General features: G+C 28.6%; 11 protein-coding genes across 24 annotated transcripts in view; 5 read left to right on the top strand and 6 right to left on the bottom strand.

Moving 5' to 3' along the window:
• Positions 1-1970, top strand: part of LOC111627655 (glucose-induced degradation protein 4 homolog) — a 30241-nt gene extending 28271 nt beyond the window's left edge. Inside the window, exons 4-5 of the mRNA XM_023371252.1 lie at positions 967-1097; positions 1184-1970. Of these exons, the coding sequence (XP_023227020.1) occupies positions 967-1097; positions 1184-1247 (195 nt within the window). The 3' untranslated portion in view covers positions 1248-1970. The remainder of the gene's footprint in view (positions 1-966; positions 1098-1183) is intronic.
• A 135-nt stretch (positions 1971-2105) lies between these two features.
• Positions 2106-2960, bottom strand: LOC111627654. Its single transcript, XM_023371251.1, has 5 exons — positions 2817-2960; positions 2674-2753; positions 2544-2606; positions 2380-2468; positions 2106-2314 (listed from the first exon to the last, which is right to left on the bottom strand). The coding sequence occupies exons 1-5, from the start codon at positions 2871-2873 to the stop codon at positions 2235-2237; spliced, it is 369 nt and encodes a 122-aa protein (XP_023227019.1). The 5' UTR covers positions 2874-2960; the 3' UTR covers positions 2106-2234.
• Positions 2961-12609: 9649 nt separating this feature from the next.
• LOC111627649 (probable basic-leucine zipper transcription factor N) lies at positions 12610-39098 on the bottom strand. 7 transcript variants are annotated; one of them, XM_023371242.1, is made up of 14 exons: positions 38891-39098; positions 38688-38771; positions 30191-30297; positions 29935-30060; positions 27690-28975; positions 26616-26821; positions 20363-20466; positions 20163-20276; positions 19993-20094; positions 13317-13433; positions 13174-13253; positions 13044-13106; positions 12880-12968; positions 12610-12814 (listed from the first exon to the last, which is right to left on the bottom strand). In XM_023371242.1, the coding sequence occupies exons 3-14, from the start codon at positions 30281-30283 to the stop codon at positions 12735-12737; spliced, it is 2460 nt and encodes an 819-aa protein (XP_023227010.1). In that variant the 5' UTR covers positions 30284-30297; positions 38688-38771; positions 38891-39098; the 3' UTR covers positions 12610-12734. The 7 variants fall into 7 exon arrangements, with proteins under 7 accessions (XP_023227010.1, XP_023227011.1, XP_023227013.1 ...); XM_023371243.1 differs by having other exon boundaries at positions 38688-38946; XM_023371245.1 differs by lacking the exons at positions 38688-38771; positions 38891-39098 and adding an exon at positions 38109-38446.
• Positions 37896-64299, top strand: LOC111627648. 3 transcript variants are annotated; one of them, XM_023371239.1, is made up of 7 exons: positions 37896-37915; positions 46185-47743; positions 53020-53146; positions 55459-55570; positions 55657-55732; positions 62854-63180; positions 63257-64299. In XM_023371239.1, the coding sequence occupies exons 2-7, from the start codon at positions 46360-46362 to the stop codon at positions 63697-63699; spliced, it is 2469 nt and encodes an 822-aa protein (XP_023227007.1). In that variant the 5' UTR covers positions 37896-37915; positions 46185-46359; the 3' UTR covers positions 63700-64299. The 3 variants fall into 3 exon arrangements, with proteins under 3 accessions (XP_023227007.1, XP_023227005.1, XP_023227006.1); XM_023371237.1 differs by lacking the exon at positions 37896-37915 and adding an exon at positions 38677-38757; XM_023371238.1 differs by lacking the exon at positions 37896-37915 and adding an exon at positions 46085-46114.
• LOC111627651 lies at positions 53961-55220 on the top strand. The gene is made up of 2 exons (XM_023371247.1): positions 53961-54142; positions 54219-55220. The coding sequence occupies exons 1-2, from the start codon at positions 54016-54018 to the stop codon at positions 54659-54661; spliced, it is 570 nt and encodes a 189-aa protein (XP_023227015.1). The 5' UTR covers positions 53961-54015; the 3' UTR covers positions 54662-55220.
• Positions 64300-71419: 7120 nt separating the features above from the next.
• On the bottom strand, positions 71420-73310 carry LOC111627641 (protein maelstrom homolog). Its single transcript, XM_023371224.1, has one exon. It carries the CDS (start codon positions 73183-73185, stop codon positions 71815-71817), a length of 1371 nt encoding a protein of 456 aa, XP_023226992.1. The 5' UTR covers positions 73186-73310; the 3' UTR covers positions 71420-71814.
• Positions 73311-80412: 7102 nt separating this feature from the next.
• Positions 80413-82203, bottom strand: LOC111627647 (protein maelstrom homolog). The gene has a single exon (XM_023371236.1). The coding sequence runs from the start codon at positions 82078-82080 to the stop codon at positions 80710-80712; it is 1371 nt and encodes a 456-aa protein (XP_023227004.1). The 5' UTR covers positions 82081-82203; the 3' UTR covers positions 80413-80709.
• Positions 82204-84522: 2319 nt separating this feature from the next.
• On the top strand, positions 84523-98301 carry LOC111627646 (integral membrane protein GPR155-like). Its single transcript, XM_023371233.1, has 3 exons — positions 84523-84825; positions 87328-87485; positions 95669-98301. Exon 3 carries the CDS (start codon positions 95679-95681, stop codon positions 98184-98186), a length of 2508 nt encoding a protein of 835 aa, XP_023227001.1. The 5' UTR covers positions 84523-84825; positions 87328-87485; positions 95669-95678; the 3' UTR covers positions 98187-98301.
• Positions 98302-99311: 1010 nt separating this feature from the next.
• Positions 99312-119680, top strand: LOC111627645 (UBA-like domain-containing protein 2). 2 transcript variants are annotated; one of them, XM_023371231.1, is made up of 4 exons: positions 99312-99759; positions 100049-100120; positions 108254-108325; positions 118694-119680. In XM_023371231.1, the coding sequence occupies exons 1-4, from the start codon at positions 99652-99654 to the stop codon at positions 118907-118909; spliced, it is 468 nt and encodes a 155-aa protein (XP_023226999.1). In that variant the 5' UTR covers positions 99312-99651; the 3' UTR covers positions 118910-119680. The 2 variants fall into 2 exon arrangements, with proteins under 2 accessions (XP_023226999.1, XP_023227000.1); XM_023371232.1 differs by lacking the exon at positions 108254-108325 and having other exon boundaries at positions 99339-99759.
• Positions 119681-120374: 694 nt separating this feature from the next.
• LOC111627642 (tRNA-dihydrouridine(16/17) synthase [NAD(P)(+)]-like) lies at positions 120375-138380 on the bottom strand. 3 transcript variants are annotated; one of them, XM_023371226.1, is made up of 12 exons: positions 138349-138380; positions 134943-135272; positions 130560-130719; positions 130375-130487; positions 130229-130311; positions 130029-130132; positions 129805-129949; positions 129587-129689; positions 124169-124254; positions 123877-124069; positions 120704-120779; positions 120375-120598 (listed from the first exon to the last, which is right to left on the bottom strand). In XM_023371226.1, exons 2-12 carry the CDS (start codon positions 135174-135176, stop codon positions 120432-120434), a joined length of 1464 nt encoding a protein of 487 aa, XP_023226994.1. In that variant the 5' UTR covers positions 135177-135272; positions 138349-138380; the 3' UTR covers positions 120375-120431. The 3 variants fall into 3 exon arrangements, with proteins under 3 accessions (XP_023226994.1, XP_023226995.1, XP_023226993.1); XM_023371227.1 differs by lacking the exon at positions 138349-138380 and adding an exon at positions 135422-135460; XM_023371225.1 differs by lacking the exon at positions 138349-138380 and adding an exon at positions 135358-135424.
• A 2791-nt stretch (positions 138381-141171) lies between these two features.
• Positions 141172-144100, bottom strand: part of LOC111627643 (RRP15-like protein) — a 7946-nt gene continuing 5017 nt past the window's right edge. Inside the window, exons 1-4 of one of the 3 annotated variants that reach the window (XM_023371229.1) lie at positions 143228-143399; positions 142675-143051; positions 142510-142595; positions 141172-142220 (exon numbers count right to left, since the gene is read on the bottom strand). In XM_023371229.1, the coding sequence (XP_023226997.1) occupies positions 142022-142220; positions 142510-142595; positions 142675-143022 (633 nt within the window). In that variant the 5' untranslated portion in view covers positions 143023-143051; positions 143228-143399 and the 3' untranslated portion in view covers positions 141172-142021. Of the gene's footprint in view, positions 142221-142509; positions 142596-142674; positions 143053-143227; positions 143400-144100 lie in introns of those variants that run through there. The other 2 variants (XM_023371228.1, XM_023371230.1) reach the window with 2 other exon arrangements.

Raw genomic sequence — 144100 nt, 5'->3', positions numbered from 1 at the left:
AAGCAGTTATCCAACATAATATAAATATCAGAAACAATTTTTTGATTAGTTGTAAGAAAATATAATATATTTAGTTCATTGTAATAAATAAGAGTTTTTATCAAATATTTGTTTTTATTTTGCAAAAAACCTATACATGATGGGATGTTATGGAAGTTATTTTTAGAATCTCTGATCAGGATTTTTTTCATTTTTGGGTTCTTGGAGTGTCAAAATATCAAGAAATGCAATACAATTGGAGGAGTCAAAATTTGACAAAGTGCCATGTTTTCCATTTGTTACAACTATAACATCCAGGAAAATAAAATATCTAAGAAGATAAAGATGTTTTAACATGTTTATTTATTTATGCCAGTACTACCCAAACTGTGGTCAAAAAACAGTTTATTACTGGACCACAAGTTTTCACTTAATTTTATTAGCATAATATTTAAAAACATTTTTCTTTATCATTTAAACGCTTGGTTTCAAGGGTAGACTGGCAATCAAAATTATCCCACAAACCCATATTTTCAAAATGATAACAGCAAAATTTGGTTCTAGTTGTATTTTTCTTATTCAATATAAAACTTAAGTAAAAAATGCCTTTGAATTCTGCTATTTTTGTTTAATTTCACAAAAATACAGGTCTTTTTTTTTCATTCCAATCCTCACAAGAGATTGGAATGAAAAAAAAGACCAGTTTGGAAATTGAAAAGAATAGAATAAGAAAGAAAACTGTTCCTTGAACACTGAGTTTGAGAAGCACTGATCTATGTGGTATTTTTGAACATTGAGTTAAACAATTTCATCTGCCTTTGAAATTCAGAATCTTTTTGAAAATTTACATTGTTTATTTGCTAAGTATTAATATTTTTTACTATGAAAATAGATGATAAACAATTACTTTCCCTGATATTTCAAAACATGAAATAAATCTTTGTTGATTCTTTTTTATTAATTTAATAATTTATGAAATTATTTCAGGAACATTTTCTAGTCCCAGATCATACAATCAAAGATATTAATGGTGCCTCGTTTGCCGGTTTTTATTATATTTGTTTTCAAAAATCAACAGCCACAATAGAAGGTTATTATTATCATAGGAGTTCAGAATGGTGAGAATAAGAAGTCACATAAATATTTTTAAATGAAAACATTTTTCAAAATTGTTTTATTAAATAATAATTTTTCATATTTTCAGGTATCAGTCTCTCACTCTAACTCATGTACCTGAACACAGCATACAGATATACGAATTTCGATAATTTGCCTTCGAGCTGTGTGTATCCAGTTTTTCAAACGATTGTCTGGTCAATGCATTGAAAGTAGTACATTGTCTTGTTGAGTTGTAATTTTTAAGTGATTCTATCACAGTTATTAACTTAATTAGAACTATTCAAAATAGCACATTTGTTATGATTTATGTAAAATTTTTCTTTAATAGTTGGTTATTTAAATCCAATGTTTATTGTGCTATATTAAGACTAAGTCATTATAACAGCGGATGATATACAATTCACGATTATATTATTTATATAAAGAAAATGGTTTATTTATTTGTTCTGTTATGAAGAGACCATACCAACTGGATATCTTTTGGGTAACATTTGGTCTTGTCATTTTGTTTTTTTTTTTTTTTTAATTTCTTTTTAACCGTTTTTCGGTGCTCAAAAATTGCAATATTATGTTTTTTGTTTTTGTTTTCTGTTGTTTTTTATTCATTAACATGGTTTTTTAGAACAGAATCTCTTATGTTATATCTTTGCACTCACCTATTCTTGAATAGCCATAGATCCTTTTAGTAAAAATCTGTTCTAAAAACCACTAACAATATTTAATGTTTGTGATAACAATGTTATAGCCAAACTATTTATTCTTACACATTTAGAAATACTCTATGTCAAAAGTCTTTTTTGTGTACAAAATAATTTGTAAAGTAATATTTGTTGTGCTACTTCAATGAAATATACAAAAGAAAATAAAGATATCACTTTAGTTATTGATGTTTGAACGTGTCTTTTTTTTTCTTCTTCTTTTTGTGTTAAAAATTCAAACATTTGGTAAAAAAGATCTATGCAATTCAAATTTAATTTTATTTCAATCTGTTAAAAAATTTTAGTTAAAAACTTTTCAATGTATAAAACTTTCATTTATGAACTAGTAGAAAAAAAACATGAAAAATCATTCAAAATATTTAACAACATGACTTATTCTGCAGAATTGTACAAAAATGATTTTGTCAAAATAAAAATTTACTTCTTTGTGTTTGCGCTTTCCAAAAGCTTCTTACGGGCCGAGGAATGATTTCCGACCACCGTGCTCTTTCGAGAAACTGAATAATTTTTTTTCAAAAGAATTAAATTTTTATTGAAAATGCTTTGGCTATAAAATAATTACCTTTTTGAGGTTCCTGTTTGAGTGATGGCTGATGTGTATATTTATGGGCTGGAGGTGTAATGGATGGACGGTTGGAAACTGCATTTCCTCTTAAATTAAAAACAATTCAATTATATATGGTGTTTAAATTCAAAAAATTTCATAAGTATAAATTTAATACAAACCTTCTGATGGCTTTTGTGTAATATTTTGAAGACTTTCTTCCATCAAAATTATCATTACTATTTCTATTGGAAAATTAAATAAGATTTTACATCTTTGGAACAATAATATGCATATATTTTAAAACACTACCTTTTCTTCCTTTCTAACACTTTTAGTGTGGCACTGGACAACTGCTTTTTGCTTTCCGTATTTGATACATTACAGAAAGACTAAAAATGACATTTTTTAGTAAAAAAGTATTTTAAAAGAGTTTATTATTTGAAAACGTATACCTTTTCTTTTTCTGTCTTTTCTTTAGAAGAATTTCTGGACTGACTGATTATGGCCATCCTTTCTTTTGGTGTTAATTTAAAAAAGATATCGTGTAGCTCATAACAGGCAGCTGTTAACTGAAAATGAAAATCTGGATATTAATTTAACGTACTTAAACATTACTGAGTTTATGGGAGGATAAAATAGATCAGTAAATAAGACTTTGACATTTTATTAATCACAGTAAATGATGTAGATTTTTTTTATGCAATGCAGACATAAATGTATATTGTGTATATGCATTCAATATTTAAATGTAATTCTGGTACAAACATCAAAACAGTTTATAATCTTTAACTGTCCTATAACTGAATTCATTACCTCAGAAAACAAACTTAATAATTCATTTCTAAATTTATTATAATTTTAAGTGTGTTCTGCAGCTAATTAATATTAATTGACAGCAAAATTATGAGCAAGAATGGAATACTCAAACTGTAAAGCATTAATTCTCACTTTTGAAAAGTACTATGGAAAATGTGAAAACAAAAAGTATAGAAAACTGAATTTAAAAATATTTGAGAATCTGTATATAACAAATTAAGAATGTTGTGACATTAGATCAATATGACAGACAATGAAAATACATGAAAAGTAAACATGCCGATACATTAGAATGCTTTGAAATAACTTTTCTTTCACTTGAGAATGAGATATTCAAAATTATTCACAGTACCTGTGAATAATTTTGAATAACCTGACCAAATCATGTCTTGGAATTCTTATCATATCAAGACACCAATAGCAAACATCATTTGAATTTTCTTTTTTTTTGCAAAAAAAAAAAGGCTACATTTTTTTTTTAACTCATTGAATTTGTTTTTTACATTTCTGCAGTATTTTTCCACAAACAGAAACTAAACTTTATTGTTAGTTAACATAAAGAATCATGGATGGGCACCATTATATCTAAATATACTGTAATTTAATGAATACATTAGAATTCTGATTATCCAAGTTAATGCGCTTTTTGGATTAAAAGTTACAAATATGAAAGATTTAGGTATCACTTTTAAACCTTTTTTTATACCTTATGATTAAAGTCACTAAGAACAAAATTTTTACATTATTTATTTATACAGTTAATATGTATGGTACAATAAATTTAAGAATAAAAACATGTATTATTTCTGTTACATTTTAACATGAATGGCTTATCTCATTACAATTAAAATGACACGAGTAATTACTTATTGTGACAAGTTAGAATAATAATGACTTGGGTAGAGAAATCCACCAATCATGGAACAGTATTATCAATAACAGGAGTAATAGATTTATAAGGGGAGGAAGCTAAGTGGAAATGTTAACAGTGCATGCAACAGTAAATGATGGATAAGTGAGTAAAAAATCCTTTTAAACATTGTAATTTTTATAAATGCATATTTACCTTTATACAGGAATAAATATATTATGATGGGAATTCTTCTGTTTATTTATTTACATGTTGAAGTGCTTAACAAAAGGTAAATTATAAGTCATGCTAAAGTTTATATATTATTGTCAGGGTCAGGAATTTTTAATGTATTGTATTATTGTAATTTTTATAAATTTTGTTTTTAGCACCGTGTTATTGTAAATCTGCTGAAGAGAGTCCTGAAGGTCCGAAATACAAATAAAGTGTGTACAGGTGAAATATCAGATGAACAACAAAGATTGTTTTTTCTGAATAAGTTTTCCTCAATTGCAGAAACAGAACACCAGTACAATAACTCGTAATAATGCAATCTGTCGTAGTAGACATTGATATAATAAAGTGATTTTACACTTTCAAGTAAAATTGCTTTGCTGGTTAAGATTAAAAGCCAGCCATTGAATACAAACCATCATAGACTTGTTGATATAACTGTTATGGTGTACCAAAATCTTTTTCCATTGCAAGAAGTCGAAGAAGCATTAGATCAATGGTTTTCTATAGTTAGAAGGCAAAGCCAGAGGAGATCGCTAAAAAGCTGAGTCACAATGATTTTAAAGCAATTGATGGTTGGCTGTCTCGATAGAAAGCAAGACACAATATCAAATATAAAAAAGTGCACGGTGAAAAGGGCAGTGCAGTTAATGTAAATGCTGAACAATGGCAAAAAATTAAATTCCTACTTTTTTAGAGAATTTCTGTTCAGATGATATCTACAACACTGATGAAACCCTTCTATTATTGTGCTATGCCAGACAGCTTCCTGTGTTATATGCACGTTGCACTGTCAGAGTATAAAAGAGCAACGGACCGCATTACTGTGTTATGCTGTGCAAATATGCCAGGTATTGACAAACGAAAACTACTAATCATTGGAAAAAATGCTAAGCCTCGATGCTCTAAGGGGTTAACAAGTTCATCGACAACCAGAGAGATCAGTGGAAAAATTTTCATTTTGCAAGCAATACAGTTTGTAGCTGACAGTTGGTGAGCTATAAAAAGCAGCATAATATAAAACTGCTTTGTTGTTTGTAGTTTGAAACCTTTGGAAGTTCCTGAAATTTTGAGCAGTGAGAAAAATGAAAGCATACTGCAAGTTCCTATCATGAATTTTCAACAATTTAATAGATGACAATTTACCATGTTATAATAAAAATGAAAACTTTGAGAATGCAATTGTTGAAGTCATTAAACCCAAATGTCAAAAATTTGATGAAGAAAGCAATGATGAGGCAAAAAAATTTATAGTCAGGTTACAATGTTATTTACGCAGGATGGTAATGAAGGAAGCCCTACATTGCACTGAATATAGGTGCTGATTTTGTAGAACTGCAAATTTCAGAAGCAAAAGACAGACTTCATTTGATACATTTTTGCAGAATTAAAATTTGAAATTGTAAAATTTATCATGTGTATACTATTTTTTCTGCACAATTTATAGTACAAATATTTTCTGTATTTTGGTTTAATAAAGCCTTAAAATAAGTACCTAATTATTATTTTTTTACCTACTTATTCAATTTCCTACGTATTACATATTTACTTTTAGATTTTATTACTAGTTTGCTTAATTGGGGCAGCTGCTTAATTGGGCCAAAATGGATTAGTCCCAATGCATCCCAATTAAGCAGAATTGACTGTATTGTCTTTTGACAATAACAATGTGTAACTATTTTAACAATGATATATACATTGAAACTGAGTACTAAAGGAGTTCAATGTCTGCCACACTATTGAGAAGGAATCAGAGTCCTTAAAGTTCACTACCTTCCAATTCATGATTGTCTTGTATATTTCCAAACCCTTTAAATATTTCAGAGCTCTGGGATCCACTGTCCAATGTATCAATTAAATTCTATGTGTACCACATCATTCTCTGCCCAGGCCATAAGAAAGCTTTTTTCTGATGCTGTACTCGTGTTCTCTGATTCTAACTGTGACCCTTGCTGCTCCAACAAATATCAAGTTACAGAAATAGTGTATACTCTTGGTGAGAAAGATTCTTCCACCAGTTCCGTATCATTCCTAATGAAAAAAAACTGTGGGGCTTCTATAGGCCCCTCTGATGTTAGCAGCTCTGACAATTTCATCATAGATGCAGAACAATGTCCTGTTGTATGTAATAGCCACAAACCTCTCTTTATGTTGCATCTGCATTTGGTTTCCAGGATGCCAATATTGTTGTACAAGTTTGTTGATGAGGGCCACCAAGTAGTTGTGGTGTATGGCTACAGATGTATGAATTTTAATTCCTTTTTTTGTATCTTGTGCTGATGAGCAGTGCATGAAAGCCCTCCTAACCAGAGATCTAAAGGCAGCCGTCTTGTACTGGTGCAGATCATATGATTGGTTAGGAATGAAGAAAAGAGAATATGTTTATTCATGATTAACTGTCATGGTGAAGCATCTGGCCCAGAAGATGATCCGTATATCCAGGAAGTGCACCCGTTCGTAACTTTATCAACCTGGAGGGAAAGGCCAGAGGTGTTATGGTTGAAGCCTTCAAGATCTGATTTGCTTTGGCACACAATTAAAATGTCATCAACATATCTGTGCACAAAGTAATTAGGTCATAAAAGCAAGGTAGAATATCATTCTCGAGTTTCCTCACCACCACTTCATATAATTTCCCTGATGGAGCTACCCATAAGTATGTCCCAGCCTTGTAAGTACTGTACATAACACCCTCATAATTAAAGGAGGAAGAGTGGTCATACTGCTAAATGTAAATTTTGGATATTAATTAATTAATTAATTGATGAACTGTTGCCTGAGACAATTTTAATTGCTTCGTAATGTTCCTTTGACCGAGTAGGTTTTTCCCACATTACAAATAACTTTTTTTTATCAAAATGGCATGCCTTCAGGCAAAGGCTTAAAGACCAGACTAGCTGCTGAGTCAAGATGTTTGTGTCAATTGAGAACAGTATTCACTCATTTATCAGAAACTGCAAATCCCTTCTCTTTACACTCTTTAACAATTTTGTTATATGAGTATCTGAAGTTGGAAAGAGCTACAACCTTCCCAAAATGGCCATGTTTTTGGAGGCATTTCTATAAATAGCACAAAAAAATTAGTTTGAAATGTTTAATTGGACAGCTAATGTGTAAAACATGTAGCAGATGCAGGCAACATGTACTGTACAGTACAACTTCTCTAACTCTATTCTTCAAGGGGCAGGATGCTCCAATTCAAGTTAGAGAACAATACAGTGAAAAATGCCAATTCTGAATAGATTTGCATTTTTACCTCTCTTGCATCATATAAAGAACCTTTGATAGCCCAGGTAACACCTTTCAGCAAAATGTTCAATGTAAATAATGGAATTGAACAGTTTTGCAGGTATGGAACATCTTGTTAAAATAAAATAAGAGATCTTCTTGCTTTCGACTGGAGCATTGTCTGCAAATGAGATGAGTGCTGGGGACAATAGATACAACTATCTGAAAATTTTATGGAAATCTGATAATTATGATCACTTTGAATAAAGTAAATATTAAAATTTGAGTCAAAAAGTTGAAAGTAACATAAATCAATATCAGAGAACCGTAAAAACCTACAACTTGGATTTCCTTAACTCAAATTTTCTCCAAGTTGGAGACATTAAATCCATATACTATTCCAATGAGACTACCAAATGCTTCATTTTCTTTGAGTTAGAGAAGTTTTACTGTGTTTAAATTTACTGATTCGTTACCATCACAATGAATCCATCATCTGTGTAAAAAGAAATTATTGGAAACTTATCAGCTTTTAAAATAGAAGTTTAAGTAAGTATCTAATAGAAGTGACTAATAATATCAATTAAAAAGTAGACTGATATACAAAAAAACGAATGCCATAGAACTAAGAACAAGGCATGCCTATACGTGTCTTTGGTAGTTTTGAAAAAAAATCACAATGAGAAATGGATATCTGCACCCCACAAAGGATTTTTCACATTGTTTAAAGATGCTCTTGGTGACTCCAGACAAAAGAAAAGCCACTTGATGCATTTATAATTGCAAATTAAAGTTGTTGGTTAACTTACATTGCCATAACATACACCTGAATTTTTCTCTCCATAAAAAATAAATCCTAAAATTCAATTCGAAATTCATGTGCATCTTAGAATTGAGAAAATATTAATTTAATGTTAATCTGATTAACTTTACTTGTAGTTAATCAGATTAACAGTACTTGCTTTACCAAAATTTTTTTCCATTTGTTTCCTTAAAATAAATTGTTCATTGTTTCTTATATAATGACAAAGAGAAAAAAATAGACGTTTGAGACAAATTATATATTTAATATTAAATATATTAATGAATTCCTGTATACAGTATATAAAGTTATACTTTATTATCAACATATAACTAAAGTTTATTCAACTTTATTCCTATCCTCATTAAAAATGTGAAATAGATACAACTCTGTCAGTGTAGTAATATTAGATATGAATAAAGTTATTTGAACCAAAAAAAAAAAAAATATGAGAATTTGAAAATCATAAGAGCTGTGGAGTTCTGCAAATAAATAAATAAGTCATTTTTAGTATAAATGATCAACTTAAACAATGCTTGGTTATTACTGCTCTCTTGGAAATAATAAATGAGAGAGTACCAATCATCTTAACACAATGTTTGAACAGAATTTAGTGCTACATTTATAAAATATACGAGAATTTCTTAAGAATGATTGTAAGGTCTTTGATTATGCACATAATCACATAATCTCCAACAAAACATTAAATTTTAAGTTTTTTCTATGGGAAAAGCCTTTTCTAAAAATTCTTAAAAACAGAAGCAAATAGAAAAATTAAATATGAATCTAATGCTAAAAACCATTTGGTTCTATCAGCTGCTATTTTCAAGAATTTTCTCATACAAAAAACATTACATTTTTAATGTCATCTGCTAGAGATTGCATGTATAACCAAAGAGATTACAATCAGCCTTAATGAAAATTATTTTTTTATATTATTGAATTTTGTACATTAAAATCAATNGAAAATTACGGAATGTATCCCTACTTTTTCAAGGCAAGTAAAGTCTTTTTTTATGCGAATTTTTTATATGCGTTTTTCTGTAGAACTTATCCACCGCATAAAACGAGACCTTACAGTATATGAGTTTTGGTTGTCACTACAAGAAGTTCAAACTTCTATCTGGTAAAGTTTTTTAACATTTAAAATTATTCTTTTATTAGAAGTAGATGACAAAAAATATAATCTCCAAATGTATTGTTTATATGTCAGATAAAAAAGTAAACATAATAATTACATAGGTCTGCAAGTAAAAAACTGCATAGGATTTTTATACATTTTCTTATAGATTTCAACTTGGTAAAAAACAACTAATATAATTAAAAGAATAATAACATAGGTCTGCAAGTAAAAAACTGCATAGGACTTTTATACATTTTCTTATAGATTTCAACTTGGTAAAAAAAAAAAATGTTAATGGTTGAAGAGAGTAGTGGTAGGGGGAGGTGAGTTAAGTAGTTTTAGCGTTAGAAGGAAGGTCGCATGATCGTGTAGAGACAGGTTAAAAGTTGATAGTGAGTAATATTACTGATGAGGTTGAGCATGTTTCGACATATTATCTGGGACACTAGGAATAAATATAAACAACCTGCTGTTGGATTAGATCATGTTTCAACAAGCTAAATAAGTTCAGTATCTCGCTGGCCATCTAATGTCACACTCAATTTATATCCAGCATTCGAATGCTACCGTGCTTGTATTTTTATTTCTGGAATATGACTCGCAGAGGTTGTGTAATTTCTCCTGACTGCTTCTGTTATGTTTGTGGTGAATACACAGTGAAAAGTCAACATTCTCTTTATCTGATCCCTTCTTTTTGGAAACAATGGGAGAAAAGGAAAAAGAAGCATGGGATTCTTTCAAGAATGTAGTGCATAAATTTTTGGGGAATATTAAGAACCCTGAATACAAAACCATTGTATAACACATGCTGGCAGTGTATGAAACTCAAGGATGCAAGGTGAACTTAAAAGTTCATTTCTTACACTCCCATATTGACTATTTTCCCGAAAACTTGGGAGCCTACAGTGAAGAACAGGGTGAAAGATTTCACCAGGATGTCCATGATATCGAGAGACGTTACCAAGGAAAATGGGATGTCAATATGTTAGCTGACTGCTGTTGGATGCTCAATCGACAAACCAGAGAAGGAAATCAGAAAAGAGTTCGGAGAAGAAGAAAAGGTGTCATAAGAAAAAAAGAGTAGACCTAAAATTGCGTATAAATATCAGAAACAATTTTTTGATTAGTTGTAAGAAAATATAATATATTTAGTTCATTGTAATAAATAAGAGTTTTTATCAAATATTTGTTTTTATTTTGCAAAAAACCTATACATGATGGGATGTTATGGAAGTTATTTTTAGAATCTCTGATCAGGATTTTTTTCATTTTTGGGTTCTTGGAGTGTCAAAATATCAAGAAATGCAATACAATTGGAGGAGTCAAAATTTGACAAAGTGCCATGTTTTCCATTTGTTACAACTATAACATCCAGGAAAATAAAATATCTAAGAAGATAAAGATGTTTTAACATGTTTATTTATTTATGCCAGTACTACCCAAACTGTGGTCAAAAAACAGTTTATTACTGGACCACAAGTTTTCACTTAATTTTATTAGCATAATATTTAAAAACATTTTTCTTTATCATTTAAACGCTTGGTTTCAAGGGTAGACTGGCAATCAAAATTATCCCACAAACCCATATTTTCAAAATGATAACAGCAAAATTTGGTTCTAGTTGTATTTTTCTTATTCAATATAAAACTTAAGTAAAAAATGCCTTTGAATTCTGCTATTTTTGTTTAATTTCACAAAAATACAGGTCTTTTTTTTTCATTCCAATCCTCACAAGAGATTGGAATGAAAAAAAAGACCAGTTTGGAAATTGAAAAGAATAGAATAGAATAAGAAAGAAAACTGTTCCTTGAACACTGAGTTTGAGAAGCACTGATCTATGTGGTATTTTTGAACATTGAGTTAAACAATTTCATCTGCCTTTGAAATTCAGAATCTTTTTGAAAATTTACATTGTTTATTTGCTAAGTATTAATATTTTTTACTATGAAAATAGATGATAAACAATTACTTTCCCTGATATTTCAAAACATGAAATAAATCTTTGTTGATTCTTTTTTATTAATTTAATAATTTATGAAATTATTTCAGGAACATTTTCTAGTCCCAGATCATACAATCAAAGATATTAATGGTGCCTCGTTTGCCGGTTTTTATTATATTTGTTTTCAAAAATCAACAGCCACAATAGAAGGTTATTATTATCATAGGAGTTCAGAATGGTGAGAATAAGAAGTCACATAAATATTTTTAAATGAAAACATTTTTCAAAATTGTTTTATTAAATAATAATTTTTCATATTTTCAGGTATCAGTCTCTCACTCTAACTCATGTACCTGAACACAGCATACAGATATACGAATTTCGATAATTTGCCTTCGAGCTGTGTGTATCCAGTTTTTCAAACGATTGTCTGGTCAATGCATTGAAAGTAGTACATTGTCTTGTTGAGTTGTAATTTTTAAGTGATTCTATCACAGTTATTAACTTAATTAGAACTATTCAAAATAGCACATTTGTTATGATTTATGTAAAATTTTTCTTTAATAGTTGGTTATTTAAATCCAATGTTTATTGTGCTATATTAAGACTAAGTCATTATAACAGCGGATGATATACAATTCACGATTATATTATTTATATAAAGAAAATGGTTTATTTATTTGTTCTGTTATGAAGAGACCATACCAACTGGATATCTTTTGGGTAACATTTGGTCTTGTCATTTTGTTTTTTTTTTTTTTTTAATTTCTTTTTAACCGTTTTTCGGTGCTCAAAAATTGCAATATTATGTTTTTTGTTTTTGTTTTCTGTTGTTTTTTATTCATTAACATGGTTTTTTAGAACAGAATCTCTTATGTTATATCTTTGCACTCACCTATTCTTGAATAGCCATAGATCCTTTTAGTAAAAATCTGTTCTAAAAACCACTAACAATATTTAATGTTTGTGATAACAATGTTATAGCCAAACTATTTATTCTTACACATTTAGAAATACTCTATGTCAAAAGTCTTTTTTGTGTACAAAATAATTTGTAAAGTAATATTTGTTGTGCTACTTCAATGAAATATACAAAAGAAAATAAAGATATCACTTTAGTTATTGATGTTTGAACGTGTCTTTTTTTTTCTTCTTCTTTTTGTGTTAAAAATTCAAACATTTGGTAAAAAAGATCTATGCAATTCAAATTTAATTTTATTTCAATCTGTTAAAAAATTTTAGTTAAAAACTTTTCAATGTATAAAACTTTCATTTATGAACTAGTAGAAAAAAAACATGAAAAATCATTCAAAATATTTAACAACATGACTTATTCTGCAGAATTGTACAAAAATGATTTTGTCAAAATAAAAATTTACTTCTTTGTGTTTGCGCTTTCCAAAAGCTTCTTACGGGCCGAGGAATGATTTCCGACCACCGTGCTCTTTCGAGAAACTGAATAATTTTTTTTCAAAAGAATTAAATTTTTATTGAAAATGCTTTGGCTATAAAATAATTACCTTTTTGAGGTTCCTGTTTGAGTGATGGCTGATGTGTATATTTATGGGCTGGAGGTGTAATGGATGGACGGTTGGAAACTGCATTTCCTCTTAAATTAAAAACAATTCAATTATATATGGTGTTTAAATTCAAAAAATTTCATAAGTATAAATTTAATACAAACCTTCTGATGGCTTTTGTGTAATATTTTGAAGACTTTCTTCCATCAAAATTATCATTACTATTTCTATTGGAAAATTAAATAAGATTTTACATCTTTGGAACAATAATATGCATATATTTTAAAACACTACCTTTTCTTCCTTTCTAACACTTTTAGTGTGGCACTGGACAACTGCTTTTTGCTTTCCGTATTTGATACATTACAGAAAGACTAAAAATGACATTTTTTAGTAAAAAAGTATTTTAAAAGAGTTTATTATTTGAAAACGTATACCTTTTCTTTTTCTGTCTTTTCTTTAGAAGAATTTCTGGACTGACTGATTATGGCCATCCTTTCTTTTGGTGTTAATTTAAAAAAGATATCGTGTAGCTCATAACAGGCAGCTGTTAACTGAAAATGAAAATCTGGATATTAATTTAACGTACTTAAACATTACTGAGTTTATGGGAGGATAAAATAGATCAGTAAATAAGACTTTGACATTTTATTAATCACAGTAAATGATGTAGATTTTTTTTATGCAATGCAGACATAAATGTATATTGTGTATATGCATTCAATATTTAAATGTAATTCTGGTACAAACATCAAAACAGTTTATAATCTTTAACTGTCCTATAACTGAATTCATTACCTCAGAAAACAAACTTAATAATTCATTTCTAAATTTATTATAATTTTAAGTGTGTTCTGCAGCTAATTAATATTAATTGACAGCAAAATTATGAGCAAGAATGGAATACTCAAACTGTAAAGCATTAATTCTCACTTTTGAAAAGTACTATGGAAAATGTGAAAACAAAAAGTATAGAAAACTGAATTTAAAAATATTTGAGAATCTGTATATAACAAATTAAGAATGTTGTGACATTAGATCAATATGACAGACAATGAAAATACATGAAAAGTAAACATGCCGATACATTAGAATGCTTTGAAATAACTTTTCTTTCACTTGAGAATGAGATATTCAAAATTATTCACAGTACCTGTGAATAATTTTGAATAACCTGACCAAATCATGTCTTGGAATTCTTATCATATCAAGACACCAATAGCAAACATCATTTGAATTTTCTTTTTTTTTGCAAAAAAAAAAAGGCTACATTTTTTTTTTAACTCATTGAATTTGTTTTTTACATTTCTGCAGTATTTTTCCACAAACAGAAACTAAACTTTATTGTTAGTTAACATAAAGAATCATGGATGGGCACCATTATATCTAAATATACTGTAATTTAATGAATACATTAGAATTCTGATTATCCAAGTTAATGCGCTTTTTGGATTAAAAGTTACAAATATGAAAGATTTAGGTATCACTTTTAAACCTTTTTTTATACCTTATGATTAAAGTCACTAAGAACAAAATTTTTACATTATTTATTTATACAGTTAATATGTATGGTACAATAAATTTAAGAATAAAAACATGTATTATTTCTGTTACATTTTAACATGAATGGCTTATCTCATTACAATTAAAATGACACGAGTAATTACTTATTGTGACAAGTTAGAATAATAATGACTTGGGTAGAGAAATCCACCAATCATGGAACAGTATTATCAATAACAGGAGTAATAGATTTATAAGGGGAGGAAGCTAAGTGGAAATGTTAACAGTGCATGCAACAGTAAATGATGGATAAGTGAGTAAAAAATCCTTTTAAACATTGTAATTTTTATAAATGTATATTTACCTTTATATAGGAATAAATATATTATGATGGGAATTCTTCTGTTTATTTATTTACATGTTGAAGTGCTTAACAAAAGGTAAATTATAAGTCATGCTAAAATTTATATATTATTGTCAGGGTCAGGAATTTTTAATGTATTGTATTATTGTAATTTTTATAAATTTTGTTTTTAGCACCGTGTTATTGTAAATCTGCTGAAGAGAGTCCTGAAGGTCCGAAATACAAATAAAGTGTGTACAGGTGAAATATCAGATGAACAACAAAGATTGTTTTTTCTGAATAAGTTTTCCTCAATTGCAGAAACAGAACACCAGTACAATAACTCGTAATAATACAATCTGTCGTAGTAGACAAATATTGATATAATAAAGTGATTTTACACTTTCAAGTAAAATTGCTTTGCTGGTTAAGATTAAAAGCCAGCCATTGAATACAAACCATCATAGACTTGTTGATATAACTGTTATGGTGTACCAAAATCTTTTTCCATTGCAAGAAGTCGAAGAAGCATTAGATCAATGGTTTTCTATAGTTAGAAGGCAAAGCCAGAGGAGATCGCTAAAAAGCTGAGTCACAATGATTTTAAAGCAATTGATGGTTGGCTGTCTCGATAGAAAGCAAGACACAATATCAAATATAAAAAAGTGCACGGTGAAAAGGGCAGTGCAGTTAATGTAAATGCTGAACAATGGCAAAAAATTAAATTCCTACTTTTTTAGAGAATTTCTGTTCAGATGATATCTACAACACTGATGAAACCCTTCTATTATTGTGCTATGCCAGACAGCTTCCTGTGTTATATGCACGTTGCACTGTCAGAGTATAAAAGAGCAACGGACCGCATTACTGTGTTATGCTGTGCAAATATGCCAGGTATTGACAAACGAAAACTACTAATCATTGGAAAAAATGCTAAGCCTCGATGCTCTAAGGGGTTAACAAGTTCATCGACAACCAGAGAGATCAGTGGAAAAATTTTCATTTTGCAAGCAATACAGTTTGTAGCTGACAGTTGGTGAGCTATAAAAAGCAGCATAATATAAAACTGCTTTGTTGTTTGTAGTTTGAAACCTTTGGAAGTTCCTGAAATTTTGAGCAGTGAGAAAAATGAAAGCATACTGCAAGTTCCTATCATGAATTTTCAACAATTTAATAGATGACAATTTACCATGTTATAATAAAAATGAAAACTTTGAGAATGCAATTGTTGAAGTCATTAAACCCAAATGTCAAAAATTTGATGAAGAAAGCAATGATGAGGCAAAAAAATTTATAGTCAGGTTACAATGTTATTTACGCAGGATGGTAATGAAGGAAGCCCTACATTGCACTGAATATAGGTGCTGATTTTGTAGAACTGCAAATTTCAGAAGCAAAAGACAGACTTCATTTGATACATTTTTGCAGAATTAAAATTTGAAATTGTAAAATTTATCATGTGTATACTATTTTTTCTGCACAATTTATAGTACAAATATTTTCTGTATTTTGGTTTAATAAAGCATTAAAATAAGTACCTAATTATTATTTTTTACCTACTTATTCAATTTCCTACATATTACATATTTACTTTTAGATTTTATTATTAGTTTGCTTAATTGGGGCAGCTGCTTAATTGGGCCAAAATGGATTAGTCCCAATGCATCCCAATTAAGCAGAATTGACTGTATTGTCTTTTGACAATAACAATGTGTAACTATTTTAACAATGATATATACATTGAAACTGAGTACTAAAGGAGTTCAATGTCTGCCACACCATTGAGAAGGAATCAGAGTCCTTAAAGTTCACTACCTTCCAATTCATGATTGTCTTGTATATTTCCAAACCCTTTAAATATTTCAGAGCTCTGGGATCCACTGTCCAATGTATCAATTAAATTCTATGTGTACCACATCATTCTCTGCCCAGGCCATAAGAAAGCTTTTTTCTGATGCTGTACTCGTGTTCTCTGATTCTAACTGTGACCCTTGCTGCTCCAACAAATATCAAGTTACAGAAATAGTGTATACTCTTGGTGAGAAAGATTCTTCCACCAGTTCCGTATCATTCCTAATGAAAAAAAACTGTGGGGCTTCTATAGGCCCCTCTGATGTTAGCAGCTCTGACAATTTCATCATAGATGCAGAACAATGTCCTGTTGTATGTAATAGCCACAAACCTCTCTTTATGTTGCATCTGCATTTGGTTTCCAGGATGCCAATATTGTTGTACAAGTTTGTTGATGAGGGCCACCAAGTAGTTGTGGTGTATGGCTACAGATGTATGAATTTTAATTCCTTTTTTTGTATCTTGTGCTGATGAGCAGTGCATGAAAGCCCTCCTAACCAGAGATCTAAAGGCAGCCGTCTTGTACTGGTGCAGATCATATGATTGGTTAGGAATGAAGAAAAGAGAATATGTTTATTCATGATTAACTGTCATGGTGAAGCATCTGGCCCAGAAGATGATCCGTATATCCAGGAAGTGCACCCGTTCGTAACTTTATCAACCTGGAGGGAAAGGCCAGAGGTGTTATGGTTGAAGCCTTCAAGATCTGATTTGCTTTGGCACACAATTAAAATGTCATCAACATATCTATGCACAAAGTAATTAGGTCATAAAAGCAAGGTAGAATATCATTCTCGAGTTTCCTCACCACCACTTCATATAATTTCCCTGATGGAGCTACCCATAAGTATGTCCCAGCCTTGTAAGTACTGTACATAACACCCTCATAATTAAAGGAGGAAGAGTGGTCATACTGCTAAATGTAAATTTTGGATATTAATTAATTAATTAATTGATGAACTGTTGCCTGAGACAATTTTAATTGCTTCGTAATGTTCCTTTGACCGAGTAGGTTTTTCCCACATTACAAATAACTTTTTTTTATCAAAATGGCATGCCTTCAGGCAAAGGCTTAAAGACCAGACTAGCTGCTGAGTCAAGATGTTTGTGTCAACTGAGAACAGTATTCACTCATTTATCAGAAACTGCAAATCCCTTCTCTTTACACTCTTTAACAATCTTGTTATATGAGTATCTGAAGTTGGAAAGAGCTACAACCTTCCCAAAATGGCCATGTTTTTGGAGGCATTTCTATAAATAGCACAAAAAAATTAGTTTGAAATGTTTAATTGGACAGCTAATGTGTAAAACATGTAGCAGATGCAGGCAACATGTACTGTACAGTACAACTTCTCTAACTCTATTCTTCAAGGGGCAGGATGCTCCAATTCAAGTTAGAGAACAATACAGTGAAAAATGCCAATTCTGAATAGATTTGCATTTTTACCTCTCTTGCATCATATAAAGAACCTTTGATAGCCCAGGTAACACCTTTCAGCAAAATGTTCAATGTAAATAATGGAATTGAACAGTTTTGCAGGTATGGAACATCTTGTTAAAATAAAATAAGAGATCTTCTTGCTTTCGACTGGAGCATTGTCTGCAAATGAGATGAGTGCTGGGGACAATAGATACAACTATCTGAAAATTTTATGGAAATCTGATAATTATGATCACTTTGAATAAAGTAAATATTAAAATTTGAGTCAAAAAGTTGAAAGTAACATAAATCAATATCAGAGAACCGTAAAAACCTACAACTTGGATTTCCTTAACTCAAATTTTCTCCAAGTTGGAGACATTAAATCCATATACTATTCCAATGAGACTACCAAATGCTTCATTTTCTTTGAGTTAGAGAAGTTTTACTGTGTTTAAATTTACTGATTCGTTACCATCACAATGAATCCATCATCTGTGTAAAAAGAAATTATTGGAAACTTATCAGCTTTTAAAATAGAAGTTTAAGTAAGTATCTAATAGAAGTGATTAATAATATCAATTAAAAAGTAGACTGATATACAAAAAAACGAATGCCATAGAACTAAGAACAAGGCATGCCTATACGTGTCTTTGGTAGTTTTGAAAAAAAATCACAATGAGAAATGGATATCTGCACCCCACAAAGGATTTTTCACATTGTTTAAAGATGCTCTTGGTGACTCCAGACAAAAGAAAAGCCACTTGATGCATTTATAATTGCAAATTAAAGTTGTTGGTTAACTTACATTGCCATAACATACACCTGAATTTTTCTCTCCATAAAAAATAAATCCTAAAATTCAATTCGAAATTCATGTGCATCTTAGAATTGAGAAAATATTAATTTAATGTTAATCTGATTAACTTTACTTGTAGTTAATCAGATTAACAGTACTTGCTTTACCAAAATTTTTTTCCATTTGTTTCCTTAAAATAAATTGTTCATTGTTTCTTATATAATGACAAAGAGAAAAAAATAGACGTTTGAGACAAATTATATATTTAATATTAAATATATTAATGAATTCCTGTATACAGTATATAAAGTTATACTTTATTATCAACATATAACTAAAGTTTATTCAACTTTATTCCTATCCTCATTAAAAATGTGAAATAGATACAACTCTGTCAGTGTAGTAATATTAGATATGAATAAAGTTATTTGAACCAAAAAAAAAAAAAATATGAGAATTTGAAAATCATAAGAGCTGTGGAGTTCTGCAAATAAATAAATAAGTCATTTTTAGTATAAATGATCAACTTAAACAATGCTTGGTTATTACTGCTCTCTTGGAAATAATAAATGAGAGAGTACCAATCATCTTAACACAATGTTTGAACAGAATTTAGTGCTACATTTATAAAATATACGAGAATTTCTTAAGAATGATTGTAAGGTCTTTGATTATGCACATAATCACATAATCTCCAACAAAACATTAAATTTTAAGTTTTTTCTATGGGAAAAGCCTTTTCTAAAAATTCTTAAAAACAGAAGCAAATAGAAAAATTAAATATGAATCTAATGCTAAAAACCATTTGGTTCTATCAGCTGCTATTTTCAAGAATTTTCTCATACAAAAAACATTACATTTTTAATGTCATCTGCTAGAGATTGCATGTATAACCAAAGAGATTACAATCAGCCTTAATGAAAATTATTTTTTTATATTATTGAATTTTGTACATTAAAATCAATATTGCATCATTAGTATAGTTTATCCATTTATTATTTTATGCTTGTGTTCATATGTTACAAAAATATTCTTACATAATTTTAAATGATTTTAATAATTAATTATTGCAACTTGTACTTATAATTTCCTCATTAGACTTCAAAAAAAAAGTACAAAAGTACATATAGTATATTATTTTCTTTACTTAATAAAAATACATTTAAGAATTCAATATATCATATATTATCCACTCACTTGTGCAATAAGTCTTTTATGAAGTTCAGCATCTTTGACTGTAATTTTTCCTTTTTTAATAGGAGTTTCTTGATGAAATTTTAAAGCACATATTAAAGTATCCTAAAAAAAAAAATTATTTTCAATTATTACTGGAAATAAATTAATTAAAAATAAAATGAGATGATTACCTTAATTGTTTGAATTATATTCTGGACACGTTCTGTTTTCATGAGACGTCTAGTTAAATATCCTTTGGCAACGGCACTCACTCGGTTAAATTTGGCCAACATTTCTGGACTAAACTATTTTATTGTGAAATTTCTCTTTAATTTCAAATAGAAAAGAAAGAGTTATTTCAAATGACATAATATAATTCAATTAAACTTACTTCTCTCTTATCATTACTGGTGTTTATTTCTGAGAATGTTTGTACTTTGCTGACATCATTTTTGTCACTTAATGGAGATATATTATTCACAGTATCATTTCCTTCTAAAAATATAAATTTCAGAATTTTAATTTAAATAGTATTGACAATAAAATGTCTATAAAAATTAGAGAAAAATATTTTCTATATCCAAAATTTAAATTTTCTATTTATAATTTAAATAATAAAAAGATGCAATATAAATTATTAGACATTTTTAACATAAAATTTAAATTAAAGGAGCTACAAATAAAATAGGTATTGCTAGTGTTTCTCAGCCTTTTTTACTTGTACTTCACTTCTGTATTTTTCTTAATTCCACAGGCCCATTTACCATAGTAAACATTAGACAGCAAAAAAGAAATAATAAAGATATTTTAATTATTACACTATTCATTTAAATTCTATTTAAATATGAACATACATAAATAATAATACTACAGTAGTTTTAGTAATAATTTTTAAGATGGCTCCATATGTTCAGTATTCACCAATTGTCAAATTGCTTATTCGTCTCTTTTGATTCAGCACACATACCAACAAGGAGTGAAAAATAGTGAACACTGACTATTAGTCACAAATAAATCATCCACACTACTGGCCAAATGTTTGCTCAGCATTCAATGAATATTGAATATGTAAAGCCAGCTTTAGTTGAAACTGAATTTTAGATATGTCTCCCAGGAAGACTTTTGATGGAAAACTGGCCTGTATTTAGGTGTTAGAAATACAAAGAAAATCCATAAAACTCCACATAACCAGCCCACAGGGTCAGGAGCAAACCTGCAACTAACTATCAGTATTAAGTTGCCTACTTGACCACTGGTGAGCAATGTTCCCTCCAACTTTTTTTGTAGCTGAGCAGAACATATACTTCTCTGAGCAAAAAACTTTTTGTTGAGCAGATTCTGAGCATATATATAAAATCTTATTTTTTGCTATAAAAATTAAAATAATTAATATTAAGGTAGAGATTAAAATTCATTTTAAAACATACTTCCATACGAAATATTATCTTTTGTCAATGATTTAATGTATTTAATCGAAATATACGTAGCAATAATCATGTTGCAGACAGAGTGAAAAATAATTAAACAACAATTCAAATCAGTGTGGAAGCTCGCCTGCGCGATGCACAAATTCTCGTGCGCGGCAACAATTTGAGCAGTGCGTAGCCACGCAGCTTAGAGGGAACATTGCTAGTGAGCCCATCTCACTTGAAATGTCAAGCCAGGAAGGATGGAACTACATAGTCCTTAAAATACAGTAGAGCGTCGATTTTCCGAATCAATTGGGGACGGGGTTGTCCGGATAACTGATATTTCAGATAACTGATTTACGTACGAAAAAATAGTTTAACGTATCCGATGTCAAAATTTTTATCCATTGTATATAATTACCATTAATTTTATTAATCTTCTACCGCCAGCGGGTAGGCAAGTTCATCTTGATATTTATAACCATTTTTATAAAATATATATTATTTTTTCACTGAGTGTACAAAGATTGTTGAAGCGCAATGTAAATCTAAATTAAAAGAAACTTATGATTTAAATTAATAGGAAAATTTCAGAACCAATCTAGAAATAATTCTGTTGTGTAAGATGTATAATATTTATAATTTTTTGTTCATATTTTAAAGATTTTGAAATATGATAGTGTAGATTGCATGATTGGTATACTATGTTTATTAAGTTTTATGTAATAGGATACTTAAAACATGTTTAAATGAATATTAATTGTATTCTTGTAATTTTCTAAAGCCAACCCCCCTGTAACAAGACTTTTCTTATTACAATAAAGTATTTGTATAATAATTTATAATTTTTTTGGTCATTTTTATAACAAATTTAATTCTCAAAATACCANAAATTATGTTTTTATTTTGTACAAACAAAAGAAATATATTGAAAAATATAAAAACAATAAAAAATTATACTTCAGATGTTAATTTAGTATCAAAAACGTAAAATATTTGTGTAGCCCAAGACATAGCCAAAGATTGAAGCGCCACAGCACTGACAAAAATTTAAATTTGCCGACTGGAATTCTTTTGGATGATTGACGTTTCGGATGATTGACTTTCGGAAAATCGACGCTCTACTGTATTCCTTTTTGCTTGGACCAATCTTGAAGATATTTGATTTATTGGTTTTTGCAGTTTTTTTTCTTGTACAGAATATATATATTTTATTCTAAAAAAGTGGTGTAAATAATAATAAATAATAAATATCTAAAGTTTATTTTAAGTAAAGAATATTTTGTAATTAATTAAATCTAATATTAAATTCTATGCTAAGAAATAAAATGTGGATATTTTTATTATAATATTTTTAAATACATCTAAACTATCTGACATAAAATGTGTATTAAACAATTCCTATAAAAGAAGAACTTCATAGTGTCTCATTTTATTTTTAACTATTTAAACAAATAGATTTTTATTAACTGAACAGTTTATTGTTGTTATTTAACTTATTTACATAACAAAAATGCTTTTCATTTCAATAGAATAGATATAGCATTAAAACTTAATCAAACAAAAATGATCTTTCAAGACAATTTCTTAATCGATCAATCAATGGAAATGGCCTTTTAATGATTGATTTGTTTATGTCAGACATCAACACATTGATACACGTAATTTTATTCATTAAAGATAGACCAGACTAGACCAAATAAGGTAAAACAACATGAATGAGGAATAATAAATGCTGTTAATATCCAAACTATTCATGACAATCATCTGATGTTACCCATTTTGATCCATAAATTTAATTAAAACTCTCAAACATTTTTAATTTTGACTTTTATTTTATCTGTTATTTTTAAATTCTCCGTATATTTTATCAAAATTTCCTGAATATACTTTAAATATATTTGAAATTACATAGGAAAATTTATTGACAGAAACAAAATAACTGTTCAAAATATAAAATTTAGCAAAACTGATTTTTTTTTTTTTAAATTACAGATGTTACTATTACAAATTAATGAAAACAAATGGAAGAATAACCAAAACAAATAATTTTAATATAGTAAAAATAAATGCATTTTAAAAAGGTATATTTGAAATAATTAAAATTTTAAACACAAACTTGTTTACATTTCTAATACATTAATCTTAATTATTAAAGTAATTTAAGAAACTTTACAAATACCTAAATATCTTAAATAATTTTCATCTATCTTCTATTGAAAGGATTATATTGTATGTTATAATGAATTAAATAAAAATTCATAAGTCAATCTTCTACAAGATTTCATAAACTGTACTTATTATAATTATTAAAGTTATATTTACATTATAAAAATAAGTTACTTACTTTTCTTCAAAAGAATAAATGAAAAGAGAGTAAGAATATACATAAAATGATGTGGTATATTAATATTTATAAAAAATAATGGTTTAAGAAACTGTGTAATCCAACAATATCTCATTTTAAAAACAAATTAATCCACTAATGTTTCTTAGTAAATAAAATGTAATGACAGTAAACAAATGTTAACATTGCTGTTCTCATATTTATTTTATTTTTTCAATAATGAAACAAAACTAAATCTCCCAACTATTCAATAGATTTATTTCTTTCTCAATAAAACATTTTTTTCTTTGTTTTCAATTAAAAATTATTATTAGAGTAAGTTTTTATTAGATATTTATCAATAATCAGAGATTATTTATCAATTAATGAAAATGAAAAAATTAAGATATAATTAAGATTGCAACAAAATATATAAAATTAAAAATTTTGATATGAAATTGTTCAATTTATAATTAAATTAAGCAATTTCTTATCAAATAATTATAAATAATATTAATACATGTAAATAACAATATGTGTTGTATATAAATGTTTGTTAAATAATTATTTAGATTTTAAAAAATGGTCATTTCTGTTTGGTTTTTTTATTTAAATTCATTTTTCAAGTAAAATCATGCCACGTTTTCATAAGGCAAATGAATTATCTTGCTGTTCAATACACCTTGTTGCAGTTTCAATCTCTCTTGCTTTCCAAATTAATTATTCTTTTGTAATTTTTATTTCCATTCGTGAGTTCTCTTGTTCTTTTTCCATCATTTCTCTTGATTAACAGCTTATAAGCCAACATGTAAATCATGATTTCATTATCTGTTAACATTTCATTCTCTAGAATGTTATCATTTACAAACTGATCCTCTTTCTTTCAATTTTTTGAACTTTGATAATTGTTCCAAATCATTGAGCAGAACAATGTCGTCGTAGTTGGTCAGATCTTCAGTGCAGAGTTCTTTGTCCAGAAACTGTGATCTAGACAAGAAGCTATGCATTGAAGGCCCTAGAGTTTTCTCCATAGTCTCCCAAATATTGACAACAGATGCCAATATATAAATCACAACCCTTATGTTAATTTTTCTAAGTGTTTCAATTCCATTTCTTCATCAGCAGTTCTCTCAAGAATTTCTGAAAGTTTCCTTCTGTACTGTCTTTTCAGACTAACTATCACATCTTCATTCATAAGTTGCACCAACTTATGAATAAGTTCATAAGTTGCATAATTCATGCATAAGTTGCAATATTAGATAATAAAAACATAACTTTAATGTCATCAGAAGATAGGTTTATGGCATTTATAGATTTATGGAACATTGTCAAGTAGTAGAACAGACTTTAGCAGTAATTTCAAATGCATCAAATGTGCATTAACAAATTTTGTAACAAATTCAGATGAAAACCATTCTTCAAATAGAAAAAAATCCATCCAAGCCAGCCTCTAGTCTTTGTAGTAAACTAGTAAACTGGTAGAGCACTGAAGTTTAAGAAAGAAATGTTCTTGGTTTAGCAAACTTTCCTACAGTGGAAAGAGATAGTTGTGACTCCCAGCAACATTTATATTAAGGTTTACAATGATTCTCTCTCAATTAATTTTGAAAACAGTAGCAAATATTTCTTGAAGTTCTGTTAGCATTTTCAACAGAAAAGCTTAAAATTTAAATCTATTTCATCCAAATTGTAGATGTGTTCAAAGTAATATTTTTCTTCTGTACAAAGTTTAAAAACTTTTGGAATAATTTTAATTTTCTTGCAACATCTAGATCTGCTGACAATAACTTACCACAAATAGATAAAGAACTCTGGACTTTTTACATCATGAAAGCCATCTTTCACTGACTAAAAATTATTCTTTACTGTTAACTTTCTTGTGTATTGCCTTTTCCTCTATAATCAGCCCATTAAAAAGTGTTCCTCTTTGTCATTCTCACATAAATCATATTTATAATGCATCATTGATAACTTCATTTTTTGGATTGTATCTATCTTGAGAACATTTTAATTCTATTTGCTAATGAAGTCTTGAAGGAGTTTTCAGTTTCTGTACCAATCATTTACCATACTTTTTCCAATACCCAGTTCATTAAATATCCATTTTATGGGTTCTCCATTATTAATAAATTCCAATGCTTTTAGTTTTGTTCCAACAGCTAACACATTTCATTTCTGCTTGCTCAAGTCTATCATTTCAAATTAATGTAATTAAAAACAAAAATATTGTACACACAATGTGATTGTTATCCAAACAGAACAGATAGTAAAGACTAACTAAAATGTAAAAGTTATATGATCATTACAGTGCAATGCCTCATTCCCAGAATTGACACTAGAAATTTGATTTGAAAAAAACTTTCAACAAAAATATGTTCAGTTAAAGCAACATTGAATAAGAGTCAATTATAGGAGTTAGTCCAGATATATTTGGGATCATCCCTCATCATGCTGTCACCCCATTGGCAGTCTGGACAAACCCATGATAGACATGAAAAGGTCTTCTTCATGCTCACATCATAGATAGTTTTAAAAAATCCAATAAAAACATAAGAATAAATTAAAAATTAACCAGTCAAACTTTTATAGCTGAATTCTACTCATTTTAGAATATACAGAGCACACTCATTAATCCAAACCAATTTTGTTTGTTTTTCCACTAAATGTTCATACAAACACCAAAAAAAAACTTGGATTACTCTTAAAAATAAGTTGAATTCATCTATACTCCTTTTTGACTTGCTTTCCTTTACATATATTATAACTGATTATTGTAAGGGTCATTTGGATTAGCAGTATTATAATACTGCTAATCCAAATGACCCTTACAATAATCAGTTCAGATTAGCAAGAGAGCGCTGTATTTAAATTTTTCTAAGTATATATCGTTGCTACAACTTATTTCTTACCAATTTTTTCTACTAATTCTGGTGATGTTACATTTGATTTCTCATTCTGTTTGTTCTCTAAATTCAGCTCTTCTATTAAAAGTTGCCACTGCTGGCGTTGTTCCTTCAACAACAGTTCCATTTGTTCTTGCTGCATTTTAGCTAGCTTCTGTCTTGCATTTTCAAAATTTATTTCTTGTACATGTAAAAGATCTTCCATTGTTTTCCTAATAAAATTTTTTAAATAAATGATTTAATAAAATAATGTTAGAGAAATATTAAAAAGTCTTGCTAAATAAAAACTAGTATATTTGTCTTTTAAGTCTTACATATAAACTGTATACAGGATAAATTATGTTAATTGATATTATTAAAAAGTTTTTTTAAACTGAAAAACTGTGTATCATATTAATTGATGATAATCAATAAGATCAGATTTAAAGAAAGAATGAAATATGCTTGCTTATATAATACATCTATATATTATATATAGTGTATAAGAACAAAAAGAACAAAAGCAAATATAACTTTATACAGTACTATTATTATCAATTGTCTCTTAAAAATATAGCAACAGATATCCATGTAGAAACAGCATTTCAATCATTAATTTTGACATCCTATCCTTAAACACTATTCAAAAAAAATCTCTATTATTCAAGAAATCAAAAGTTATCAAAATATTTCAAATTTTTTACATATTTTTTGTTTTTTATAAATTATGCATAATATTTGCCAATTCTGTTAGAAGTATTCTCATTTATTGAACTTGTAACATTAAATTAATATCATGCCTATTGAACTTGTGGCATTAATTTAATATGTCACAAGTTCAATAGATTGTGTTCTTATAATATAGCGCTTAGAATTAAAAAAAATAAGAATCATATACAATATAATCATGTTTTATACAGACCTGTATTCTTGAATAAAGAATAATTTCAAATTTAAAAATAAAACCTTTAATAATATGAATTTAGTAGAGTCAATTACAAAATAACAACAACTCATATCATATAGAAAAGATCAATGTTTCTATTTTTATAAAAAGAGAAAATTATTCTTAGAAATAAATAAAAACTGTTTTAAACTTACTTCATAGCTCCTATCTCATTCAATAATGGTGTTTTATCTTCTTTATTATTTACAATAAAACTACAATCATCGTTTGAAGAAGGAAATGTTTCTTTGTGATGACTGATTAATTCCTTTAAATCACTATTGTTCCCTGTTGATAAATTTTTCACACTATTAAGTGAAATATTTGTTAAAATTTTAGACAATTCATTTTCTGAAGCAATAATATTTAAATTCTCTGAATGTTTATTTGATAAATCACTAACAGAATTAAAAATTACAGAATTGTTTTGAGAGTTTGTTGATGTAAAATGAGAGACTTCATGTTCACCTAATGCTAACAACAAAGCTGGAGAAGGCTCATCTAAAGTATACGATGATTTACGGATATGCTGCCTGACAGTGTTTTCAGTATTTTCATCTGTACTTGATAGGCTACTATCAAGTGATGAATTTAAATTCTTTTCCTCTATTGTTGAATATGATTTATTTACAAAATTATTTTCTGTACATTTATCACTTGAAACACTTAATGCCACCAATGTTTCACTGCTGTCAGTACAAGAAAGACATAAATTACTCTGTGAACTACAGTCATCAGCTAAAGTCAATTTAAATGAAGATGGAGTATTTTGAGTGCTATCAGTTTTAAGAGTCTCTGCTGAACTATCTAAATATCTTTCAAGATCAGTACTTTGTCCTGCACTAAGAACAATACTATCGGTATCAATTTCATGTTGCAATTTATTTACTTTTACTTCCTTCTGATTTTCATCAATAGAATTAATAACAGAATTTGTAGAAAAATTCTGTGCATAATTTCCATCAACATCAATATGTGGATTATCTAATTCTTCTACATTAACTGAATCTTCATTAATTACCTTGGTATTTATTGGCACATTCATATTTGAATCAAACTGAGAATTAATTGTATTGAAAATAATATCATTGATACAATAGGGCTGAAAATGTAATTGTTTTTCAGCAATAAGATTGTTTTCTTGACCTTCATATGATAATGATGAAAACCAATTATTTCCAGACATATTATTTATCTTATTATTAAAATCTTTTATCTCAGCTATAATTTGATCAGTGGTTTGTTTTCCAGTTTGTAAATTTTGTATTGAAATTTCTGTAGACGGTACATTACAAGTGAAATGAGTATTATTTTCTGTATCAGGAGAAACTTTGCATGCTTTATCTTCTATATTTTCTTCAGGAGGAATAGCTACTGTTTTTGTTTTATAAGTTTCATACTTTCTTTCTGGAAGAATTTCATCTGATTTTGAATCAATCATCTATGAAAAAAAAAATAAAAAATAATCATACATAATTCTTGAATATTGTAATATATTTATATTATTTTTGAAGATTTATCAATTTTATTACAATGTAAATAAACAAAGTATTTTCAGTAAAAAACTGAAATAAAATTCATAATTTAGTAGAATAATTCAACATTATTCATTTACTGTTCTAATAATAAATTAAATTATACCTCTGTATTACAAAGTTCTTGAATTATCATAAATTCTTTTTTAACAAATTTTTCTGTGGGACATTGAAAATATGTCTTTTCTTTTAATACTTAAAATATCACTATTTGATAAAATTTAATTTCTACATGATAAATTTTTAGAAGCCAGATGAAATACAACAAATCTTATTTTCCATATTGATAAATATGGACTCATTTTTATAACTGTCACTGCTGTATGGTCATTATGTGTACTTAAGGATCTTGAATTATCCTTGGATACAGATGATCTGAAGCCAAAGATAGTTCAATTTCAACTGCAATCCCCTTGATTATGTGTGGGGTGTGATGAAGGCAAAGATAAATGTGAAGCATTACAATACCAAGAATGCTCTAAAGACTTCCATCATGGAGGTGATGACAAATATGGACAAAGAGCAGGTCAAGCATGCCTGTAGCTGTTTCAGATCAAGACTGGGGAAAGTCATGGAAACTGACAGAGGCTAGATATCAATAGAATAATTTCATTCTGTATGTTGTGTAATACTTTTGTACCAATTTTTGTAAGAATATATTGAATTTTTATTCTATTTTTAATTGTTTTTCATTATATGGTGACTTCTCTCGATGCCCTGTATGTAAATCAATTATAACAATAGATTCTAAAAGTTAATACACTATCACAATAATACACTGTATAGTTTCTCATTTACTCATGAATGTAATATTTATATTTTAAACAAAGTAATTTATATAATTGCAAATTTTAAAATTTCATGCCTCTTTTGAACTTAAATTCTTGCATAATTGACGGGATTTTTCAAATCTTCTTTTAACAATCCTTGTTTCTGCTATCATAGCTTGTCTGCGATACTCTGCCATCTCTTGTCTTCTCAGAGATGTCATCTAAAAAAAGTTAACAGAAATTTTTTAAGTTTTTAAATATTTTAGACCATTTTTCAATTGAAGAGAAAATTTTCTTTAACTGAAAATAAAACTAAATTAAAATAAAAATTGTTCTTTTATTTTTGTTTACCAGAGGTGGAAGAATTGGTCTTCCTTTTATTTGAATACATGAGGTATAAAGAGGAAAAGTGCAGTCTACAGATGATGGCAGTGTTATTTCCATTTGTGGTATTAAATCTGTAATCAAATAAATTCAAATATTAATTAAAAAATTAAAATTATATGTTTTATTTTATATTAATTTAACTTTTACTATGTTGTCAAATATTTTCTTTATAAAATTAAACCTTAAAGAAATTAATATAAAAATTGTGCATAAATTAAATTTCTTCATTCTGATTTACAATTACCAGTAGAAAATTTTATTTTAAAAATAAAATTGATAATGCTTAAACATATCAAAAACTTAGTACCTTTTACTTCTTACTTCTTTCCAGCACATAGTTTATTAGTTCAAACAAATGTTTTCAGCCACTTAAGTGGCCCTCGTAAAGTATAAATAACTTATTTAAAAGAATCCATTGCATTCCAAGAAAACATGCTGGAAAGAAGAAGCAAAATATACTAATTTAAATATTGTTCCAGCTTTGTTATATCATTTTCAAAACTGTTTTTACACTTTGTCACAAAAAAGCTTATAAGTTTAAACTGTTATAATCTATTTAAATTTCTGACATCTTTGCAAGAAATTTAAGATTACAAAAAAAATAAAATAAGAAATGTCATACATCATCATGTTTTGGAGAATTTTCAATACTTAGCTATACAATATATATGTCTGTGCTGACAATGGATATGTCAGGACACACATATATGGTGGGAGACCACCAGGTACATAGACAGACCATCAAGAGATGATGATTGTCTGATTCTGAGACAAACACAACTACAAAGACATCTAGGTCCACATCAGAGACTGGTGAAATCTTGCTATTCAATCCTATTTCCTCCCATACCATTGGCAAGTAACTATAGAAACAAATTTACATATACAGCAACTGTTATGCATCCTGCCATTAGCATCCCAACATCATCAGTTTCATCTGTGGTGGTGCTGTCACTAAAGTGCACAAACTGTTATAGACTGGAATCATATTGTCTTTAGCAACAAATCCCAATTCTGTTTGAGAATGAACAATCACTATATTTGTGGAAATGACCACTGGTGAGTACTTTGAATGCTTCAATCTTGTCTTTACTGTTGAGCAGCAAAACTGCTGTAATAGTTAGCATGCTGGTCTTGGGAGCCATATCATAAAACAATCAACCACCATTAGTAGTAGCTGAGGAATGTCCACAATGATACCATTCAGGATATCCTACACCCTCATGCGTTGCCTTTCATGGCAGGACTGCAAAAGCCATTTTCCAGCAGGACATGCTTAACCATATAAAACAACAATTTCTCAAAAATGTTTCCATCACATTGCCACATTTCTTTTGACTACTTGATCTCCAAATTTGTTGCCCATTGATATTTGTGGAACTAGGTAAGATGCTAGTTTTGGCCATCTATGAGAGAACTGGAGCAGCAGTTGCAACATCTATGGATAAGTCTGTTGCAAGATAACATATGATGCCTGTTTGCCTTTATGCCTGACCATATCACTGAATGTATTCATATAAGAAGTCTTACAAAGCACTAAAAGCACTATTATATTTCACTAAAAGTTCCTTGCTTATTCTGAAACCGTGTCTTCTTTTATTTGTTTTTTCTGTCACAAGTAGGTGCATAGATAGACACTGGGTATCTTTGATATCAGTGATTTTCAAAGATGCCCAGTGTCTATCTATGCACTTAGTTGTGACAGAAAAACTAAAAGTTCCTTTAAATTGTACTGCCATTCCAAAAGGAAACTATCCTTTTGCTAATGATATTGTACTCAATTATTAACACTGTCATTACATTTGCACTAATAAAGTTTCATAATTCATTTGAATATCTTCAATTCCAGCATCTCTTTCTTGGTGCATAACTTTGTGAGAGTATAGGCTAATTAATTACTAAACTATCTGTTATAATTTTAATGTGATTTAGTGGATTTTAAATTTTTAGACTATGGGATGTAAATCCAAAAACACTGAAAATATTAGGAAAATTCATTATCTAATCCAGACTACATTCCAAACTGTCTGAAGATACCAAAATCAATTATTAGAGTTAGCTGCAAGTACACCCCTTTTTCAATCTTAGAGTAATTTAGAATACATTATTTGGGTTTGGATGATGAACCCGGAAATACACTTATATTTAATTATTTCTGAATTTAGATAACATGCTATTTAATGAAACAAAATCAGCAAACTCTTCAACTTTTAATAACTTTAAATTATTTGGTTCAGAACCACTTTTAGATGTACACATGAAAATTTTGTTGATTAAAAAGCACAGTACATTCAATATCAAATATCTGAAATAAACTAAGTTTTGCCTAAAATTTCATCAAAAAATGTTCTTCAGATACTTAGAACATCTCACTTAAGAATAAAATTCTAAATGATCTAAATCTCAAATTGAAGTTTTTTTCTACAAAAAAGACAGTCATTTACAAACTATTTTATCTGTTTCATATGATATTTTTTTGAAGATAGACACAGACTTTTATTATATCTCTATTACAATACAAGAATATTTCAGTTCATTATTCATACTTACATTCACCACTTTAAGCATTTTATATTTTATAGTTTATATGGCAAACAATAAAATTAGATATTAATCAATAAAAATAAATAATACATAAAAGTCAGTACAAGATAATTAAATATAATAAATAACAATACACCCTATTTAATGCTATCTGAAAAGATTGTTAGTGGTCTGAATGCAACCACATTTAGTATGGTGACATTTCATCATTTCAGGATATGTGGAAGACATTATCATAAAAAAGAAAAAGAAATTAGTACCATAACTTCATAACTATGGCAGTTTTGGCACTGCAAGCAACATATTTCTTGTACAAGACACTCATGTTACACATAGACCTTGAATACTGCTCAATGTGGTCTCCATTCTGGCCTAAAGGTGAAGAACAACCTGTTCAATGGCAAATCATAACTGATCTTCTATGATACTTCTTGCATGCAGTGTTATTGTCTTTGAATGCTACCAAATTTGCAGCATATCCCCAATTAACCACATATTTTACATCTCCAAAAATGAAACTTCTTTTTTGTTGCTTGCAGTGCCAAAAATTCTATAGTGACAAATTTTGGTACTATTTTTTTTTTTTATAGAAATGTCTTCCTCATCCTGAAATGTTTATTTTTTTTTTTTTTTTTATTTTTTTTTTTTATAGAAATGTCTTCCTCATCCTGAAATGTCAACTTACAAAAATTTTTACATTTAGACTACTGAATATCTCTCTAGACAATATTTGATAAGGATACTTTAATTATAATCCATTCAATACTTAACAAAAAAAATAAAATATGCTTAATAAGATGATGTTATTCTTAATAAGTTGTCAAATTTTATAAACCTTGATGTTTCTAATAAATATCTTGCCATAGTTTTTGTTATCCACCTCACTAAAATAACTTTGTATAATGATAATGTCATTGATATAATGAATTATTTTAACATAAAAACAGATTTACCATTTACTTAAAATATGGTATATATTTCCAAAAATTATATACACATACAATTATATGCACATATAATTGTATATGTATATAATAAACCAATATCCAGCAAGAAGAAATAAACAGGCATCATCAGGTTAACTGATCTTTATGGATGGAATACAGCTGCTAAAACAAGCAGTTAACTTGACAATGCCATTAAGCATGGATAAAAACATTTGCTTTCTTGTTATTTCTTCTTGCTTGATATTGGTTATACATGCAGTGTTTATTAACATATACCCAGTTTTAAGTAGTTGAATTCTTTCATATAAATTATATTCACAGCACTATTTCACTTGATATCAACTGCTGTAAATATAATTTATATGAAAGAATTCATTTACTCAAAACTGGGTATACATTAATGTATTTGAAGAGATAACATTAATGTATTTGAATATGATAACATTGTCAAATAAAAAAAAATCATTTATAATTTTATACAATTTTAATAATTAATTCCAATTAGCATAAATTATATCAAACAAGTTATATTTGTATAGTTATATCTGTACAAGATATTCCACATATAAGTAAATATTAAAGTAGTTATTAATAAATATATTCAATAGCTATACCAAAAACTAGATGTAAATACTATAATTAACTTCAAAAAACCAGTAATTCAACAAAAAGTTAAAATTTATTATTGCGATGAATGTTTTCATCCATATTTAATGGTCATCTTCAGGTTTTTTAAATTAAACAGCAAATATAGAAAATGACTGCTAAATATGTTTGTTGCAGTAATAAATTTTAACTTTTTGTTGGATTATTGGTTTTTGAAGCTAATTACCTCGTATAAGTATGTTCATTCATTAAAATCATATAAATCAATTATAGATATGAATAATAAATTTATGTCTTTATTTTATTCAGTGTAATTTAGCTTATTCATTGATAATTTTTTTACTATTTTTATTACATGACAGTGATAAATCTATAGTGAAAATCAATCAATCAATCTGGAACAAAACTAACATGATATAGAAATTATTAAATTATGAAACATTTTGAACAATTAAAATGTTAAAATACTGTAATAACTGATTTGTAACTTATACTTTCAAAAATTAAAATAATAAAAATAACATGACATTTATATGAGGAGGAAACAAAAGAAAATACATTTTTTTCCGACTCTTCTGCCCTTTGAGCACTAACAGACAACTGAAGCAAATCCTCTCCAGAAGTAAATAGGTAAAAATCACACAAATACAATAAGTAGAAAACATTACATTCAAAAACTGTGTTAGTAAATTCATGTCTTCAAGAGAAGTAAAAAATAATACAAAGTAATTTACAAATAAATAAACAAACTTTTTTAAAATGTTTATTTTTGTAAATAAGTCTGACTTATTACTTTAATAGATGTGAGAATTTGTCTTTGTGACTTATAACGTGCCACTAAATGAAAAATATATCATCTGACTTTAATAAAAAAAATTTTAATTTCATTACTTCCAATATGAAAATTTCTTAAAACACTAGATTCATAAAAATGTAATTTTCTCAAGGTAAACTTTTTAATATAACAAATTAATTTTCTTTTTCTTAGATTTAAATATATATATTGTTCAAAATTAGTAAGATAAACCCATAAGGTAACATACTTGAAGATTTTCAAAATAAATCAACCAAAGATCTATAACTTTACTCCATCAATAAATCAATAATTTATTGAAACAATTATTGATTTATTATTGATTTATTAAATTTATTGAACAATAAAATAATATGTCATATCTCAGCTCCAGTTCTCATCAAATAAATGTAGACTTATCATATTATACAATGAAAGATATCCTGAATATATTTTAAAATTACAATAGTTACCACAGATTTTTCCACTTTAATACTATTTCTATTATTTATGAAGCTGTCCCAATATATTCATAACAAACCATAAGGATCTGGACCAGATTTCAACCAAGATCTCTTAACTGTGTTATATGCTATGATGATAATTTACCATGCAGTCATCTAGTCGGCAGAAGCAAATATTAATTATTGAAGCCCTTTAATAATCATAATAAATCAACCCCAACTCATATTGTTAATCAAATAATCAAGCTAGATTTATTAATAAGCAACATTTTGGCTAATTAAATAATTTAATTAGCAAAAACATAACCCAATAATAAATCCAGCTTATTTTATCACTGCAGTAATGACTAAAATTTTCAAAATTACTTTTTAAAATTTTTAATGAAAATTCTAAAATAATGTATTAGAGTAAAAACTAATAGACAATTATTACTATTTTGAAAATGAAGTCAGAAAAGAATAAATAAACTTTATAATTACATGCATAATTTTTTTAATCTATCACTATCTTCAATATAACATCATTATCCATACAAAATTTATTATATTTTTTATTCTATCTCATTTCTTTGCTTTAACTTTTGTCACATTCTTTACATTTTCAACAAACATAAAACTCTTGACTAATTGTTATAATTCATATTAACAATTTTAACATTAACATTTAGTAATATGATTTATTATTAGTAAAGTTTACACACAAATAAAAAAGTAAAGTAAATTAGGATTATATTGTTCACTAAATAATGAAAATATGTATTTAGTTAAATTAAAATAAAGTAAAAAAATTAAGCAAAATGAAAATTAAGAAAATATTAATACTTTTTTTTAATTCAAAAAATAAGTGATACTGTACTGAAAAATTTATTCTGTACTGTAAATTAATCCACTTAAAAATTTCATAATTTAAAAAAATAGTTTATTCAAAATGCATAGAAAAAATATATAATATAAATCAAATTAAAATTCTAAATCATCTAATCATGAAAAAAGAAGACTAATGGATCTGTTACCAAAATTGCATTTTTGTATTAAACATTCTTTTTATAATTTACATCTAACTAATAGGTCTTTCTCCATTTTCAAAACGTTTTGGTTTCTTACTAACCTCTTAATCTCTAATTACAAGTGACTCAATATTCTGTACTTCATCCATCATATACTATATCTTTAAGTCAGCTTTTGACGACAATAAAATATTTTTTGAGACAACCAGCATCTCATTAGATCAAAAATTCCACTCCTAACTTTAGCTGCCTATTAATTGCCCTGTGGTTATTCAATAAGTTTGAAACGAAGCTCATCTGTCGGTCCAATGATGAGATGCAGGATGGTCTCGAAAAACATTTCGTCTACGTTAAAGACCGACTTCTTTAAAGGTTTAGCATACGACAAATAAAGTTTCTTGTAAATAACTTTCAAAATTATATTTGTGTAAATGATAACTACCATCCGAAACAATTTGTAATGACTTTAGGAATATTGTTTGTTAACTATACTTCATTTCTTTTTAATTTGATTTAAAAGTAACGATTCCTTGCCGTTTATAATTTCATCTCGTTATCGCTTAGTATCATTTAATTTCATTTATATATGTGTATATACATAAAATAGAAACCTTGTTATTTTTAAATAAAGCAATAATTTCACTTTAATATAATAATTTGTCAAAATAAAATTCTTATTGTGTTTATATTCATTTTATCACTTTAGAATATGTGTATGTGTATAAAAATATACATATAATAGATGTGCATATTCTGTATTAAGTACGGTACATATAACAAACGTATAGATAATGTAAATACAATTAAATTTACCCCATAAATGTAAACAAACTGGTACAAGTATTGAAATTTTATTCCAGAATTATACATGTTATTCCATTCTTTCAATTGTGTATTACGATCATTACGTTATATAAATAGCTAATTGCATGACTTTTTTTAAATCTTACCTTATAAACTATTCTATATTATAAATAATTTAATATCTACAGAAATATTTATTTAAAATCTTCATATGTCTCTTCTTCAAAAAAATAACAATTGAGAACGCCCTCTCTGGGAGACCAAATGACCTAATGGTAACAAAATTAATTTAATATATTTTATCGATTTTCTTTCAAATTTATTTATATTTTAATTAAATTTACAAATAAAATTTAGCATTTATTTAATTTATAAAAATCATTAAAAATTTCATAAAATTTTCTTTTATTTTATTCAATATCCCTTATATATTTAACTTTTAAACAACTTCATTTAAAAACCGCGTATAATTTACTGCTTTAAAATACATTTAGAACTTTAATTATGTATTTTTATAGATGCAGGTATGTATTTATTTTATTTTTCGACGGTTTAAAAATTATGCTTATTATTCGAATATTCGTAATAACTTGAATATATTTCTGATAATGGTAATTTCCATAATTTTCAAAATTTCTCCATATATTATGCTTATAAATACAGTAATCTACGGTACATACATTCTGAAATTTCATAATACGAGTATTAGGTACGAACCAATTAGATTATCCAAATTTATCACGTGATCCTAAAGTTGTTTACGATACATTTCGTATCTCATTTCTTTTGTGATATTAACATAGATTCAAATCATAAAATAATTAAAATCGTATTAAATATTATAACAGTGCATTATTTAAGTATTTAAGTTTGGTGACGAGTTTGAACAAGTCGGCTTGATCAACTAACGCTGTTCACGCATCAGACACACTTCTACGACATTTTGTATCAAAACGTGTCGAAAACATACGAATTTAATAAGACTTTATTCAATTATCATATTTATAACTTCATTAAAGAATCACAGATAATGCCATTTATTTTATAAACAAAATTCATTCCAAGTTATTAAAGGTCTACCAGCGCGGGATTTTATACGACGAAAGCTGTTTAGATTACCACCGTCACGCCCTCCTACGGTTACATACTTGATTTTTATATATAAACTTTTTAAAAAATATACGAAAATTATTGAAGTAATTTAGATAATTATTCTAATCGATATTATTCGTTAATAAATACAAAATTTAATTATATAATTGATCAATTTAGAAATAACTTAAAAATTTTTCTTACGTGGGGAGGACGAATAGTAACTTCGACAGCGGCGTCCCCCGTCGGGTATGATAAGTTTAGACAACTTTTGGTAAGTTTTTGTTTCTGTATTTTCGTAATCGTCGAACGAAAAGTTTGTTAATTAATCAGTCTCGAGTTAATTAATATTATAAATCGAGCGTAACTGTAACGAAAAATGAAATAATATACTTGCGCTAACTTACAACAGATGTATGGATCGGGGTTAGGCCACGCGAAGAGGAGGAAGTAGCTCATTACTATTCATGAGTAATCCACCGAGATTTTACGTTCTTAATTTTTTGCTATTCTGCAAAAATCTAGTCCAATAACGAACATTTCCTTAGTTATTAAATATATACGACGATACTCGGTCGTATTTATAATAAGCATTTGCTTGAAAATTTCCTTAGATGATTGGCTACGAACTTAACTCGGTAATGTACATTGTTTGCCTAATTTGTCATAGGGCGATTTACTTCTGAAATGTTTAATTATTGACAGCGTTGATGTACGCATGAAAAATGAAGTAGCTTAATTACTTAAATGTTTTTGACACGATTGTATTAAGCTAAACTGCACTAAGCTTAGGTAAAAGGGCTCAATTCGAACTCCGAATGAGACGGTTGAGACCTTAACGGAGCCGTGGAGCATACTCGTACTGGCAAAAAAGTCAAAGGAACCGTACCTCTACGTGTGACCCTTTGCCAGATATAACCCGCCAAAATTACTATGTGACGTATTCCTATGCTTTTTTTCCCTTATCTCCCCCTCCCCCCACAAATGTGTGTATTTTTTTTTTCTATCTCCAAATAACTGTGATGTTTTGGCTGGCCGTCTGGTATTTGTATAGACGTAAAGATCCTTAGAGAAATAATTACTTATTATTTGTAGAAAAGGGTTTTGGATTATAATTTTTACAGTGAGATATGATCGTTATTTATATCGTGTATAATTTTTTAATACAGTCGACCCCCCCCATAACACTGTTGATTATTCCGTTTTATATGAATTCCATGTTGTACGAGTCACTTAGATTTTACAAATATGTGAACTGTTCACAGCCTGGCACACGTATTTGTAAAATCTAAGTGGCTCGTACAACATGGAATTCATATAAAACGGAATTATCAACAGTGTTATAGGGGGTCGACTGTAATTTAATATATTAATATTGATTAAAAAATAATAAGATTGTATTTGAAAAATTTTTGATTAGCCTGCTTATTAAAATTTAAATAATTATAAAGTGGTTTGTTATTCCTATTTATTTATTAACAAGATATCTGTCGTTTTGAAGAAATATAAAAATTCGATATTCCTATGTTATTACGTATGTCCAGAGAATTTTGATTATCTGGAAATTTTTTTTACTATATGCGTAAGCAGGTGGCAATACGTACGATAATGGCAGAGTAATAAACTGTGTATTGTGTAATATGTATGCAAAAAACACTGCAAATTTTGTTAATTAAATGTTATCTGCAGATTGTACTGTTAAGCTAAGTGAATTAAATGAATATTAATTAGCAATGATATATTTTTAATGCACTAATACAATGACTTGAAAATCAATTTTGTAATAATTAATGTGTGTTTGCATGACAATATTAAAAATATCTATGCTTCACTGCATGTTTAATGTGATTTACACACAACTGCTGATCAAAAGATTTATTATTTACTGCCTGTTCCAGTAAGCAAAGTAAATAATTATTGTCACTGCAGAATCAGCAAGTTATCTAAATAATTATACATTATTAGGTTGCAATTTGAAAAAAATTGTAGACCTATAAATTCCCACTGTTGTCTGTCAGTCTGTTCATCTGTCTATCTTTCCTTAATCTAGAGAACAGAGTTAGATAGATGAACGTCAAGACTAGATACAGAAAGCTTAGAGACAGGAGGTCCTGATTAACTATATGCAAACTTCTGATTGCAAACCGGAAGTTACGTTATTTCAATTCAAAACTTTTCCCCTGAAAGGAGTTAGGTAGATGACTGGCACGACTCTATTGCTAACAAAAAAGTATGATGTACAGAGGCAGACACCTACTAATTTGAGGGGAGAGCATATATTTTAAATGAAATAAATTAAAAATATTATTAAAAATTGCAGCCTGGCATTGTGATGATGTCACAATAAATAATTAGAAATTAATTTATTGCTGAGATTTAGATTAATTTTATTTAGATCTTAAGATAGTCATTTGAAAAATGATTTTTCAAATAATTATCAGAGTATTGCATTGCATAGCAGCTTCCTTACAATATAAAATTTTGAAATATTTCATTATAAAACATTTTATTTGTATTAGAATATATAATAGTACCCATATGTAAATTCTAATTGCTTACTCCTTTATAGAGAGAGAGAATTATATGATTTTCTTTTTCTTTGTATCTTAGTATTCGAGATTATATATATATATATATCTGGATCATAGATCAGACCAGAAGTATATAGGTGACTGGCACACTTACAGCTAACTGTTTTTGTGAAGATAAAGTAAAGATGTAAAGAATTTCTGTTAAGTTCTAGTATTTTCAGGCTTTTCAGCCTTTTTTTAAATATAGCAACATATTATGTATGGCTAACTGGTAACATACTTAATAAATAAAAAGCAATTCTGTCTATAAATGTTAATGAGTCTACTACATATTTATTAATACAGAGGGTGATTTGCTAATTATGACTCATGATAGGATATCTTTTGTTCTACTTGGGGAATATAAATCAAATTTTGAAAACTGGTAGATGCTACTTTTTGCATTCTAAGAATGTTTGAGTTCAATTGTTCTAAAAATGGAGGCAGCAGTTGTGAGCAAAGTTGACATACACATCAAGCTTCTTTCCAAAAGGTCTTTCATCCCTATCTGTCATAAAAGCCCTCAAGAAAAATGAAATTGAAGTTTCTCAGTTTACAGTTATCAGAATTCTTGGTAACAAAACAAAAAAGTAACAAGCGAATGCTTCTGGTGAGTTACACCCAATATTTCCTAGGGCTCACAAATCTTGAAGTAAGGAGAAGATAAGGAAAGTTAAGGAAATAATTAGAAAAAAAATCCACCTAACCAGAAGACCATAGCAAAATGTCTGGGTATATTTCAGTTCACAGTTAATGCCATTATATATGAAGATCTGCAAGCAGCTACTAAGAAAAAAGCATCTGCACATCATCTCACATCTTTACACAAATAAAACCAAAAGACTAGCACAAATAAGCTCTATGAGAGGCATCTGGCTGGAGGAAAAAGCAAGTACTGTACATGGCCACCCTAGATGAAGAGTTTATATACCTTGATTACTGTAATAGAACTCGAAAAATTCTGTACATGCAGCCCAAGCAGGAAGTGCCAGAAGAATGGCTTGTCAAATATCACAGAAGGTGGCCTGAAGGATTTATGATTTGTTTTATTTTAACTCAATTATTGGGTTGTTTGGAAAGTAAGTTCGTTTTTCTTCCATGGAAAAAAACACAATATTTTTATAATAAATAAACATTTTATTGAATTATATATCAACCATTTTGGTCAAATACCTGTTGTTATCACTTCTGGTAGTAACATAATTTCACATTCATAAAAGTTTTGATCGTTGCTTACAAAAAACTGATCCAAGTGATTTTTGACATCGTTATTTCAAGTAAATGTCTTACAGTTAAAAAAAATTTGTATAGACCGGAACAAGTAATAATCTGAGTGTGGCAAAAGTAATAATCTCGATCTGGCAAATATGGTTGGTGTGATAGCACATCCCATCTAAGTTATAACAGTTTCTGACCAGTTACCAAACTTGTGTGAAATTTGACATTATCGTGGTAAAACACTACACCTGTTTTGTTGATCAATTCTGGCCACCTTTTCTGTTTGATGATATTAGTCAATTTGTTTACTCGATGGCAGTACACTTTCAAATCAATTGTTTAATTGTCTGATAAAAGCTCCAAAAAAAAATTTCTTTAAAATCCCACCAAAGAGAGCATCTCTCTTTAAGAACATGTGGAACCCATATATCAAGCTTTGAAACGAAACCAATTTGTTTCAAGTAATCATAAACAGTTCAATTTGACAAATTTAATCTCTTAGTGATTTCACGTGTTGTTATTTGGCAGTTTACTTCAATCAGTACCTTTATTTTGTTTTCATTGGCTTCAACTGGCCATCCAGAACATGGTGCATCTTCAATATTGAAATTGCCAGAATGAAATTTTATAAACCATTTTTGGCACTGTCGTTCTGTCAATACATCATCTCCATAAACGTCACACAATTTTTTTCTCGCTTGAACAGTATTCTTACCTTTTTGGTAATAAAAGAGCAAAATATGCTGAAAATGCAACTTTTGATCTTCCATATTTGATGGGACACAAAAAATAAACAACTGTACAAAATCAAACAAAATTTTTTTACAAATAAGGCTTAAAATGTTAGTTGTCAAAATATATAATGATAATATGGTTTAGAATGAAAATGGCAGGAAAAATATGACTAATCTGTCTAGTGGTAAAAAAAAAACTAACTTACTTTTCGAATAATCTAATAAATAAAGATAATTGATGAAAAACTAGCCATGCGTCTTTGAAATACACTATAAAACTAGTGTTTAATAAGTCAGGATTTATGATTGTTGGAGGAATGATAGGCCAGAAACACTTCCTCTTATCAGAGTGCCAAAAATTGTGTAAGTTAATGCTAATTACTTTGTGGAGAACATTTTGAAACCATATTTGGAATGTGAGATTCCAAAGCTGTATCCTGTAGAAGAAGCCAAAGTGACTCTTCACTATGACAAAGTGTCTAGTCACACAGATATGCAGCCGCTTATCCCAGAAGTTAAAGGCTGAAGGTGGACTGAATCACATTCCTGCAGAGGATATACCCACCAAAGCACCTGACATCAGTTCCATGGATTTCTTTGGATTTGGTTTCCTGAAGTAACATCTTTCTTCATAAGGCTACAACATTAGATGGTCTTTGAAAAGTAATTCAACAGGAGTGGTCATTGGCATCAGTCGAAACTTGCAAGATCTTCAAATCATGGAAACAATGATATGCAGCTGTGAGCCTATCAGATGGGGAACACATCAAGCAGACAAAAACAATTTATCGACAGGTGCTTTGTGAAAGAAACTAAGCGAAAAAGTGAGTCATAAGTAGGAAATCATCCTCTGTATTCTCCTGAGGATGACAGATAAGCAAACTACAAGTTTTCAAATTGTTTTAACATATATTTAATAAACTCATTAACAATTATAGACAAAGTTTCTTATTTATAACTTTTTGATGTTGAGTACCACAAATGTCTAATGAGAGCATACCTGCTTGGCATTGCTAGAGTTGCAGATTTGACTCTCATTCTAAATGTTTTCTTTTAGATGTTTCTAAATTATTTCTTAATTGATTAATTTTAATCATTAAATTTATTATAAGATGGTCATATTGTTTGCCTTTAGGCTGGGAACATACAAGCATATAAAATACATCCATTATGATGACATTGCCTAGACAACACATGAGTGTGTAATGTATGCCTGTATGTTGGATGTACTGTAGAAAAGTACTTTTGTCAAAGTTCTTAGACATCATGTTATTTGGCAGTATTTGAAAGAAAGTATTGTTTTATTTAGCAGAAAATATTTAAAATCTAAATGTAAAGAAAGGAAGTGGTAGGTTTATCTCATAAAAAGTAAGCATCTGAGAGGTCATTTTTATTCTTTATTTGTGCATCTTAGAGAAGACTCTGAGATGCTTTTTTCATTAAGCCAGAATGTCCAAAATTTCATTTGATGAATTATTATCCTGAACTAGTGATGTGCCGTATATCCATATCAGTGGATATCCGAGGGAAAAAAGATCCGTATCCGTATACATTACTTTTTAGCGGATCTTTAATGGATCTTTTATCTTAATGAATTTCATTATTTATATGAAATTTTAAAGATAGGTAGCAACAAAATACTAATAACTTCAGTTCAAATCACTTTTTATTTCTTAAAATCACATATTTGGCACATTCATATTGCAAAAATTTTATCATCTTTATCAATTTTATCATATTGCAAAAATCATTTACTATCATAAAATATTTCCATACTACACTGCTAAACTTTTTTGTCAATATTGTTTTTATTTTAATTTAACTCAACACTCTCCAAAAACACAAATGTAATCTATGCTATCCCGTGTCATACTAAACTATAAACAAAAACATGTCGCATTACTAACACAAAGTGTTAACTATTGGTCCAAGGTCACATGCACCGGCACCGGCTGGATACAAAAGTTGAGATCCGTATCCGTATCCACAGATATACATTTTTAATGATCCGGCACATAACTATCCTGAACCTACAGCAATCCATGCTGTATTTTTTGTTTTTGTTCTTGTAATTGTCATGTACAGTATTCTACAATAATGATATTTTCTCAACTTCACATATTAACATTTCACTATTGTTAGACATTTTTATACAAAATGGACATTAAATTTTGTGTCTATGTGGCCACTTGCACTCTCTTCTATTGTATGCAACAGTGTATGTTGACAATGCTTGACATCCATTCTAACTTGAGTATGTCAATAAGATCAGTGCTTTTTTTTTGGAGAAAAAGGTGGTGGAATGCTCATCTCATTACTAAAAATATATTACATGCATCGTACACAAGATTCGGCACACAAGCAGGAGCAGGACCGTCTTAATAATTTTGTTGCCTATCTTCTACGCTCAACACAGTGATTCAACATGGACCAAACATCAAATTTTCAAAACTTTTCTTAAAACTTTTAAAATATATCGAAAAAAGGTGGTGGAATGCCATTCCATTGCGTTCTATGACCAAAAAAGTACTGAATACGATAGTGTATGTCTATTCCACATCCATTAAAAAGTATACATGTTGAATGTGTATGATCTGTAATAGAAAACATAACAACAATACAACACACAAATTGATTTTATTTTTTAATGAACATACTTTATATGCTTATGTGTCTCCAGCCTTAGTATGAAATTTTTTGGTTTAATTAAAAATATATACAGTTTTTATAAATTCTTTTTATTTGTTCACTAATATAGTGTTTTATAATGTAGTTATGTTGTTAATAGAATTTTAACTAATAAACAATTATTTATCATGTTTTTGATTGAAAGATCTGTTTATTAAAAATAAATAAAACTTCTAACTTCTATTTGAAAAGTTATAATTTATTTTAATTCTTATTAAAAATAGTAGAATAACAATTAAAATTTGATTTTATATTTTATCTTATGTTTAATCTTTGTACAATTATGTTAAGAATGAAATTTAAGTTAAATGTAAATAAAAAGACTATAATGAAATAAAAATTATAATCAGTAAAATTTAAGCATTGTATTATGACATAATAATTGAAATCTGGTTTATTGATTCATATTTAATTTCAAATTGTAATGCATAAAATTTCATTTTATATGTAATTTTAATAAGTTTTACTAAATTTATTTATTTATTTTTCAGAAAATGTGAAAAATTACCAAATTGGAACTTAACTCTGGTGTATTTTAATAGTATGAAGATAGATATCAGAATTCTGGAGTAAATAAAAACATGACATGACATGACATATATATTCTATAATATACTTTTAAACAAATGAATTAAACCAGATCTAAGTTTAGCTTAATCTGAAAACATGAGTTATCAGAATTCCTTGAGTAGAAAAAAGAAAACTCGCTCATCGAAAAGTTTTTCGTGGAAAAAATCTTTCAATTTATCAAAATTTTTACATCATAAGCAAAATCTTCCATTTGATGAGAAATTATGTGATATCAATACAAGTGATTACAGTTCCTGCTCCTGTTCATCTGAATCTAGTCTTGGATGTAGTACTGTTAGATCTGAATCAGTTTGTAGTGATAGAGACAGACTTAGTGATGTAGATCTTAATTTTGAATCAGAAGATGACTTAGATTCTAACGAGGAAATAAAACGAGATACGAGGAGGACTCGGATGTTAAAACATAAAAATGTTATTGTAATAATTCCAGAGCATAATATTTCTGGATATACAAGAGATGAATTTTATCTAGAATTTATAGATGATCCTTTATTTATTCCTCATACAAGCTGCTTTACTGATCATATTAGTGAGATAGTATCAGTTGAACCTCATGGAGCTAGATTTTTTAAAGAAAATCCTGCACTTATCTATTTGCCAGTGAGAGGGAAGATAAATAACAAAGATAAAATTATATGTCTTTGCAGTAATACATCACGAGAATCCATACCACAATGGGAAAGGATTCCAGAAGAAAATTTTACTTTCAAATCTGGCAGGGTTATTATTAAAGCGCATCATTTCAGTTTATTTACAATAGTTGCAGAAAGATCTTTTCCCGAAGTTCATGTGGGAATTACTACATTAGGTGGCATGTTACAGATAGATGATGTTCCAGGAGTAGAGATAAACATTCCTCCTGGAGCTTTAGGTGAAAATGTCACAGTTGTTGTTCGAGTACTATATGATAATGAACCACGAAACCAATATTCACTTCATTCAAATTATAATACAAAAGCTTTAGCATCACCCATTATAATGGTTGGACCACATGGATGCCAGTTTAATACTTTATTTGATCCAGTGACAGTTCGTTTACCAATTCCACATTATCACCAGATTAAGTGCCATTTTGGGAAGAAAGCGCGATTGACTGTTTGGAGAAGTGCCACATCAGAAAATGAACCTCTGTACTGGGAAAGGTTAGATGTAGAAACTGTTATTGATTATAATCATGGTGGTTGTGTGACTATTTCCTTTCCAGTTGATCATTTTAGTTTCTTTAAAGTATTATGGGATGTATTAACTTCCTCTTTATATGAAGCAAAATTGGGTGTAGCATATTTTTATCCATATATTTCATTTTCAATGATGTGTCAGGCTTGGATGGAAGAAAATAAAGATAACCAAAGCTTTGGATTAGAAGTGATTTGCTATAGGAGTGATAAGAAACTACCAGAAGCTACAAACTATAAACACAAAGTTGGAAGCAGTTTAAAACCAAAACTTATAAGGCCAGGTAAGCATTGATTTAAATAGTTGTGCTATCAATAATCTTTTGTAATTTATAATTGTTATAAATTAAGAGTATTGAAATACTTTATTTCTCAATTCTAAGATATTCTATGAGTTATTGAAATTGAATTTTCTCTCATTTTTACTTTCTCAACTCTGTTATATTTAACGGGGAAAGTACGGTGATCAGTTAAAAAAGATTTCCACAAGATTTTTACATTTTTAGACTTGGACCTTGAAACGTCGAGAATGCAAAAAAAAATTTGGGGGGATTTTTTCTGATGTATGAATGTTAATGTGTGTGTGGGGCAGGATTTTATTCACCCTCTTTGAAGCTTAATAACTCCTGTGCTTTTTGTTGAAAATTTCTAAAATTTTGCAGGGATGTTTGTGATGTATATTGGGGATTGATGCTATTAAATTTTGATGGTTAAAGATGGGGAGAATTTGTCATTATCTCAAGTAGGGTCAAACTTAATGATGATTTTGCTTATTATTAGCATTTACAATTTTTTATAAAACCCATCCCTACTCTCAAAGTGAAGCTCTCTGTTATTTTATAATAATTAAAAACAAAAAGTTTTTAATAATATCATAACATATGGCATCACACACACAGTTTTAAATGTTGCCAGGAAAGTTAAGCAACTTGTTGCTGGATTTTTTTACATAGGAAAAGATTTTTAAATAATCAATTATATTAAGTTTCATTACATACAACAAATTAGAAAAACACTTTAGATACCATGCTCTATTTTCATGCTTTTCTGTATATACAAAATTTTTTTTTCATTCTATATTGTAAGGTCATTTTATAATTTATCACTAAAAATGATTGATAAAGTTTAAATGGTTTTGAGACATTGTTGTATATGAGTTGTTGTATTAACAAGATGGGTCATGCTGTAAGTTGTGTGCTCATATCAGTGCAATATACTTGCACCATGAATGACTGAAGTTTCTAGAAGCAGTTGAGTGAGCATTGTTCATTTTCACTCATAGTTAGTCTGTAGGCAATTATAAAAGAAGCATATGTGCTGTTGCTTTGCTGGAATGATGTCTAATGTTAAATTCATTCAACATATTAATCTCAAATTCCTTGCAAAATTGAAGAAATTGTTGACCAGCTGTTGGAAACTGTTGCAGGGGTATAGCGATAATGTGATGTCATGTGCGAGTGCTTGAATGACACACACTCATGATCTTATGCCCATTTACTGGCCTCACTGCTATGTCTTCCAGACAGCACATGGTGGCTCTAGAAACATACATATGCCAAATAGGCCATGTTCAGTTGCCACCAGGTGGTGGAACTTTGGAGAAAATAGCCTTATTGGCTGGAATTTCCATATAAATCATTATTATATGGAAATTCACTCATTATTCACTAAAGTAATATAATATTACATTTGAATACAGAATAATATAAGTGAACAGCAGTAGGTACATTGTAGATTCCATGCAGAGCTGCATATAGAAGTCAAAGTCCATAAATTACATACAGGATAAGGTAATATGATATATGCAAACAGCAAGAGTACATTGTAGATTCTATGCAGAACTGCAAGATAATGGATAAAATCCATGAAATCAAAGTGAAATAAAATTAAGTAATATTACATCTAAATAAGACTAAGTACTCGCATGACATCAACTTCACAGGACTACGTACAGAAAAAACAAATACAGAATAATGTTAATAAACAGCAAATACAATACAATGTAGGTTCCATACAGAACCTCGTAATTGTGGATAAAATGCACAAAATTTATAATTAAATAAAATTAATAACACTATAACAAGGAAAAACAACATACTTGCACGACAATAAATTGCGCACGTAAAATAGTAATTACAAAGCTAACACGATAAGTAGACAGTCTTTAAGTCAAAGTCAGTGTTAGCAGTAGATTAGTTGGCTTGTGATCTGATTGATCTTTTTTGCAAGTCTTTTAAAGGCAGAGAATATCTCTTGGTTGGTCCAGACATTTGAGAGGTGGCATGGCCAAGCTATGTTCAATTCCTGCAGGAGTAGCCACAGTTCAGTTCTTCTGTTTCAGTCATCATACAATCAAAAATGTAGTGTTGAGATCCATCTGCAATCATACAGGTTGGGCACTGATTTGATGTTCTGTTTAAAAATCTGGCAAGGTACGTAGCAAATTTTCCGTGATTTGTAAATAATTGAGTTGTGTAGTAATCAGGAGTGAACCATTTTATTTTAAAGAAGCTTTTTAAGTTGGGGACAAATTGAAACATGATACTTTGGTTACTATCATTCCAACAATGTTGCCAATGGTTAATAGCTTCCTCCCATAGTAAGCGTCACAAAGTGAGATGACTGATTTTATCATAGGAAAAAGAAATGGTGGAGTTTAGTGCTGCAGCCTTTGCAAGAGAGTCAGCCCTCTCATTTCCTGTGAGTCCCTAATGGGATCTAACCCAAGAAATACTGATATTACATGTTGAGTTTCTGATTGAATTCCTTATTTCCACTGCCAAAGGATGAAGCTTAGTGCTACAGATAATGTTAAGGGCAGAGAGTGAATCTGTGTAGATTTGAATATCATAATGTATTAAATTATCACTAACCCAATCAATGGTCTTTTGAATCGCCAAAAGTTCTAATTGGAAAACAGTACAGTTTGTATGGAGACGATAAGCTTGATTGTGTATCTCTAATAGTTTGTTGAAAACCACAAAGCTACTTCCTACTTTACCATCAATTTTAGAACCATCTGTAAATACAGTGATATCCAAATTTGAATAGTGGTCAAGTATATTCGAATTGAGAATATATGGGGATATAGTGTTACAAAAAGGATAAGGTTGTTCACATTCATCAGGTGTTATTATTATTGATCCTGCTTGGATTGAAACTCCCCATTTAGGTTGTTGTATTTTCTTCTTATGCAAAATTTCTATATCAATAGGTAACTTACATGCAATTACTTGGAGACTATTGTTACTTGCGGTACGGAAGGCTTTTGTCAATAAAAGGAGTGCATGTTCTTGAGAGGATACTAGCTTTCTCTTTGTATGTATTTTATTTACTGCACATCCCCAAGTACCACATCCATATGTGGTAACTGGGAGAAAGATACTGTCATAAATGGTGGAGAGAGCTTCGGATGAAAGCCCCCAATCTTTTTTGGCCACTTGTGAGAATGCTTGTATAATGAGGCCGGTTTGATTTGTTACATATTCAATATATTTTTCCCAGGAAAGTCTGAAATCTAGTATAACACCAAGATATTTTAGTGTTTTTTCGACCTTGATAGTTTTACCATTCATCTTCAGTAAAGGAGGTCTTGAGTAAATGTTGCCTTTTCTAGGTTTAATAAATACAATAGCCTTTGTTTTGGTTGTGTTAAAATGAAGTTTGTTTTATTCCCCATTCATATATATGGGTCAACATTAAATTACCCCTATTTTCAAGATCTCTTAATCTTCCACCAAGAAGCAGCAATGCATCGTCTGCATAAGTGGTACAATGAGTTTGTCCAAAGTCTTCCCTCAGGAAAGAATCAAACATAATATTCCAAAGCCAGGGGTCCACAAACAGACCCCTGTGGACAACCTCTTGAGATGTCCTTGTGTACCTCATGTTGACCGTATTGGAAAATTGCCTTTCTGTTCTTAAAGTAGTCAAGCAGGAATTTTAACAAATTACGGAGGCAGCTGATTCTTCGTAGTTGCTGAGTCACTAGGGGCCACCAGGCACTATCAAATGCCTAGCATGTGTATACAATGTAAAAATGTAAATAACAGTTACTCTGGTCTTACACAGTGTGGTGGACATATGTAAACTTCTATGCCTAGAAATTGGCAATTGCCAACTTGGTATAATATTCATACCCAGTTCTCTGTACCCACAGGTTGTAGTGGGCACATGCTTTCTCTTGTTTTGCAGCTTGACAAGTATTTGTAATGTAAATAATGTATATAACTGTTTCTAATCTTATACTTTGTTATTCAAAATTGGTATTCTCTATACAATACCAAACATGTTACCCTGTATCTGCAAGTCTAAAGGGGCAAAAGTCTATTTTCTGTCAGAAACTTGGCTATTTGCTGAGTTGTAAATGCTATTTATAACTGTTTCTACTTGTAAACTTTGTTATTTGGATCAATATACTCTGTCAAATAACCATATCAGCAAAGCAGTACCTGCAATTTTGGTGAACATATGTCTATTTTCTGTCCAGAAGCTTGGCAAAAGTCTGTATTGTATATAGCTGTACATAGTTGTTTTTCATATCCACAAGTGGTGGTGAGGGCGAGTTTCATGTCGCTTGGAAGTTCTTCAAGTTTTGTGTTCTCTATTGTATAATGTCCTTGTTGATGTTCAACATTTGTATACACTGTTTGTTTCCTGTTTATCTGTACCCACAAGTGGTAATGGGTTTTGCGCACAAATTTTGTATTCATGTTACACTTTGTATTCAATCTTTTGTTACATTTTGTTGGTTTTGATAAATAAAACAATGCAGACATGAGCCATCCCCCTTCATCCCCTTTTCTATCTTTCTTTATACTTTACCTTTGCCTCTTTTCTAAATATTACTTTTCTCTTTATTTCATACCTGGGCAATACCTCTGAGTAGTTCTGGGTCTCATCCGCTTGGCACTAGAAGTGTCAATAGAAGTGTGGTTCTAACCAACTGAAAGAGTAAGTGAGGATGAAGAGACACAATTTGTGCAGAATGATGCTTGGATTCTCCATCAGGACAGTGCTTCACCCCACAATGCATTGTCTGTAAAGCATTATCTGGCTGATAAAATCCCAGTGGTGCAGCATTCATCTTTTTTTAAGTATCTTTGAATTTTTTTAATCTCCAGAATACCAGATAAAAATTTCACAAAAATAAAAATATTTATTTTGTCAAAATATTAAAATTCTGAAGATAATGAAACTCAAAAATTACACAGAAAAAAAATTATAAATTTAACCAAAGTGAGTTTGAAATGTGAACAATGGTTTTTTTTTTTTTTTTTGTACATGATGTCCTTATGTTTGAGGATCTAGCTGATGAAGTCTAATTAGTTTAAGTGAAACTCCTTTTATTTGCACTTTTGTTTTGAAAAGAAAGTTAATGTTACTTAATAACATTGCAAGTGATTTTTAATTTCTAGCGATGAAATAATTGGAAAATATAAATATTTTTATTTATTAAGTATTATTTAAAGTTATAAATATTATGCAATATATATTATAATGTATGCAAAAAGTCTGTAATTGAAATGAATAAAATAGAAAATTGGTTTTTTTATTTTAGGATGCATTACTGTAAAATTGAAGTCCGAGTTGTTTGAGGCAAATGTGGATGCAGGAGAAGATTTATCACTATTGAAGATTGAGCCAGATTTTCGAGGAAGAGAATTTGAAAAACAGTTTGCTTGCAGGTAATGTTACAGATAAGCTTGAACTGAATATTTATTTTGTAGAAATATAAAATAGTTGTTTTATATGTTGTACTTAAATTTACAAAATAAGTTAATACTATAAATAAGACAATTCTATAAAAATGAAAAAATATAGTAGACCCCCTATAACACTGTAGATAATTCCGTGTTATATGAATTCCATATTGTACGAGTTGCTTAGATTTTACAAATATGTGAGCCGTTTACAGCCCGGCACGCATATTTGTAAAATCTAAGTGACTCGTACAACATGGAATTCATATAACACGGAATTATCAACAGTGTTATAGGGGAGTCTACTGTATATATTTGTACAGTCAGAACAATGTTAAGATCACAAGAGTGCTGGATTGTGGATGCCCACAGGGCTCGAACTCTGGTCCACTATTTTGGAACCTGGCATACAACCAATTTCTGTGTATTGAGAAAGGACCAGGTATACTAGAAATAGTATACCTGGTCCTTTCTCAATGCCAAAAAAACGAGGGCAATTATTTTTACAAAAGGTCGTACACCGGACCTTTACAAGAGAACTCCCATGATAAAAATGGGAAATGAAACCATTAGGGTGGATAAACAATTGCAATACCTTGGTATCATCCTTGATAACAGACTTACCTGGCTCCCACACACAATCTCAACAAGAAACAAGTGCATCAACTTGTTTAATGCCCTAGCTCGTGTTGCTAGATCAACTTGGGGACTTAATAGTGAAGCAATCGAAATAATATATAAAGGAGCGCTCATACCAAGGCTGACCTATGCAGCGGCGGCCTGGTATTACNGGTGGAACACCTGAAGAATTTGTTCAATCGTTATACGAAGTAAGTCGATCAATTAGAATTCAGATGACTTCAACTAGAAGTGGAAGCGGATCACCTGGAGGAAGTAGCAGTGGAGCTTCAACTTCAAGAAAATGGTTATGGAATTTTAGTCCTACTAAATGGAGAGAAAAAGACGATTCTGATACTTCTGGTAATTTAATTATATTTTAGTTTTTGTTTATTTAGTTACATACAGTTATTTGTAATTTTATTTTTATAATTGATAGTGACAGAAACTAGTGTTAGTTCTCGCAAAAGATCAAATCCGAGCGGATCTAGTGGAAATAGTGCCAAAAAGAGACGAAGGCGTTTTTCAGACGTTTCGGAAACTATGTCCAGTTCAGAAGAATCTGTTGGAACCGAAGAAAATAGGAGAAATGAAAATAAACTGAACGACACAGATATGTGGAACATTTCATCATTAATGAATACAATGAATTGGCGTGCTTTAGGAAGAACCTTAGGGTTGGAAGAAAGTGTTCTGTTAAATATAGAGCATGCCTATAAAGCCACCGGCTTTAGAGAATGTGCCTATCAAATGTTGTTAGAATGGAAAGGACGTCAACCTCAAAAATGTACGTTTGGTACCTTGTATACGTCACTGTGCAAAGAAAACATGAATGGTATTGCCAAACAGTTGAGCGTCATGAAATTAGGAAATCAGGAGTAGTTTCAAATTATATGTATAATTTTCATATTGTTATTTTGTATAGCAGAAATTTTCATAAAATTAGATTATCATTTTAAAATATATTTTTGTAAATAAGTTTTTATATCTTTGTTACCTGAAAATCAATTCCAACATTGCATACCGAAAATGACGGAACTCCTGACATTCACAGTGATTCAGTCAGATAAATTATTGTTCATAATCATGAAAAATTTTTTAATAATCATTTAAGAAAAGATTATTAAATTGATAATATCAATATATATCATATAACATATATAATCATTTATTGTGTATCATTTTCAGTTGCTCACGGAAAATACATTTATTGTTGAGTTAACTTTTTTTTAAATATGTACTAAGTTAATGTTATTCATGTTACATTTTAACTTTGACCAGGAAATTTTCAGATTCATTGAATTTGAAGATTATTGTAATCTCTTTTTAATACCAATGTACAGAAGTATTGTGCAATGCCAGAAGAACAAAGTGATACCGAAGAATTTTTAATGAATACCTGATTAAATTTTAAATATATATCATTTAATTTTATGGCAATATTTGTCTCATTTCTGCTGAAAAAGACTGGACAAAATTGACTGTAACTTAACTCTATTATATGAAACCTGTACAATTTTGAAGAAGTTTATAAGAATTAATTTAATTCTTGTTATTAATAAAAAAATTATTATTTAAGTTCTGTTTTTGTAATTTGATTTCAACAACAAGGTTATTATTTTGTTTTATTATTTGATTTAAGTAAAACATTAATTTAACTATGCATATTTTTTTTTTAGGTTTAGACAAGGGAAGCCTAATGTTGAAAGAGGAACATTTGGGAAAGTTATAGTTGAAAGGAAACCCAAAGAAGGACCAAATGAACCACTCTTTGAATTTAATTTACATAAAGTATGTTTATAATAATTTATTAAAATGTTTAAATATAATGATGATAAATTTTTTGATATTTTAATAAATTTTTATGTTTATGTTAGAGTGGTGTTGAAAATGAAACATTTCCTCCTGATTCAACTGATCGTTGGTCTGTTGTGGCAATTAAAGAACTAGCAGGTATTTTTGACTTTTAAAAAAATTTACTTTATACTATAAGTTTAATAGATGTCAACTAGTATGAAATAAAGTAAAATAACAGTTATGCAACATGCTATATCTTTGTAAAAAATATTAGTGGAAATATTTATTGAAATCGTTATATGATAAAATCTGAGAAAGCAGAAATTTGTTGTTGTTTTGGCATTACCATCAAATTTTTCTCATAAAATGTTCTATCTAAGGAGGACATGTGAGACATGGAAGGAAAGCTGTATGTGCTATACCAGTGGTTCCCAAAGTGTGAGTTGTGAACCATATTTTGAAAAGAGTTTTGATTGGTTGCAAGAGATTTACACAATAAAACCATATTAACATACATTTATTTTATATTTACTACAAAAGATCAGTGTAAAATGTGCTAATTTTTCAGAAACTATCTTCTCAACTTTGGGCTCTGTATTCAAAACACACACTCTGTTCACTCATATTAGACCCTGATTTAGGCAGTAACTTGTTCAAGTATTGAATTGAAAAACTATAAACATCAAGAATGAAATAAAAGCCATCAATATTTATTTTATTTATAAACTGAAATATTTTGGAAACAGTGTAGTTAAATAATAATATGAATAACAATAAAGAGTTCATAAATTGTGTTATGTAATAAATGATCCTACTGTTTATGTTTCTCATTTATGTTTCTCATTTCTGCTGAAAAAGACTGGACAAAATTGACTGTAACTTACGGTTACCATACTAGTTCTCATTCTTGCCTTTTCACACAAGAGTTATGAGACCCATTTATTAGTAATTCAAGTGGTTACAGTTTTAAAAAATGTATAAAAAGAAACTAGTTAAAATTAAATAATAGACATTCAAACAGTAATAAATTTACAAAACATAAATATGAGTAAACTACAAAAAAAAATATCTACAGGGATAAGTGCTTTAAGTTAAACAACATAGCAATATAAAATTACAGTTAATACACTTGATATGGAACAATAAAGTGAGTAATCTTGAATATGTTCATTAAATTTTACAACAAATTTAGATTTAAACATTTTTCAGTCTTTCACTTGTCAGTGAAGAGTATCCTCCATTTTTTGATTGAGCTAGTGACTAGAGTGAATGTCATAATGAGTGTCTTCTATTGGCTACACTTTGATAGAAAATATTTTTATGTTTAAAAAGCAAAAACTTGCTCTACTCAATTTTTTATTCAGTTTTGACAGAAACTAGTTTTGAGAATTATTTTATGGAGAATCTATTATATTAAAATTAAGTTTTTAATTATAACTTCAAAATTATCTATACTAATATTATAAAGAGGTAAAGTTTGTAAGTTTGGATGTAGGAGGTAATCTCCGAAACTACTCATCCAATTTAAAAAACTTCTTTCACCAATATTTAGAATGGACCTCCAGGGTGGACATAAGCTGTATATTATTCCGTTAAACATTCATATAAATTAAAAGATATCATCTAGGATTAAGGCTTTTATGTCCAACAGATGGCGTTAACTCCACGAGTACAACAACCTGTTTGCTTTTCTGTGAGGATGAACTAAAGCAGATCATCTATCTATCTATATAAATAAAAATGTAATGTTCATTTGTTCCTACTGATTGCTTTGAAATTTTGACACAATGTTGCATTCGAATATGCAAGTGTTTTTATATAATATACATGTCAAAATTCCCCCCACTGGGGGGAGATGGACAGGATTAAGGCTTACAGTGAAGAACTTTGCTTCTATTTATGCTATTTTAGATGTGGTTTTTTGCGTTTTTGATTGCATTTTAATAGAGTACGTCAAGAGAATGTACACTAAAAAGGGATTTTTCGAAAAATTCCCCCTACGGGGGAAGTGTTATATATTTATAATAGATACATTTTGAGCCACAACAACATGTGGCGGGGTCTGCTTGTGTTATATAATTTGCTTTACAAAACTAGATTGTATTTAGCAGCAAAATTTGCCTTAAAGAATCATAAATAACACCAGTAACTAATCATGGATGTTAAGACTAACATTTTCAATTTTATCCACAGATCTTTAAGTCAAGGTTTTGATTTAATAGCGAGGTTGAGGCTGAAGGTTTAAACATCAAAATGTGTACGTTGGACGTTCAGCGACGCTTTTCTGTAAACCTAGAAGTTTGACAATGGTGTTTGGATAGTCAGTGGAATCATGCTCGACATTCCAAACACCATTGTCAAACTTCTAAGCTTACAGGAAAGTGGCACCAAATGTCCAACGTACATGTTTTCACGTTTTAAACTTCGGTCTCAACCTTGCTAATGCTTTTCAAATATCACTGAAATCAATACATGTCAAATATTGTTGCATTTTCAAATGTACTTATAAATGTAAATTTGGTGTGAGGCATCAGTATCACAAAATTAATTGATAATATGCACAAAACTATAATTAAATTGAGCAGTTGAGTGTTTAAATTTATAAACACGTTAAAAAATGTAATGATATTCGAAACACATCAATTTCAACAATATTTGAAAAGCATTCTGATTCAAAACCTTTGACCTGAACTTTGTGGTTAAGATCAAAAACGTTTGTCCTACTCTATGATTAGTTACTGGAGTTATTTATGGTTCTTTAAGGTGTTTTTTGGTGCTATATTCTTACACTCCAGTCTAAAGAACTGTTGTGAGTGCTAAATTTGATAATGTTTGAATTAAGATTTGATTAAAGAAATTATTTATTCTATACATTTGATTTATCGTTCAATTACCTAATTTAACTCTGTAACCTTGATTTTGATTTGTGTGTTACTAGCGTAATAAATTGATGGTACTATTAAGGTGTTAAATAATTTCATTTGTAGTTTTGAATTCATAATTTTTAATGATGAGCATAAATAAATAGAATTATTTATTAAAGTATTTATTTTTGTAGTGAGATTTTTCAAGTGCAGTTGAAAATTTCAATTCCAGTTAAATGTTATGCCTAAATATTTTATATCATCTACTAAGAGAAGAGTTTGGCCATTTAAGAAGAATGATTTCTCTTGACAGATTTACGTGATTTATAAATATAATTATTTTAGATTTTGGCACATTGATCGTTAGATATAAAGAATTCAAGTAATTAATTACTGTAATTATTTTACGTTGTAAGGCTATTCTTGTTGGAGCTAGTAATACTAAGTCATCAGCATGTAGAATATAGTGGTAGATTCGTCCAGAAGTCTGAATTCCTTTTGTATCATTCAGAAATAATTTATCCATATCATTTATGTAGAAATTAAATAATAGGTAAATTATTAATGGTAGTAAATCTTTTGAAGTAGAGTGACCAGGTTGATCTTTAGAATCTTTTCTATGTAAACTTTGTACTGTTGACCAGAATAGAGTGTTATTTTTATTTATAATTAACTGATTTTCTAGATATTTAAAATATTTTATCTTCTTAGATTTTAATAAGTTGTAATATATTGTTTTGATTTTTTTGTAGTTAATAAGATTTGCTTCTGAAGATATTCTCCTAAATTGCATTAGAGCTTTATTTTTCTTTAATTTTAAGGTATAACAGTCAAAGTCGTATCACGGCTTTTTAAATTAATAAGATTTTTTATTCTTTAACTTCTTTATATTTATAAATTTTTTAATTATATCTTCCAGTTGGGATATATTTCAGTTCCATTCTCTAGTACGATTTTAGGTAAATTTTTGATTATATCGCTAATTTGTAATTGAAATTGCTGGTAATCATTGATTATTTTTTGATGAGGTAGAGGATTTGTTTTTATGTACTTAGTTATTTGCAACTTCAAGGATAGTCTTAACAGGAAAATGATCAGCTAGGTCACAGTTTAATACTTGTATATTGACACACAGATCTAACGGCATTTCAGAACATAACCTCAAATCAATCACCAAACTTCCAGTATTAGTAACACAGGTGAATTCTGATGGATAATCTTTTCCCAATCTTCCATTTAAAATAAATAGTTGCATTTGATGAGTTTGTTTTAGTAATTGAAGACCCAGTTTATTATGTTTTTTGTCTTTTGATTCTTGTTTATTCTGAATTAAGATATTTGGTCCTCTGTATTCTGAATCCATAATTTGAGCAATTTGGGAATTAAAATATCCTGATATAAGTACTGTACTTGGATGATACTTTTCCATCTATCAAGGTTTTTGAATATTTCATTTATTAAGTCTATATGATCCAGCAGAATGTATACTAGCATAATTGTGATGAACTTTTTATCTAAGTATTTAATTTCTGTATTTGTAATTTGTAACAAGATTATTATATAATTATTAGTTTTTTGAATAAATTTTACAGAACCAATTTTTTTCTTTAAAATTAGACATAGTCTGCCATAAGGTCATTTTAGACCTTCTGGTTTGTGTGCAGCTGATAATATAATAGTATATTCTTCTTTATTTTTTTTTAATTATTTCTTTAGTTGGAGAGACTATCTATGTTTCGGTTATACCCAGAATGTTGGAATTATTTAGCAATTGTAAGAATTCATTAGTTGTTATTTTACTTATTAAGCCTTGATAGTTTCAATTTGTAATATTTAAATGAAGATTTTTTGAAAATTTATTATAGTTGTTATATTTTCTTTCTCTTCCTGGATAAAATATGTTGTTAGATTTTTCTGAAGGATATAAGAAAAACCTTCAGCATATACTAATTGATTCTGAATACAGAGGGCTGATCGCATTACATTAAGAGGCCTATGCCAAGAGGCCTATAAAAGTAATTTAAATACCGTGGCACCAGTTTTGATTATGCACAATCTGATGGCCATGTTGTGAAACTATAGCCCTACATCAGAGTTTCCACTGTAGATGATTTATTTGAAGAACATTCATGTCCAAACACTCCCATCAAACAATGACAGGCTTTCCATAAGCATGTCATTGTTTTTGGACGATGGCTTACCAGAGCTCGTTTCAATAGGCCAAATGCACAGTAGTCCACTGGAGTCGTGTAGGGTGACTTCACAGGAATGTCATCAAAAGGGATGGTATGGGTTCCCATTTCCTGTTCCAATACATGGATAAAATCTTGGGTCGATTTGGAGGTATGACTGGAAGCTGTCTTGATGCACCTATACATTTGTTTGGTCATTTCTGTACAAAGTAGGGATCTCTTCACAGTATAGAGATTCCAGAATGTTATTCTAGTAGTATGTCAAATTAATTTTAATGTTTTTTTTCAACTTTTCTGATGTTTAGTTTACCACAATAACAATAACCTGCAATGACCATAAAGCCTGACAGAAAAACATTTTGTGACATTCTTGAACCATTTTTGCTATGGTCTCCCATCTGATGGTCTGTAGTAAATTGCCCGTAATTTGTTACAATTGTTCATGTACATCCATGTTTCATCTAGCATGACTACAAACTGCCACTTGTTTACCGAAAGATACTTTTCGTAGCAGTTGGTCTTTTGTTCTTGGATGTGATGAGACAACAGCCTGTGAACTCGATCTTTATGTTTCAAATTCTTGTGAATTTGAAACATAAAGTTTCTCCTGTTTCAAATTCTTGTGAATGATGGCATGAACTATGGACTGGGCTATTCCAATACTCTGGGCAATACTTTGTTGAGTTTTTGGATTTGAACCACTGATCAGTCATCGCACTTTTGCTATCACCTCTGGTGTGCCGTTTCTTTTTCTGGGCCGAATTGAAACATTTGACAACGGTCCTAGCTCTTGCAAATCATTTCTTTTAAGAACTGACTGTATCCTATATCGTAAAACATTAAAACCACAATTTTTGCACATTTTAATTAATAATTTGAGTTTGCAAATATTTTGCTTCAGAAAGAGTAGTTACATAACCTGCCCAAAAGTCTGAAATTTTAAGTGGCATATTTGTGATAGATAAACCTTACTTATCAAAAGTAAAACTCAGAATATACAGCAGCACGTGAGCCAGTTGCTTTTATTCTATTTCCTACATCTGGAACTATGGGTAATATACAAATTGGCATTATGGAACACGATCAACCTTCTGTATACCTGTAGGTATTTTGATGATTTATTAATAGATAGATTTAATTGTATTCCTTGTTTTTTTAAGTCATGATAATATGGTAAAAGTAACTTTCTTCTCTTGCAGGAATTTTTGACTAGGTCAACTGACATATTTATATCTTACCACTCTCCTAGCAATTTTTTTTTTGTTTCAACTGCAAGGATTCTGTTTCTCAATTGGTCCAATTTCAATACTATATGTTTAATATTAATATTTGAATGGGGTATTGAATATATATATTTTATATCTTCTGATTTGCTACATAATATTTTTAAAGAATTTGAGAAAAAAGCTGATAATTCTTTTTGGGTTATTCCTTTAACTTATTTGAATAATCATATTATTATTATTCGTATTATTAGAAAGTGAGTCAAGCTTATATTGAGTTAGTTCCTTATCAAGACATAGTTTAGTTAGTTCAGATTCCATTTTTTCATTTCTTTCATTAGCCAGTTATAATTGCTTTTTAAAATCTTTTATTTTGTTTTGAATAGTGTTAATTTCTTCTCAAATTTATGAAAACTAATTTGACACACCAGTTTATCATTACTGGTGGTTATTAGATCAACTATTTTAAGTCATAAGTTTGCTGTTGAGATGTCTGATGATTCTGTATATAATAGTTCAAGCGAGGAATTTAAATTTAATTTCTCACCTGTTTGCGATAATAGTTCAGTTCTTCTAGCTTCTGTATATTCGGTAATAGGATTCATTTCCAATTCTATTGATTTTGCATTATTAGTCAATAGCTTTTGATGATTTAGAGGTGGTCTACTTCTCTTTATTGGAGTTTTTGTAAAGGTCTAGGATTCAGTTCTGTTCCAGAAATTAATAGCAGCAATAGGATAAACTTACTATTATTCATATTAGTCAAATATAAGTTAGCACTTTTCATCTATTAGTAATTACACAAACTTTGAAGGTGAAGAAAAATTGACAGCAGCAGCAATGGTTGTCGGAGCACCCCGCACAATATATTCAGATATATATGTGATCTATAAAACAAAAAAAAATTCACCTGAACATTTTATAAATTTATTACTTTATACACATTTTTTTCACAGATTTTATATGAAACATTTTTATTACAATTAACTTTTTATTAGGAACTTTGCACATCACTGAAGATAACAATTGGAAGAAGTTTGCTCGTCACATTGGTTTTACAAAAAACGAAATACAGACAAAATTAGCTTATTCAGCAGATCCCTTTCTTGCTATGGTAAATTTATACCAGACTCGTGGTGGAACACCTGAAGAATTTGTTCAATCGTTATACGAAGTAAGTCGATCAATTAGAATTCAGATGACTTCAACTAGAAGTGGAAGCGGATCACCTGGAGGAAGTAGCAGTGGAGCTTCAACTTCAAGAAAATGGTTATGGAATTTTAGTCCTACTAAATGGAGAGAAAAAGACGATTCTGATACTTCTGGTAATTTAATTATATTTTAGTTTTTGTTTATTTAGTTACATACAGTTATTTGTAATTTTATTTTTATAATTGATAGTGACAGAAACTAGTGTTAGTTCTCGCAAAAGATCAAATCCGAGCGGATCTAGTGGAAATAGTGCCAAAAAGAGACGAAGGCGTTTTTCAGACGTTTCGGAAACTATGTCCAGTTCAGAAGAATCTGTTGGAACCGAAGAAAATAGGAGAAATGAAAATAAACTGAACGACACAGATATGTGGAACATTTCATCATTAATGAATACAATGAATTGGCGTGCTTTAGGAAGAACCTTAGGGTTGGAAGAAAGTGTTCTGTTAAATATAGAGCATGCCTATAAAGCCACCGGCTTTAGAGAATGTGCCTATCAAATGTTGTTAGAATGGAAAGGACGTCAACCTCAAAAATGTACGTTTGGTACCTTGTATACGTCACTGTGCAAAGAAAACATGAATGGTATTGCCAAACAGTTGAGCGTCATGAAATTAGGAAATCAGGAGTAGTTTCAAATTATATGTATAATTTTCATATTGTTATTTTGTATAGCAGAAATTTTCATAAAATTAGATTATCATTTTAAAATATATTTTTGTAAATAAGTTTTTATATCTTTGTTACCTGAAAATCAATTCCAACATTGCATACCGAAAATGACGGAACTCCTGACATTCACAGTGATTCAGTCAGATAAATTATTGTTCATAATCATGAAAAATTTTTTAATAATCATTTAAGAAAAGATTATTAAATTGATAATATCAATATATATCATATAACATATATAATCATTTATTGTGTATCATTTTCAGTTGCTCACGGAAAATACATTTATTGTTGAGTTAACTTTTTTTTAAATATGTACTAAGTTAATGTTATTCATGTTACATTTTAACTTTGACCAGGAAATTTTCAGATTCATTGAATTTGAAGATTATTGTAATCTCTTTTTAATACCAATGTACAGAAGTATTGTGCAATGCCAGAAGAACAAAGTGATACCGAAGAATTTTTAATGAATACCTGATTAAATTTTAAATATATATCATTTAATTTTATGGCAATATTTGTAAATAATTTTGTATTATATTTCATTTTCATTTTATTGCTTCAATATATTTTTAAATAAAAATTTAAATTTTGATAATCTGTTTGACTAATTTGCTTTTATAGTTTTTTTTTCATGTATATTCAGCAAATTATCTTAAGTTGTGATGTTTTTATAAAGACAAGCATTATACATTTTTATAAATTTTATATTGAATTTTTTAAATTAAATTCTCTCTTTAGAATTTAATTTAATAAAGTAGCATGTTTAGAATGCTTTGCTCAAGGTAGTCTTTGGTGTAACAGTTCAACTGCATTATTGTTGTCAGTTTTCAGGAAATCAGTACCTGTAACTGGGTACTGTCCTTGATTTTTTAAATTTATCTATTAAAAATACTGGTTTATGACCGTGTCCTACTTTTTTAATTTATTTGTTATCATAATTTATTTTTATATATTTACAATTTTTTATGGTTTGCATTTTAAATTCTGTACAAAGAAATCTTATTAGATTGAATCGTTTAAATAAATATAAGTTCATAAAGGAAACGTTAAATCGTTTCGTCTTATTGTAAATTTGGTCACTTTCTTTTTGAATCAATTTATATTCTAAGAATTACTTGTCTCGAGTTCTTTTTCAATGCAAATTGGACGTATACAATATGAGAATGAGAATTTTATCTATCTATGGTTTATATGGAGTGTGCAGCTCCTCTGGCTATAACTCCGAGAGAGCGATGGCGCTTACATCCATTTATCTGCTTGGCCTTACGTGAGAACGGAGGAATAATGCCTTCCGGGAGGTCTTTAAGTGTAACTGACCCCTATTTAGGCGTTAAAAACCCGGAAAACTCCACTCGGCCAGCCCATCGGGCGAGGCGCGAACTCTTTACTGTCTGTAGTGAAATTTTTTTTGGTTTACGTTTTGCCAATAAATCTAATAATTCGGCTTTTAAATTTCTCTCAAAATCATTTTCTGTGAAATGATCAGAGCAAACATAACAAGGATCGAGATTAAATTTGTCTTTTCTTTTATAATTATGATTCCATTTTCATCTTATTATTGGATCTTTAGAAAATCTAAAATAACTAAATTTCCTGTTTAATAACTTTGTTTTATAATAGCTGTTATTACAGTTGCAACAGCACATGTTGTTTCTGGCATCTAAAAATAATAATAATAAAACTTAGCTATGTTATTTTTTTATTTTCTCAAATAAATTTAATCAAGATATAATATTCTGAAGTAGAAAAAAGTAGTACAGTATTAACATTTCTTACATAAAAATTATTATACAAATAAATAACACTACAATAAATTTATACTATATATAAACATTTTTATATTTTGCATTTCTATGCATTTTACGTAAATATGCGTATTTTAAAAAGTTATATTAATTAATAATAATTATTTTTTACATCTCGAGTTATTTTAAAAGTATTATCGTCCTGTTATGTGCCAGCTTATTATTTGCTATTATTTGTATATTCTAGGACCTTGCTTTCATCCTATGTTAGATTCAGTATAACATAATTAATTTATTTTATTACGTATTTTTAGCAGTATTATAAAATATATATGTTGCAGTCAAAACCCGTTTTAACAAGTTGAAACTAGTTTATACTGGATGTCTTTGTTAAAACCAGTTTTGTCTAGTTAATTTACTGCTGTACATGTTTTGATTTTAGATGAAACTAGTTTTAACTTTTAACATTAGTTAACACTAATTTTAGCTACATAAATATGTTTGGGGGAAATAAATAAACTTATGTATTCGGCGGAAGATGCCTAACATTTTGCTTATGAAGNCTGTTTAAAATAGGCGAAATATCTTTAATGTTGCGGATTTTCAAAGAAACGGATTGATTGGGAGAAAGATTTCATTGGAAGTCATAAAATAGCTCTTAGAAAACTGAAATAGTAACGTCCAACATAATCAAGTATTAAGGTACTTTATAAATAATGATTGTTTCCGTGATGCGAAAATATCTTATCATTCCCATTTGAAGTTATCGTGAATTTATTGTAGGCCATAACGAAAATAAAGCATGAAGCTTACAATCGTTTAGAATTAACGAATTACAAGTCCCTATTATTACTTCGCAATAATAAGAGATGGAACTGACTCATTCCCTCACTTGAAAGAATAAGGTGTATTGTTTCTAATGCAAGGTTCTTTCATACCAAATCTTAATATCGTCACATTAATTCAAATTTACATAAAAATCGACGAAAAAACGCTAATTAATAAAAACGACTTTTATTAAATAATGAATTTCACTAAATTTATAGGATTATTTTTAAAACCCGATAACACTGATGTCGATTAATCGGATCGTAACGAACTAGACGACAATAGATGCAAACCGAAGCGACGCGTATAGATTTGTTCTGAAATTATTATTAAATACAGTATATAAAAATATTGATATAATATAATTAATTTATTTGAAATTTTAATAAATAAAAATCAATTATAAATCTAAAAGGCGATTACATACGGAAATATTATTTTTTAATCAATTACATGTGTAATAAATGAGAACACGTTTTTTTATGTATTTTAAGTAACACTATTAAATTTCAAATTGTGACATTAAAGCATTCTTCGCCCATAGAAAAAAAATAAACAATCCTATAAAATATTTTAAGTTTAATTATTAATTTACATGTCTTTGATGTCTTATATTTAATTTTTGAATAGAAAACTTAAACTAGAATTTGGAAAAATGGTAAGTAAATTTACAGTATGAAAGTCATTTTGAAAAGAAAATTTATTAATATTATATTATTAATTCATTGAATATATAAGAAAAATGTCCTGATAATAGATACTTTTCATAATAAACTGTTTTATATTCAACACATCAATATAATATCATTAATAGAATGGAACAAAGAATGTATATTGAAAACAATAAGTCAGTATAATAAAATACATCTACATTTATGTATTGATACACAGTACATTATCATTACATATTGATAAAGAAAAAATTATCTTAAAATTGTTTAATAATAGATCATTCAACTAAATGATTGATTAATCATCTGTTAACTTTAAATCTTGTAATTAAAATACATTACAATTGTTCTAATTGCAAATTATATGCATGCGTAACAAATTTTGTATTGTTTATTTAAATAATGTGATGTAAATATTAAAATCAGTATAAATGTTAAATTTTATTAATTCCTTTATTTTTATTACCGTTGCCTTTGATTTTACTTTAACAGATTAAAAAGATATAAATTATTTACGTTAAATAAGCAATAAGGGTATAAGTAGTAGTGATGAGTGATTCACTCTTTTAAATCTATTCGAGTTGTTATAAATTGTTTCGGTAAAGAAGATTTTGAGTAACTTTTAAAAATTTATATTGACTTGCAGAATATGATTTTAAACTTTTTGATATCAGAATTGTATAAACTGATTGATTTTTGCTTTTATGTAAGCTTCGTGCAAGAATAGATTACGTTCGGTACAGTACATACTAGGTGATAATTAAATTTGATGACTGTTGTATTATTTACATTATCAAATCTTTTGATATGAAAATATTTTTACTTTCATTGTCGTGCCACATTATCTTTTAATATTAATGTTTTCATATATTTTTATTTTATGAATGTTGAATGTGATGACTTGATTTAATTGCTATTCTTTTATTTTAATTGTTTTATGATAACATATTGTTCTGTTATATTGCTTTTACAACAAGACTGATAAAGAAAATCAATTGCTAAACTTAAAAAAAATTGATTATAAACAAATCTGTCACTTTAAATTAGAGCTTAAAATAGAAACTTTAATAATATAAAATTTTGAATAATTTTATATACAGTATTTCATGTTTTACAGTTTATATAAAATCATAACACTATTATATAATAAAATTTTATATTTATTTATTAATAATTGTTTTTATTGAAATAATAAAAAGAGATTTCTAATTTGATAAGTTTTAATGAAAATTTCTATTGTAATCAATTGCATAATTGACCAGAAGTGAGGTATCTAGATTTAACTTTAACAACTTAAAATATTTAAGTAAAATCATAAGTGAAAATGCTAATCATTATCATTCATTCATTCTCTGATTGTGTTACAAATTGATAATATTCATGGTGGTTAACATTGAGAAATATAATTCCATATATGTTGAAATCTTCCTAAAAATCAATCCTAAAATATATTGATATAAATCTTCTTAATAGCTATATGTTATTTGCTATAAATTTTAAGGATTTATCACATCACAGTTTTTAATTGGAAAGCTCACTGAGATTTCTAATTGAAAACTGTGGTGTGATAAGCCTCTGTTTTAAGTCTTGGTGCCGCTACAAGACTTTTAAAACAGGGGCTTAAAGAACATAAGTATTCTATTACTAAAAACATGGACAGCACCATCCTTGCAGCCTTCGCTAAACATCAAGATATTAATGTACATTGGGACAAAGCATCCATAATTAGGACAGCCACCAACAAACAAGTACTTAAACATATTGAAAAACTTGAAATTTACAAGGCCCATATTAACAAAGGATGCATCAACCATAGAGATGCAGAAAGTCTATCTTTTGCATGGAAATTTTTTTACCATGACGATTAATTTTCTTAATACTTTATTTAATTTAATTCTTTACCACGATTAATTNCGTTTCGCACCCGATATATACCCAGTTCATGCAAATGCTATTTTTTAATTCGAGTTTTTATTGTCACAACATAATCCTTTTCAATGATAATAAGTAACTAAAATTGCTGTAAAAAACAATAATTCTCTTACCTGATCTACTTTTTAAACACAAAAAACTGAACTAGTAAAAATGCAAAAATATTATACTGATACAGATATATATCTGATTCACTGATTTAAACACAGCACAACCACTCGCTACTTATAGAGACAAACTAACGTTAAAATCAAATATTTTCAATAATTTAAGGTCAAAGCAGAACTATCAACAGGTTACACGTGCAATTGTCTTTTATGATAATTGCTGCCTCATCTTTTAGGAGAGTCGCGCGGTATATTACAAACAAAAACAATAGCTTTGCGCTGTCTTGTCAAAAGCCTTTTGACTGCCGCTCTCCAACAATGCATTTGCACCATAAACCGAAATCAAAGGGTACCGAAAGCACTTAGCAGAGGCGCGTGATAAATTATTAACCTCCGATTGATCCCCACTTGTTGCTAGGGACGAATTTGGGTCGTAGTGGAGGTTGGCACTCCTTTCAATCCCAAAATGCTTAATTGAAACTTTTCCGTAGTTAAAAATAATGTGTTTTTCTTTCCATTTCCAAGAGGTTGCAGCTGTAGTTAAAAGGGTTCAAACTGCACTCCTGCGATAATTCAAACGTAATAAAATATTTTCTCTTTGTTTAACTTACACCCATCGGGGGTAGGAAGTCGAAATCTTCCGATTTATGTTTTAACCATGTCATTTATACTTAAATGAATACTATTAATTTGTTTATAGATCTGATTAAATTAAAGACGAAAGTTATAGGCCTACATCATTTAGTTTGCGTCAATTTTTCCTAATATTAGTGTCTCTAGGATGTTAAACGATATAACCTACACTGCTGCAACAGGACACATAAACACACTAATATACAGTAATAGCCTTGCACAAATATCAGTTTTGTTTTGTTCAAGCCAATAAATCCTAGATAAAGACAAGCTGCCCTAAAAGGCTTTAAAATGACAAAAAGCTCCAGAAAAGCAACCTGTTTTTTGTTACAGGTGGATATTTGAAGTTTCAAAATATTCAAGTTATCCCATCATTTAATTGATGTCATAATCATGTTAAAAATGAAAAACAAATGCAACTTACACAAACAAAACTGCATCATCAATGTAGTCAATTCAATGTTAATCTGTCAAGAAACATTTCTGTATGATCATCTTCGGCTTTATATGAATGATCTTGATACAAAGCTGAAGATGATTTTACAAGAATAAAACACACTTCATAATTACATTAAGCAGTTCTGTTTGTATAAATGGTGAACAAACAAATATATCTTTCATTTAATTATCAATTTAATATATTGGTTAGGATAGCCTTAAAATTTGAATATTTGTATTCAATATTGTAAATATTCAAATTTTAAGGAAGTTCAAACTAAATTTAAACTTCAAACTTCATTTTTGATATTTGTATTCTAAGGAATATTTTAAAACTAAATTAGAAAAGTACTTCTCTAAATATGTCAATTACTGTAAATTATTATGTTTTTTATAAGTAACTCAATCTTTTTGGATAAATAGATGTTGCTTACTTTAAAATACTGTGCATTTGTTATTTTTTGCCATTTCTAAATATAAATTTCAGCTTTATTAAAATATAACTTCTAACATTCTATCAGGATCAAATCTATAATAAATCATTCTTGATATTTACTTATGTATTATTTAAACTGCTGATAAATTTTTATTAGAGATATCACCAAACATATACAAATGTATCAGTAAATTTTCATTGTTTCTAATTTAATATGGAATTTTTGTTCAAATGATCAGTTTTAATTACTTAAAATAGAAACATTAACATATATTAAGACTTAATTTTCAAATAATTTACTATTCCTTACATATATCAGTAATAGACGTATTTTCATTGCTACAGACAATAACACACATTATCCAGCTTCTAAATGTTTATATGACTATTAGCTAAAAATTCCAATTCTTTGTCCTCACTTTTTTATGACAAGTGTTTCCTAACTTGAAATAAGAAAAACTTATTTTAGAAAACATAATTTATAAAATGAAATAATTAAAAAATTTTTATCAACTATTTTTGTCTGTCTTTTCAAAAACTATTCTAAAGATTGAATTATCAAAAAAGTTAGATCCTAATATATAAATTATTTGGAAATGGAATTCAAATTTCTTACAAACTGCAAATATAGCCCATTGTATATTTCTTTTTATTACATTAACATAAAAGATTAACAGCTATTCTATCCATAGACTATTACTTTCAGTTAAAATGTAAATAGTAGATTCCTTCTGCTTGTATATCCTAATTGGTCTCTCTGAAAAAAACAATCATGTAAAAGAAACTCTGATTTTCTCTAGATTTTGAATTATATATTGAGATTTTATTTCATTTCTAGAAATTTAAACTATACAGCATACCATAAAGTTTTTAATTGTAGCAAAATTTATACCGTTAATAAAAAATGTGATGAGTTGAACTTTGTTCAGAGAAAAATACAATGCAAATATTTTTAATTAACAAACAAAATTAAATATTATGTAAATAATTTTTTTTTATTTTTCAACTTGAAAAATTATCGACTTTAAAATTTACATAAGAAAGCAGTACTGAAAAACATCAACCATATTCCATATTGTCACATTAAATTGTAATATTCGTTATTTGTAATAAACAGAAAAAACTTATTCAAATGAAACATATATTTTAAAATTATTTGTCATGACTATAAAAATAACTTTATAACCAATTCAGTTATACATTTATATGTAAAAAATATATACACACTATCTTGTTACTAAAGCACAAGAAAAAAAGTAATATTAAATTAAAATGAATTTTATGGAATTTGTTTTCCACGCCCAATACCACGTCCTAAACTTGAGGCCGCAAATCTCTTGTCTTGGTTCAGGCTAAGTCCTTTGAATAAAACAAAAGGCAGTGTATTTGGCTGTCTCATTTCAGAGTTGTCTTTTTTAGGTTTTGATTCATTTAATGATGGAAAATCATCGTTTGAAAGTACTATATCTGGTCTATTAGCACCATAACTAGGTGTATTCGAATTGGCTTGGACGTCATGAGGTATGTTATTGTTAGCCGTATCTTTCTTGATAATTGTAGTAATAACGTGAGATTTGGGTGGTTTCACCGGAACATTGACGATATTTTTAACCGGTAACGGTGGCGGAAGTGCGGGTTGGTAAGTTTCGAAATCCGTACCATCATCAATTCTCGGAGGTAAATGTTTTGAAGTGCAGTCAACATCATAAAATTGACAAACGGCATCAGAAAGCAAAAAGCAGAAACGTTTGGCACATCCAAGTGCACAATACATATTATCGAGAGTTTCGTGATAATCGCAACGTATATTACCTGCATAATCGTAGGCGTGAGAAGTTAACATGTCGGCAGCAACAACTTTACACGGAAATGCATTATCAACGTAAGCCCTGAGTTCCATTAAAAGATTAACCAAACTATAATACTGTACGTTTTGTATATTGTAATAGTTTGCTTTCTTACAAAGCCAATCAAGACAACCTTGATTCTGTTTTATATTTTCTTCCAAACAAAATACCGGCGCAATTTCTTTTCCTTCCGACTCGACAAATCTTTCGATACTTTTACAGATTTTTAAATAGTTACTCTCCGACAATTCAAACTTCAACGTGGGAATTTTATGCGTTTCGTCACTGTGTTGCATTGCAGCTCGACTGTATCCGATAGGTATGCGTCCGGCATCAATAAACGTGTGAAAATAATCTTCGATTCCCTCTTTTATTGAATATTTTGTAATTCCAACTTCTAACGGAATATATTCATTGTCGTCAGTGCAGCATAAAACATTGAAAACCATAATGAAGAAAGGAGTGTTTTTAACTTCATCTACAGAATCCATACGGAATATGTATCTTTCCACAAATTTCACTGCTTCCTCTGCCTTTTCTTGTTCTTCTCGTTCAGCACGATAAACGTCATCCAGAGGTGTACCATCAGAGCACATTTTTCCTGCTATGCAGTCTTTCGCTTCATTCTTATATTCTCGTGCCATAGTTTCATATTTTATTCTCTCACTTTCGGGTAAGTCTTTCCACAAAGGATGAGCAATTGGCGCCATCTCCTTCATTGAAATATTCTTACCTTCTGCTCTATACTCTTCCTGTAGTTCCTTCATGAAGAAGTAAAATGCATTCCTCTGCTTTTTTGGCATTTTATAAAGTGTATTTAAACTAATCTAGATACAACAAAGTACGTAGTTGAATTGGCTGTCGAGTAAACGAGAGTATTGCTTGCTTGCCGCCCTCTTGCGGTGAAGTTAGGAGTAAAGACGAACACGTCAATGATTCCCCCTGGTGGTGAAAATTCTCTAATGAAAATTAAGTATTAGCTAGTAGTATTTAATATTTATAATTAAAAGTTTTTTGAATATGAAACAAAAATGTTATAAATAATTTGGCGGGAAAATTTTTGTGACTAAATAAATGAATTTTTAAATATTAAATTAGATATGCCATTCAAATTTTAATAGTTAATGTAGACAGTAAAATTAAAATAATTTACGTTACTCTAGACCTTTAATTTTATACTGTAGTTAATAAATGTTGTCTGGTTGAAAACGTGAGAAATATTTAAGCATTTTGGTTCATTGTATGTGCTGTAGTCGAGAAATCACGGCAGTGATTCCTTGCCAAGTAAAAAAGTTACTATATATATACGGGAATTAGAGTTGCCCAAAAGCCGTTTCCGTATTTCCGTTTCCCAAAAGTCCAAAGTAATTCTCAATAACTAGACTGACATATAATTGTTTTCTTGGGTAGTGTGCAAAATTTCAGATTTTTCTGTAAAGGAGTTGCTGAAATATAAGCAATCAAAAAGTGCAAAAATCGCAAAAAAAAAGAAAAAAAAATGCACTGCAGAAGCTCCTAGAGAAGAAACTACTGCGTTTAGAAAGCTCAAAATTTAATCTTAACTCCTTCTCGTTAGTGATGGTTGTTGTTGTAATATAATCAGCCGATAGTAACATTGAATGGGGCAAAAGTTATTCGATATTCTATCAAATATTTGACAAATTTTTAAAACAAAATTGTATTTGAAGCTTTGGAGAAAACCCTCTCGCTAGATACTGGTGTTTCAATCACGCATGTCTTTCGCCTTGAATTTATATAGTTGCGGACCCACATGAAAAACGAATTCATTTTTCTCTTAAAAACTAATGGATTTTGTTTTCTTTCTACTATCGATGCGTGCAAATACTGCAAAAGAGAGGACTTGGGTCTAATTATTCCGTCATTATTAGAATGCCCCTCATTCGATATACTTTACTGTACGAAAACAATTCGATAGTATCGACATTACAATGCAATTGCCCATTAGGTTGCGAGCAAACACATATAGAAAATGGCAGAAATACAAATCGAAAGCAAAGGACGTCGTATTTTTGCGAATTTCGAAAAGGAGATACTACTATACTTAAAGAGTTTGTTGGAATTATTTTAAGACATTATTTTGCGCTTGCCCCGGCACATTTTTCTGCTGGGTAAAACCTTTTCTCAAACGCTCAGCCGGCTGAGACAATACTACAAAATAAAATGACTAGTGTTATTTTTTCCAAGCAGAAAGAGACTTTCTCTCCCTGGAAAGAATTATGTAAGGAATATAATAGTACTCAAGAGGCCGGATGGCCGAGCGGTCAATATGGCAGCCTACCACCTTGGGAGACCCGGAATCGAATTCGGACGGGTCGAAAAAAACCCCAGAAAATTTCCTTTGGAGTTTCAAGTTCTGCGTTGCGCTAGCACCACACCGGCAATATAGAGTCACAGACGGGGCCAAAATTTAAATTTTCTTTCTATAATGATGAATTTATAAAAGATTGGTTTGGGACCCCTATAGACGAATCCCAGGCAATTGTTCTTGTTGCCCGTGTGATAACGCGACACTGTCAAGGTGCCAGGCTAAGGAAGAATAAACAATAGTAGGATTGTTATAAAAATTTTAAAAAAATTCTTGAAAAAAGAGACACCAAAAAAAAGCTGTTTAAAATAGGCGAAATATCTTTAATGTTGCGGATTTTCAAAGAAACGGATTGATTGGGAGAAAGATTTCATTGGAAGCCATAAAATAGCTCTTAGAAAACTGAAATAGTAACGTCCAACATAATCAAGTATTAAGGTACTTTATAAATAATGATTGTTTCCGTGATGCGAAAATATCTTATCATTCCCATTTGAAGTTATCGTGAATTTATTGTAGGCCATAACGAAAATAAAGCATGAAGCTTACAATCGTTTAGAATTAACGAATTACAAGTCCCTATTATTACTTCGCAATAATAAGAGATGGAACTGACTCATTCCCTCACTTGAAAGAATAAGGTGTATTGTTTCTAATGCAAGGTTCTTTCATACCAAATCTTAATATCGTCACATTAATTCAAATTTACATAAAAATCGACGAAAAAAAGCTAATTAATAAAAACGACTTTTATTAAATAATGAATTTCACTAAATTTATAGGATTATTTTTAAAACCCGATAACACTGATGTCGATTAATCGGATCGTAACGAACTAGACGACAATAGATGCAAACCGAAGCGACGCGTATAGATTTGTTCTGAAATTATTATTAAATACAGTATATAAAAATATTGATATAATATAATTAATTTATTTGAAATTTTAATAAATAAAAATCAATTATAAATCTAAAAGGCGATTACATACGGAAATATTATTTTTTAATCAATTACATGTGTAATAAATGAGAACACGTTTTTTTATGTATTTTAAGTAACACTATTAAATTTCAAATTGTGACATTAAAGCATTCTTCGCCCATAGAAAAAAAATAAACAATCCTATAAAATATTTTAAGTTTAATTATTAATTTACATGTCTTTGATGTCTTATATTTAATTTTTGAATAGAAAACTTAAACTAGAATTTGGAAAAATGGTAAGTAAATTTACAGTATGAAAGTCATTTTGAAAAGAAAATTTATTAATATTATATTATTAATTCATTGAATATATAAGAAAAATGTCCTAATAATAGATACTTTTCATAATAAACTGTTTTATATTCAACACATCAATATAATATCATTAATAGAATGGAACAAAGAATGTATATTGAAAACAATAAGTCAGTATAATAAAATACATCTACATTTATGTATTGATACACAGTACATTATCATTACATATTGATAAACAAAAAATTATCTTAAAATTGTTTAATAATAGATCATTCAACTTAATGATTGATTAATCATCTGTTAACTTTAAATCTTGTAATTAAAATACATTACAATTGTTCTAATTGCAAATTATATGCATGCGTAACAAATTTCGTATTGTTTATTTAAATAATGTGATGTAAATATTAAAATCAATATAAATGTTAAATTTTATTAATTCCTTTATTTTTATTACCGTTGCCTTTGATTTTACGTTAACAGATTAAAAAGATATAAATTATTTACGTTAAATAAGCAATTAGGGTATTAGTAGTAGTGATGAGTGATTCACTCTTTTAAATCTATTCGAGTTGTTATAAATTGTTTCGGTAAAGAAGATTTTGAGTAACTTTTAAAAATTTATATTGACTTGCAGAATATGATTTTAAACTTTTTGATATCAGAATTGTATAAACTGATTGATTTTTGCTTTTATGTAAGCTTCGTGCAAGAATAGATTACGTTCGGTACAGTACATACTAGGTGATAATTAAATTTGATGACTGTTGTATTATTTACATTATCAAATCTTTTGATATGAAAATATTTTTACTTTCATTGTCGTGCCACATTATCTTTTAATATTAATGTTTTCATATATTTTTATTTTATGAATGTTGAATGTGATGACTTGATTTAATTGCTATTCTTTTATTTTAATTGTTTTATGATAACATATTGTTCTGTTATATTGCTTTTACAACAAGACTGATAAAGAAAATCAATTGCTAAACTTAAAAAAAATTGATTATAAACAAATCTGTCACTTTAAATTAGAGCTTAAAATAGAAACTTTAATAATATAAAATTTTGAATAATTTTATATACAGTATTTCATGTTTTACAGTTTATATAAAATCATAACACTATTATATAATAAAATTTTATATTTATTTATTAATAATTGTTTTTATTGAAATAATAAAAAGAGATTTCTAATTTGATAAGTTTTAATGAAAATTTCTATTGTAATCAATTGCATAATTGACCAGAAGTGAGGTATCTAGATTTAACTTTAACAACTTAAAATATTTAAGTAAAATCATAAGTGAAAATGCTAATCATTATCATTCATTCATTCTCTGATTGTGTTACAAATTGATAATATTCATGGTGGTTAACATTGAGAAATATAATTCCATATATGTTGAAATCTTCCTAAAAATCAATCCTAAAATATATTGATATAAATCTTCTTAATAGCTATATGTTATTTGCTATAAATTTTAAGGATTTATCACATCACAGTTTTTAATTGGAAAGCTCACTGAGATTTCTAATTGAAAACTGTGGTGTGATAAGCCTCTGTTTTAAATCTTGGTGCCGCTACAAGACTTTTAAAACAGGGGCTTAAAGAACATAAGTATTCTATTACTAAAAACATGGACAGCACCATCCTTGCAGCCTTCGCTAAACATCAAGATATTAATGTACATTGGGACAAAGCATCCATAATTAGGACAGCCACCAACAAACAAGTACTTAAACATATTGAAAAACTTGAAATTTACAAGGCCCATATTAACAAAGGATGCATCAACCATAGAGATGCAGAAAGTCTATCTTTCGCATGGAAATTTTTTTACCATGACGATTAATTTTCTTAATACTTTATTTAATTTAATTATTTACCACGATTAATTTTCTTAATATTTTATCGTAATTTAATTTTGTTTTTACGTTTTATTTTATTTTTATTTTGTTGTAATTAATTTTCAATTTTTAAACCGTTGTATTGCTTGCATTCTATTTTACATTCGTTTTTGTTTTAAAGTGGCTTAACTGAAGAAGACTATTAAATATAGTCGAAAACATTTTTATCTTATTAAATACTTTGTTGCTGGAAATACTAAGGTGTTTGATTATTTTAAATATATTAAACTCCTATCATTATTTGCCAGAAAGCTAAACATCACAGGCTAGTTGAAAAGGAAGAATTTATAAGATTGAAAAGTTTTAATTGTACATTGTAGTAATCTTAAAAAAAGTATTTTTTTCCTCTCTCTATTTATTGTTAATGGACATATCTCTAGTTCTAATTGAATTAATTTATGTGTCTAATCTAATACATTTGTACTAGAAAATGTATAACTAATAATTCAGTATTTTAGTTAATATTTATAATTGTTAAATCTTTTAAATCTGTGTTATAGACAATTAAAAAATTTTTAAATTTTATTATATTTTATTGTAATAACTATTTTAATCTTTTTTATTAGATCATTAAAATGATAATGGTAATGAAGATTGCTTTGATCAAAGACCATTATAATGAATCTAAAAATTCTAAAAATTTGGCTTCACAAGTTTGAAAGGATGTTAAAAGCAAATGAAGAATTTATTATTAAGATTATGAGAGAAATTGATGATTTATAAGGTAAGTGCATAATTCAAAACATTAATTGAACAGTTTTATCTTACATATACTGTTAAAAACATTAGTAAAAGCAAGTAAAAATCAACAAAAACTTTTATTAGTATACTACTAATTTGCAATGGAATGAATAATCCAATAAAAATATTAAAAAATTCTGCTGTGGTGCTATTGATGTATATGCAGATTTTTCCTGCATGGTCAAAATAAAAAAGTACTTATAAAATAATTAATAAACAAAATGATTAGTTTTTATATTGATAGGTTGAATTATATTGGAATTAAATATGAATTGAACTTAAATTGAGAAAAACATAATACAGTGGTACCTTGTACTTTGAATGCTTCAGAGTTTGAATTCTAAATCCAATAAAAATTTACTTCATAGTTTGAGCAATGTTTTGAAGTTCAAACTGTATACACACTGAAAAAATGTTGCTAGAAGCATAAACTGAATATGTTATATTATGGATTGATATTCATGCCAAATATTGTATAGTAGGATGGAGAGTTCACTGAGTTCAGCATTATAAGTGCTTTTTGATTGCAAGTACTTTCAACAAATTTATAATCGTCATTGTCAAGCAAATAAATACTTGTTCTTAACAGTTTTACCAAATACTTTAATTTGAAAATATGTGTTCTGTTCTTCTCGGTATATTCTGTATGTTCCTTTAAAATATTTATTTGCCTGACAATGACAATTATAAATTTGTCGAAAGTACTCGTGATAAAAAACACTTATAATGCTGAACTCAGTGAACTCTCCATCCTATTACTGAATATGTTATGTGTTCATGTTACACTCTCATGTTTTCAGTGCTTTTTTCACTTTATTTTTGGTATGTTTTATTATACATATTGTGTGTAATTTGTTGATTTTTAACAATTTCTTTCTGCAATTTTTCTTTGTCGACACCTTTTGGCATCCTGTGTGTTTTGTATCCTTTAGTTCAAAATTTTCCCAATGGAACTTTTTAAACCACATTTGACACATTACACATTTTTTTACTGTTTATATAGTGTTATATCCTTACCAAAACCTATAAAGCATGATATGTCTGATATACTTTTAATCTGAAGGCATTTTAACTTGATTTTATTTGAACAAAATGTGAAGTAAAAAGTTTAAAATAAGCTTCTAAACANACAAAAGATATATTTTCATTGCTACAGACAATAACACACATTATCCAGCTTCTAAATGTTTATATGACTATTAGCTAAAAATTCCAATTCTTTGTCCTCACTTTTTTATGACAAGTGTTTCCTAACTTGAAATAAGAAAAACTTATTTTAGACAACATAATTTATAAAATGAAATAATTAAAAAATTTACAAAATTTTTTATCAACTATTTTTGTGTCTGTCTTTTCAAAAACTATTCTAAAGATTGAATTATCAAAAAAGTTAGATCCTAATATATAAATTATTTGGAAATGGAATTCAAATTTCTTACAAACTGCAAATATAGCCCATTGTATATTTCTTTTTATTACATTAACATAAAAGATTAACAGCTATTCTATCCATAGACTATTACTTTCAGTTAAAATGTAAATAGTAGATTCCTTCTGCTTGTATATCCTAATTGGTCTCTCTGAAAAAAACAATCATGTAAAAGAAACTCTGATTTTCTCTAGATTTTGAATTATATATTGAGATTTTATTTCATTTCTAGAAATTTAAACTATACAGCATACCATAAAGTTTTTAATTGTAGCAAAATTTATACCGTTAATAAAAAATGTGATGAGTTGAACTTTGTTCAGAGAAAAATACAATGCAAATATTTTTAATTAACAAACAAAATTAAATATTATGTAAATAATTTTTTTTTATTTTTCAACTTGAAAAATTATCGACTTTAAAATTTACATAAGAAAGCAGTACTGAAAAACATCAACCATATTCCATATTGTCACATTAAATTGTAATATTCGTTATTTGTAATAAACAGAAAAAACTTATTCAAATGAAACATATATTTTAAAATTATTTGTCATGACTATAAAAATAACTTTATAACCAATTCAGTTATACATTTATATGTAAAAAATATATACACACTATCTTGTTACTAAAGCACAAGAAAAAAAGTAATATTAAATTAAAATGAATTTTATGGAATTTGTTTTCCACGCCCAATACCACGTCCTAAACTTGAGGCCGCAAATCTCTTGTCTTGGTTCAGGCTAAGTCCTTTGAATAAAACAAAAGGCAGTGTATTTGGCTGTCTCATTTCAGAGTTGTCTTTTTTAGGTTTTGATTCATTTAATGATGGAAAATCATCGTTTGAAAGTACTATATCTGGTCTATTAGCACCATAACTAGGTGTATTCGAATTGGCTTGGACGTCATGAGGTATGTTATTGTTAGCCGTATCTTTCTTGATAATTGTAGTAATAACGTGAGATTTGGGTGGTTTCACCGGAACATTGACGATATTTTTAACCGGTAACGGTGGCGGAAGTGCGGGTTGGTAAGTTTCGAAATCCGTACCATCATCAATTCTCGGAGGTAAATGTTTTGAAGTGCAGTCAACATCATAAAATTGACAAACGGCATCAGAAAGCAAAAAGCAGAAACGTTTGGCACATCCAAGTGCACAATACATATTATCGAGAGTTTCGTGATAATCGCAACGTATATTACCTGCATAATCGTAGGCGTGAGAAGTTAACATGTCGGCAGCAACAACTTTACACGGAAATGCATTATCAACGTAAGCCCTGAGTTCCATTAAAAGATTAACCAAACTATAATACTGTACGTTTTGTATATTGTAATAGTTTGCTTTCTTACAAAGCCAATCAAGACAACCTTGATTCTGTTTTATATTTTCTTCCAAACAAAATACCGGCGCAATTTCTTTTCCTTCCGACTCGACAAATCTTTCGATACTTTTACAGATTTTTAAATAGTTACTCTCCGACAATTCAAACTTCAACGTGGGAATTTTATGCGTTTCGTCGCTGTGTTGCATTGCAGCTCGACTGTATCCGATAGGTATGCGTCCGGCATCAATAAACGTGTGAAAATAATCTTCGATTCCCTCTTTTATTGAATATTTTGTAATTCCAACTTCTAACGGAATATATTCATTGTCGTCGGTGCAGCATAAAACATTGAAAACCATAATGAAGAAAGGAGTGTTTTTAACTTCATCTACAGAATCCATACGGAATATGTATCTTTCCACAAATTTCACTGCTTCCTCTGCCTTTTCTTGTTCTTCTCGTTCAGCACGATAAACGTCATCCAGAGGTGTACCATCAGAGCACATTTTTCCTGCTATGCAGTCTTTCGCTTCATTCTTATATTCTCGTGCCATAGTTTCATATTTTATTCTCTCACTTTCGGGTAAGTCTTTCCACAAAGGATGAGCAATTGGCGCCATCTCCTTCATTGAAATATTCTTACCTTCTGCTCTATACTCTTCCTGTAGTTCCTTCATGAAGAAGTAAAATGCATTCCTCTGCTTTTTTGGCATTTTATAAAGTGTATTTAAACTAATCTAGATACAACAAAGTACGTAGTTGAATTGGCTGTCGAGTAAACGAGAGTATTGCTTGCTTGCCGCCCTCTTGCGGTGAAGTTAGGAGTAAAGACGAACACGTCAATGATTCCCCCTGGTGGTGAAAATTCTCTAATGAAAATTAAGTATTAGCTAGTAGTATTTAATATTTATAATTAAAAGTTTTTTGAATATGAAACAAAAATGTTATAAATAATTTGGCGGGAAAATTTTTGTGACTAAATAAATGAATTTTTAAATATTAAATTAGATATGCCATTCAAATTTTAATAGTTAATGTAGACAGTAAAATTAAAATAATTTACGTTACTCTAGACCTTTAATTTTATACTGTACTTAATAAATGTTGTCTGGTTGAAAACGTGAGAAATATTTAAGCATTTTGGTTCATTGTATGTGCTGTAGTCGAGAAATCACGGCAGTGATTCCTTGCCAAGTAAAAAAGTTACTATATATATACGGGAATTAGAGTTGCCCAAAAGCCGTTTCCGTATTTCCGTTTCCCAAAAGTCCAAAGTAATTCTCAATAACTAGACTGACATATAATTGTTTTCTTGGGTAGTGTGCAAAATTTCAGATTTTTCTGTAAAGGAGTTGCTGAAATATAAGCAATCAAAAAGTGCAAAAATCGCAAAAAAAAAGAAAAAAAAATGCACTGCAGAAGCTCCTAGAGAAGAAACTACTGCGTTTAGAAAGCTCAAAATTTAATCTTAACTCCTTCTCGTTAGTGATGGTTGTTGTTGTAATATAATCAGCCGATAGTAACATTGAATGGGGCAAAAGTTATTCGATATTCTATCAAATATTTGACAAATTTTTAAAACAAAATTGTATTTGAAGCTTTGGAGAAAACCCTCTCGCTAGATACTGGTGTTTCAATCACGCATGTCTTTCGCCTTGAATTTATATAGTTGCGGACCCACATGAAAAACGAATTCATTTTTCTCTTAAAAACTAATGGATTTTGTTTTCTTTCTACTATCGATGCGTGCAAATACTGCAAAAGAGAGGACTTGGGTCTAATTATTCCGTCATTATTAGAATGCCCCTCATTCGATATACTTTACTGTACGAAAACAATTCGATAGTATCGACATTACAATGCAATTGCCCATTAGGTTGCGAGCAAACACATATAGAAAATGGCAGAAATACAAATCGAAAGCAAAGGACGTCGTATTTTTGCGAATTTCGAAAAGGAGATACTACTATACTTAAAGAGTTTGTTGGAATTATTTTAAGACATTATTTTGCGCTTGCCCCGGCACATTTTTCTGCTGGGTAAAACCTTTTCTCAAACGCTCAGCCGGCTGAGACAATACTACAAAATAAAATGACTAGTGTTATTTTTTCCAAGCAGAAAGAGACTTTCTCTCCCTGGAAAGAATTATGTAAGGAATATAATAGTACTCAAGAGGCCGGATGGCCGAGCGGTCAATATGGCAGCCTACCACCTTGGGAGACCCGGAATCGAATTCGGACGGGTCGAAAAAAACCCCAGAAAATTTCCTTTGGAGTTTCAAGTTCTGCGTTGCGCTAGCACCACACCGGCAATATAGAGTCACAGACGGGGCCAAAATTTAAATTTTCTTTCTATAATGATGAATTTATAAAAGATTGGTTTGGGACCCCTATAGACGAATCCCAGGCAATTGTTCTTGTTGCCCGTGTGATAACGCGACACTGTCAAGGTGCCAGGCTAAGGAAGAATAAACAATAGTAGGATTGTTATAAAAATTTTAAAAAAATTCTTGAAAAAAGAGACACCAAAAAAAAGCTGTTTAAAATAGGCGAAATATCTTTAATGTTGCGGATTTTCAAAGAAACGGATTGATTGGGAGAAAGATTTCATTGGAAGTCATAAAATAGCTCTTAGAAAACTGAAATAGTAACGTCCAACATAATCAAGTATTAAGGTACTTTATAAATAATGATTGTTTCCGTGATGCGAAAATATCTTATCATTCCCATTTGAAGTTATCGTGAATTTATTGTAGGCCATAACGAAAATAAAGCATGAAGCTTACAATCGTTTAGAATTAACGAATTACAAGTCCCTATTATTACTTCGCAATAATAAGAGATGGAACTGACTCATTCCCTCACTTGAAAGAATAAGGTGTATTGTTTCTAATGCAAGGTTCTTTCATACCAAATCTTAATATCGTCACATTAATTCAAATTTACATAAAAATCGACGAAAAAAAGCTAATTAATAAAAACGACTTTTATTAAATAATGAATTTCACTAAATTTATAGGATTATTTTTAAAACCCGATAACACTGATGTCGATTAATCGGATCGTAACGAACTAGACGACAATAGATGCAAACCGAAGCGACGCGTATAGATTTGTTCTGAAATTATTATTAAATACAGTATATAAAAATATTGATATAATATAATTAATTTATTTGAAATTTTAATAAATAAAAATCAATTATAAATCTAAAAGGCGATTACATACGGAAATATTATTTTTTAATCAATTACATGTGTAATAAATGAGAACACGTTTTTTTATGTATTTTAAGTAACACTATTAAATTTCAAATTGTGACATTAAAGCATTCTTCGCCCATAGAAAAAAAATAAACAATCCTATAAAATATTTTAAGTTTAATTATTAATTTACATGTCTTTGATGTCTTATATTTAATTTTTGAATAGAAAACTTAAACTAGAATTTGGAAAAATGGTAAGTAAATTTACAGTATGAAAGTCATTTTGAAAAGAAAATTTATTAATATTATATTATTAATTCATTGAATATATAAGAAAAATGTCCTAATAATAGATACTTTTCATAATAAACTGTTTTATATTCAACACATCAATATAATATCATTAATAGAATGGAACAAAGAATGTATATTGAAAACAATAAGTCAGTATAATAAAATACATCTACATTTATGTATTGATACACAGTACATTATCATTACATATTGATAAACAAAAAATTATCTTAAAATTGTTTAATAATAGATCATTCAACTTAATGATTGATTAATCATCTGTTAACTTTAAATCTTGTAATTAAAATACATTACAATTGTTCTAATTGCAAATTATATGCATGCGTAACAAATTTCGTATTGTTTATTTAAATAATGTGATGTAAATATTAAAATCAATATAAATGTTAAATTTTATTAATTCCTTTATTTTTATTACCGTTGCCTTTGATTTTACGTTAACAGATTAAAAAGATATAAATTATTTACGTTAAATAAGCAATTAGGGTATTAGTAGTAGTGATGAGTGATTCACTCTTTTAAATCTATTCGAGTTGTTATAAATTGTTTCGGTAAAGAAGATTTTGAGTAACTTTTAAAAATTTATATTGACTTGCAGAATATGATTTTAAACTTTTTGATATCAGAATTGTATAAACTGATTGATTTTTGCTTTTATGTAAGCTTCGTGCAAGAATAGATTACGTTCGGTACAGTACATACTAGGTGATAATTAAATTTGATGACTGTTGTATTATTTACATTATCAAATCTTTTGATATGAAAATATTTTTACTTTCATTGTCGTGCCACATTATCTTTTAATATTAATGTTTTCATATATTTTTATTTTATGAATGTTGAATGTGATGACTTGATTTAATTGCTATTCTTTTATTTTAATTGTTTTATGATAACATATTGTTCTGTTATATTGCTTTTACAACAAGACTGATAAAGAAAATCAATTGCTAAACTTAAAAAAAATTGATTATAAACAAATCTGTCACTTTAAATTAGAGCTTAAAATAGAAACTTTAATAATATAAAATTTTGAATAATTTTATATACAGTATTTCATGTTTTACAGTTTATATAAAATCATAACACTATTATATAATAAAATTTTATATTTATTTATTAATAATTGTTTTTATTGAAATAATAAAAAGAGATTTCTAATTTGATAAGTTTTAATGAAAATTTCTATTGTAATCAATTGCATAATTGACCAGAAGTGAGGTATCTAGATTTAACTTTAACAACTTAAAATATTTAAGTAAAATCATAAGTGAAAATGCTAATCATTATCATTCATTCATTCTCTGATTGTGTTACAAATTGATAATATTCATGGTGGTTAACATTGAGAAATATAATTCCATATATGTTGAAATCTTCCTAAAAATCAATCCTAAAATATATTGATATAAATCTTCTTAATAGCTATATGTTATTTGCTATAAATTTTAAGGATTTATCACATCACAGTTTTTAATTGGAAAGCTCACTGAGATTTCTAATTGAAAACTGTGGTGTGATAAGCCTCTGTTTTAAATCTTGGTGCCGCTACAAGACTTTTAAAACAGGGGCTTAAAGAACATAAGTATTCTATTACTAAAAACATGGACAGCACCATCCTTGCAGCCTTCGCTAAACATCAAGATATTAATGTACATTGGGACAAAGCATCCATAATTAGGACAGCCACCAACAAACAAGTACTTAAACATATTGAAAAACTTGAAATTTACAAGGCCCATATTAACAAAGGATGCATCAACCATAGAGATGCAGAAAGTCTATCTTTCGCATGGAAATTTTTTTACCATGACGATTAATTTTCTTAATACTTTATTTAATTTAATTATTTACCACGATTAATTTTCTTAATATTTTATCGTAATTTAATTTTGTTTTTACGTTTTATTTTATTTTTATTTTGTTGTAATTAATTTTCAATTTTTAAACCGTTGTATTGCTTGCATTCTATTTTACGTTCGTTTTTGTTTTAAAGTGGCTTAACTGAAGAAGACTATTAAATATAGTCGAAAACATTTTTATCTTATTAAATACTTTGTTGCTGGAAATACTAAGGTGTTTGATTATTTTAAATATATTAAACTCCTATCATTATTTGCCAGAAAGCTAAACATCACAGGCTAGTTGAAAAGGAAGAATTTATAAGATTGAAAAGTTTTAATTGTACATTGTAGTAATCTTAAAAAAAGTATTTTTTTCCTCTCTCTATTTATTGTTAATGGACATATCTCTAGTTCTAATTGAATTAATTTATGTGTCTAATCTAATACATTTGTACTAGAAAATGTATAACTAATAATTCAGTATTTTAGTTAATATTTATAATTATTAAATCTTTTAAATCTGTGTTATAGACAATTAAAAAATTTTTAAATTTTATTATATTTTATTGTAATAACTATTTTAATCTTTTTTATTAGATCATTAAAATGATAATGGTAATGAAGATTGCTTTGATCAAAGACCATTATAATGAATCTAAAAATTCTAAAAATTTGGCTTCACAAGTTTGAAAGGATGTTAAAAGCAAATGAAGAATTTATTATTAAGATTATGAGAGAAATTGATGATTTATAAGGTAAGTGCATAATTCAAAACATTAATTGAACAGTTTTATCTTACATATACTGTTAAAAACATTAGTAAAAGCAAGTAAAAATCAACAAAAACTTTTATTAGTATACTACTAATTTGCAATGGAATGAATAATCCAATAAAAATATTAAAAAATTCTGCTGTGGTGCTATTGATGTATATGCAGATTTTTCCTGCATGGTCAAAATAAAAAAGTACTTATAAAATAATTAATAAACAAAATGATTAGTTTTTATATTGATAGGTTGAATTATATTGGAATTAAATATGAATTGAACTTAAATTGAGAAAAACATAATACAGTGGTACCTTGTACTTTGAATGCTTCAGAGTTTGAATTCTAAATCCAATAAAAATTTACTTCATAGTTTGAGCAATGTTTTGAAGTTCAAACTGTATACACACTGAAAAAATGTTGCTAGAAGCATAAACTGAATATGTTATATTATGGATTGATATTCATGCCAAATATTGTATAGTAGGATGGAGAGTTCACTGAGTTCAGCATTATAAGTGCTTTTTGATTGCAAGTACTTTCAACAAATTTATAATCGTCATTGTCAAGCAAATAAATACTTGTTCTTAACAGTTTTACCAAATATTTTAATTTGAAAATATGTGTTCTGTTCTTCTCGGTATATTCTGTATGTTCCTTTAAAATATTTATTTGCCTGACAATGACAATTATAAATTTGTCGAAAGTACTCGTGATAAAAAACACTTATAATGCTGAACTCAGTGAACTCTCCATCCTATTACTGAATATGTTATGTGTTCATGTTACACTCTCATGTTTTCAGTGCTTTTTTCACTTTATTTTTGGTATGTTTTATTATACATATTGTGTGTAATTTGTTGATTTTTAACAATTTCTTTCTGCAATTTTTCTTTGTCGACACCTTTTGGCATCCTGTGTGTTTTGTATCCTTTAGTTCAAAATTTTCCCAATGGAACTTTTTAAACCACATTTGACACATTACACATTTTTTTACTGTTTATATAGTGTTATATCCTTACCAAAACCTATAAAGCATGATATGTCTGATATACTTTTAATCTGAAGGCATTTTAACTTGATTTTATTTGAACAAAATGTGAAGTAAAAAGTTTAAAATAAGCTTCTAAACAAAGAATACAATCTCACATTAGCAATAACATATTAAACTGTTATAATTAAATTACACATCTATGTTAAATAATGACAGCTGTTAAAAATATGCAAAAACTTTCTGTTCAACTCAATATAATCTTACTTATTAACCATGGCATCTGAGAAGTGTGTTGAAGCAATGAATTCTAAGAGGATAATTATAATCTCGACAATTGAGGTGAAAAAGGAACTTATCGCAAAGCATGAAAGCTGTATGTGTTGTGGATCTGGCAGCCATGTTTAAGATTCCAAAGTTGACAGTGTGTGACCAGTAAATGTAATTTTCATTTTATTATCCAATATTTACTTATTTTATTTATTATTTTCTTATTTTTATTTATTATTAGAGCATTTAATTGTGTTATTTTTTATCTTAAAACAGCAAATACACATAATTTAAGTTTATTGAAATTGTTATTGTTTAAGATCTGGAAATGGATTAATTCACTTTCTATTATTTCTTATTGGAAAAAGTGTTTCAGACTTTAAACGATTCAGAGTTTGAATGGCCTCCTGGAATTAATTAAATTCGATGTATAAGGTCCCACTGTACATTATTTCTGTTTTGTGCTTATGGCTGGTTCTGTAGGTGTATAGTGTGTGTATGCCAAAAGTACACATTAAAGAATAAAATTATAATATAATTTAATATTACTGCTGATCACTGTATTAAAATATATAGTGGTTAGCAATGAAATAGTGAATGTGAGTTGAACAGTGTTAATAAATAATAATGCATTCTCTAAAGGCCCATTCACAATGAAATTAAATATAAAAATAACATGGTAAGCATTACCATAAAAAGTCCTAGCTAACATATATCAGGAAATTTCCTGCTCCATGAATAACAGGATTGCATACAGATCTCCTGTTTTTTCGTGTATCAGAAATGATAACATCCTGATAGAGAGGAGCTACTTGCCAGGGATCTATACTATTCCTATACAAGATCAAAGGGTGAACTGTCTGTGCAAGTTTATTAGAACCACTGCTCAGGCTCTGAACAAGAGGATTAAGGAACATCAATATACAATTCAGAAGAGGCTTTCCACAACCACGCTGGCTACTTTTGCTGATGATAGTGACTTTCAGGTTAAATTTGATAATGCCCAAATCTTACACCATAGTAATGACCCAGTCAGCATGAAGTATCTTGAACGAATAATAGAAATAATCAAGGCATTCAAAAGGGATGTGATGATTAATTACAAAGAGATAGACTCTCTTTTAACTGCATAGAGGGCATTCTATGACCTCACATAAGTATTGCATTAAGGCATATGTGCTTTATTTAGTATTTTGTAAAACCTTTTATTTTATTTCTTAAATTGTTATATATTGTAATATCTGGTTTGAAACATGATGTTAATGATGAAATATACAGTACATGTGCATTTCACAATGATTTCAGCTTTTAAATTTGTATGACATTCTATTTTTAGAATATGCATTCATTTATTTATATCTGTGTTCTTCTACCTCAAGATAACCATTTAAAATGGAAGCAAATGTTTGTTTTGTTTTAATATATTAATTTTTTGTTGATTTATTGATGTTTAAGTGTTGTTGTTTATTATTTATCTAAATTACATCAGTAGTATTGTATAGACTGTATTACTGTAAAAATTAAGAAAGTCATATCAACATTCACAATGGGCACATAAATAAGTTTGGTAACCACAGAAAAACATGTGCTTCTTTCATACTTCAAAAAAGTTGATGCTTGCATGATGATGGATGATATAGCTCTGCACTTTATAGTTATAAATAATGCTGAAGTATATGTGCTAGATGTTTTGCATCAGAAAACTTAAAATGTAAGCACAGATGAAGTTGGATTCATCTGTTGAAACAGGGAAGAATTCAACAATTGGGACTTCCATACTCTCTGATTGTCTTGTTTTAAACCATGTAAATAAAAGCATGAACATTTTGAGTTTGCAAACTTCCTCGTTAATGTCTTAAGATTAAGTTTAAGGTTAGTTATATAATTCATTGTGAATAATTTCATTAAATAATATAGGTACAAGGTTTTGTTTTATTTTTCTTCTGAATAGGTTGAATAGGTTTTTATTCCTGTATCATTAATCTTAAAATGATATTTACATTGTTGATTGAACCAAAAGGAAAACGAGAGAAATGCACATGATTCTTGTGTATTTCTCTGTTTATTTAACCAAAAGGAAATTTAAATAAACATGCATGATTCATGCACATTTATTTAAATTTCATTATTAATTTTCTTTCTCCTATCCTCTAGTTATTGTGTTTCCCTTCTTGTTCTATTATATTTGTTCTATTTCTCTCTGTATTATATTTAAATTTCATTGTTAATTTAAATATTCACCCAACAATAAAGTCTCTTGTCGACCATTTTTAACATTTTCATGGCAAAAATTTGTTACTACCAAGTTAGCACTGACAAGTGAGCATTGAAGGGAGAAATATGTGGACGGATAATGGATGCATAAATCATAAGTGTTTTGAATAAAGTTACAATAAAAGGAAGGTCATAAATTTAATTTTTTTTGTGGACTGCTACATAAATATTTTAAAATGTAATGTTACCAATAGCTATCCACTAGTGTTCTTCTTTTCAAAGCTGTTTTCCAATAAGTCCAGTTGTGGTTTCAGTGACAAATTAAGAAACACAATGCACTGTTTCAACAATACAAGTATTTATTATTCAATAGTTTATTAAAAATTACAATAATAAAATATTTGCTTCCACACCTTTTCTCTTGCCTACCATGTTAGCCCCATTGTCATAAGCTTGTCCACGGCAATCATTCAAAGAAACATTTAAAGTTTTAAGTTGTTACACAATTCCTCTGATAAATCAAACCCTGTAATTTTCCAGGAAAAAAACCAATAAAATAATCATTAATTTCAACTTTATTTTGTTTGTTTGTTTGTCAGGCATTTCTACAATTTGAACAATGAGAGTCAATTGTTCAATACAACTTTTATCAATAGTACAGTTTAACTGTATTGCATAATATTTACTTTTTTTATTATTTCATTTTTAACTTTGTTTGCCAACAGATTAATTATCTCATTTTGAATTTTCCAACTTAAATAATGATCATTTGTTTCTTTATCTTTGATATGTCTTATATGTTCTGCCATTCTTGTATCAAATTTTGAAATTAATTCAATTAAACCTAAAAATTTACCATTATTTTTTGTAAAAATTGTCTGATTTGTTCCACGAAGTGCATCGTTGCTTTTAGCTAAATATTGTATCCAAAATATAATCCTTCTAAGAACTTCACACCAATGTTCTGCATCTGAATTTAATTGTCTTTGATGAAAATCGTCAATTGTTTGTTCTTTTTGCAACCTTTTTTAGCTCCATAAAATCTTTAAGTGATTTTCTGTGTGGCAACGATAATTCGTGTTCATTTAAGCGAGTTCCAAGGTGCTTCCAGTCAGAAACACCTTCATTTACTAAAGCTAAAGATGATCTTGACAATTGGTTAGGACATAAATAGCAGTAAAAACAAAATACCTTATCTTTTAGTTTTGAATAGAGAATAGAGAAGCCAGTTTCTGCAATATTTTTCTCCATTTAAATGTACGTTTGTATAATAAGATACATTAAATTTTCTACCTAGTTCATCTATGGGAAAATCGTAATTTGTTATTTGAACAATGTTTTTATTAATTAATTAATCAATCTGATTTTCTCAGAAGGGTGTGATGGCTTTGTTCCAGGATTGTCTTCCAGTATGGTTGATAATTCTTTAATTTCCTCATTTGCACTAAGAAAAAAATCTTCTTGACCTTCTTCATCATTTATAGCTCCATCTTCATGCAGTAATGAAGGTAATTCTTTGTATGTAATTTGTAACTCTTCTTCATTTTGTACACTAGTGCTAGTTATAGCCAGAATGTTCTCTTTGTTATCAGTTTTAAAATATTTTAAAAGGCTATCTGTTTAATGACTTTCTAAATCTTTTTTATTTTCAGTATGTTTTCTTTTCTGGTTATCACTTAAATAATTTCTATTTTTATCATGATCTTTATTCATACTCATTGCTTATGTTCTAAATCCTAGAAAAAATAAAAAATAATATAATAATTGTGTCAGTAAAGTTCCAATCCAAAGTTTTAAAGTTATTATCACTATAACAATGTTTTTCTCTTCTGTTTTACAGTAACGGAGTGCTGAACAAAGTTAAATTAAAACACCTTAGTAAATTATTTGAACAAATTGAACTTAATTGAACAAATTTATGCTGCATAAATTTGCAGCATAGATTTGTTCAATTAAAACATTTATTAGCTTACAGTATGTTCAAGTGTATAAATGTTCTATGCTAACTATACCAACCAATTACAAACATATGCCAACTTACAATTTATATTACAAAAACTATTTTTTCTTTATTATTATTTTGATTATTTTTAAGGTAATTATTATTTTGTAAAAATAGCTACTAATAGAACACTAATAAACACAAATATATTTGACTTTATACATTAAACAGTTATTCTTTTTGTAGATCATAAAATCAATTAGTAGCAAAGTTGTATCAAGAAATCAAAATTCATGAGATTTTTCCAGTGTATCTTACAATTATACTTTAAAATTAAGTTTTACGTTGAAATACAAGTTGTNAATATATTTGACTTTATACATTAAACAGTTATTCTTTTTGTAGATCATAAAATCAATTAGTAGCAAAGTTGTATCAAGAAATCAAAATTCATGAGATTTTTCCAGTGTATCTTACAATTATACTTTAAAATTAAGTTTTACATTGAAATACAAGTTGTTACATTTTAATTATAAAACATTATTATGCTGCATCCTCTTAAGCGTGGGGCCTGGGGCAGTTGCCCCAGTTGCCTGACCCTAGGAGTGGCTCTGTTCCCAAGTTTCATACATTTGCAGACTACAGTTACTGCAAATTCTCTCAGGGTCTATTATTAGTCTACTGTTATACATCAAAATATAATTTTGACCACATCTCAGCTGATTATCATTTATCAAATTGTCATTTTATATGATAAGTTATGTCCATAAACAAATAATCTTCACAAATGTAAGTTGTTTTAAAAATACAATATAATTGAAAATGCTTTTTCTTTTCCAATAAAGACCAATCTTGTTTGCTCTGTTTTCAACACACTTTTATAATTAATGTCTGATAACTTTCGATTAAATGAGGATTTTGGGACAATCGTAGAAATGAGAAACCATGTTGATATAACATTTTTCAATGCCAATGTCCAGTTATATGTATAATTATCTGTCATTAAACAAAAATTATACAGTTTGTTATACGCTACTTTAACATAACTGTTATCATGTAGTTTCAACAGTCTAATCCAGAAAGAAACTATTGCTTTTGTTATTAATACCTATATTCTAGAAACACCGAACTCCAATTGTAACATATAAGCTGGGATTTTATGGTATAACAAAAATCCTTGGAAGATATAAGGCAAGAATAATTTCCATTTTACCGTGATAAGTAATTGCTTATACAGGAGCAACATAAAGTAGTACAGATGAAATCATTAAGTGAAATAATTTTATATAAATATGAACAGAATTAATTTTAGCTTTTGAAAGAATAGGCCACATAGAACCCAGTGCCATTTAGCCTTACAAATACTATAATTTTTAGCTGTAAAAACTGTCTTGAAGACAAAAATAATACTCCCAGGTATACATAATTCAAAACAACTTGTATAGGCTGATTATTAAAAGACCATCTCTTTTGGTGATAGTCTGTCACCTTTCTTGAACACCATCCCTTTTCTTTTCGAAACATTTATAGTTAATCCATAGTCACAACAGAATTCCTGTAGAATATTGTTATTGTTGTAGAATATTCCACAACAGAATTTAAATACAGTTTTAAGTTACATAAGTTAAACTGTATTTAATAATCCTTTTTTTAAGATTTGTAATTTTAAATATGTGGTTTTTAATTTTATATAGAATGGTGTATTCACATAATATTATAATAATGGTTATTCTGAAAGTGATTTATATATATTTTGATGTAATTAACCGCAAGGAAACTGTAAGATGGATACTTTATTGTTGGGATTTTTAAAGTATTGTAATTTTATAAATCTTGTTTTTACCAACCTTGTTGATGTAAAACTGCTGAAGAGGGACCTTGAGATCCGTAACACAAATATTTGTATGTACAGGTGAAATACCAGGTAAAAAATAAAGATTTGTTTTTTCTGAATAAGAACTCCTCCTTTTGCAAAAATCGGAACACCAGTATAATAAGTCCTAATAATACAATAAGTCCTTAGTAGACAATAATATAATAAAATAACATCATCAAATGTTTGAAACATTCCAATTTGGAATTACAGAATTTTGCAGTTTAAAACCTGAGGCAGATTTATAAAATAAACCAAAAATGTTTGTTCCTTAAACCTTTTGCTGAAAGTATAAAATTTTGTTCCAGTATTTCCAGTTTTTAGAAGTAAATTAACAGAAAAAGTTTTTTGCTAACTTACTATTGATAAATTCCATAATTTGTAAAACTTTTTACTTCAAAAAGTAAGCATTTTTTATCATTAATAAATTTTTTCACCATTTTCATTTTTGACCGTATTTCACTCCTTAATGAAAATATTTCAGCAGTTTCCACAATTTCATTATATTGGCATTTTACTGTATTAGATAAAATCATGATTTAAATCAAAATAAAAAGATTTTCAAATTAAGAATGTCTTTTTTTTTTTTTAACACATAAGTGAGTTGCCAAGTAAATACAAACATCGCTAAACCCGATATATAATATAGCTAAATACCAACCGAATGCCGATAGCCCGATAGATTTTCGGCATTCGGTTGCCAAGTAAATGTTGTCACTGTAAATATTTAAAAAATTTCAATTTATATTTTGAATACTGTAATGGATATAACATATATTTATATCTTTAGCTTTGTTATAAACAAATAGAAATTTGTAAAATAGTAGTGAATTAATTTATTAAGACATAATTATCTTTAATTCCAATTTTTGTTTATACAGGTTTTAGATAATGGAAGAAGATAGTCTACAAAATATTCAAAGTGAAACTCTTTCATCAAATCCTACTAGCATTGCCTATGAAAAATTTCTTCCAGTATTAGTGCAATGCTTTGCAGTGATTTTTCTTGGATATGTTTCTGGAAGATTTGGAATAATGACATCCACAGAATCCAAAGGACTGGGTATATTTGTCAGATATTTCTGTCTACCATCACTTATATTTAATACTTTAATGAAAATAGAATTTTCAAATGTAAACTGGAGATTTTTAGCTTGTATTTTTATTGCAAAGTTATGCATATTTATTATTGTAATAATTATTACATTAATCCTCACCAAGCCAACAAATGTAGGGAAAGCTGGTCTTTATGCAATATTTTCTACTCAAAGCAATGATTTTGCTCTTGGTTACCCATTATTGTTAACTTTGTATTCCAAATGGCATCCTGAATATTCTCAATATTTATATCTTATAGCTCCAATGCAGTTAGCACTTTTAAATCCATTTGCTTACATATTAATGAATATACAGCAGACTAAAGAAAATGATCAGAATAATAAAGTTCAGAGTTGTTGGTTTAAAGCTTATTTTGGTTTTGCTGCAAATCCTATTATTGTTATGACATTTCTTGGAATTTTTGGAAATATTTTATTTCACCATAAATTACCACTTATCATTTCTCAGCTTCTAGATGTTTTTGGTACTGCATATCCAGCTTGTGCTCTCTTTCTTCTTGGACATAATATAGTTGGAACATTTAAATTATTAAAAGGAATTACATTTATTGTTCCCATCTTGTTAATTTCTGCAAAAATTTTAATTCTTCCACTATTAATACGTGAGTTAGTGATACATTTAGCTAATGATGGTACTACAGAAGAAAATAAAGATTTAAGTAATTTTGGATTTCTCTATGGAACATTTCCAACTGCACCAACTGTTTTTATATTTGCTACACAATATGAAATGTCCACAGAAATAGTTGCACCAGGTATGGTTGCATGTACAATGCTCTCTGCACCTTTAATGTTTGTATCAGCTAGCATGACAACACTACAAATGTCAAATTTATCCAGTTTTCATAATGATTTAATTAGTACATTGACATGCACATCTATACTTGGATTTATGTGTAGTTGTTGGGTATTTATTATTTTTATTATTGGAAAAAAATGGAAATTTGTAATACATAAAATTACTTTTCTTTTGATTTTCTCTCAAATTTTAGTTTCTTTGGGAGGAATTCTGTGGTCATTTATTAATGTAAAGCATCATTGGGCATTTTATGTTCAGTATGTATTATCTGCAGGAGGAATATTTTCTTCTCGAATATGGACTTCACTATTGGCTCTTGCATTAGCCTTATTACATTGGAGAAGTTTGTGTTTTGTTTATAGAATTTACAAATATATGATATATTTTGGTTTTATTGCAACCATAATGGTTGTTACTATTTTAGCTATAAAAATGAGGAATTTTCTGCCAGACAAAACAAAGATTGATCCAAGTTTTCAGTTTGGTGAAGCACAAGCATCTGTTGCATTTGTTGTTATATTTTTTAGTTTGGCTGTAACTATTATATCTCTAATAATTCAGCAGCATTATTCATCTAAATCTCTTGCTTTTCATTTATGTATAAATGAAGAATCTGAATCAAAAACAGATGTACTTAAAAAGCATCCTTATGAAGTTGATGAAACAGTTTTAAAGACATTAAATAAATCTGTAGGTCAAGGAGAGGAATTGGAAGAAATTGAGGATTTAATTTCAGTAAATGAAATAGATGAATCTGAAATATTGTTAAATAAATACCAGTACTCTCCGTTGTGTGGAAATCATTTTAGATGTTCATCGGAACAAAGAAGGAAGTGCAGTGTTTTAATTAAAAATCATTCTGTATCGTTTGAAAAATTTGATTCGGAGACAGATTTAATGAAACAAGAAAATGATTATGATCAAATATTAAGATGTATCATTCTTCTTCTTCTGCTATGTATATCATTGATTGTAGGCTTAGCCATTTGCTTATGGAAACTTTTTTTAGAAGCAACAACAGGTATATATGTAGAATTAGAATTTCTAGATGTTATACTTAATTATGGTCAAGGTATCATTACATTTTTTGTGTTTGGATTAGATGCAGAAGTTGTTGTGCAACCCTGTATACAAATATGGAATTATATTAAAAAAGATTATCATTTAAATTTAGGTAAAACTGATTTATCATCATTTGAAACAGATCAGGTTTGTGAACAATTTATAATTTATCATAGAGATAAATGTATTAAAGAATTAGAAACCAATAAAAGAATAGGAAATGATTTATACAGTTCAGTTTTTACTGGACAAAAATTAGTTGATTGGCTGTTAGCTGTAGGATTAGCAAAAGACAGAAGAGAAGCAACAAATTATGGTCAGCATCTATTGTTAGGAAATGTTATTAGACACGTGAATGAAAAACATTTCTTTCATGACAATTTATATTTTTATACATTCTTTCCAAAAGATAGAAGTTAATGTTTCATGCTTAATTTAAAACTTGTTTGTTTATTTATTTAAAATTATATTTTATATTTAAATTTTGAACCTATCAAAAATTTGTAATGTAATAAATTATTTAAGTTTCATGGGTACAATATACAAAACTATTTTCATAAAAAATTTTTTTGCAACAGCAATACATTGCTAATAAAATTAATTACATTGAATTGCTGAAAGTAATGAATATTGTTTAAAATATTTCTTATGGTTATACATATGAAAAATATATTGTGAAAAATGGAGCTTGTAAATATTTTTATTAAATTTACCAAAGTTTCCACAATATTTAATGTTGTTAATTTGTTATATATTTGTATATAATGAGAAAAATTAAATATGTATTTTATGTTGTTGTTAAATTTTATTGTATGGAAAAAGTTGTTTAATTTTCTGTAAAATTGAATTGTTAAAATAAAGCAGCATTAAACAAAATTAAAAAATTTCCATTTTAAAAAATACACATATGCATTTCTTCTATATTTTCTTCTATAGAAAACAATAGAAACATTTTATTTCAATTTAAATAATGAATATAATGAATGATTTTAAAAATAATTATTTTATATTATATGAAAATATCTTTAATAATAATTATTATTATTACTCTCTATAATTTTAATTTAACAATTTTAAAAAAATCTGTCTTAATACAGAAAGAAATCTATATTTTATGGCATTATTAAGCAGTAATAAATTTTTAATAAATTTATGAACTTAATTTGCAGAAATGTTAATATACAAATTAAAGCCATAAATTTTTATTATTATTTTTAAGTTGTCCTCTGACATTATTACAGAGTGAAAATTTTTTTATGTAGAACTATAAAATTGGTTTGATATATTAATATTTATAATATAAAATTTTAATTTCGATATTTATAAAAGTATTTAATGGGACCCTCATTATTATTTTTAATTACTATATTTCATAATAATTCAAATAAACGAAATAAAATTTAAAAATTTTTAATGGTTGAATTAAATGGTAATAATAATAATAATAATAATGTGATTGTTGCATAATTAGAATTTTAAGTAAGAAAACCCATTTAAAAATGTATAAGAATGTTATTAATTATGACGCTAACCTATATTTCAAACTAAAATTAAAACAATTCTCCTTAAACCACGTGTACAAAAATCACGTGTTCCTGGAAAAGTAAACATTATCCTGCAACGAAGAAATAATTGCGTCATGCGTATAGCTTGTGTAGAAAATTAAAAACGAATACGATACAAAACAGACGAGAGTTTTAAACATTTAAATTACCGAGAGTTAATTCTATTCACCGTATACCTTTATAAATCCCAACAGTTTGTAGAAATATAATGGACCAATAACGTTAGTCGGAGTGACGTCACTTATCCACTGCCGATCGTCCGACAAACACGTTTGTTTTGAAACGAAGATAGTATTTGTTTAGTCTTTTAAAAATTAATTATGGAGTCTTTGAGGGAACAAGTCATGATTAATCAGTTCGTATTAGCTGCCGGTTGTGCTAGAGAACAGGCAAAACAATTATTACAAGCAGCTCATTGGCAATTTGAGGTAATTAAAACGTTTCTTAAAAATTTTCATATGTGTTAGTTTGAACGTAACACGATATTAAATAGTATTTATTAAGAGTTTATTCTATTGGTTAGGTCAATTCAAATTTATTCACAATGACCAATGTTACGTTGTATTATAAAAGATTTCAAATGATAGATTAGGTTATGTCGTAATGTAAACATGGCGATGTTTACGTTGTTTACTTTTATAAAACGATCAATTTTCTAGCTTTACGAGTTATAACGCTAAACGATATTCATTCTCTGCTTGTTTATTTTTCTTTCAGACTGCATTAAGTATATTTTTTCAAGAAGCAACAGTAACAAATTGCCATCAACCTAACAACCGTTTTAATGCTGTAAGTTTCTTCAATAAATCAATTATTTTTATTCATTAATTATTATAATAAATTTAAAATTTTGAAGCAGATTCTTATGTAATCAAGTTTATATTATAATATATTTAATGAATACATTTAATAAATAAATAATAATTTATATATGTATTTGTTTATCAATTAACATTTTATATTTATAAAATTAACAAATGATATGCAAGAAAATTGTCTTAAAACATTTGTTTTATTGTTCTTAGAAGTAGAAAAACAAGTTATGTACATTAGAATTGCACAATTGATAAGTAAAATTTCCTGTTTTTACTTTGAAGGAGGTGATGGAGTTCAATATCTCTCCCCTTTATAACTGGTTAGTAATGTAATTTGCCCTGGTGAAATTCAACTATAGGTTTAAACTTATCATTTGCTAAAAATATTTAGTTACGACTTGATAAATATATCTATGTCACAAAAAATTATCATTTTAAATATTTGCTTTCAAATCATCGTTTATANTATAGGTCAGAGAAATTTATATTTTTCTTTTTCAAATTATTATTGTAATTTTTATACAGTATTATATAAATATAAATATATATACAGTGTATACTGTATAATCTATATTTTTATAAACTTAATTATTTTAGGTAAATGTTTTGTCTTGATTAATTTTTTAAACAAACTTATTCGGGAAGAAAACAATGTTCCTTTTTAATTATTAAATATTCTTAAATAATAATTTATATATGTATTTGTTTATCAATTAACATTTTATATTTATAAAATTAACAAATGATATGCAAGAAAATTGTCTTAAAACATTTGTTTTATTGTTCTTAGAAGTAGAAAAACAAGTTATGTACATTAGAATTGCACAATTGATAAGTAAAATTTCCTGTTTTTACTTTGAAGGAGGTGATGGAGTTCAATATCTCTCCCCTTTATAACTGGTTAGTAATGTAATTTGCCCTGGTGAAATTCAACTATAGGTTTAAACTTATCATTTGCTAAAAATATTTAGTTACGACTTGATAAATATATCTATGTCACAAAAAATTATCATTTTAAATATTTGCTTTCAAATCATCGTTTATAAGTTTTCCGGATACTTTAAAATTACTCGAGAAAATTTTATTGTAAATTCGATTTTACTTTCTATTTAATTATTCGTTATTAACTTAAAATCTTTGTTTAATTAATTCGTATATAACATTTATCTTTATCATTGAAAAAATAATTATAATCAGATTAATGAATTGGGAATTTGAAAGGAACAATATTCCTGTTTTTTGAAACAAAAAATATCAACTGTGACCTATTTTAATTTTCCTTAAAAATATTTTTCATAGTTCTAGCTAAAAATGTATGATGTCATCATCTAAAGATGATGTCAGACTATTTCCTTTCAATAATTATTTTGTTTGTATAGTAGAATAACAATTCTCGTAAACATTTAAACGCATTAGCTGAATTCCAATAGAATTCTATTATTATTATTATTAATTAATTTTTTTAATTTAAATCTTATCAAGATTAACAGTTGACTATTTGAGGAATGTAAAATGTCTTTAGGGCAGAATTCTATAAAATTTGTAATCAAAACATTATTTACTTTAAATAATTTCAACAGATATCAAGTATCTATCTCTTGGCAATTTACCAATAATAATTATTTCCATATGTTGAATCTTTTAATAATATCAATGTATCTGTTTATGTTTGAAATTATTATTGATTTCATAAAGTATTCCTTAATTGAATATAAAATATATGTTCGATTTGAAATTCGAATGTAAATATGCTTATTCCGACGTCTTTTCCCGCTAACTATTGCTTTTGTTTTGACTCATTTATTTTGTCTGGTTAAAGGGTGTTCAGAACATATTTTATGAATGGATTTTAAAGGCATTTCTTAGAATAATGAAATAGATTTTTTTTTTTAAGGGGGATTTTTATTTTGACCCATTTTCATGTTTTCGATAATAGATTTTTTAACTTATATTTTTCATATTTTATAGCTGATAATAATTAAAAGAAATATATAAAGCCCGTTTCCATAGTAGACGGTTTGAAATATGTTTATTGGCCAATTGCCAAATTCGATAAGGGATAATTAATACCTTTCCAACCGAAATTTCGAAATGTGCTTATTAAAATTGTTATACAAATTTGATTTATTTAGGTCATTTAAATTTTGTAAAGTTCGTCGACCCCAGTTTTATGTATATAAAGGAACAATAACGAAATAAAAGATTAAATTAAAACGCCGAGTTCGCTTCCTGTCTTCTTCCATTGCCGATTCTGTTTATTCTGTAACCATGACAACGTAAGATGGCCGTTTGACGTCATTTCGTCTTTTTTTTTTCTATCTTTTATTTTTGGCGTCATTCTCGGTTAAAAACTAATTCGTTAAATCGATGTGTGTGTATATATTAGAAATAGATTAGGAGGTTCGGTTTGTTTTTTTTCTTTATCGATCACGCCTATTTTCCTTTTAATTTCGAGCGGCAAACAACGCGATAAATTTTTATTACGTGTAAAGCGCATTTTAGTTTAAAAAAAAAAGAAAATTTTGCCTCCGGTATCGGAAAAATGGGACATTGACCTCGGAAAAATACTACTTTTTACTATAGGTTTTGTTATTTCTAACTCGTTTTTATTGTTAAAAACTTCTCCTTTTCTAACTTCCTACTAAGTTGGAAAAACGTGCGCTTAATCTCATTTAAGCTTTTAAAAGTAAATCGCTATTTGTCGTGTAGTTGGAATCTCGATTTAAAAAAGTTTCAGGTTTTTGGCATTCGTTATCCTTTTTTTTTTATTCCTAAATATTATTTGGAGTAACCTTGAAAACTCTTTGGCGCCGTTTAGGTTGGAAAAAGACGATTGTGCAATCGGTTCAGTGGGCAAGGTCAACTCCTACTCTATCCGGCGATATTAACACTCACTGTATATAGACTTGCATCGTTAGTCACATTGTCGTTATTTTTTATTTTTTATTTTAAATTTACGTAATGTCAAAGCGTATAAAAGTATAAAGTCAGTTTGTTTTAAAATTTTAACGTTAATACTACAAATTCGTAAACGACAAACTTTTTTTTTTCCTTCTTGTTATTCTCATTATACAGACACAATACATTTTAATTCGGTACGGTTAAAAAATATCAATTCAAGTAGATTCTGTTGGAAAATAATAATTATATTATCTTGCGCAATGGCAGATTAAGTTCGCAATCTTGTTAAAATAGTTAACGCGGTTTTTTTAAATAACAAATTAGTGCAGACATTTTGAACATTTAAGGATAACAAATTAACTAAATCGAGTAGAACCTTTATCGTGTACTTTAACCGTTTTCAAACATACCGAAAGGGCATTCATTCGGCCGAAATGAAAAAATAATCCATTGTGATACCAGTTTGTCGATTCTAATTTTTTTGGGCTAAATGTTTTGTGCTTGTATCTCATTCATGCTAAACAAAGTCTGTTAAGAATTTAATTGATCGCTCCTTAATTCAGAGCAGACAGCTGTAATAATGTATTATCATTCTTATTTTTCAAATAAAGCAGATTTTGAGAAATTATGGCTGTAAATATTAAAACAATTATTTTTTTTTCTTTTCATTGTTTATTAAATTTTTGAGATATATATTGTAAACTAGAAAAATAAAAATTAAGAGTCTATAAATAACAATTTGTTTATGATTTTTATGTGCCAAGGTAAACAACTATCCTTAGTAGAATTAAAATTTCATTAATCATGGTTTTATCTTTATGTTTCTGTTATTTGATTTATTTGGTGTTATTATTCTCCCACCGTATTTAAAAATATTATAAGAAAAACGTTTGTTATTGAGAATATTTTTAAATGTTGAATACCATATGTTTAAAGTAGTTATGTTATATAATTTATAAAATATTGGATACGTGCACAAATATGGATTATTTTAAATGTAACACAAAATATTTATAGTTAGCATACAAATTTCTTCATTACTAATTTTTATGTTTCAGTAAAATAAATGATTGAAGTTCAAAATTTTTTATATCCATATTTTCTTTACAATTAATCTTAAAAGTAATAAATCAATCTAGTTTACATTTAAAATAAAAATGATACAATAAAGGCATTTCTGAATATTAAATATGACATTTATTGTATTTAACATGAAACATGATAAAAATTTGGATAAATTCCACATTTATTATAATATAGAAAAAAAATATTTTAGTAAGGTGCTTATTCCATATTTGCTATTATTTAATGAAATGTAATTGAAAGCATAGATATTGAAAGTATTTTTGGTAATATGTTTTTAATAAAAATTATCTGTTACTGAATACATTAATAAATAAACAATTTAAATGAACTTCCTTCACAGGAATTGATTTTATATTAATATTCATTATTAAATTTAAATGTTATGATTAATGAAATAAAATACATAGCAAACAATATATGATTTTTCTATAAATTTTTTTTTTTATTGAAATTTTTTAATATTAATTCATTTATCATTTTAAATATTAATCAGCAATTTTTAAATAATTATTGTTACTTTGGATTTTTTTAAATGGTAACAATATATTATTAAAATACAAGTTTTTATCTTTAGTGAATCAAGTTTTTCTTGAATTTTCAATCCTCTATTGAAGGTTTGATATAAATGTGTTCAGATATGTCTTTCAATACTTTATTTTCATATGAATACTAGCTACCAATAAATTCTTATAGGTTGAAAGGGATTCATTGTTAACAGGGTTGTCAACAGCCTGTTAATATAACAATAGGTTACTCCCAGGCCCATACAACGTTAAAATTGTATGGGGCCTGGGAGTAGAGCAGGTCTCTTTTATTTTTTAGCAAGCCCTTTAGCCATTGTTCTTTTAACAAATGAAATACATAGGATGTTTCTTTATTAATAAAAAGCAGTCATAAAGATATTTTCTATAAATAAAAACAACATTAAATTAGTACAGGTATGAATCACTATGAGTCCCTATGTTTTCTCTGGGCTTTGGGAAAAATCCCTAGCTCCCAGCTCTCTTCCTCCTTGACAGCCCTGATTGTTAATTACTTCATAATCATATTAATAATATGATTATTTTCTGACTTTCAGAAATAATTATTAAATTTATTGTAATTTAAATTTCTTTAAGTGCAAACCACACTTTTATTGCTGTAAATTAAAACTAATGTTGGTTGTTTCACAAGAGACTTTTTGATCTCATTCAGTTAAAGTCAACATTTTATTATCCTAAAATGGAAGATTAGAAACATTATCATTATTACACATTTGAAAATAAAAATAAGAGAGAAGAATAAATACTTCACCTTTGTTTTACGGTTATCATAGCATGCTATGTGCTTATAACTTCTTGACAAACATGGAGATTAAATTTAACAAAATTGAAATTGAAAAGTTATTTATAATGCTTATTTGGTCATATCTTAATAATTTAATGATATAAAATTAATTTTATAGTATTCATTGAAACCTTAAATGAAAACATAAAAGCATTAAAAAATTTTGCATAAATGAAGAGGTTGGAACAATAAGGTGCCTAAATCACATTTTTTAAATTTTGCACTGATTATCAAATACAATTGGCAATGAAGGTTGTGAGTCATCAGCAAAATATTCTAGATGTCAAACAACTAATGTCATCACAATTTAAAGTGACCACATTGCCAATTTGCAAATGTGTTTTAAATGTATACTCAGTGTCATAAGTGTTAAATGTATACTCAGTGTCACGACAATTAATTGAGGTTAAAGTGACATATTTTGACAGAGGAATGAGAGAATCTAGTTTAGATTTTGACTCTGATGACACTGTAAAAGATGGAGACTATTATTGTAGTGAAATTTCTAGCAACAGTGATTCACCTGCATAAAGAAATATAAATACAGGGTGTCTCAAAAATGTACTGACAAACTTTTAGTGGAGGTAGATAACATCTAAAGGAATGAGAATTGTATATATAACATTTTTTTAAACCCATAACTGGAAACGTCAAGGAAAAGTGGTAGTAGAGGTAGAAGATCTGAAAAGACACAAGACAGTGATTAATGGGAAACACTTATCAGACATAATGGCATACCAGTTCATAATCTTACAACAGATGCTAGAAGTTTTCACCATCAGAACATGATGAATGCTTGACACTGACGGAATATTGATTGCCAGACACGTTCGAACACACTGGGAGTTTCTTTGATTGTAGCAGCAGCACAGACGAATCTTGCCATGGGATCCATTTCAGACTTCACAGGTGAGTCATACATGATAGCTTTGAGGGCCCCCACAGAAAGAAATCAAGGCTTGATAAATCAGGTAAGCGTGGGGACCAGGGAACTGGTCCACCATGGCCAATCCATTGATGTGGGAAAGACCTGTTCAAATGCGCACAAACATCCATTCCATAATGGGGAGGTACCCCATCATGTTGGAACCACATATTGTGTCTCACATTTGCTGGAACATATTCATGTAAGGCTGATAGAACCTGTTCCAGAAAGATCAGATAGTTAGCGGCGTTAATGTGGGATGGTAAAAGGTACAGCCAGACTAAGCAGTCGTCCACCAAACCTGCCTACACATTAACTCCGAAGTGATGTGCTGCGTGGGTCCTCACACTGTGCGGGTATTCAGTCAGCATAAATGCACATTGTGCTGATTGAATATGCCATCCCAATTGAAAAAGGCCTCATCTGTGAACAAAACATAAGCTGGAAAATTTACATCTTGGGCACTTTGTTGCAGATACCAGTGCACAAAACCCACATGTGCAGGATGATCATCAGGAAGCAGTAACTGGACCCTTTGGAGATGAAAGGGGAGTAAGGACTCAGTGTGCAAAATACACCGTACACTACAACGAGACACTCCTAAGTCAGAGGCAATGCACGTATGCTGGTACTAGGATTGGTCTCTGAGGCATTCAATACACTTTCTTCCATAACGGGCAAACATGTCAAGCGTGGCCTGCCCTCACTAGTCTGCTACCTCTTAATTAATGAAATGACCCAATATTGCACAAATTTTGATGCACACGTGCAAACGAAATGTGGTGCAGTTGATGTCTGTCTGGGGAGCATTCTCAATAAATTTGTGCTGTGGCTTGTCCATTGCCCTCAGCTATTCCATAAACTAAGTTCATGTCTGCCAGTTTCCCACTCATATACCATTGCATGCTCATCATATGTTGACTACTGCACAAATCAGGAAATCCTAAATTTCCCCTCTAGTGCACAGATGAACAGCGCCACCTATTGACTTATGGTGACATTTCCGGTTATGGGTTCCTATGTAATTATCATTTCTTTAGATGTTATCTACTTCCCCTGAAAGTTTGTTGGTACATTTTTGAGATACTCTGAATATTATTAGGGTTATCATAATAGCTGAAGGCAAAATACAAACAGATTAACATTGAAAGTGCTCAGACTGCGAGGTAAAATAAATTAAATTTATTCATATTTTTCAATCTAGTAAATGTAAGCATGTATAATATAAAATTTCAATATACCCTTCGGGCACAGAATGTGATTTTAAATATAAGAAAACAATTTTACCACTTAGACAAGTACTATGAATTAAAAAAACTGTTATAATGAATGTTTGTGCATATGTGTACAGGATAAGCAACAGAACTGTTACATTTGCTTATCCTGTACAATGTTGTCACCTAGCCAATAAATACAATAATAATTATCAAAAATTTAGCAAGTTTTGTCAGATTTAGATGTAAGTAGTTATGATTTAACTATTAACTGCATGATCAATTGAAAAGCATGGGCATTTTGTTTATTTTTTCTAAGTACAGTATGGACACAGACAGAGCCTAAAGTCTATACAAGTACAGGCTGTCTATACTAAATACAGATGAATGGTAACTCTATTATTTTTAAGAGGCTTAAGGTCTTCTACTGTAATATTTGTGGCTAATGTTTTGTTTATATTAAAACCAAATTGTGTTTTATGTTCAACGGAATCATAGATATAAAGTTTTTTCTTTGTGTTTTATAAATAAATATTTAACCAAAAAATTCAATATAATAAATTTAAGTTAATCCTAATATTTGTATTAAAAAAAAAAGGCTAACCTATATTTAGTGACCTAGATCCTTTTTGATTGAGAAATTTTTTTATTGTAGAAAATCCGAATAGGTAATGAACAAAGTATTAACCTTACTAAGAAAGAAAATACTGATACCAATTACAAAGCAGTAAGTAAGAGAACAGTTTCATCTTAAGAATAATTTCTGTGTAGTTGATGGAAGAAAGTAAATGTTGAGGGCAGATGAAAAACCAAAGCAAAAAGAGCTTAGAAATTTAGAATATTCTTATACAAATTAAAAAAAGTCAGCACAAAGAAGCAAGATCAATTGGAGAGTTTTGTAAATGTAAGAACTGTAGAGAATTACTTGAAGATATAGAACATAACATCCAATTCATTTTGGGACGTAGGTATAGTATTTTCCTTATCATACATTTCTGTTTGTTTTCAACAATAAAAGTAATGGCACAGTAAAACTAAAAGAAAAGAAGACATAGGATTTAAAAATACTTCTGCATTACATTCTACCTATTAATCAACAGTTTTACCTTGATGATATTGGAAATATAATTAGTGAATAAGAAAATGTGGAACCAATATGAATACAGTGACTGAGAAGACATTGAAATAGACCTAGAGGCTCCAAATATTTTTTGAAACTATTGCTATGCCACATATTTATTTAAAATTACTTTAAAACATTTGTATTCTTACTTGCTTTAAAAAGTTGTAAGCCACATACTTTTGAAAAATACACAAATTTTTATAATCAAAAACAGCAATTTGCCATTTTTTTAGAAGGATAGTATTCAATAAAATATTGTAAACATAAAAAAGAAAATGAAGCTTTTCAAATAAACTGTATTTCAAGATTTGGATAAAAACTATAAACCTATTTCACAAAGTTTTCTTAATGAGGCTTTGGTTTCTTATTGCTCCAACCTCTTCAATTATTATATTCACCAATTAAAGTAAATTTTCAGACTTTTTACTTCAGTTAATAATACTTTGATTTTTTTTTTAATAATTTTTATTTTAAGGTTGCTGTGTGAAATTTTGGAAAATTTGCTAGATTTCGTGAATAAAAGAGAAAATTTGGTTGTTTGTGGCAGAATTTTAACTATGTGAGGCATTTGTAGATATTATGTTTGTTTGAATTCATGGTTGAAGTTTGTCATCTTTTCTTTCAATTTTTCTTTAGAAACTATTCAATATATTTCTTTTTATTTATATACTTTACTATGAGCTTGTTCTATTGTATTTTATAAAAAAATATGCATGAAAAATCTATGACATCACTGCAGATTAATCTGCCACTGAAAAGATTTCAATACATTTAACTTCAAATTAAATATTTTAATTTTGTAACTAGTAAATTAACAAAACACTTTAGATATTAAGAACAAGTGGCCAAAATAATTGTTCAGTTGTCTAAAACTAGCTAATTGGTGTAGTTACCATTTATTTGGTGACTTTTTACTTGAATCTCAATAATTTATTTATTACTTCTGATATAAAATTTAATGATGCATGAATATTTTGAAAAAGTATTTTAATTTTAAAATTTTATTAATATTATTTTCCATGTATTTCCAATGTTTCTTTGAAATATAATTATTGCTTTTTGAAATATATCACTTTAAATTATTGCGGATGCTCTACTAAAAGCTACTTTCTTCATTTGAGAGAAATTTTTTAGCTTTTGTGAATATTTCTGTAAAGTACGATGGAATAAGTCTATACAAAGATATGTAAATAAAAAAAATTAAGAGAAGATCAAAAGAAAAACAAAGAAAATTTGTTTACACCAAGACATAGTCATCAACAACAAACTCAGTGTAGCTTTCAAAGCCATTTGATGTTTTCTTAAGATAACTCAAGCGTTGCCAGGTATATCATCTAGTATTAAATAATTTGGACTAATTATTTATACAGTAGGGTCTTAAGATTAATTTCCACAATACCAGAGAGAGTATCATAAGTAGAATTATTGTAACACAGTCTCCAATTAAGATTGACATTTTTACAGGAAGTGATATCATCTTTGTTTTTGTTTTCTGATTAGAGTATATTTTTCAGTGACGTGGAAACCAGTCTTTAGGCTACTTTATGTGGGAGTTATATATGCTAATTCATGTTTTTGTAGATTTTAAAAAATTTGTTCATTCTGAAACTTTAAGAGTTATAACAACTACAGTGGCCTTTGATTTAGTGGCTAAAATTTATGTCCTAAAGAAATTTTAAAACTTTAATTACGAATAGAGTTACTAAAAAGTTGAATAAATGAGTATAAATTATTTAATGTACAGTACATTATATTAATATTTTATTCAAACTTATACATTATAATATCATTTTACTATATCCTGTACTGTACATTATAAGTTTGTTATTAATATGTGTTTTTAAAATATATTCAGTTTAATGGACTTTTTGGCAGTAGCAGACATTCCTTACCCATTTAGTCTATTAAACTGAGAGAATAGTATTTTTAAAGAAATGAAGTGAACATATTTCAATTAAAATAGATTACAGAAAACTGATTAAGAAAAGGATGATGATATACTGAATTGAACATAAAACCATAAAACAAAAACATAAAATTAGGATAAATTGAAATAAATACAGTAAAATATAAACAAAATCCTTTATGTTGCTTGCCATACATTCTTACAATGTGCTCCTTTAGACATGCATACCATAGATTTGTTATCTCTGGGTCAGGTTAATTCACTTTTAGTGCCATTGAATTTGGCTGTTAAGTCAGCAAACTGTACTTCTCAGCTTCTGGTAATCCTAATATGATAATTAAGAAAAGTTTTCTTTGTCTAACAAAGGCAAACACCTAGAAAAAACAACACATGCAAAGTAGAAGATAAAAAAAGGAATTCAATTCACATGATAATAAAGTACAGGTACAAAGGGATTCCAACTCAAGGGGTTTTGATTTACAGTCACCCAAAATCCAGTGATTGGTATAACAATTGAAATTTATTGCGACTAGAACAAAAAGAACCCAACAATAATAATTACACAAATTTTCCTAAACATTAATTCCTAATACTAATTTATAACTAGAAGGAAATTGAAGGTAGGGCTAAGAAGTAGCAAAAATGACAGATAGGATAGGAAAGAATACCCAGGTAGTGTAGCATAAACACTTTTGGTTACCATGAGGGCAATGTGAGAGCTTCTTAAACATAAAATACTTGCTTCTGTCTTCCTTTTCTTTGGTATTTGTATATTTGATCCCAATAGACTGTTGCACGTTTGGACTCATTAAGCTGAAACTCCATCTCTAACACACTCACTAACTTCAGTCTGGAAATTTCAAAGTTCCCACTTGAAGTTCTGACTTCACCCATCTACTTGGGCATCAGACATTGTAACATCTTCTTTTTGTGGACTTCTCTCCTCGAGCACAAGCCCAAAAAGCGACCTTCTTTCACTTTGTATGCTCTCAGGTAACCTTGTATTCATTGTTCTGGGAATTCCAGAAAGTGGCCCCCACCTCCAAGAAAGAAGAATTAAGAAGATTAGAAAGTTCAAAAGAACAAAGAACAGAAAAAAATGTCATATGAACAAAAGAAAAAAGTATACAATATGGCATACAACCACACTAAGACAGAAAACTACTGAACATGTAAACAATCCTTAAACTTGATTTTTAAGCATTCCAAACTATCTTCCGTGTTATTGTGCTATATCAGCCTATCTCTAGTCAAATTATTTTACAGCTAATTATTAAATTAGACTTTTTATAACCTGATAACATGGCAGATAATTAGGAACAACTGAATGTTACTCACTGTGATGAATATTCTGATTTGCATATATTTTTCTCAAATAATATACTTGATATTGTATAATAAAATTTTGCTCTGTATATTCACTAACATTAGACTAAATTGTTATTCATTGTAGTAAAATATTTTAAACACGATTTAATGTTATGTAATTTTGTGCAGATGTTGTTTGAAAGTTAGTATTTGAAAGTGTTACACATAGTGTTTGAAAGTTAGTATGGGTTATATGATCTGCCAGTTTTACCTTTTAATTTTGAAATCATCGAACAGCATTTCTTTTTGCTCTAAAATAACTAATTTTAGAATTTTTAATTTTTTAGTATTTTCTAAATGCACCATAATAGACATATTCATCTGTCATTGTGGTTTTCTGAGACCATTCAAGATTCTTACGCTACACGTAGTATTCTCCCATTTATTTTTTGTGTGCCTATCCACATTGTAATTGATATGTACTTGGATCTTTATTCTTAAGAGCTAATAATAAGTTTCCAGTAATTTCCTTCTAAGTAAAAATTCTCAGAAAACTAGAAGGTTCCATTTAAAAGCCGAACAATCGGTTTTTGAATCTGTGTCAATAGATGTCATTGACATTAAAATTGTTTCTATTTGTGTTTATTTTAGCATTTATGATTATTACTCTATGATAAATAAAATAAAAACAAAGCAATACAAAAAATTTTTGTCATTCAGTAGCCATTTTGTATTTTTGACACTTAACAAGTGACTTGCTGCAAGTGTGGCTGTTCTTCCAAAGACAGCATTGTAATTTTGGTTGCTGCATTTACTTTTGTGTAGTGTGTGTGAATTCACCTTTAGGGGTATAATCCATTTCATTTATTTTATAATTATAGTAGAATCTTGTTTTAATGGATTGCAGAATAATGAATTTTTTTCCAGGTCCTGCCAAATCAATGTAATTTTACCTCTTTTTAGCAAATTTGTAACTCAGATTAATGGATTTTTTTCTAGCCATAACTATTGTAAACTGCATTTTTTCAACATTTAATTAATATTTGGGTGTTTCCAGGAACTTGTAGTTTGAAGATGCATTGTTACATCTGAGATATGTCCAATTAGGAACTGTACAGAGTCAGTAGGCTGATACGATTTAGGAGAAGCTATCTAGTAAACATTCTGATGCAGGTCCACCTGTAATGCTGAAATTTAATAGGGCAATCGAGTCTTTCTAAGTCATGTTTGTATAGAATAGAGATCTCAAGAGAGTAAATAATTTCAAGTGCTGATACTTTTTATATGTAGGGGGGGTTAAAAAATGGGAATTTTCCTGGGTGTGTGGGAAATCTGTTGTTCGCAATATAATGGATTCTCAGAACAAAGGATGATTTTCAGCAGCGTGTACAATCTGTTAAAACGAGATTCTGCTGTGTATCTACAATGAACTACTAACAGAAGTAAAAGATCTCAAACATTAAAATATTGTTTTTTATGGTACAGTGGCGTGCTGTCCATGGAAACTGTAGAAGCAGCACTTCCCTTGTATTTTCTAGAATATAAATACATATTGTCCGATTATTTTCATATTTTAATGTACTTTAGAAATTTGTAATAAGATACATAATTCATACTACGTGTGAAAAACATTGATAAGATTGGTATTGTATATTCAAATATAAATTTGTATATGCATATTTCCCATGAAAGTGCTGCATTGTTGAATATTCCCGGGACAGCTTTCACGGTGAAAATATCTGAATCCTGTAAAGCAGCCAGATTATAAGCATTCGTGCATGCACATGCGCTTTACAGAGCACCAACCTCATGCAGTTTAGCTCACGGATGTTACACATCAAAATATCATATAATGCTTCCAATGATTTTATCCAGGGCTGGCACAGCTTCCCTATCATCAAATGTCACTGCACGCCACTGAGATGGTATCTTTTAGATTGCATAGTAAGAAGTATTATGCTTTAATGACTACTTTGAAGGCATAGGATATAAGGTGTTGTATGTTATACTAAGATTTTATTTTTGCTATGGCAGTTTTATAGTATATACAATAGAGGCTTACAATACTGTGGGTTGGTTATTTGCACAAAATTACCTAGATATGTATGCAACCATTTACAATTACCATAATCATCAGGGACTACTTGGGATAGAGCATAAATTTATGCTGAAATTCATTTTGCAGAGTACCAGCTGACACACATCTATGTATAACATTATAGTATGCAGCATGATCTCGTTTTTGTTGTTCCCATGCATTAATAACAATGCTGGTAGGAACAGGGAGATGGAGGTTATAAGGAAGAAATTGTATTGTCTTTCAGCTTTAGATTTATTTATTTGATGAATTTAAATACATCCAAGTACTTTTGGCATTTCAAATTGTCTTCCAAGTGAAAAAAAGCACACATAAAATTTGAATAATGATTTTAAAATCTCTTTAGGTCAAAATAGATCTTATATTTGTGTTAGTTTTCACACATTTGTGATAGAGATGGAGGTTAATTCCACCCATACAGTAATTAGCTACAAGCAGGACATGTATAGTTTATATAAGGAAGTAGCAAGAATTAAGGTCACACATTTAGCATACAGATGCAATCCTAACATTGCATAATAGGAAAGACCCAATGAACACAGCACCAGGTTTGTTAAGATTGTTCGGGAATCTTTTTCCAGAGAACCACTGCCCTCCACGTATGCTTTGGACAACAATGTTGAAATGAAATTAGATCAGGCTGTAAGATGTGCTATATAAACAGAACTATTTCAAAATATTTGAGACTGATTAATGTGGATGATGCATTATAAGAAATACATTTTTTTTTCCCTAATCATAATGCATTTGCCATGCATAAGCCTTTATCATCTAACTATACACACATCTGCTTTGTTGCTTGGAACAAAGCAAATGTGTATACAGTTAGATGATGGAACGGTTCTTTGACTGTTCCATTTTAGAATTTGTAGAATACCTGAAATTTTTCCAGAATTAGGCCTAAAATATTTTTAACATAATTTATATCTGAATTCCATGGTCCATTTGGATATGTTGGCCCTGTCCCTTACCATCCAGCCATTTCATTGTGGGCCGACTGAACTCGGACCCTCTGTGTCCACAGGGCAGAGAGTTAACATATATGGTAATCTTGCAAAATCCATTCTTTAAACTGTTTTCATTTATTATTTCTTTGTAAATATTTTAGTTTACTCATTAAATTAAAAATTTAGTTAGATGTGCATCATAGCTAATGTTATGTTTTCATTTAACTATTTAGTTCATAGTTTCTCTATAAATGTTTTTGCCGTTAAAACAAACTATATTATTTAATCACGTTATCAAATACCTAATAAATTTGGTTATTACCAGTAGGTTCTTTGTGATTAATGAAATAAATTAAATCATATAATTTAATATGTACTTTATTTTCAGATTATACTTTAATTACAAATTTATTTCTTTGCTACACTTCAATTATTCTGACAAAGTTGAGAAAAATTTTTATTTTGTAATTTCTGAAAATTAAAATCCTTAGACTTTAAAATAAATTGTCTAAATTGTTTCATAAATGAATCATAATGCAAGCAGCTTTGTAACCTTGATATCAGCATTATATGATTAGGTTATAAATGTGTCTTTACATTTGAATAGAAATTCATAGATTTCAATATAAAACTGCAGATTTGCATGGTTTTTAATATATATTTTGTTATCCTGTAAAATTTAAATTGTAGACTTTTGAAAGCTAGTAAAGAAATTACTGTTACTGTTTAATTCAGAAAATAGAGAAATAATTAAATTATAGATTGCTAGTTTTTATTTATTATAGAAAATTTAAAACTGTTTAATTGAAAGAATTAATTTTTATTTATATAATACGTATATCAGATGAAAATAATATGATGCACAGAATAAAAAAGTTATCAAAATAACATCTTAAGGGACTTAGAAAGAACTTCATACATTATACATGAATCGAAATTATTTATCTTATTTCTGAACTCTGTCTTCAAAGAGTTAACATTTTCTTTTCCAAATAATTGTGTTATTTAAAAAAAAAAAAAAATCTGTAAAATTTTTCTTTCTTTCAAATCTTTATCTGCATTTAAAAAAAATATTCTTCAAAGCATTGGGAGGTAAAAAGATTATTTATAAAATAAAAATGCTGCATTACAAATTTATTTTAAGTAAAACGTTTATACTAAAAGTTAATTTTAAATTAGGTTAATTGAACTTTTAAACTTATTTTTTTCCCCAAAGTGGATTTAGTTCCTGTTCTATTAAAAAATAATATACATACTAGAGTCAAATTTCCATGTTTAATTACTATTATTAGTTCTGTTTATATAAAAATTGTAGTCTCTTCATATTCAGTAACAAAAATAATTCTATTAGTTTCTTATTTCCATCATTACTATGGTATTTTACAGCATGAAAATGCATTTCCATTCCAGGAAAAAGTATTTATTGGGCTGTAATTTGAAAAATTGTAGATGTATAAGGTATAAATTCCACTGTCATCCATCTGTGCAATTGTTTGTCTGTCTTTCTTTAATCTTGAGAACGGAGTTAGATGAAAGACAAGAACAGATATGGAAACCTTAGGGGCAGGAGGCCCTCATTAACTATTTATGAACTTCCAATACAAACTGGAAGTCATATTATTTCAATTCAAAAATAAAGGTGTTAATGACCAATACGACTACTGTTAAAGAAAAAGTAAGATATACAAGCCACTACTAATTTGAGGTAGAGAGCATATATTTTAAAGTAAATAATTTAAAAATATGATTAAAAATTGCAGTCTGGCATTGTGACGATGTCATAATAAATAATTGATTGTTGTATTTAATTAAGTTGTCCTACGTCTTTGGCACTCTGCCCCAAAGTTTTTTTCTTTTACTGTATTCTGGCCAAAAAAAAAAGTAAAATTAGAATGTACACTTCTTTTAAATGCCTCTTTTTTATGATAAGTAAATCATTAAAACTAATAATATATCTAAATAAACAAGATTTTTATTCAAGAATTGAGTTAGGTAGATGTTACCTAGAGCCTCTGGGAAATCACAACTTCACATGTAAGATGCAATCGTTTATCTCATCTTTTATTAAATGACAGATATAAATTACTAATTGCACTCACTATAGTGCTAGGCCTAAAAAGCATGAAATAAAAATTTCCTTAAAGTAAAGCAAATGCCAAAAATAATAAGTATTAATATAATTAAAAAGTGCTTTAAAGTCAGGTATGCCTATATTATATGAGTTTTACATAGACATTCTCAAAACTTGCAAACACCAGTTGTTCCTTTAAGTAGTGATAGTGTCAGTTATATCTTCTATATTTATATAAACGTTAATGAGTTTCTTCATTTTGCTATGGTCTAACCAAATGTATCCGACTGTTGATTATAGTAATATATATTATATCTTTTTAATAGTGTTGATTTAAGCATCCAATTTCCAAGCCATAAAATTTAAAACTTTCAACATTTTTACAAAATATTAGCTGTTTCTTGTCTTAAGTTGCTTCTGAAATGCAACTAAATTATTTTTAATATATCTAGAAGAATCAACTTATTTGAAACTGCACCCTCAAATTAAAAGTTTACCTGTCAATATCATCATCATTTATAGAAAAACTCTGTCAATTTTTAGTACAAATTTTGTTCTATTTAGTTAAAGATTTTTCTTATTAATATAAAAGTGTAGTTGGGCTGCAGTTTTCAAATTTGCAGACCTATACATTCCCTTTGTCCTTTGTTAATCTTGAACAGAGTTAGATAATGAAAATTGAGACCAGATACAGAAAGCTTATTTTTAAATTAAAATATGATTACCAGGCTGCAGTTTTTTTTATTGTGATGATATATAATAGTTATTACAATAAGTAATTGCTCTTTATCTTCAATAACTTCTTAAAACACATTTTGTAGTAAATGTTCTTTGCACTACTCCCTGATAATTGCACCAATATAAATGTTAAACTGATAAACAGAGGGCAACCTTGGCTTGTAATTCTGTGACTTAAATTGTTACTAAAAGCTGTAACAAGTAAAATTTAGATTAGTAAACATAGTTATAATCTGCATTAAACTATTTAATGTATATGACAAATCCTTCAACATGGGAGAATTGTAGCTCTCTTGAAGGGTCTGAATCAGGCTTAATTTAAAATCTATTATTCTTTTTATAGTTTCTTATATCAAATTAGGAATCAGCAGTATTAATTGTTGAACTTTGAGTATGTATGAAAGATATTACAGTATATATAGTAAAATAGCTGATAATTAATTAACAACAAACTTATCAGTTTGAAACTGAGTTAGTAAGATTAATTTTTAGAGTTGCAAAACAAATATTAAAATATATGAATTCAAAATATAATCTCATTTATTTATACTTCAATGTTGATAATATTGATAAATATTTTTCATTAGTAAGATTTCATAGATTAACGTAATTATTAAATACAGTTTTTGTTTGCTTTTCAATTGCTGATTTGTTTAAAAGATTATCTAAATATACATGGTATCCACTTAAATATCAGTTTAGAGACAAAACAGATCTTCCCAGCATTACACAATATTTGTCTGCTGCAGTCCACATGACACTAAACTATACTGGAAAGATCTTTTTGTCTCTACATAGATGGATATATAATAGACACCCTGTATACTTACTTAATCTTTTTCTATAATAAATACATTATTAAGGTACATACCAGTAATTTATAATAAAATCTCTCTATTTTCAGATGTGTACTCCTGCTAATACACCAGCCACACCTCCAAACTTTCCAGAAACACTTTTAGCATTTTCAAAAATGTCTGCATCAGAGAAAATGGGCACTTCACCACAGACCGCCTGCATCTTTTCTACATCCCCACCAATAAATAATAGTAATTTGGGAAATTATAAGTACAACAATCAACAGATTCAAACTTCACAAAATGTACAGGCCCAAAGATAAAATTCACTGAATTTACAATATTTTATCTACTAGACAAAGTCAAGTGTCTTGACTTCCTTCAGTCCCTAATGAAGAATTCATATAGAGAATTATCATGTGTTAAGACTGACTCTAGAAATGAAAAATATGTAAGTGTAATTATGCAAGTAGTCATCTAGGAAGGTTCTATTTTCTACAACGGTTCTCCTTCCTTATCCAAACCACCTACCAATAAAAGTGCCAGGAATTAACCGTTGAGAACATACTCCAAGCGGAGTTTGCCATATCGTGAAACTTTCCAGGATATAGCAAAAATTAAGTGCCGTATTTAAAACAACATGGAAAGTCATCCTAAAAAATTTTTTCATTTCTTCCTGTTACTTTTAAAAATATCCAGATAATTTGTTTGTGATAATTTTTGACTTATCTTAGTTTTGGATAAATAGGTAAAAATGTTTTAGACATCATTTTGATTGTGTTTTATGCCCATTTTATTTTAAAGAAGAAGAAGAAATTGATAAAGTGACCTCATACATATCCGATCTTGTAGGAAACAAATTTCTACAAAGAACTATTAAGTTAAGTTAGGAGGAAAAATTTTCAGTTAACGATGTGAATTTGGTATAATTTTTTTTTTTATTTTTAAAGTTTTAAATTTTAATTTTGTATGATTATAGTTTCTTCATATTTGTGCAATACATTTGGAAGTCATTATTTTAATATGCTAAACTGCATTTTATCAGTTATGTGTAATGCATCTTTGAACTGAAAATAAACAACCTCCAAACAAGAGATTCTATAAATTATTTCAGTTTATGAACACTGTCATCACCATCAACCACCAAACAAAAAAATCTAGCGATGAGTTGCGTAACTTTCCCAGCCTTTGAGATTTCATTTTAAAAATAATAATTGTATTACTAATCAAAATAAAAAAAAAACTAAATTGTATGTGGCAAACATCTATAAAAGTTTTTATATTATAAAATAGCAAAAGACTTAATTTTGAGGAAGAGATGAGTTTTATAAAACACAATGAAGATTTTACTTGTTAGCATTTATAAAGTCCAACCCCCTGCGAGATATATCACATGACCACTCCTCTATCTCCCCAGCCTCTCAACCTTTCACAACCAAAATTTAATAGCATCGATGTCTCTTATATACAAGCTAACATGCCAAATTTTGTTTGTTTATCTTCACCCCATCCTGAGATAATAAATGAAACAGATTCCAACACACACACATAATATATATATATATATTATCTCAGATATATATATATTCCTGTGTGTGTATATATATATATATATCCACAAAATTTTTTGCTGTCTTTTTGAATTTTTGTGTTCAGGTCACAAAACGTGGAGATTTGCAAAATATTCGAAGAGTCAAATTTGACACAATTCCATTACCTTCCCTTGTTATGTATACTTAACAACCAGAAAAGTAAAATACATGACTTTGTGAAAAAAATTATTTCAACTCATTTTGATTTAGCTTTAATATAAAATTTGTCACTTGATACTAAGTTACACATTAATCATAATGTTGTCGAACTGGGATATTTTGTGTCAAATTCATTAACCGTATTATCTACTTCTAAGCCACTTAATCTGTAAGATACTTGTGAATGACAGTTGGATAATAATGTATTTAATAAAACTTCACCATTTCGATCCTTTTTGTTTAAAAAAATAAATTTATGTCCTATAAAAAGAAATAATCATCATCAAAAAAAACTTAAATATTTAAAACAGATGCTTAAACCACAACATAAATTTTTTGAAAATGAAAATTAAATTTAATACATACCTATACATTCAAGATTTTCAGTAAAAGTTTTATTTCGACAACAAGATTTACACATTTGAAAACAGCATCTCATTCCCTTTAAAAAAAATTTAAACTGTTTATTAAATATAAATTTGTTTATTTTATTTATAAAATTTAACTCTTCTACTTCCTCAGCCTTCCAGCTGTTACTTCCTATTTAACTATTCAATGAATTATACAAGAAATTTAGTAAAATATTTCCAACCAAAGATATCCTGCAAAAAATAGATCAATCCACAGTTGAATGTTGTTCCTATTTTTCACAGGTTGCTGGTATCATTTTTGCACTTAACTACTTTAATTATGGTATTTATGTTAAAAATAAAGCAAAAACAGTTGAAAGAATACAAAAATAAAGTTATTAATCATAATTAATATCTGAAATATTTTGAAGCGTTGGTCAATTTTACCTGTAACGAGTGGACACAATCTAAAATGAAGCTGGTTAGCTTAGATGGAGGACAGGAAATAATAGTCTGTATTCTCATAATTTACTAATTGAAACAAATAAGATTAACTCTTACTTGTTTTAGTTTGAAACATATTGACATCAGAAAGAAAACAAATTGGAAAAAAAACAGCATTAATAAATTGCAGTTCTCTCTTTGTTATTTTAATCTTTAAATATTTTTATACTTCTGTATGGTATATATCAATTATGCCAAAGGATTTTTGAAAGGTGTCATTCAAATGATAAAATTTTACACATGCATTCTTTTTACTTTAAATTACAGTAGCTGAAGGGCATATGTTGGAAAAAATCTAAATATATTTACAGAAGACCCCTATAAAATGGGTTCATGTGATACGGATTTGTATATAATGGCAAAAAAAGTGTGATTGTATTCATATAAACATGCTAAAAGAGACTTGTATGATACGGTAAAACGTCATCGCCGACTCGTGTCGTGACAGGTTTGGTCGAATCTAGACCAATAGCGGATATTGCACAAACCGTTGAGTTTAAACGAGCCGCGGACCTACTAAAAACCATTTATTATTTAACGGCCATAAAAATGATATTTATATTAATGATGTCTCCAAAGTTCAGCGAATTTTTCACAAAAAAAAAAATAAGTTATCAGGAAACATGCGCTCGCCATTCGATGTGCCACTCCACGACGAAAACAAGCTTAAGCAATGGCATCGTCAAACGGTGCAAACTCATCCTAAGTAATCCTAAATTTTTTGTTTATAGCATAGTTTATATGGATTATTCCCAAAAAATTATACATGTTTTGGAAATGTTGAGTCAAATTAGTCTAGAATCGATTAATTTTATGGGAGAAAATCTTTCAAACAGCCATAGTCCATAAACTGCACACGTGCCGGGCTGTGATTGGCTCATGTATTTAAGGACTGGTAAAAGATGAATTTCATAAAACATGGAATGTATCTACTGTGTTATAGGGGGGTCTACTGTATAATAAATTCAGTAAATCAAAATCATACAAGATGAAGAGCATTAATTACTTCTAATGGAAATAATTATCATTAATTTGAATAATATATTTCATATGTGAGATAAACAGTTTGATCATCATTATTTTGTAGATATATCTTTAATCGCACAATAATTTCAACATGTGATATGCAGAATCAAACATTTTGAACAGATCCTATAAAAAGAAATAATCATCAAAGTTTTTTCAATGATGATGATTTCTATTCAAACAAAACTTTTCACCAGTTTCTGGAAAGAGGTGAAAAGTTTTGTTTAGGAAATGCATATACTCAACCTCACATGTGTCGCATTCCAGTTATCCTAACAATCACTAAACATTTTAGACAGACCACGTATAATTACATCCATCTAGTAAAAGCATATCAAATCAAGAAACCTTTTTCTTTTAGTTTGAAATGTTTTGGAGAATTCAACTTCCCATTCTTAGTGATCTCAAACATAACAATGTTCAAAAATCTGTTATTCCCTACTTCTATTCCTAACAAAAATGATCCTATAGTGAATCCTACTTTTTTGTCTACAATAGATTTTTCCAAATACAAAAATATAAGTTTTTTAACACAATCTCAAGTGTTTTTCTCTGTAGTGATATTGGAAAAGGATTTTTTTTAAGTCTTTCATTGTTATTTCATAAGCTTTATTGCCAAAGGTGGATCCTCAAGTTGAATCCTCAAAAATGTTTTAAACTTAAAAAAAAAAAAAAGGGGCTTCTTGATACATGGTTTGATATGTTTTACTAGATAGTTATAAATGGAATCATTACATCCTTGTATTGAAGAATATAATTACAATTTTCTCTTATTAAATATAACCATTTCTCAATCAATACAGAATTTCTGAATATTTAATAAAATGGTATTGGTAGACACAGATTAAATTATATAAATAAATTACTGCTGACCTCATTTAGTTGGTTTTCAACAAACTTGCAGTTGATTACATGCATAACCAAAGAGGTTACAATGATAAAATTTGACACAAGAATCCATAAATTATCATAAAAGTCCCTCTTAATGCCATGGAGCAAAAGAATTTTAAAAATCATTCACCCTAATTGTTATAGTAATGTCTTTGGACTTGAAGTGAAAAACAAGATGAAAACTATACTGAAAAATGTTTTTCAGTATGAATTAAAATGATGTTAAAATAAAATGAAATTTTATTAATAAAATTCTTGATGAGATGCTTAATTATTAATAATGATTATTTCCATCATATTCGTCATAAACTGATGTTTAGATTTGATTGTATATAAACGTCTGAATAAAAACACTTATTGAGTATCATCTCTTCCAATATGGAGGAGAAAATATTCAATAAGTGTAAAATTCAAAATTTTTAAAATATAAAACATGGACCATTAAATGAAAATACTGTTAAAATATAAAAAATAATAGAAATTTTTTCTGTTGCCAATTACATATAAAAGGAAATAAATATTGCAAATAATTCTGATCACCATGTTAAGTCTATCACACATCAAACAGATATAGGGGATTTGAATATCATTTGTAGATTCAGATATAATAATGTTTGATTCTGCATATCATCTGTTGAAATTATTGTGTGATTAAAGATTGATAAACAATTATATCTACAAAATAGTGATGATCTCTAAATTACTTTTCAATGTCCAATGATAATTTTAAAAATTAATAGAAAGCAATTCAATAATTAATATACTTACTTTTGGATTTGGACAAAGCATACAATTAACAAATCTTTCTCTTGGAACTTCAAACTTTTTATTAGGATTTCTCGATAACTTTTTCAGTTTCTTCTTAGAAAGATGTGAATTTTCCTGACCATCTTGGTACTGTCTTTTACTATTATCAATTCTTGTATCTATATCTTCTGTGTATTTTTCTTTATTTACAACACTAAAAATATGATATTTTTATAAAGATAACAACACACACAAAATTTATCAAAAATTAAATCCTTTAATATTAATCATCATCTTATATAATATTTCATACCTTGGTCGAACATAAGGCTGACAGATCCATGGTGGAAAAGGAAGTGTGTCGTGATAAGTTCCTGAATTCTTTATCCATTCAGCAGACTGAAAATTTCATTTTAAATCAAATAATAATTTATCATAATACTGTAATTTGATTTTTTAAGCTGTAATTTTCTCAATTTTGAATGATACTTAACAAAAGATGGTTCAACACTATTACTTATACTAGGTCTTAAACTTTTTTTATTCATGACCCCATTTATGATTGATTTTTTTCGCAACCCAAAAAATATAAAATAAAGATATATACAAATTTGCAAAAACAATAATGGTGTATTACCACAGTTCAATCTTGTGTTACAATGGAACAGAGACAACTGAATACACTGAAAAGCAACAACACTACACTAGTTCATACTAGTGTTGCTGAATTGTTGTCTCACTGCACCAGAAGTGACACAAAGCACAACTCACGAAACCTATCACATAAAGCGTGCCATTTTCAAACTCTCACAAATTATTTTCAATATTTTGCATTAAAATCTTGCGACCCATAGTTTAAGAAGCCCCGACTTATACCATATAAAATACTGATATAATTATCTTTCAAGTGTTGTACTAATATGCAAGTTATTGTTTAAATTGAAAATTTTAAAATTGTTTTATCAAAAACATTGAAAACTTTATTATTTTTAATTTGAAATAGAACATTTTCATACCTAGAAATATTTCAATCTGAAGCACTGCTCACCAGGAATTTTTTTTGAAAACATGAGTATCTAGCCATTTGACTTTTACTATAAACAACATTCTTTTATTGCTTAACTGAAAGTTACATTAATTATACTTATTTATAAAATCAATGATTAGTTGATAACAGATTATTGTAATTATGCATTTCAAACTCCTTTTTATCAGGCTTTCCTTTTTGGTTTTATGCTTCAGTTTGAGGAATATTATAATTTTTAATTTTAATACTAATTAATCAACTCCATTTATCTATAATATATTGAAATACATATATAATTAAAGTTATAGCTGAAAAACAAATATTTACAACCAACAGAAACATGTTTTATTTTTATATTGAGTATCAAATTTCATCAGAATCACAGTGAAAATGGTAGAGCTGACAACAAAATATCAAAACCTTAGTGTAAAAAGCTATATTTTTAAAAAACAAACTGTCAATCCATTGTACTATAGTTAATAGTGTTTTATAAAATTAAGAATTAATAAATATAAATCTGATATTAAAAATAATTATCATAACAGCATCCAGAAAAATTTTCTATGGAGACTCATTTTATCATCAAAATAGTGTTCTAACAGTGTAGCATTGTTCTATTAATGACTGATAGCTTTTAACTCCAAAACATTTAATATTCAGAACAATTTTAATTGTTAATAAAACTAAAATGTTTTCAAATCACATTCTCATTATTATTATTTTTAATTAATCATTCTAACATGATGGTTATCAAAAATATTTGAAGTCTTAAACTCCAAAAGTTCTAGCTTTCCATGCATACAACAATAATATAAATAAACTGCAAGTAAAAGCATGTGTCCAGTGAGAACCTCACAGGTGGCCAGATAAATTTTATAAAAATTAAACTGGAATTCTTGGAATGTAGCCCAAAAAAGTAATAAGTCTCCCAAATGTGGTAGCCTAGAGCCCTACAAATGTCAGTTCATGAACATCCCAGCCAATTCCAACCCTCAGGTTTGGGTGGGTGCTCCATATGTCTGATTGACATGAGAGCTTTATGGCTGGGAACATCTGATTACAGTGTCTTGCTTTTTTCCTTCTACTGTTGTTCTGTAAAAGGCTGATTGCTACCTGACCACCAGGAGCAGAGGGCTGCATCAGTGGACACAGTTCTGTAAATTCTTGTTACCCATAGGGCTGTTGACCTCTGAATACTGAAGAGTGTCCTGCTCTGCTTCACATTGGCAGACTCTTTCCACCAAACACCACAGGCATAGCAGATCATAGCAGATCTGTAAATGCCATTTTACAGATGGTCTGGATTGTATCACCACTTAAGCCATAATTCTGTCTAGCCAGTCTCAATAGTGCTACTACTGCAAGGTTTGTCCTGTTTCAGACATACCTCAAATGGGGTGGGTCTGAACTATGATTACACAGAGGTACTTGAGCTCGTTCACCCTTCTGATGGGGTCTCCCCGAATCTGGTATACTGGCTGTCACACCAACATTCCAGTCTAGGCCATCGTCAGGCCTCTGATTTATCAAGGCTGAAGGACAGTTTGTGTGACTGTCCCCAATGAATGAGCTGTTCTATCACTTTGTTGCTACATCATCTCCATGACACATCTGTTGGTGCCTGCAACTACTAGTAACAGATCATCCACGTAAGCCTGCAGCTGGACATTGTCTGGCATGACGAGTCTCAGCGCCATGTCAGTAAGGACATTCCAAAGGAGGGGGCCCTATGCATGATCTCTGGGGACAACCCCTCTCCAGTTTCCAAACGTACCTTGTCATTCAAGTCACGTACTCCACTTTTCAGTTGCTCAGGAATCTCCTGACTATCAAAAAGATGGTGGAGGGCAGGTCTGCCTTCTGCAACTCACCCACAATGGATGGCCATCAGATGTTGTCGAAAACGCCACGACATCCATCAAAACGAACAATGTGTGAAGACCCTGCCGGCGATTCTAGTAGACCAATTCCACCGCACGATGTAGTGCTCTGCAGGTTGACTTGTCTGGGCAGAACCCATATTGTTGCTGGTGCAGTAACCCTTGCCGCTTCAGATGGTAATAAACTCAGTCTGATAGGATTCTGTGTAAAACCTTCTCCAGGACTGGCTAATTGGTCTATACAACTTTGGTTCGTCCTTCAGATGAATGTGTTACTATGAAAGGAAAAGCCATATTGACCAGGGATCTATTCTGAGTAGTATTGTTAAGCTAACAAATACGATAAAAACCAATTTCTATCGGAACCACGTGATTCATGTTTAATCAACTGTGAAAATACTATTCCGAGCTGTATGTTTTGTTTTTGGTCCCGATAGCCACATGCAATAACTAAGCTTTTGTTATCAATCACTCTCGAGCTGCCGTTAGGAACATAACAAAATGGTAAACAACATGGCATCTATTGGTGTAAGAATGATTTTACTTCACGAGCAATTAGAGAGAGAGATTAATAAACTATGTTGTTGTGTTGCTTAAAAATAATTACCTTAAGTATTTATGAATATTGTATGACTAATGTAATTGCTTTCTTGTTAAAATTTAAAGTAGCTATAGAATGAACATTATTTCTGAAATAGGTTTCATTCGCATATGTATAAATTAAAATGATAGTCATATATTTATATATTTATATTCTAAGCTCTCAGTTACTTTTTGCCATCTTTCTGGGTCTTTTTGTGAGCCAACTGCATAGTTCGCTGGCTTTGTTGGCCTTTCTTCGACATTTTAAAACAAAACAATTTCACTAGCATTGGTACACGACAATGCTAAAACCATGTGATTTGCTTACAAAATAGTGGGTAGCAGTCACATGACAAAAATACAATGTTAACTAAACTGTGATTGGTTAAAGCATAACAGCTATCGATAGCATGGAATCCAGACGCATCTTGACCGACTACTCGTAGTAAAACCCACTTAACGTGGAGCACAGAATAGAGATTTGTCTAACGTTCATTAACTGTCTTTCGCTAAGGGGATTTATCAAATGTCCCGTGTATCGCTCTCGTTGAGTTATCGGATGAGCTCAGAATAGGTTCCCATATTAGAGTTGTTCTTGGTCTATTGTTCTCTTACATCATGGAGACACTTCAATCTAAACAAGAAAGTAAACCCATGCATATCACAGTTCAGACAGAATTTTCACTTCAAATTTCAAAGTAGCCATATTTTGAACTAACCAAATTTCTTAACATGTTTCACTATATCCACAGCTGGAACAAGAGTACAATTATGAACTAACAGAATTTCAAATTATCAGAGTTCGAATTAATGAGGATTTCCTGTTTAACTCTTTAATGAATTCTGTGCTATTGAATACAATTATTTTTAAACACAATTAAATTTAATAGATAGTGACTTCAAATTAAATGAAAATAACTAAGCATCTCAAACTGAATGAAAAAAAGACTAAAGAAGTTAATTTAAAATTAAAAAAAAAAAAAAAAAACTATGTCAAACTCATCAAATACATCTAATATCAAACACTTTTTTTATACATTGGATTCTATTAACAAATGCATTGATATTTCTAATTATAGACAAAGAAAACTACTTTCATAGAGAAATTATATAAACTTTTAAAATTAAATTTTATTGTTATTACCTATTCAAAATTGCAACATAAAATTTAATATGATTAAAGAATTATTGAGCTACAAAACTTTAATTTCAAAGTTTTTATATGAGTTTTTAAAAAGTGAACGGTTCAAACCAATTTATATTATTTTAACATAACCATAAAAAACTTAATTAAATATAATATTCTATTACACAGAAATGTTACAATATTGAAATAAATTAAACTTCCTACACAAATGGATTGAATTCTCCAAATTTATCTAAATTTTCTCCATCTTTCATGCTCTCTGGTTACATTTCTCAAATATAGAATTATCCCTACTACTACCTACTACTACTACTACTACTACTACTACTACTACTACTACTACTACTACTACTACACATTGATTTTTATTTAGCTTAATAACAATGAACAGATTTTTAAAAAATATTTCATTGTAAATGATCATTTTAAATCAATATAGAGCAAAGAAACTAATCATTAATAGTAAAAATCAAAACAACAAGGTAGAGAGAAAACTTCAATTTTTAATTAATTAAGTAATGTGCAATATCATACTAGCAGCTTTTGGAATACCTTCAAATAATAATCTTCATTAAAATCTAACAATCACAAACTTTATGCCCAAAGCAGGGCTTAGAAATGAACATCTTAATACCAGATCATTAAGTATGTTATATTAAAATATATAATAATAATCAGAAATATGCAAAATGTATATCTTTAATAATATTTGTAAACATTACAGCTTTAAATTTATCTTCCATTTTTTATTTCTTTATTTTATAAAAGAAACCTTTTTAAATTATTTCTTGTTATAATAATTACTACTTATCATTAATTTATTTATTTAGGGGCTTATCATACATTATAACAAGAATTACTTTAATAATAAATAAGTTAGAAGCTTAATAGTAATAATGTTTTAAGATTATGTTTAAAAACAGTTTTGGAACAATTTTGATTTTTATTCTGATATAATGAAGACTGGAAATTTAAACTGTGTCAGAAGTGAATTGTTTCTTGCTTAAAACTATAAGAAGATATATGAACTAAATTAATTTCATTACAATAAATAATAAGTAACATTAACTGGTATTATTATTTGTTAATACTCACTTCATATCTTTCTTTCAAACGTTCTGAAACTGCAATGAATCTATTTAAAGAGCTTGCTTTTGCTAATTCTTCTCGTAAATCTTTATTTTCATTAAGCGTAAGACTAAAAATGTATCATTTATATAAGATCAAGAATTAATAAAAATAAAAACTTTTCACATTTTGCTGATAATTCCATTTGAAATCTCAAAATTTAGACATTTATTTATAAAACTTACCAATGATGGAAAAGTTTAAATAAATGGCCTCTAATATAAGAAAATGGACTTGGATATTGTTTGACAATTTCTAAATACTCCAGAGCCATTTTCCATACAGGAGGACTGATTCCTTTGAAAATTGCTGGATTATGAAGATTTCCTTCTATATTAATAAAAGAGAAAAATGTTCAATTTATTTCTTAAAAAATGAATAAAATTTTAAGAATTTCAATAAATAATACCTGCGGTCATAACTCCTTCAACACCAGTCTCTCTACGACATTTTTCCACATCTTCTAAGTATTGAATGTTTCCATTTGCAAACACTGGAATATTCACATTCTGTCTGGTAAGAAATAATTATTCTACAAAAAATGCTGCATTTAAAATGACTTTGGTTAAAAATATCATTATATTATATCAAACAAATATTTAAACATACTTCACAGCTTTAATGTGTTCCCAACTAGCTACACCTGTGTAGGGTCCTTTCTGTTCCTTTGTTCTACCATGAACTGTTAGAAGCTAAAAAATATATAATTTCAGTCATAGAATTTTGATTCTGACTGAATCAAACAATTTAATTACCTGACAGCCACAAGATTCCAGCATCTGAGCATATTGCACAGTTCTGTTGATTTCAGAAAAAACACGAATCTTACAAGTGATTGGAATCTCTAATGTGTGATAAGCTCCACCAACTATAAATAATTTTAATTGAGATATATAAAACTATTTAATTTATTTTTCAATATTAAAATGACAATAATTACCCATTTTTCTAAGCAAATCCCATTCGTCTTGCAAAAAGGCTCCATAATGACCTCTTTTTGCAATGGATTGGGGACAACCGAGATTTAAATCGACCGCTTCGCAGTGACCTTCGGCTAAACGTGCAGCTTCAAGGAATATATTGGGTTCATTTGCACAAAACTAAAAGCAAAATGTAAAAAATATTTCTCCTAAAATCATTAAAGAATATACCAAAAAGTTTACAATTAACAGAACAATTTGTCCAAAAGAAAAAAAATACAAATGTAATTTTAATTTTAATAATTGTTAACAAAGAATCATGCAATAATATAAATGCAAATAATTTAATTCCATAGTTATATCATCAAACTTAAATTTCTTCTAAAAAATTGGTTTTTGAGTCATGTTACTTTTCTTCCAGATGGGCAATATGTTGTAATGGTAAATATAATATTATATCTGAATGATTCTTTCAATATATGTTTGTAACAGTTTAGCACAAATAATAATGCTAATGCTACAGTAATAATTTCACACAAAATGTACAATCCTAAACTGATAAATACATACTAGTCACAAAATGATTTTATTTGGTGAGAAGTATTAAAATAATTAAATACAGTAAGATTTATTTACTCATGTTATTTATCTGTTTATTTCTGTTATCCTCTTTTGAGAATTATTTAAATAAAATTCATTAGCTGTCTCAACGTGTCCCAGTTTACTAGCTGTTAGGATTCAGCAGAGTCAAACATTTCAATTTTGTAAAAATAATTGTCTTTTTTGAAATATACTACAAAAAGCATAAAGTTTATTTCTGAATAGTGATAGCATTTGAAAGAATTTTAAAAAATAATAGAATTAGGTTTCTGTAGAGTTCTTATCAAAATGGGTGTCAAAACTCTTCTCCATTTTCATTATCTTTAGCCCTGTGTAAAATGATATAAGCTGTAGATACATTGAGACTGTACAGATATTGTAAAATAAACTTTTATATAATTAATTTGTATAAATAATTTTAAAAAAACTGTTAAAATTTAATAAAAATTAAAAAAAAGACAAGAAAATTCACCAAAGAAAAACATTTGCGTTTCACTCTAGCTAATTTTCATAATTATGTTGGTATAGTATTAGAATTGTATTCCACAGAAATGTCAATTATAAATAATGATTTTATAAATAAATAAATGATTATTCAAAACTAGATTATTTATGAATACAAATTAACATTGTAAAATTTCATGAATTTACAAGAATTTAAATTAGCATAATGTCAGTAATGTGAATAAAAGATGATTGTAAACTGAAAGTATGCCTTTACTAGTGTGCTGCTGGAGTGCTAATTATGGTTTTTCTTTTTCCTTCTCCTAATTGGTTAAGACTAATTGAATTTTAATTGTAGAAAATCTAGCACTTGCAAGTAGCTAGTTCCAAGTATTGTTAGTATTTTTTAAGAATTCTAGTGCAAGATTATTATTAATAAGAACAATAAGTAAAACTGATTGTCAACAGTAGATTTTAATATCATTCATGATGCAAGTTATAAAATATTTTCCTTTTGTGCCTTTATCCCATATCATCACTCATATATCTATCATATTTTGCTTCATTTCAAATTAATATTAACTACAGATTGATATACACAAGGATTATGATCATTTTATATAATGACTATTAATAAATAATGATTACATAATGAAAAATTTTGTTCTATGATGAGTTAAATGCTACTTTAAGATATTTTCTTTGCTGAATTTTAAATATTGAATGAAACTACTAAATTTCTCTATTTTCAATCATTTTTGTCTCTAATAACATTTGTAAATGTGATATTTAAGTAAGAGTAATTTTTACAAATTAGATCAAGTTTAACATATAGGTATCACAGTGAGATTTACATTTAATATACTGGTTGTAATGTGCTCAAATATTCATTTTATTGGATTTATTATAATTTGAAGACAAATGCAAAACTTAATATGCTACTGAAGTTCATAAATTAAGTCATTTAGATGTTTTTTGAGGATCGAACAGGAAATTTGGTCAACATGTTTGAACATATTTTTGTTTGCTTTGTTAAACATTAATATATTTATATACATAAGACTATCTTACATAGTATATGGATAAGTCTTTAAGATACAATTTAGACGTTTAAAAATATGTTCAACATACTCTGTCATATAAAAATAGTATGTTTTTATTAATAAAATTTTGTTTTAATGGTTTAAACCTAATTCTCAAAGTCCATTAATTTTTCTTTTTTATTGGAACTTATTTATTCTCAAAATAAGTAATATTTTGTAAAGAATTAATCTGAATTTGAAGAAACATTTTAACTAAAGCCTTTATTTAAAGTCTAGACAATTACTTCTGAGTTTCTCATTCTCATTGTATATCATATTTTATACATATTTATTCTAGATTCTATGGCAAGAGAATAAAATGAATGTTTTGTTATCTTGAAATTTTCTTCAGCTTCAAATTTTATATAAAGCAAGATAATTTGTTATTATGTTGTTCATTTAAACCAATAATTTGCTGTATATTCAAAGCTCTAATACTGTAAAAATTATGTTCAAATAATTATTTTAGTTTCGAAGAAAACAACACTTATTGCCAAAGACATCATGTCAGATGTAATCTAGCAGTGCACTTAACTATTCATTTCAGATTGCATTGAAGTTAGACATTTTTAAAGATTTTATATTTAAAGATAAATTTATATTTTTACAATAATACAATGAAATCTTGTTGCATCATTCCTGGTACCAGTACTTTCATTTTCCTGCATACATTGTCTGACTTATTTGGTCTCAGAAATAGCCTCATATAAACAACTTTCTTTTTTCCCCATTTCCGTCGATCCTCAAATTACCAATTTATCATGTCAATTGTTGAAAAATTATGGTATTCACTAACATTTGCCTACAGTGATTGTATTTTAAAATTAGAAATTATTTAGTAGCTTAGGCAACAAATGCTCAATATTTTGAATGAGTTTAAAAAATTGATACTGCTCAAGTATGCCTTGCTTTCTTAGTACTGCCTGGATTGCTTGCTACATGTTGAAAAATTAAGTTGACATCTGTCACCTGCCTTATTGTCAGAAGTATGTTTAATCCATAAACAAATACCAGAATAAAATTTTTTTTTATAATCTTAGTTTTCCAAAAGATTGAGAGATATGCATATATTCTTACATAGGACATTGGAAAGACTGGGAAAAAGTTGGAAATGTCTGCAAATAAAACAATACTTTGTAAGTACCAAAATTACTTGCCAAATGCTGTAGCATAGCACATTTATAATACTGATGTTGAATTTATGTTAAATGGTCTTCAGATAATAGTGTTGTCTTGACGACTAATAATTACAATTGCTGCATTCAAAAGAGTCAATAGTTGTAACCGAGCAAAGTTACAACTGTTGACTCTGCTGAATTGGTAGCTGTTATGTAGTTACATCTGCTGAATGATGAGTGACATAAGCATTGGAACAAAAAGCAGCCATCATTGGTCAGTTTCAGGTAGCAATAGGTACCATAAGTGAAAGATGCTACTAAATGTGACATTAAAATACCAAACATGTTCCAAAACAGCACTACTGTAGACCCTCTACAGTAGCACTGTTCAGCAGAAAAATAGTCAACAGCTCTATAACTGTTGAGTCTGCTGAACACAGCCAATGATAATTTCACAAGGCTGAGACATTTTCAGTGGCACACACAAAGATAAATTTGAGGACCATATCTCTGTAGATGGTCCTGTGGCAACTAGTGGTGTAGAAACAATAACGAAACGAAACTAATCTCACAATGTCTAGAAGTATGGAGAGGGAAGGGGAAGAGTTGTATAAAACTTTGCATTTACCACAATTCTCCAAGGAGCACAAAGCACAGATAAAAATAAAATCCTTCTTTTACATGTGTCGCTTGAGTGACAGTGATTGCAAAAGCATTCTAGGTCTCAAAAATGTGTACTTCAAACCGAGACACAAAGTTTGTACAAATATCAATGAAAGATTTTCATAGAAAGAATTAGTGTTTTAAATATACCATAATGTTGTTATATATTTCAAAAAATAATCTTTAAATTGTTAATATCTATAATTTTTTTATGATTTATAGGAACTATTGTTTTCCCTATTTACTGTTTTTCTTTTCCATTTCCCAAATCACAATGATTGAGGTTTACTGTACTTGTTAACTTTTTTTACAAATTCTAGTTAAAAATTGATTAAAATCTAATACCTTTCCTCTGCGCTTTACTCTTTCCCTCTAAAACATCTATCGTAAATAAATCTTATAAAAATGGATTACGACGTAATTAGATTCTAGTTCTCAATCTCTTTTACACATTGAGAATAAAATATCACCTTCGTAAAAATTAAAAAAAAATTACCTGCACAATGAGGGGTCTGTCCTCTTCACTGGAAAGAAGATTATCTTTCCTATAGCGTGAATCTTTAACAAAAACCGAAGCATGCAACATAGGAGTAAAACCCAATTGAGCACCATATCGTCGACTCAATAATCTCCATGCTAATTCACTCTGATCGACCATAGGAGCGAGCACATATCGACAACTATTAAGTTTGTGTTTCCATATATCATATGGTGATAACGTTGGAGGCATAATTATCAACTTAAAATTTTAATCAGCTCCATACCAACCATCCACGTGTTTAATGATCATCGAAACGCCCTCTAACATTTCATATACACATAATTCCTGAGAAATGTAAAGAATTATAATAAAATATTTAATAAAAAAAATTTTTTAACATTTGAATATAAAATAATTCTAGTGAATTTACATATAAAATGTAATTGAGCAATCTTATTCATTGGAATAAAGCAATACAAGATGATATTTATTACCAAACGGGAAAATACTTCTTTTCGAATAAAAATCCTAGCGAGAAGAATCTGGAATGATTTGCAAATTTTATGCAATTAGCTTTAAAAAATATTTAAATAGTTTACTATGTTATAAAGAAAGTAATTTTGAATAAACATTAATAATTTACTTTTAAAGCCAAGCATTTTTGTACTTTGTTGATCCTTTTTCTCTAGGGCGGAAAAAATAATCGCCGTCTAAAATAGAGACCGCTTTACTACTGATTTGATATTTCATACAAAAAAAGAAAAATTATAAAGTTGTTATTGTTTGGACATTTTTCACGGGATTAAAAGATTTTTTTTATATATAATTCTTTCCGCCGTGCGAACACTAACAAAATCTTTTAGTCAAGCCTATCTTGTGTTCGGCTCCGCTCTGGGAAACCCGGGATCGAATCCCGACGAGTCGAAAACCCAGGAATTTTTCGGGGATAGTCTATCCAGATATGTCGGGTATCGCCCCTTACCATCCGGCCCACCATTGAGGGCTTGGCCAAATCTATAATGGTCTTGCTAAAAAGAAGCCTACTTAATGCCCACAGGGTGGAGAGTAAAAAAAAACCTACAATTTCACGCTAATTTAAGCTTCAGATCAAAACAGCTCTCGACTTTTTTATTCATATTTTCTCCCTGTTATAAGCCTGTAAACTTTGGCAAGACATTTCTGAAATACTTTTTATCGTGAAAAAGTTACATGATAATTTCCAATACAAAGATGTTCGATGGCCAAATGGCTGACACAGTTAAGGCATTGGTTTACCACTTAGGAGGTCTGTAATCGATCCAAGCAAGCAACTATAAGAATTTTTTATGGATGAACTGCATGGCTTCGATTTCCATTGTGGATTTGGTGAAACTCATGTTGGATATAGAAAAAAGATCATCTTAGTACCAGCAGAGCATTGAGCCAAAAATAATAATAAAAGTTGTGCCAGCTCAGAGCTTTTGAGAACATTTCTTGATATATTGAAATAAGTTATAAACATTTTTCCATAAACAAAATACATAAATTTTATTATAGTATTTCTGGGACAAAGTACAAAAAAATAAAATGTATTTAGTGGTTTTTGTACATAGTATAATTTCAGGTATTATATAGTGGTCTTTTTCATCATCTACATGGTGATTCAAGAGGATGCACCGTTACTTATGGAGCTTATTTTGAAAGTCATTTTGAGCAAAAATATATTTTATAAACATGAGTCCTTTTTTCAATAAAGAGTAATTTACTGTGAACAATACCTAATTATCTCCATTAGATTACTGCGTGTGGATAGAGAATATTGTGTACTAGATGAAGGCACAAACATACAAGGAGCTACGGAGAATGGCGCGCACGAATAAGATATTGAAATGGATTAAGACATTTTTAAAAATCTCTTGTAAATCCTGTAAATTTGTAAACGTTTATTCAAAATGGATTTGCAATAATTTTCATTTTTTATGTTGATATTTACAACAGTTTATTACAGTAAAATGTATTTTACATTATTTTCAACTTTCAAATTAGCCGAAGTGGCACACTGTTACAGTGAATTACTCCATAGGTATTGAGTAGTTTTCATTGTAGCCTATTTAAATAATTACTAATATAACGATCTTTAAAAATCTATAAGAATCAATATATGAGATTGTCCATAAGTTACGTAATGCATTTTTATACTTTTCAACTACCATCCCAACTATAACGCTCCATAATACATCGCATACATCCTCTCTCAAAATTATGTAAAGCATATTCCCTTGATTGGAATAGTACACAACACTGGGTATTATTTAAACATTGTTAATTTATTAATTAATTATAAAGACTGTCATATCAATTCATTCTGCTAACTTTTGTCTGTCAGCTTAAAAGGGCAGACTTTTAAGGCTTTTAAGCTGGCAGACAAAAGTTAGCAGAATGAATTGGAACCAAATTGAAAATTGAGTGCTTATTTTTTAAAAATTATATAGTGTGCTAGCTTAACTGTTAGCTATAAAAAATAGTTTAGCTTAGTGATGTAATTTACAGTGACATTTAGCTTAAAATGCACTTTTATTTTGGCAAATGGTGTAATTTTAAATTAATCGTTTTAAATTAATTTTAAAAAATAGCAACATCGAGTCACTTCTATGATAAAAAATTTTCTATTGTGATTATGTGACGTTCTATTATCTAATTGGAAGTAATGATGTAAGAGCTTATTATTTAAATGTATTATTGCACATCAATTATGTTCTAACAAATAGTATAGGGTATCCAATTTGTAAAAACACCTGCTAACTTGGACAATTTTTTTTCAAAGAATTGCACACTAATTTAATTAAAATTTCTGGACAAAAAAATTATAATTAAATTATTTTTATTTTTTTATATACTTTATTTTGTAAGAACACTTTTTGGAGGGGTTTTTATTTTGTGGGAATTATTTCCTGGCAATTCTTTTGGATGTCAGATTCGCGTTTAACGGAAATAATTATTTCATATAAAAAATAAATTTTTTGTGGATTTCTTAGTTGCATTTGAATCGGAACAAGGGTATCAAAGGAGTTAAGTCAAAATTCTAAATTATGAAGTAACATTGTAAACCTTTTATGCAAATATCTCTGGAATGCCACATCTAATTGAAAAACAAATAACACCATTTGGGGCTGGTTTTCAACAAGGAATCACATATGATTATTGTGTGGTCAATTCTGATTACCCTGTATAAGTTATACAGATTGAATTAATTTACAGTTTATTTAATCTAACATTTCATATACACATAATTCCTGAGAAATGTAAAGAATTATAATAAAATATTTAATAAAAAAAATTTTTTAACATTTGAATATAAAATAATTCTAGTGAATTTACATATAAAATGTAATTGAGCAATCTTATTCATTGGAATAAAGCAATACAAGATGATATTTATTACCAAACGGGAAAATACTTCTTTTCGAATAAAAATCCTAGCGAGAAGAATCTGGAATGATTTGCAAATTTTATGCAATTAGCTTTAAAAAATATTTAAATAGTTTACTATGTTATAAAGAAAGTAATTTTGAATAAACATTAATAATTTACTTTTAAAGCCAAGCATTTTTGTACTTTGTTGATCCTTTTTCTCTAGGGCGGAAAAAATAATCGCCGTCTAAAATAGAGACCGCTTTACTACTGATTTGATATTTCATACAAAAAAAGAAAAATTATAAAGTTGTTATTGTTTGGACATTTTTCACGGGATTAAAAGATTTTTTTTATATATAATTCTTTCCGCCGTGCGAACACTAACAAAATCTTTTAGTCAAGCCTATCTTGTGTTCGGCTCCGCTCTGGGAAACCCGGGATCGAATCCCGACGAGTCGAAAACCCAGGAATTTTTCGGGGATAGTCTATCCAGATATGTCGGGTATCGCCCCTTACCATCCGGCCCACCATTGAGGGCTTGGCCAAATCTATAATGGTCTTGCTAAAAAGAAGCCTACTTAATGCCCACAGGGTGGAGAGTAAAAAAAAACCTACAATTTCACGCTAATTTAAGCTTCAGATCAAAACAGCTCTCGACTTTTTTATTCATATTTTCTCCCTGTTATAAGCCTGTAAACTTTGGCAAGACATTTCTGAAATACTTTTTATCGTGAAAAAGTTACATGATAATTTCCAATACAAAGATGTTCGATGGCCAAATGGCTGACACAGTTAAGGCATTGGTTTACCACTTAGGAGGTCTGTAATCGATCCAAGCAAGCAACTATAAGAATTTTTTATGGATGAACTGCATGGCTTCGATTTCCATTGTGGATTTGGTGAAACTCATGTTGGATATAGAAAAAAGATCATCTTAGTACCAGCAGAGCATTGAGCCAAAAATAATAATAAAAGTTGTGCCAGCTCAGAGCTTTTGAGAACATTTCTTGATATATTGAAATAAGTTATAAACATTTTTCCATAAACAAAATACATAAATTTTATTATAGTATTTCTGGGACAAAGTACAAAAAAATAAAATGTATTTAGTGGTTTTTGTACATAGTATAATTTCAGGTATTATATAGTGGTCTTTTTCATCATCTACATGGTGATTCAAGAGGATGCACCGTTACTTATGGAGCTTATTTTGAAAGTCATTTTGAGCAAAAATATATTTTATAAACATGAGTCCTTTTTTCAATAAAGAGTAATTTACTGTGAACAATACCTAATTATCTCCATTAGATTACTGCGTGTGGATAGAGAATATTGTGTACTAGATGAAGGCACAAACATACAAGGAGCTACGGAGAATGGCGCGCACGAATAAGATATTGAAATGGATTAAAACATTTTTAAAAATCTCTTGTAAATCCTGTAAATTTGTAAACGTTTATTCAAAATGGATTTGCAATAATTTTCATTTTTTATGTTGATATTTACAACAGTTTATTACAGTAAAATGTATTTTACATTATTTTCAACTTTCAAATTAGCCGAAGTGGCACACTGTTACAGTGAATTACTCCATAGGTATTGAGTAGTTTTCATTGTAGCCTATTTAAATAATTACTAATATAACGATCTTTAAAAATCTATAAGAATCAATATATGAGATTGTCCATAAGTTACGTAATGCATTTTTANTTTTATTTCCATTGTGGAGAAAAACACCCTTGAGACTTATTTTCAATGCATCTATGAAAAGTCTCCACTCCTGTGAACTGTAGGTGAAGTTCAGCACCTTCATTAGGCCAGCAACATCATTGTCACGTTCGATTATTACTGCATGCAGCAACATACACATATTTCTCTATAACGTCTGTGTTTGCCATGAACTGTGAATATATACATATATATACACGTTACACAAAAAGTATCCGACAACAAAATTCTGTTTCCAGATTTGAATTTCCCATGATAAATTGGTTTAGAATCACATATTTTAATATCAGAAATAGAACCCTTGTCAAACAGTGTTATTTAAGGCAATCTTTTGGTTATGTTTCTATATACATATCGGGCTTTGATATACTTATCGATTGTATTCTCAGTAATCTGAACTGAACATTACATGAGATTATTCAGAATTAAGGGAATTATATAAAGAGGAAAGGAAATCAAAAAGGAAATTTTCTAATATACATCTAATAAATAGTATGTCATTATTGGAAAAACCATTATTGGTTTCCAATAATGACATACTTTTTATTTTGTGATTTGATGCAAAGAAACACTGATATTTTGACAAATTCAAAAATCATATTTTCATATGCAACCTCAAAATTTGTGAAAAATTTGACAATTAATCATTCACTAATCCTTTCTTTTGGGTCAATTATCATCCCATTATCTGAATGGGGCTTATTCATCATGCTATAGCCTTATTATGTTTTTAAAAAATAATCTCCAATTTATTTCTGTTTTGACTGAAACATTTAGTGCCAAAATGAACAAAACTGGATTAAGCAAAGTTCAAATTAACAAGAGTGCCCATAAAAACTGCATTTCAGATTTCTTTGATATGTTTTCATAAAACCATGACAAACTGAAGTTTTATAACTATATTTTTACAAAAATATCTTTCAAAATAATAAGAAATATTAATTAAAAAATAAAAATAATTAATTCTTTAGCTTTTAAAATTTTAGCTTAAAATTACTTCATAGATTAAAAACCACATTTTTAACTTTTATTGAAATTTTGTCATCTGTTTGTAAATTTACTATGAAAACTTATATCATTTTCATAGTAAATTTACAAACAGATGACAAAATATTACTTAAATCTTAACTATGAGGGTCATTCAATGGATATATCAAAATGTGGAATGTGTGTAGCAAATCATTCACCATTTGAAATGTAGGTGGAAACACTAAGCTCACACTAGTGTCACCTGAACCTACAAACAAGCTGTATTTGTTTAGCATATCAGGCAGATACTCTGTCCAACTTTCAAGCATGGCTGCATCAACAATTGAGCACTGAGCAGTAGTGTGATTTTTAACTGCAGATGATGTCGGACCTCATGCCATATATCATCACATGAGCAATGTGTATTGAAACCATATGAGTTTGCCAACAGTGAAAGATTTGAGTAAGCACTTCTGAGATGGTTGATTGTCATTGGCTGATGATGCCAGGCCAGGGTAAGCACATCATGTGATCAATGAGGTTACAGTAGCTGAAGTGGATAATAGACGAGTTACTGTGGAAGCACTGGTGACCAAGGTTGGAATAAGTGTTGATAGTGTGAACACCATTATCCATGAGCATCTACAGTACCAAAAGATCTGTGCCTGGTGGATGCCGCACAACTTGACGTCTGTGCAAAAAAACTTTTGCAAGGGTCTGTCATTGGAACATTTGCTGTGGTACCACAATGAAAGTCATCATTTCATAGAGAGAATCATTACAGGAGATGAAACAGGGTGCTTTCATTTCCAGCCAAAAGCAAAAGACAGCACCCAGTGAAAGCACAGATAGTCTCCATCACCTAAGAAATCAAAGAGATTGCAGACAACAATGAGAAAGATGATGTTGACATTCTTCTTTAACAGCAAAGGCACATTACTGATGGAGTTTACCACCTGTGGAACCACCATAAATGTTTTGGTACACAGAAACTTTAAAAATCTCTACAAGCTTCCATCAAGTCCAAGTGGCCTGGTCTGTTTTTGCAAGGTGTCGTCCTCCTTTATGATAATGCCTGCCCTCACACCACATGTACTGTGCAGGAATCCCTTGTGAAATTCAAGTGGGAAACACTCCAGCATCCTGCATACAGTCCTGACTTGTCTCTGTGTGACTTCCACATTTTTGGGAAGCTTGAGGAACCTGAAAGGGCATAAGTTTCAATCAGACACTGAAGTGGAAGAGTTTGGGAATGGTGCATACATCAACCCACTGAGTTCTATGAGCAAGGAATTGAATGTCTGGTGCCACAGTGGGACAAGTGCCTTACTCATCAGGGTGATTACTTGTAATGTAATGTAGTATATTATACCTACTAAATAAAGTCATTGATTGTGTTTCATTTAAATGACCCTCATAATTTTGATTTTTAATTCTACTTTTATTTATATTGTTTTATTAAAAAAGATTACAATATTTACAAATTATTTACCTAGTAGCAATTCTATTCAAAGCTCTCTCTTTTTGCTTTTCTGAAATATCAGGTTTTGTTCGACACATATTTATCCATAATAATTTCTGTGAAAACAATGATTTAATTAGTAAGAAGTCTGAATAAAAATTAATTCAAAGTAATTACAATAATATAATTTATTACTTTTTGTTTTTGCTCCAATAACAATTTTTTTTCATGCTGATAAGAACTATAATCATCCTGTTTCTTCTCTTTAGAAATTTCTGTAATTAATTCTCCTTTTTCATTCACAATTTCTATATCTTTCTTTGCTTTTTCAACAATTTCAGAATCCTTTTTTGCTTTTTTTAAAATAGTGAATTTTTCGCTCTTCGTCCTAAGCACTTTTGACATTGCATCAGCCCAACCGGAATTAAAAGTCGAGTTATCCATATCAGAAATGGATATGTCAGAGTTATCATCAGTATCATCCTCATCTTCACTTGGACACACTCTTTTCTTTATTTTTGAGTTGGTATCTGTCTGCAACATTTCTTTCTTTATCTGATTCTTCACAATAACTAATGTAATAGGATAAAACATTAAAAAATACTTATAAATTCGATTATTACTGCATGCAGCAACATACACATATTTCTCTATAACGTCTGTGTTTGCCATGAACTGTGAATATATACATATATATACACGTTACNTTTGTCTATGTCTGAAGTTGATTAATAACAATCCACGAAACCTTTTTTTACAAGTGTTATATCCGTAGTAAACTCCACAAACGCTTTCGACCTCCACTGAGGTCTGCTTCAGGTGGTGACCTGTGTTTCCTCCTGACCCTCCTCCTGAAGTTGATGTTTGTATTCTGCAAAATATTATATAATTTGAAAGCTTACCAAAAAAATGATTAAAATAAAGTTATATTTAAAGTGAAAAATCCAAAATGTGGGTGTAACAAAATAAATGTAGGTATGATGTTGAAATATAAATAAATAAATTAAAATGGCATAAATTCAATCTAGCTTAAGAGTACAAAAAAGGCAAAATATTCAATGTAAAACATCAAGAAAACAAACTGGTACAATGCCGAATTTGATTGCAGAAAATCATTTCAAAGGGAAAGTAAGTTTCCTGAATTACTAAAAACAATTAGATAAAAAGTGAACAAATCTCGAGAAAAGTTAGATAGATGAATGCAGAGACCAGATATGGAAAGTTTAGGGGCAGGAGACACCAACTATATCCAAACTTCTAATGGAATGAAAAAAGTGAAAGTCCTAATGAAAAACTTAAAGTCAATTTATTTCACGTTATTTCAATTTAAAAATTTCCCCTAAACAGAATTAGATACATAACTGGCACGACTCTATTGCTAACAGGAAAAGTATGATGCACAGTACAAGGGCAAAACACCACTGCATGCATGCAAGTTCTATCTGTCACAGTAAGTTAATGGCATAATGGCACATTTATTTCATACTATATCATTGTCACAGTAGTTTAGTGAACACAATTTATATATATATATATATATGTTAATGGCATAATGGCACATTTATTTCATACTATATCATTGTCACAGTAGTTTAGTGAACACAATTTATATATATATATA

The sequence above is a fragment of the Centruroides sculpturatus genome, unplaced genomic scaffold (genome assembly GCF_000671375.1).
Source record: "Centruroides sculpturatus isolate CEXI.00-Female unplaced genomic scaffold, Cexi_2.0 scaffold255, whole genome shotgun sequence".
Classification (NCBI taxonomy): domain Eukaryota; kingdom Metazoa; phylum Arthropoda; class Arachnida; order Scorpiones; family Buthidae; genus Centruroides; species Centruroides sculpturatus.
Note: the sequence above shows the minus strand (reverse complement) of the source record. Positions and strands in the feature narration are given on the sequence as shown.

What these genes read in the sequence shown, in the direction of transcription:
- LOC111627641 (XM_023371224.1), bottom strand. Translation starts at nt 73,185, where the DNA reads ATGCCAAAAAAGCAGAGGAATGCATTTTACTTCTTCATGAAGGAACTA.
- LOC111627645 (XM_023371231.1), top strand. Translation starts at nt 99,652, where the DNA reads ATGGAGTCTTTGAGGGAACAAGTCATGATTAATCAGTTCGTATTAGCT. An exon ending in CTAACAACCGTTTTAATGCT is followed by an intron (nt 100,121 to 108,253) that starts GTAAGTTTCTTC and finishes TTTTTATTGTAG; the next exon opens with AAAATCCGAATAGGTAATGA. An exon ending in CTGATACCAATTACAAAGCA is followed by an intron (nt 108,326 to 118,693) that starts GTAAGTAAGAGA and finishes CTCTATTTTCAG; the next exon opens with ATGTGTACTCCTGCTAATAC.
- LOC111627648 (XM_023371239.1), top strand. Translation starts at nt 46,360, where the DNA reads ATGAGTTATCAGAATTCCTTGAGTAGAAAAAAGAAAACTCGCTCATCG. An exon ending in GAAAAACAGTTTGCTTGCAG is followed by an intron (nt 53,147 to 55,458) that starts GTAATGTTACAG and finishes TTTTTTTTTTAG; the next exon opens with GTTTAGACAAGGGAAGCCTA. An exon ending in AGACGATTCTGATACTTCTG is followed by an intron (nt 63,181 to 63,256) that starts GTAATTTAATTA and finishes TATAATTGATAG; the next exon opens with TGACAGAAACTAGTGTTAGT.
- LOC111627651 (XM_023371247.1), top strand. Translation starts at nt 54,016, where the DNA reads ATGACTTCAACTAGAAGTGGAAGCGGATCACCTGGAGGAAGTAGCAGT. An exon ending in AGACGATTCTGATACTTCTG is followed by an intron (nt 54,143 to 54,218) that starts GTAATTTAATTA and finishes TATAATTGATAG; the next exon opens with TGACAGAAACTAGTGTTAGT.
- LOC111627649 (XM_023371242.1), bottom strand. Translation starts at nt 30,283, where the DNA reads ATGGAAATAACACTGCCATCATCTGTAGACTGCACTTTTCCTCTTTAT. An exon ending in AATGAGATAGGAGCTATGAA is followed by an intron (nt 26,822 to 27,689) that starts GTAAGTTTAAAA and finishes AAATTTTATTAG; the next exon opens with GAAAACAATGGAAGATCTTT. An exon ending in ATATAATTCAAACAATTAAG is followed by an intron (nt 20,095 to 20,162) that starts GTAATCATCTCA and finishes TTTTTTTTTTAG; the next exon opens with GATACTTTAATATGTGCTTT.
- LOC111627647 (XM_023371236.1), bottom strand. Translation starts at nt 82,080, where the DNA reads ATGCCAAAAAAGCAGAGGAATGCATTTTACTTCTTCATGAAGGAACTA.
- LOC111627642 (XM_023371226.1), bottom strand. Translation starts at nt 135,176, where the DNA reads ATGCCTCCAACGTTATCACCATATGATATATGGAAACACAAACTTAAT. An exon ending in TGGAATCTTGTGGCTGTCAG is followed by an intron (nt 130,312 to 130,374) that starts GTAATTAAATTG and finishes TATATTTTTTAG; the next exon opens with CTTCTAACAGTTCATGGTAG. An exon ending in GAACACATTAAAGCTGTGAA is followed by an intron (nt 130,133 to 130,228) that starts GTATGTTTAAAT and finishes ATTTCTTACCAG; the next exon opens with ACAGAATGTGAATATTCCAG.
- LOC111627646 (XM_023371233.1), top strand. Translation starts at nt 95,679, where the DNA reads ATGGAAGAAGATAGTCTACAAAATATTCAAAGTGAAACTCTTTCATCA.
- LOC111627654 (XM_023371251.1), bottom strand. Translation starts at nt 2,873, where the DNA reads ATGGCCATAATCAGTCAGTCCAGAAATTCTTCTAAAGAAAAGACAGAA. An exon ending in TACACAAAAGCCATCAGAAG is followed by an intron (nt 2,469 to 2,543) that starts GTTTGTATTAAA and finishes TTTTAATTTAAG; the next exon opens with AGGAAATGCAGTTTCCAACC. An exon ending in CAAACAGGAACCTCAAAAAG is followed by an intron (nt 2,315 to 2,379) that starts GTAATTATTTTA and finishes AAAATTATTCAG; the next exon opens with TTTCTCGAAAGAGCACGGTG.